General features: G+C 48.3%; 10 protein-coding genes across 18 annotated transcripts; 4 read left to right on the forward strand and 6 right to left on the reverse strand.

Moving 5' to 3' along the window:
- Window positions 1-25,486: 25,486 nt before the first annotated feature.
- Window positions 25,487-95,799, reverse strand: LOC127605692 (aldo-keto reductase family 1 member A1-B-like). Its single transcript, XM_052073463.1, is given in 11 exon segments — window positions 25,487-25,496; window positions 90,723-90,845; window positions 91,407-91,493; window positions 92,032-92,104; window positions 92,200-92,399; window positions 92,513-92,711; window positions 93,574-93,725; window positions 93,787-93,906; window positions 94,530-94,634; window positions 95,591-95,655; window positions 95,658-95,799. Coding segments are annotated over 10 exon segments (1,194 nt in total). The 5' UTR covers window positions 95,785-95,799; the 3' UTR covers window positions 25,487-25,496; window positions 90,723-90,779.
- On the reverse strand, window positions 39,106-49,009 carry LOC127605668 (spindle assembly abnormal protein 6 homolog). 4 transcript variants are annotated; one of them, XM_052073429.1, is made up of 15 exons: window positions 48,830-49,009; window positions 47,475-47,535; window positions 42,718-42,797; window positions 42,538-42,642; window positions 41,752-41,920; window positions 41,495-41,572; window positions 41,222-41,329; window positions 40,953-41,144; window positions 40,689-40,862; window positions 40,536-40,625; window positions 40,002-40,181; window positions 39,783-39,864; window positions 39,619-39,713; window positions 39,403-39,529; window positions 39,106-39,274 (listed from the first exon to the last, which is right to left on the reverse strand). In XM_052073429.1, exons 1-15 carry the CDS (start codon window positions 48,889-48,891, stop codon window positions 39,219-39,221), a joined length of 1,659 nt encoding a protein of 552 aa, XP_051929389.1. In that variant the 5' UTR covers window positions 48,892-49,009; the 3' UTR covers window positions 39,106-39,218. The 4 variants fall into 4 exon arrangements, with proteins under 4 accessions (XP_051929389.1, XP_051929388.1, XP_051929387.1 ...); XM_052073428.1 differs by having other exon boundaries at window positions 40,536-40,862; XM_052073427.1 differs by having other exon boundaries at window positions 40,689-41,144.
- Window positions 51,784-53,266, forward strand: LOC127605707 (alpha-2-HS-glycoprotein-like). The gene is given in 8 exon segments (XM_052073486.1): window positions 51,784-52,039; window positions 52,116-52,188; window positions 52,191-52,219; window positions 52,291-52,375; window positions 52,482-52,651; window positions 52,737-52,844; window positions 52,969-53,049; window positions 53,123-53,266. Coding segments are annotated over 8 exon segments (897 nt in total). The 5' UTR covers window positions 51,784-51,832.
- LOC127606161 (carnitine O-palmitoyltransferase 2, mitochondrial-like) lies at window positions 54,671-62,336 on the reverse strand. Its single transcript, XM_052074244.1, is given in 15 exon segments — window positions 54,671-55,498; window positions 55,681-55,765; window positions 55,862-55,967; window positions 56,326-56,427; window positions 56,586-56,846; window positions 57,384-57,595; window positions 57,857-57,947; window positions 58,810-59,178; window positions 60,029-60,135; window positions 60,137-60,185; window positions 60,188-60,357; window positions 60,705-61,161; window positions 61,448-61,554; window positions 61,681-61,716; window positions 62,311-62,336. Coding segments are annotated over 8 exon segments (1,281 nt in total). The 3' UTR covers window positions 54,671-55,498; window positions 55,681-55,765; window positions 55,862-55,967; window positions 56,326-56,427; window positions 56,586-56,846; window positions 57,384-57,595; window positions 57,857-57,947; window positions 58,810-58,849.
- Window positions 63,281-65,200, forward strand: scp2b (sterol carrier protein 2b). The gene is made up of 5 exons (XM_052073516.1): window positions 63,281-63,750; window positions 64,052-64,142; window positions 64,210-64,339; window positions 64,449-64,528; window positions 64,684-65,200. The coding sequence occupies exons 1-5, from the start codon at window positions 63,722-63,724 to the stop codon at window positions 64,777-64,779; spliced, it is 426 nt and encodes a 141-aa protein (XP_051929476.1). The 5' UTR covers window positions 63,281-63,721; the 3' UTR covers window positions 64,780-65,200.
- On the forward strand, window positions 70,839-76,029 carry podn (podocan). 4 transcript variants are annotated; one of them, XR_007963630.1, is made up of 11 exons: window positions 70,866-71,301; window positions 71,381-71,474; window positions 72,108-72,172; window positions 72,266-72,375; window positions 72,444-72,600; window positions 72,669-72,784; window positions 72,853-73,066; window positions 73,266-73,709; window positions 74,178-74,326; window positions 75,257-75,488; window positions 75,522-76,029. XR_007963630.1 is itself a non-coding variant. In XM_052073419.1 (10 exons), exons 1-10 carry the CDS (start codon window positions 70,909-70,911, stop codon window positions 75,241-75,243), a joined length of 1,755 nt encoding a protein of 584 aa, XP_051929379.1. In that variant the 5' UTR covers window positions 70,853-70,908; the 3' UTR covers window positions 75,244-75,420. The 4 variants fall into 4 exon arrangements, 3 of the variants coding, with proteins under 3 accessions (XP_051929378.1, XP_051929379.1, XP_051929377.1); XM_052073419.1 differs by lacking the exon at window positions 75,522-76,029 and having other exon boundaries at window positions 70,853-71,301; window positions 75,231-75,420; XM_052073417.1 differs by having other exon boundaries at window positions 75,257-76,029.
- LOC127605659 (excitatory amino acid transporter 5-like) lies at window positions 76,675-86,222 on the reverse strand. The gene is made up of 12 exons (XM_052073410.1): window positions 84,418-86,222; window positions 83,627-84,207; window positions 80,730-80,809; window positions 80,296-80,511; window positions 79,907-79,949; window positions 78,733-78,964; window positions 78,566-78,665; window positions 78,221-78,454; window positions 77,926-78,120; window positions 77,632-77,766; window positions 77,464-77,563; window positions 76,675-77,157 (listed from the first exon to the last, which is right to left on the reverse strand). Exons 2-12 carry the CDS (start codon window positions 84,065-84,067, stop codon window positions 76,909-76,911), a joined length of 2,025 nt encoding a protein of 674 aa, XP_051929370.1. The 5' UTR covers window positions 84,068-84,207; window positions 84,418-86,222; the 3' UTR covers window positions 76,675-76,908.
- c8h19orf44 (chromosome 8 C19orf44 homolog) lies at window positions 86,349-91,151 on the forward strand. 3 transcript variants are annotated; one of them, XM_052073444.1, is made up of 8 exons: window positions 86,349-86,712; window positions 87,364-87,524; window positions 87,966-88,230; window positions 88,573-88,828; window positions 88,950-89,047; window positions 89,126-89,230; window positions 89,759-90,136; window positions 90,228-91,151. In XM_052073444.1, exons 1-8 carry the CDS (start codon window positions 86,605-86,607, stop codon window positions 90,273-90,275), a joined length of 1,419 nt encoding a protein of 472 aa, XP_051929404.1. In that variant the 5' UTR covers window positions 86,349-86,604; the 3' UTR covers window positions 90,276-91,151. The 3 variants fall into 3 exon arrangements, with proteins under 3 accessions (XP_051929404.1, XP_051929405.1, XP_051929403.1); XM_052073443.1 differs by having other exon boundaries at window positions 86,351-86,712; window positions 87,966-88,293; XM_052073445.1 differs by lacking the exon at window positions 87,364-87,524 and having other exon boundaries at window positions 86,350-86,712; window positions 87,966-88,293.
- A 1,647-nt stretch (window positions 95,800-97,446) lies between the features above and the next one.
- On the reverse strand, window positions 97,447-99,542 carry LOC127606162 (antihemorrhagic factor cHLP-B-like). Its single transcript, XM_052074245.1, has 8 exons — window positions 99,527-99,542; window positions 98,980-99,194; window positions 98,768-98,878; window positions 98,596-98,680; window positions 98,240-98,409; window positions 98,000-98,116; window positions 97,763-97,843; window positions 97,447-97,700 (listed from the first exon to the last, which is right to left on the reverse strand). The coding sequence occupies exons 1-8, from the start codon at window positions 99,540-99,542 to the stop codon at window positions 97,500-97,502; spliced, it is 996 nt and encodes a 331-aa protein (XP_051930205.1). The 3' UTR covers window positions 97,447-97,499.
- A 13,738-nt stretch (window positions 99,543-113,280) lies between these two features.
- Window positions 113,281-121,625, reverse strand: si:ch211-262h13.5 (uncharacterized protein LOC571127 homolog). Its single transcript, XM_052073456.1, has 7 exons — window positions 121,278-121,625; window positions 120,146-120,256; window positions 118,668-118,755; window positions 118,177-118,343; window positions 117,806-117,913; window positions 116,421-116,507; window positions 113,281-114,031 (listed from the first exon to the last, which is right to left on the reverse strand). The coding sequence occupies exons 1-7, from the start codon at window positions 121,509-121,511 to the stop codon at window positions 113,510-113,512; spliced, it is 1,317 nt and encodes a 438-aa protein (XP_051929416.1). The 5' UTR covers window positions 121,512-121,625; the 3' UTR covers window positions 113,281-113,509.
- Window positions 121,626-121,896: the final 271 nt, after the last annotated feature.

The following is a 121,896-nucleotide window of genomic DNA, read 5'->3' on the forward strand; positions in this document are numbered from 1 at the left end:
CAATCTACGCTAATATGTTATTTCCCCCCACCCCTCCAAAGGGAGCTGATCTTTGCACTTCATCGACAGAGTAATAATAATGAAAATATTTGGAAATGTGTGTTTCATTATGACGTATGTTCTTGCTTGTGTGTGGCCTCTTTCTCGTGTTTGTGCTGTGCATATTGAGTTTAGCCTTGAGCTATGGTTAGGGTTAGGGAATATAGAGCTATATTCGTGTATTTTTTGTAACTAGTGGCTATTTTTGCTTCACACACACATACGCACACGCGCACACACACACACACACAAACTCATCAAAATTGGAAAGCATCGTTCTCTCCAATTTTGATGAAGCAAATAAGTTTTGCTTAATTCTTCAAAACTTTGTAAAAATCGTTTTTTTGCATTAAACAGCACAAGCATATTAGTAAGCACACATTGGAAATCCTTCTTTATAAAGGATACTTAAGTGTCAGCATCTAAAATGTAATTTTTTCATACTAAATTGAAACAAATTAAGTCTTAAAACGATACTATAAGTATCTTTATATACTTTTTAATACAAGCCAAGTATACTTAAGCTTTAAAATTTTAAAAAGAACAGTTATATCACAGGTGTCAAACTCAAGGCCCGGGGGCCAGATCTGACCCGCCACATCATTATATGTGGCCCGTGAAAGCAAATCAAACATGTCAACTTCTACGATGATTGATAAAAACTGTCCCAAAATTTCAACTTCTCATATGTAATAAATAGGCGAGACGTTGTAAGCATTTTCTTGTTACCAAACCCATCATGACACGAACTTAAACAATCGTTGAATGAACCATTATTCTACTTTTTGACATGCTTTCACAGTCATAATGGACCTCCAAGGGACACAGTGATTACAGTGTGGCCCATGACAAAAATGAGTTTGACACCCCTGACATATAGTTTACCGCCTCCGATTTGGCATAAAAAATAAGTTTACTTATGATATACCGTACTTGAATGAACTACTTTTTGCTGAGGGGGTGGCTTTTGCTTTGTCTGAGCACAAGGTAGCCTATGTCAGTTTGAGGTAATTCTTTTGCCGTAGTTCTGCAAAAACACAGGAATCCAAATTTCAAGTGCTTCTCTCTTTCAAGTGTTTACTGTATTTACTGTAAACATCAGACCATGCACGAAACAAATTTTCCACGTCAAAAGACAGACACACCAAATCCCACTTCTCTTGGTTCGAAAATGGAGGTTTACTTTTTTTCAAGTTTGTTCCAGTTGGAGCATGGACAAATTCGTTGAAGTCACAAACTCTGCATTCCTTTCAATGTCTAGCCCTTATAAGATTGACTTATTCACAATTTCAGGTTTGGTGGTGACTCATCAAACTTTGCTGCGGTGCTGCGGCCACGCACAATGGGCACAATTGTCTCAATTTGGTGCCATCATCTGTAGTTAGGATCCATGCTCCAAATTCACTAGCAAAATCTCTTGGAGAATTTTTTGGGAGCAGGGGTTCAAGAAAAGTGAAGTGAAAAAAAACTTTTTGTAAGGGGTAATTATTTGGAATAAATTACTTGTTAAAAAAACAATATGTAACACCACCTCTGCTCCCCCCGAGCCCCCACCCGGTCCCCACAAATTTTGTAAATAGTAGGTGTATTGGTTCGTCCATCAGTCAAACTGAGATCCACAAACTACAAAACTGGGGAATATAACACAGACACAATATACACACACTGACAGTCTCCAACACACAAGACACATGCAAGCACACACGGACGCACAAGTGTGTGTGGGAGTGTATGTGTGTGTGTGCGTGTGCGTGTGTGTGCGTTTGTATTCATGACATCTCAGGACAATTTTATGATAACACACCTTCACAATGAGGACCTGTGGAAAAATGAGGACATTTTTCGCGTCCTCATATTTCCACGCAGTCTACACTACTCTAGAGCTCACGAGGATACTCCCACACCAAAAATAAGTGATGTCCTGAAAGAGCACAATTTTCAGAAATTGTGTGTTTAAGTGTGTTTAACTTTCGACTCACTTTTCATTTGGAAAACTAGTGGCCAACTTCGGTACTTAACACACTTTTAACACACTTTCAGTGACGTCATTGTGCAGGACCTCAAATGTCATCTTTTTCGGACTGACTCACACATTTTCCCCGCCCTCGTCCTGATAAGTCACATCAATTAGCAGTCACACAAAATCCAACATGTGAAGCAGCCAGACAATCCTACTCTCAAACACGACCACGCGTGGATGACCATCGGGTAAGCAATTCCTTTTCATTTATCTTACCGTAACATAGAAGTTGTTCAATATAACCGTGTTTAACAGTGCCCACCAAAGGTAATATCATTCAATAAGACAGCTAGCTAGCTAGCTAGCTCGATCGTTAGCATGCTAATAAGCTTCCAGTAAAAGTAATGTGGACATGTCCTGCAGGCAAGGTTCTGGAAAACTTTTCTAAATCTTTAACAACACAGTCTGTGGAACTTGGTTTTGGTACCATATGTTTATTTCAGTGCAGTATTTGTTTTATTCGATTGCAGTTAATTTAAATTAGTTAGTACAGGTAGCCTAATGAAAGTGGGCCAGGCACTTCTAGCATTTACGCTAAGCCCGGTGTATTTACACTGTTTATTCTTGTGCTGATTCAATTGTACACTGTTTCAATGAAAAAAACAAACAAACGTTTGCAATGAAATTATAGCAGAATTCAGCTTTGTTGGTACATTTGGTCAAGACAATATTGTGTTACTCTATTTTAATTTTACATTGTTATCTGCCTGACAAATGGTTTGCCCGAATCTATTAGTCTGACCAGCAAATGTTTGATGAAATGAATTTTTGTATTTTTGAGGAAGAAAATAATATTCCTTTGGCTCAGTACTTTTTGAGCCAAAATAAGTGCTGCCATAATATTGTGCTTGCTTATCTGGCTGACTTCTTCTCACTTTCCATTGTAGATGTTTACTGGTGGTGATAATGTCACAAAGAAGAACCAGACTGAGCCCTGAATCTGAGGCTGCTCCTTTTATCTGGAGTCAACAAGCCTTGTTTGAAAGCCCAGTGGATCAATGATTATAAAGGTATGCTATCAATCTACCTGCTATCTAATTCTTATGGCTACCGCAAGCACATGACAAGAGCTGCAACCAAAGCCTGTCACAGTGACAGATTTTATTTGTACATTGTATTTACCCCAAAAATGTCACAATAAACAGCATATTTTTTATGCCATTGATCATATTGGAGCAAAAATAATTGAAGTACTTTTGAGGAAAATGTTTAGCAGCCATTATCATTCAATTATTGAGAATATTGTATTGCCATGTAGAACTAGGAATATCTTGGAATGAAAAAATAGAAATAGAAATTATTCGGCTTCTGTTAAAATATTGTGCTTCACCAAATATCACAATTCATAAAAACACATACCATCCGTAATAGTCGAGGAAAATTAGATGCCTTTAAACTTCCTTCATAATGCTTATTTCACCTGATTGAAGAAGGCTGTGGTAGCTGTTTGACAAATCCACATTTTTATCAGCAATTTGTACTGCCCATCAAAAGTCTCTACTTAGTTGAAAACAACGAATGGTCACCGGAATTATTTTTCAGTCATTACATTGTTTTAGTCTGAAAGAGTATGTTTCGGGTGTTGTCTTTATTATTTGAACTCAGTCATGTCTGTTGTCCTGAAATTGTTAGCTATAAGAGCTGTACAGTGGTAACTACCATAAAGAGCCGGCTTGTGCAGTGTATGAAGTTTAATTTATTCAAAAGTCATGTAACTACGACATATTTCTGACACTCTATGGTTGCTATAATGTTGATTTTCATGATTTCAGTCATGCCCTCATACTTCCCAGTTACTGTAGAATACTTTTTAGAATATTTCTGATACTGTAATGTTGCTGAAAAACCTGAGTGTGATCAGGTGAAATGACTTTTGTCTGGACCTAACACTGGAGAGCCTGTGTTCGAATGTCCCGTAATGGCACCGTAATGGTGTTATGTTGCAGACACCAGGTGATCTTGACTGAACCTTCTGGAGACCAAGAAGGGAGTGAGAGATCCACTTCATCCTTACAACAGGTTACTACTTCTTATCATGATATACTAGGTTTGAGTTTTCAGGTTTCTTTGACAAACACAGGAGAAGTTATAAATCAGAAACATGGACTCTCCATGATTTCAGTCGTCATGTCCTCATATTTCTTTAGACCTGAAAAACCCGAGTGTGTTTCAGGTGACATGACTTTTGCCTTAACCTAACATCTGGTGAGCCTGCGTTCGAATGTCCCCATATTGCTGTACCACAGAACTGAACAGTGTTAACTTTCTATAGTGTGATATATTCAACCCAAACTCGCCCGTGAGCAATGTTCAATGATAATTAATATTTATTCATTTCTTAACTGGTCAGAATGAAGAATGCTGAATATTTTGACACCGTAATGTTATGTTGCAGACACCAAATGACCTAACTGAACCCTCTGGAGACCATGAATGGAGTGAGAGATCCACTTCATTCTTACAACAGGTTACTACTTCTTATCATGATATACTAGGTTTGAGTTTTCAGCTTTCTTTGACAAACACAGGAGAAGTTATAAGTCAGAAACATAGACTCTCCATGATTTCAGTCGTCATGTCCTCATATTTCTTGAGACCTGAAAAACCTGAGTGTGTTTCAGGTGACATGACTTTTGTCTTAACCTAACTCTGGAGAGCCTGTGTTCGAATGTCCCCATATTGCTGTTCCACAGAACTGAACAGTGTTAACTTTCTATAGTGTGGTATATTCATCCCAAACTCTCCCGTGAGCAATGTTCAATGATAATTAATATTTATTCATTTCTTAACTGGTCAAAATGAAGAATGCTGAATATTTTGACACCGTAATGTTATGTTGCAGACACCAAGTGACCTGACTGAACCCTCTGGAGACCATGAATGGAATGATAGATACACTTCATCCTTACAACAGGTTACTACTTCTTGTCATGATATACTAGGTTTGAGTTTTCAGCTTTCTTTGACAAACACAGGAGAAGTTATAAATCAGAAACATGGACTCTCCATGATTTCAGTCGTCATGTCCTCATATTTCTTTAGACCTGAAAAACCTGAGTGTGTTTCAGGTGTCATGACTTTTGTCTTAACCTAACTCTGGAGAGCCTGTGTTCGAATGTCCCCATATTGCTGTTACTCAGAGCTGAACAGTGTTAACTTACTATAGTGTGGTACATTATTCTCAAACTCTCCCGTGGGCAATGTTCAATGAGAAATAATGTTTATTCGTTTCTTAACTGGTCAGAATGAAGAATGCTGAAACTTTTGACACCGTAATGTTATGTTGCAGACATCAAGTGACAGGTACCTGACTGAACCCTCTGGAAACCAAGAATGGAGTGAGAGATCCACTTCATCCTTACAACAGGTTACTACTTCTTATCATGATATACTAGGTTTGAGTTTTCAGCTTTCTTTGACAAACACAGAAGTTATAAATCAGAAACATGGACTCTCCATGATTTCAGTCGTCATGTCCTCATATTTCTTTAGACCTGAAAAACCTGAGTGTGTTTCAGGTGACATGACTTTTGTCTTAACCTAACTCTGGAGAGGCTGTGTCTAAATGTCCCCATATTGCTGTTCCACAGAGCAGAACAGTGTTAACTTTCTATAGTGTGGTACATTATTCCCAAACTCTCCTGTGAGCAATGTTCAATGATAATTAATATTTATTAATTTCTTAACTGGTCAGAATGAAGAATGCTGAATATTTTGACACCGTAATGTTATGTTGCAGACACCAAGTGACCTGACTGAACCCTCTGGAGACCATGAATGGAGTGAGAGATCCACTTCATCCTTACAACAGGTTACTACTTCTTATCATGATATACTAGGTTTGAGTTTTCAGCTTTCTTTGACAAACACAGGAGAAGTTCTAAATCAGAAACATAGACTCTCCATGATTTCAGTCGTCATGTCCTCATGTTTCTTCAGACCTGAAAAACCTGAGTGTGTTTCAGGTGACATGACTTTTGTCTTAACCTAACTCTGGAGAGCCTGTGTTCGAATGTCCCCATATTGCTGTTCCACAGAACTGAACAGTGTTAACTTTCTATAGTGTGGTATATTCATCCCAAACTCTCCCGTGAGCAATGTTCAATGATAATTAATATGTATTCATTTCTTAACTGGTCAGAATGAAGAATGCTGAAACTTTTGACACCGTAATGTTGTTATGTTGCAGACATCAAGTGACAGGTACCTGACTGAACCCTCTGGAAACCAAGAATGGAGTGAGAGATCCACTTCATCCTTACAACAGGTTACTACTTCTTATCATGATATACTAGGTTTGAATTTTCAATGTTCTTTGACAAACACAGGAGAAGTTATAAATCAGAAACATGGACTCTCCATGATTTCAGTCGTCATGTCCTCATATTTCTTTAGACCTGAAAAACCCGAGTGTGTTTCAGGTGACATGACTTTTGCCTTAACCTAACATCTGGAGAGCCTGTGTTCGAATGTCCCCATATTGCTGTACCACAGAACTGAACAGTGTTAAATTTCTATAGTGTGGTATATTCATCCCAAACTCTCCCGTGAGCAATGTTCAATGATAATTAATATTTATTCATTTCTTAACTGGTCAAAATGAAAAATGCTGAATATTTTGACACCGTAATGTTATGTTGCAGACACCAAGTGACCTGACTGAACCCCCTGGAGACCATGAATGGAATGATAGATACACTTCATCCTTACAACAGGTTACTACTTCTTGTCATGATATACTAGGTTTGAGTTTTCAGCTTTCTTTGACAAACACAGCAGAAGTTATAAATCAGAAACATGGACTCTCCATGATTTCAGTCGTCATGTCCTCATATTTCTTTAGACCTGAAAAACCTGAGTGTGTTTCAGGTGTCATGACTTTTGTCTTAACCTAACTCTGGAGAGCCTGTGTTCGAATGTCCCCATATTGCTGTTACTCAGAGCTGAACAGTGTTAACTTACTATAGTGTTGTACATTATTCCCAAACTCTCCTGTGAGCAATGTTCAATGAGAAATAATGTTTATTCATTTCTTAACTGGTCAGAATGATGAATGCTGAAACTTTTGACACCGTAATGTTGTTATGTTGCAGACATCAAGTGACAGGTACCTGACTGAACCCTCTGGAAACCAAGAATGGAGTGAGAGATCCACTTCATCCTTACAACAGGTTACTACTTCTTATCATGATATACTAGGTTTGAGTTTTCAGCTTTCTTTGACAAACACAGGAGAAGTTATAAATCAGAAACATGGACTCTCCATGATTTCAGTCGTCATGTCCTCATATTTCTTGAGACCTGAAAAACCTGAGTGTGTTTCAGGTGACATGACTTTTGTCTTAACCTAACTCTGGAGAGCCTGTGTTCGAATGTCCCCATATTGCTGTTCCACAGAACTGAACAGTGTTAACTTTCTATAGTGTGGTATATTCATCCCAAACTCTCCCGTGAGCAATGTTCAATGATAATTAATATTTATTCATTTCTTAACTGGTCAGAATGAAGAATGCTGAATATTTTGACACCGTAATGTTATGTTGCAGACACCAAGTGACCTGACTGAACCCTCTGGAGACCATGAATGGAGTGAGAGATCCACTTCATTCTTACAACAGGTTACTACTTCTTATCATGATATACTAGGTTTGAGTTTTCAGCTTTCTTTGACAAACACAGGAGAAGTTATAAGTCAGAAACATAGACTCTCCATGATTTCAGTCGTCATGTCCTCATATTTCTTCAGACCTGAAAAACCTGAGTGTGTTTCAGGTGACATGACTTTTGTCTTAACCTAACTCTGGAGAGCCTGTGTTCGAATGTCCCCATATTGCTGTTCCACAGAACTGAACAGTGTTAACTTTCTATAGTGTGGTATATTCATCCCAAACTCTCCCGTGAGCAATGTTCAATGATAATTAATATTTATTCATTTCTTAACTGGTCAGAATGAAGAATGCTGAATATTTTGACACCGTAATGTTATGTTGCAGACACCAAATGACCTGACTGAACCCTCTGGAGACCATGAATGGAGTGAGAGATCCACTTCATTCTTACAACAGGTTACTACTTCTTATCATGATATACTAGGTTTGAGTTTTCAGCTTTCTTTGACAAACACAGGAGAAGTTATAAGTCAGAAACATAGACTCTCCATGATTTCAGTCGTCATGTCCTCATATTTCTTCAGACCTGAAAAACCTGAGTGTGTTTCAGGTGACATGACTTTTGTCTTAACCTAACTCTGGAGAGCCTGTGTTCAAATGTCCCCATATTGCTGTTCCACAGAACTGAACAGTGTTAACTTTCTATAGTGTGGTATATTCATCCCAAACTCTCCCGTGAGCAATGTTCAATGATAATTAATATTTATTCATTTCTTAACTGGTCAGAATGAAGAATGCTGAATATTTTGACACCGTGATGTTATGTTGCAGACACCAAGTGACCTGACTGAACCCTCTGGAGACCATGAATGGAGTGAGAGATCCACTTCATTCTTACAACAGGTTACTACTTCTTATCATGATATACTAGGTTTGAGTTTTCAGCTTTCTTTGACAAACACAGGAGAAGTTATAAGTCAGAAACATAGACTCTCCATGATTTCAGTCGTCATGTCCTCATATTTCTTCAGACCTGAAAAACCTGAGTGTGTTTCAGGTGACATGACTTTTGTCTTAACCTAACTCTGGAGAGCCTGTGTTCGAATGTCCCCATATTGCTGTTCCACAGAACTGAACAGTGTTAACTTTCTATAGTGTGGTATATTCATCCCAAACTCTCCCGTGAGCAATGTTCAATGATAATTAATATTTATTCATTTCTTAACTGGTCAGAATGAAGAATGCTGAATATTTTGACACCGTAATGTTATGTTGCAGACACCAAATGACCTGACTGAACCCTCTGGAGACCATGAATGGAGTGAGAGATCCACTTCATTCTTACAACAGGTTACTACTTCTTATTATGATATACTAGGTTTGAGTTTTCAGCTTTCTTTGACAAACACAGGAGAAGTTATAAATCAGAAACATGGACTCTCCATGATTTCAGTCGTCATGTCCTCATATTTCTTGAGACCTGAAAAACCTGAGTGTGTTTCAGGTGACATGACTTTTGTCTTATCCTAACTCTGGAGAGCCTGTGTTCGAATGTCCCCATATTGCTGTTCCACAGAACTGAACAGTGTTAACTTTCTATAGTGTGGTATATTCATCCCAAACTCTCCCGTGAGCAATGTTCAATGGTAATTAATATTTATTCATTTCTTAACTGGTCAGAATGAAGAATGCTGAATATGTTGACACCGTAATGTTATGTTGCAGACACCAAGTGACCTGACTGAACCCTCTGGAGACCATGAATGGAGTGAGAGATCCACTTCATTCTTACAACAGGTTACTACTTCTTATCATGATATACTAGGTTTGAGTTTTCAGCTTTCTTTGACAAACACAGGAGAAGTTATAAGTCAGAAACATAGACTCTCCATAATTTCAGTCGTCATGTCCTCATATTTCTTCAGACCTGAAAAACCTCAGTGTGTTTCAGGTGACATGACTTTTGTCTTAACCTAACTCTGGAGAGCCTGTGTTCGAATGTCCCCATATTGCTGTTCCACAGAACTGAACAGTGTTAACTTTCTATAGTGTGGTATATTCATCCCAAACTCTCCCGTGAGCAATGTTCAATGATAATTAATATTTATTCATTTCTTAACTGGTCAAAATGAAGAATGCTGAATATTTTGACACCGTAATGTTATGTTGCAGACACCAAGTGACCTGACTGAACCCTCTGGAGACCATGAATGGAATGATAGACACACTTCATCCTTACAACAGGTTACTACTTCTTGTCATGATATACTAGGTTTGAGTTTTCAGCTTTCTTTGACAAACACAGGAGAAGTTATAAATCAGAAACATGGACTCTCCATGATTTCAGTCGTCATGTCCTCATATTTCCTTAGACCTGAAAAACCGGAGTGTGTTTCAGGTGATATGATTTTTGTCTGGACTTAACTCTGGAGAGCCTGTGTTCGAATGTCCCCATATTGCTGTTACACAGAGCTGAACAGTGTTAACTTTCTATAGTGTCTTATATTAATCCCAAACCCTCCTGTGAGCGATGTTCAATGAATAACAATGTTTATTCATTTATTAACTAATCAGGATGAATAAATTTGAATATTTCTGACACTGCACTGTTGCTATGTTGTAGACACCAAGTGTTCCGATCCTGATGAAACCTTTTGAAGATCAAGAAAGGAGTGGAAGATCCACTTCTTCCTTACAACAGGTTACTACGTCTTATCATTATATACTAGGTTTGAGTTTTCAGCTTTCTTTGACAAACACAGGAGAAGTTATAAATCAGAAACATGGACTCTCCATGATTTCAGTCGTCATGTCCTCATATTTCTTCAGACCTGAAAAACCGGAGTGTGTTTCAGGTGATATGATTTTTGTCTGGACTTAACTCTGGAGAGCCTGTGTTCGAATGTCCCCATATTGCTGTTCCACAGAACTGAACAGTGTTAACTTTCTATAGTGTGGTATATTCATCCCAAACTCTCCCGTGAGCAATGTTCAATGATAATTAATGTTTATTCATTTCTTAACTGGTCAGAATGAAGAATGCTGAATATTTTGACACCGTAATGTTATGTTCCAGACACCAAGTGACCTGACTGAACCCTCTGGAGACCATGAATGGAATGAGAGATAAATTCTCAAAATTCTCAAATTTTCAAAATTCTCATTATTTCCTGGAATATCTTATTTTGATTATTTTATTTTTCCATTTTTAATAAATAATGCCTTCTTTTACAGGTGGGAATAAGAGACGCATATGGACAGATTATGAAGTGAAGGCTGTTGAGCGACATATGTTTGATTTCATAACAAGCCATAAAGTTTCAGGTAAAACGAGCTGTGAGTCCTGTCTCCACGCAGAGCCAGCAGCTCTGAACGACAGAGGCTGGGTGTCCATCAAAAACTACATCCACAACAGGATATAACTGCATTAAAAAGGGAAATGAATGGCTAGTCCATTGAAATGCGAGCACGTCTGGGTACATTTCAGTTCAAGTTAACTAAAGCAATAGCAATGGTGCATTTAGGGTGGGATGGTCAATTATGGATTTCATATTTGTTGTTGGATACTGTGTTTCACGTTTGTTGTTTCATGATCTTCAAGAGCAATTTGGAAAATCCTTGAAGATGTATGAACATGTAAATTATACTGTATATCAGGCATGTCCCGATCTGGGCCTGGAGGGCCACTGTCGTGCCTGTTTTCCAGCTCTCAAAAGATAGGCTTATTAGGTTTGAGGTGATATTTCGGAAAAACCCTAAAACATTTGAATTCATCCTATTTCAAGAAATTCAATACTTTTTGAAAAGTTGCTTTTGTCTAACGGTAGCTAAAGAAGTTGCTACACACATGGCACAATATATGGCCAGATTCATTAAAAATTCTTCATCGCAGTATTCACATTTTGACATAATCTTCTTCAGTTCAAACAACCCTCATCTATTGCAGTGCTTTGTGTCATGGAGAGGAGGTGGCATGTTTTCTGTGTTCATAATTTCATATTGTCAGCAATTAAAAAATAAGAAAGTGGACTGACCACATATTTAACCGTCTCTTCTTCTTCACAGCTTATTTTACTATCTTGTATTATTAATGTGAATATTTGAGGGATGATGGGTATAACGACTGTTTGGCACATTCGCCTCACAGTTCAGCAATTGATATTTGAATGTTTGAATCTGGGCATCCTTCCTTTGTAGAGTTCTCCCCATGCCCGAGCATGACAATTGGACACATGTGCCTAACATATACTGTTGGTATGTAACATGAGTCAATTTAAAAATACACACTTTACTCTTAGCTGGTCTTCATAAGTCATATATACTTGAAAATGATGTGTATCCCGGGGGCTCAAAATTCACAAAAACATGAAATGGTAGTGTGTTTGAGGTGACTGTCTCCATAATACACAAAAACCTGTCAATGTCCTCATATGTAGTAGTTTTGTCATAAATCAAAAAAAAATTACGTCCTAGCCAAAATCTGAGTAGATGGCTGTCTTCCTGATTTTTTTTCATGGTTACCATATTTTTTTGGAGCCTGTAGGACCACGGGAAAGGCATGTACCCATATGTCGGGTGAACAAACGGACGTCCTGAAAATGCACCAAAACACGTATGTGTGTGTGTGTGTGTGTGTGTGTGTGTGTGTGTGTGTGTGTGTGTGTGTGTGTGTGTGCGCGTGTGTATGTGTGTGAAGAGGGTGGTTGCATTAGCATTAGCTTTTCCGCTAACACAACATCACCTGCTGGAGCTTGGCCTTTGAAGCCAGCACACATGATGAGAAACAATATTAGGACACCTAATAAGAATATTTCAGCTTTCCTGGGGATTTTCAAGAGCAGGAATGTGGGCCCGCTGCTCTGAACTGTTGTGATCAAAAAGTCAGGAAGTCAAACACCACAAATATTCCATAAAAAGAACACACACACGTACAAACACACATTAGCGTCTCAAATCATCTTTCCCTATTGAAATGAATGGAAATGCCATTAATTTGTTCCAGTCTTCCGAAAGGGAGGAAACTAAAGGAATGGGTTTTTAAGGAAAAAAAACTTTTGTAACGTTGCAATTAAAAAATATATAGATACAAATAGTGATAGCATTACGCAATGAGTGTAAGGAATAAAACTGTTTCTTTGTCATGATTAATTAATTGCGACTTATTTTGATGTGCGCGACTTGGCCTCTGGGGGTGGGTGGGTAATATAAATCAATCATGCAGATACTAATGGAGAAGGGTTTCACAATTTCAGTTACTGTTTTTGCCGCAGTAAGTCATTTTCTGCAGTAGACAAAGTATATACAGTATGTGATCATTATTATATTTTCTATGTGATGCCGCATCAATGTTTGTTTTGTGAGCTTGTCTATGGCATTTCCTACTAGAGTATATGTTTCCATAAAGCTAGTGTAAAGCCATGTGCTTTTTTAAAATACGGAATGTAAAATACTCACTTGCATCTCAAAGCACCACTGTTAACCTTTGTGTGCATGACATACATTTCTCGCAAAAGAATATCAGATGAGGTGAAGGTAGTACATGTCTACTTGGAGAGCGTGGGAGCGTGTTGAGTGTGATGGAGGAAAACAAGCAAGTTGTCACAGGTGCGCAACTACTGAGCTGCTACCGGGCCAGTCCTCAGACACACAAACACAAGAGGGCAATGTCGGCGTTTGATCGCACCGCCAGTCATGCTGACCCCCAGCTCCTCCCCGATGAGCTGGGGAGCTCCAGTAGGATAACAAAGACCCTGTCGGCAGTGGCAGGACAGAGTCAAACACTTACATCTTCACAGTGGTGCCCAATGTTTGTTGCCGGTAATCGGAAAATGTAGTGAAATAGAATGTAAAGAAATTGACATACTGTATTTAATGACATATTTTGCATCAACTCAACTGTATTTATAGAGCACTTTAAAGAGTAAAGATCATATATACAACAACAAACAATAAAACAATAAATTAATAACAAAGACAGTTGAAAGTGCAAAAACAGGAAAACTAAAATCAAGAGTCAAAAGCCAAAGAATAGAAATGAGTTTGGGACTTCAGTGGACATTGTGGTGGAGACTCCATTCAACCATCCATTTTCTTATCAGCTTATCCTCGCAAGGGCTGTGGCCGTGCAGGAGCCTATCCCAGCTGTCATCGGGCAGTCGGCAGGGGGACACCCTGAGCTGGTTGCCAGGCAATCACAGGGCACATATAGGTGAGCAACCATCTGCGCTCACACTCACACCAAGGGACAATTTAGAGCAGAGGTGTCCAAACTTTTTGCCAAGGGGGCCAGATTTTATGTGGTAAAATGTCGGGGGGCCGACCTTGGCTGACATTCTTTACATTGAACAACAATATTGTTCAACAAATTTTAGTAAGCCAGTCTGTTTCACATTTCCATTTTTATTTTAATTTCAACAATCTTAAGAATTTATTTTGGTTCATTTGAAACAGGAATTTGAAATATGACATAGTCAATATAAACACGGAGTGATGTCTTGTTAACTCGTGAGTGATGCCCTCTAGTGTCTAAATGCTATTACTCATTTAGTGAATGTTATTACTTATTTAGCCACTAGAGGGAAGCAGTACTCTATGAAACATCACTCGCCAGTCTACGAGACCTCAGTCAATGCAACACGTGTTCCATTGCGCCCAACCTGCGGGCCAGACGGCACTGATTTTATGACGGGGGCCGAGGGCCGGATGAAATTCGACCGCGGGCCGGATTTGGCCCGCGGGCCGGACTTTGGACATGCCTGATTTAGAGTGTTCCATTAACTTCACACAAGAAGAGCAGAGCCGGAATCGAACACTTCATCTCTGTACTGCCAGGCTGAACTGCTACCCAACTTATCACCGTGGCGCCCCGGACATAATCAGGGTTCTAAATTAACTTTGTTATTTTGTTTGTTTTTGTCAACTTAAAAAAAATCTAGATTCGGATAAAATAAAACAATTTTCTTGGTTATTACTGAGGACAAAAAGAAAACAAACAAACAAAAAAATCCCACTATGTAGAATTTTGTGTCCCCTTTGCGGTGAACTAATAAAATGCAATGACCTAATCTGTATTTGCATTACGGTGTCTCAGAGAGACCATAGAATGTCATCCCCAAAAACATTTCGTTTTTCCCTCAAATGATGGAGTAAGTGCATGGTATTAGTTACACATGCTGGAGTCATCATGTTGAGGAACTGAATACACAAAGCTTGTCTCCCTCGGGTATCTGAGATGACGGCGAAACATGGCAGTCTCCTGGAGGGGAGGTGTGCCCCTGTGTAATATAATTTGTGATTATATCACCTAAAATTAAGTTTTAAAATTTGTTTTTGTTGATTTGTTGTTGATATGATATAACAATTTCTTCATCTTATTGATATTAATAGTGTTTTTTTAATAATAAACGGTGAAAAATCAACATTTTTAGACAATGTCCCTTTAATAATGAATGACCAACTGTTTTTCACTTTTAGACCTTCAACGTTTTATACTTATACTTTTTCATACTTATATTTAAACTGTGCATAGCAGCAATTTCTTTTCTTAAAACATGTGTGACTTTTTAAAAAAATCTCTTCCCCTAGATTTTTGTCTCGAAGACGAAGTGAGATCCGAACCATAGTTCTCTCACGGGCATATATGGAGCACTTGAGTGCTGCTGGTGTGGCTCGTGCTTGCTCGCGCCATAGGTGCCTCTAATCGCATTAAATGAGTGAATAGATTTTGTTCAGTACACCCTGCTTCTCTTGCTTCCCTGCGTTTTGGCTGATCTACCATCTCACTACATGACAGAACGATCCGACCAAAAATGGACTCCACATCACCAGAGGCCTGATCCCATTGCCACCCTGTTCAGGCGGCACACATCCTGCAGCCACCTTGGGACATCCCTTGAGAGAATCACTGTCATGATTCAGTTTTTGTTGAGATTAGATTTGGTTTTGATTCATAGTTTACGGTCGGTCCTGTTCCATTTGTGATCAACAGGTGGCATTGGAGGATTTCTCCTACAGCGTTGCACCTGTTGGTCATCATGTCATTTTTATTTTATTTTATTGTTCTGTTAAAAGGACTGCCACATCTACCACTCAGGTCGGATCGTTGTGCTTCTATCAGGGGGTTTTGTTTGATGTTACTTTAAGTTTGGATTTTTTTTAGGAAGGAGATTGTTGTGGACTTCAGAAGAACACACACCCAGCATGCTCTGTTGACCATTGACGGTGCTGCAGAGTAGCACCAAGTTCCTTGGTGTGCACATCTCTGAAGACCTGACCTAATTCCTACCTCACTGGCCAAAAAAGCCCACCAGCGCCTGTACTTCCTCCACAATCTGAGGAGAGCAAGAGCCCCGCCCCCCATGATGCAGACATTCTATAGAGGCACCACTTAGAGCATCTTGACCAGCTTCATCACCGTGCGGTACGGTGCTTGCCGAAAGAGTCCGCAGCGCATTGTGAGATCAGCCGAGAAGATCATTGGTGTCTTTCTTCCTCCACTCACGGACATTTACAACTCTCGTCTGACTCGCCAAGCCACCCAGATCGCAGATGACCCCACCCACCCATCTCACAGCCTCTTCAACCTGCTGCCGTCGGGGAGGAGACTGCGATGTCTCTGTGCTGAAACCACCAGGCTCAAAAACAGTTTATTACACCAGGCGGTCAGGAGTCCAAACTCCCTCCATGTTCTGCCTGCACCCCCCACCCCTATCTACCCCTGCCTCCTCCCACAATTGGTGTCCCTCCCCCAGCATCTGACATCCGATTATGGCATTTAAAAGTCATCATTGGCATTTCAATCACAGTGTGATTATCTGTTTGTGCCTGACTGGGAGCACCGTCTGGTATGGCTAAAGAGGCCGATCCGGGAGTGACAGTCCCTGTTGGAGTGGGTGCACCTGAACACACAGTTGGAGGGGGGTCACTTGTTTGTCCTGGCTGTTCTTTCTCCTGGCTCTCTTGTCTTCTGCCGATGCTCTCATCTTTTCCTCCCCTCGGCACAGACCACATGCCTGTTCACTTTGGCCTGGGGAGTCAAGTTCAGCATTCGCTTCAATAATATCTGGCGCCATCTAGCGTTGTGAATGGGTGTAATATCTAGACCCCGAATATAAGACGACTCCCACTTTTTCAGTCTTATTTCAATGCAAAAAACACCGTCATATATTCGGGCCAATACGGGTAATCCGCAACAACATTATTCTTGACATCTGATTTCAAAATTAGTTATCCATCAATATGTTGTACGCTGTGTATGTAATATGTGGAGGTGATTAAATATTTGTATGGTTTCCCCAAATTCATAATGGCCCTCCAAGGGAAATTGTAACTACAATGTCGCCCGTGACAAAAATGAGTTTGTCACCCCTGCCTTTGAGGATCACGAAAGTAATTCCTCCCAGTTTTTTCAGACACTTGCTGGGAATTTTTATTATCCTGTTTTCCAAATCGCTGCTCACTTGACTGTTCAGGATTGAGGTACGACAGCAACTTTTTAAAAACTTGTCTTTACTTTCATTTTTCTGTGTCATAAATAACATGCATGATATATTTCATTCTTTGGGAAAGGAATATGGATTTTATGACAATTTGCCTTGTTAGTTTTCATATTTTTACACTTCATCTTTTCATAGCCTTGATTTTCTCTCGTACTTTTTACCAGTAAGGTTAAAGGTGAGCTGACTGGAGCCTTACGTAGCCCGAGAATGTTTTCTACAAATTGTTTGATCACGTAATTATCAGTATTTCAAACTCACAATTATGATGAATTATAATATGGAAGTGTTCTGTATGTAATATGTGTAAACCTTAGTCGCAAGATCATGTCATGTACATGAGAAAAAGTGCATCAAATTTGCATATAGTGATAACGACCAGAGGATTCTTAGCATGCCGTGGCAGGCGGGGCTTCGTGTGTGTGTGTGTGTGTGTGTGTGTGTGTGTATGCAGTGAAACCTGTTTTTCCAAAAAGCAATAACAGCGTACATTTCTTACTTTGCAAAAGTATTTTTTTGTATGTCTTATATTATCTTACAGTACAATATGTTACTTTAAGATGATGTTGCTTTGTTTTGTTGCAATATCTCACATTATGTTTAGTTCAGGCGATTGATATGATAATTGAGGCTATTTTAATTTAACCCTACTTTTCATGACGTTATGATATGATACAGTATGTTACATTAAACCAGGGACAGGCAAGTTACAGTAAATGCTGCAGGGAGGGCCACAAATTTTCATCAGTGCTACTGGAGTGGTCACATACGGAAACGCACTTCCACAACAAATGTATGACATCCATCCATTATCTAATCCTCATGATTGTTGCGGGCGTGCTGGAGCCTATCCCAGCTGTCTTCGGGCAGTTGACGGGTACAACCTGAACTGGTTACCAGCCAATCACTGGAGACACATAAACAAACAACCATTCACACCTCGGGACAATCTAGAGCAGGGGTGGCCAACCCGGGCCTCGCGAGCCGCATGTGGCTCTTTGGCTGGTTCAATGCTTTCACATGACAAGCCTCGAAAACGCCTCCGCACTGGCGCTCCCATTCAAATAACATCGCTATGTACAGCATAACCTACAATGTCACCCTAGCAACAATCCCGTTACTTGATTGACATACAAGGCAACCAGTCAGATTACAACTGAATCACCGCTCATGCGCAAACACCGACCGGCTAAACTGGTCAGCGAATTACCTCTGATTTTAAGGCAGGGGTCCCCAATCCGTCAATCACAATCGACTGGGAGCCAGCGGACTGGTCCCAAGTTGACCCAAGGGTTGAGAGGAGGAAATGGAGGGGAGGGGAGGAACTTTGTGTGTTCGTGTGTTTCGATTTCATTCATGTTCGGTGTCGGCTGTCGTTCATCTCGGCGTGCGTGCATGCATGCGTGCATGCATGCGTGCGTGCATATGCACACGTGTGCGTGGTTGAGCCCCCGCGTACGTGCATGTGTATATGCTTGCACGTGTGCGATCGGGTCGATCGTGGGAGGTTCGTCACTTCAAAAGTCGATCTTTAGTCAAATATGTAGGAAGCTGACCTAAGTAGAAAGTAACCACTGCAGCTAGTATGTAGACAGTGCCTGTTTCGAGTGGCAAGAACGGAATACAAACTAGATTTGTAGAGAATTGTTCGAGAGAAGGATGGCCCAAAAGTCCCTGCACTAAGGCATTAAACAACATACAGAAAAATGTCATTATATTTTTGTGTGTGGACTTGGTTGAACTGTCTGTGTGTGTGAAACACTGCACACAATAGTCATTGTTGAAAATGATTCAGTTAACCTACCATGGATGTTTTTGGGATGTGAGAGGAAATATGATTACCGGTACCTGGAGAAAACCCTTGCAGGCACAGGGAGAACATGCAAACTCCACACAGAAGGCCAGAGCCTGGAATCGAACCCCGGACCGCTGAACTGTAAGGTGGACGTGCTTACCAGTCGGTCACCGTGCCACCCAAATGTATGACAAAAAAACGATTTTAAATATGGACAAAATAACTACAAACGTACAATATGCATGCTCTTAATATAGTTCAGTTTTAATCATACTTGATCCTAACCCACCAACAAAGAGATTGAAAGCAAACAATAAACTAACTACATCATGATTTAATTATCCAGTGCAAAGTGCTCTGTTGCATAAAAATTAAAAGTGCTGGACAGACTTGGGGCGCTTGTGTTTTTTGCACCTGTAATGGGCAGAATTTTTCACAACCCGGTTTTGTTCAGTGGAGATGTCGGCGCTGTTGGGCGGCCTTGGTGCGGCTGGATGGACGGCTGCTGAAGTTGAAGATGAGGAGAGAGGAGCGTTGGCGCAGAGCGCCGACGCGTATTTGGAACCGAGAGTCGCCGCTTGGAATTGAAATGGATTTCCATGGGACAGGAGAAGTGAACCAATCTCTTTTTTCGTCAATGGAAGCAACAGCTTCTTGTTGACTTTGAAACTTAGCTTGTAGCCGACGTGTGCACATTTTGAGCATGACGTCTCTGATCCACTGGTGAAAGGGCACTTCGATTCTCTCCTCTTTCATCTTAAACTGCTTAACAACAATGCGTATGAGGGAAAGGTGGTTTGGACTGAACGATTGTCCATTTTTTATGTTATGTGTTGTGTTTATTATTTTACTTTATGTTAACTGTTTTGTTAAGCACTTTGTTAAAGCTGCCGCTGTTGTGAAAGCGCTATATAAATCATCATATATTGTATTGTATTGTATTGTAAATCGCAGGTGTCGAACTTGGGTCTTGAAGGGCCACTGTCGTGCATGTTTTCAAAGTATGTGTGTTGGGAGACTTGGAAAACATGCAGAACAGCGGTCCTCTCGGACCCGAGTTTGACACCCCTGCTCTAAAGATTGTGATTGTAAAGGGTGTGATTGGTTGTTTGTTTGTATGTGCCCTGCAATTAGCTAAACAACCAGTTCACGGTGTACTCTGCCACTGGCCCGAAGACAGCTTGGATTGACTCCAGCTTACCTGTGACCCTCGTGTAAAAAAGTGCAGAAAATGGATGGATTTACCGGTAAGTGGCCGTCAGTACAACCTCATGTAGACAAAGTCAACAACAATCGTTATTTTTATGGGGAAAAGAGCAGTCGGTGAGTCAGTTCTCTCCCCATGAACTGAATTGAAACTACTGCTGGGCCGATACGTTTGCCACCCCTGTACATGCTATAGTGTGACAGTGCTAACATGCTACATGTTACAATATAGTAATACGAACATGCGACATGCAACAGCATATTTGTGCTAATATGCTACATACTACAGTGCAGTTTACATATTGAAATAGTAGTGGCATGCTTTCGTCTAGTATCACGAACATGCTACAGGTGCAGTCATGCTGAGATGCTAGCACAATACAATACAATACAATACATGCTGATTTATATAGCGCTTTCACAACAGCGGCAGCTGTAACAAAGCGCTTTACAAAACAGTTAACATAAAGTAAAATAATAAACAACACATCACATAAAACACGGACAGTCATGCAGTTCTAACCACTTTTTCATCACACGCTTTGTTGTTTGAAGCAGTTTGAGATGAAAGAGGAGAGAATCAAAGTGTCCTTTAACCAGTGGATCAGAGACGTCATGCTCAAAATGTGCACACGTCGGCTACAAGCTAAGTTTCAAAGTCAACAAGAAGCTGTAGCATCCATTGACGAAAAAAGAGATTGGTTCACTTCTCCTGTCCCATGGAAATCCATTTCAATTCCAAGCGGCGACTCACGGTTCCAAATACGCATCGGCGCTCTTCGCCAACGCTCCTCTCTCCTCATCCTCAACTTCAGCGGCCATCCACCGACTGTCCAACAGCGCTGACATAGCCACTGAACAAATCGGGGTTGTGAGAAATGCTGCCCATTACTGGCGCAAAAAACACAAGCGCCCCAGGTCTGTCCAGCACCGACAGTCAATGGCGCCGACATTCCTCCCAATCAAAATCTGTGCTGGTACAGGCGTGCTGCCGAGAAGGCGCAACCACCAAGCACAGATACTGCTCCTTTGACGAATGTCGTGGCCAAAAAGCGCTGAAAACAGTCCATATCAGGTCCACACAATGAAACAACAACAACAACAAACAACATGTGACAAAACAAAAGACAAAAACAGCAAAAAAGAACAAAAAAGCAAGGCTCTTGAAGAGCACTTGCCGAAGGCTGCCTACTCGGGCGCCATCTTGGGAACTACTGTTACTAGTGTGTAGTAACATGCTATAGCGCATGAGCGCTAACATGTTAAAGTGCAGTTTTGCTAACATGCTAATGCTACAGTGAAGCTGTATTTTCCTGAGAAGCTCAAATGAGGTTCAGACGAGGACACATGGAAACTGCAGCGACTTGCGTGTCAATTAAAGAGGAAGATCAAAGAGCACGGATGAGTCACATTTGTGCTGGTGAATGTAATCATCCTAATAATTATCACGGTAATGTGATGTACATGTCAAACGCATTGGTTGGCTGGAATGTTTGTGGTTGAACGGGTTTCCATGGAATCCGCATGACATTTAAACACCAGCACGCAACGCACACAGACACGTACCTGATCGCAGCCAGGATACATACCACACACATGCGTTTGATCTAAAAATCAACACACACCTGTGTTTTGTGATATTAAAAAATAAGACCAAGATAAATAATTTCGAAAGTTTGCTTTCTTTTTTTTCACCATTGCAACCTATAACCTATAACTATTAAAAAAATGAAAAGCTTATCAAACACAAACAAAACCATCAAAACGCTGCCATATTTTGGGTTAATCAGAGTCAATGATCGAAATATCAGTCAGTATAAACCCTTCAGGCTTCCGCTAGAAAAAAAATATAAAAGACAAAAAAGAACGAAATGTCGGGGAAAGCCTACAGAAAAATGTGAACTTTCTTTGGGTTGAATCAGATCTACAGTATTTCAAATGGTGGCAGGTGTGTGCTGACTCCCATTTAACATGAGTTTAATCATGAGCACAGCGACATTCCCAGGTATACAGGATGTGCACACTTGTGCAACCACATTTTTGCATTTGTTTATATTTACGTCACCTTGAACCGGTGACACGGATCACAAAAACCTGCTATTTGAACAGAGGTGTGTAGACACATCCACTGTAAATTGAAACACACACACAGACAGACAGACATAACAATTGCACACACACACACACACACACACACACACACACACACACACGCACACACGCACACCCCCCCACACACACACACACAAAAACAAACAAATGCAAACACAACACAATTTTACACACTTGTACACACATTTGAGTGGAGAAGAAGATGTGTGCATGATGAAGGGGGTGTTTGGTGCGGCGCTGTGCCGAGGCTCTGGTGTGATGGTCAAGGAGATGTTGGAGTCCTTTTTCAGCGGATGGGTCTGAGGCAATCTCAGTCCCCACTTTGGTCGCGTGTGAAATGAGAGAGCAGACCGAGCGGCAGGAAATGACGAAAATAAAACCAGAACAACATCAAGCCCGAAATAAAAGATAGCAAACGAGGAGGAGGGGGGAGGGTCATTTGGATTCTGGGAGATGACCCCAAATGGGGTCCTTTTCAACTTTTTTGCACCCATACACCACCTACTCAGCCCAGCATGGTTTACGGGACTATGTACAAGCAGGTACTAGTTACAAATGGAAGGCAAGCTTCCAAAGTTTGCTTTTTTGGGGTTTCAAGACAAATTTAGGGTTTCAAATGACACTTTGAAATGGACTCTTCAAGTTGGCAGCCTAGTTTCAAAGTAGGGTTTCAAGACAGGTTTATGGTTGAAAATTCAGATTTCCAAATGGTTTCAAGTCAGTGTGGGTATTCAAACATGTTTTAGAGTTTCAAAGTAGTGCTTCAAGTAGTGAGAATGTTGCACCACTTTTGCAAAGTGACTGAATTTTCGAAATTAAGCAGAGAAATGGCGGAATGGTGGACGATTGCTTAGCACATGGGCCTCACAGTGCAGAGGTGCAGGGTTCGATTCCGGCTCCGGCCTTCCTGTGTGGAGTTTGCATGTTCTCCCTGTGGCTGCGTGTGTTTTCTCCGGTTACTCCGGTTTACTCCCACGTTCCCAAAGCATGGTAAATTAATTGAAGACTTTTTGTTCCACGGTGTGAATGTTTGTCTATGTGTGCCCTGCGATTGTGTGGCAACCGGTTCAAGATGTACCCTGTCTACTGCCGATAGACTGCTGCGACACACTTCAGCACACCCTCGACCCTTGTGAGGATAAGCACACTGGGAAAAGAATGGATGAAGCAGAGAAGTGAGGAAGGTTTGAGAGTTTGTTGTGTTTTTCTTTTTGTAATCCAATTTTGCAATCCATTTGAAAGAAATTCTGATTGGGACGTTTGAGCGGGTCACCACAAACACTCACTCACTCGCACGCACGCACGCACGCACGCACGCACGCACGCACGCACGCACGCACGCACGCACGCACGCACGCACACACACACACACACACACACACACACACACACACACACACACACACACACACACGCGCGCGCGCGCACACACACACACACACACACACACACACACACACACACACACACACACACACACACACACACACACACTTGTCTTGGGGACGGAAATATAAAAGAAACACAACAAACGAAGGAACAGTGCTCTTGTCCACTCAGGACAAGTACAAATGTGATTGTTTAAAGAAAGTGACATTCGGGGCTTTCAGACCATCCATCGTTTCTGATCCGCTTATCCTCCCAAGGGATATGCTGGAGCCAATCCCAGCTGTCTTCAGACAGTAGGAGGAACTGGTTGCCAACCAATCGCAGTGCACACATAGACGAACAACCATTCACACTCACTATCCCAACCATGGGCAATTTAGAGTGTTCTACTAGCCTGCCATGCAGGTTTTTGGAATATGGCAAATGGTGTACTCGGTGAAAACCTACACAGGCACAGGGAGAACATGGAAACTCCCCACAGGAAGAATGGAGCCGGAATCGAACCCTGCACCTCCGCACTGTGAGGCAGACGTGCTAACCAGCAGGGATGATAATAGGATAGCCCCGACCTTCTGCTGCCCGGTACATATATGTCGAGTCCTTTATTCAACAGGTCAACAAGATTTTAGACAATACTTCCGATGTGCTACACTCCCAATTCGAGCTCCTAAACTCAGGAAGGAGGTATCAGACTCCTCTCTCCAAACTAAACCGATATAAAAACTCATTCATACAGCAGGCTGTCATCTTAATTAATAAACAATTAGAGGGAGGCAAACAGACAAGTGGGAGGACATGAGGGCAATATGAGGTATAAATTTGCCTGTCATGTATTGTTCAATCTATGAGAGTATATATTGTCCTGTATTGTATGTATTGTCCAGTGTATGTAGCGGCACGGGAGGCCTGTCCTCCGAGACAAGTTTCTACGGGAGACCAAATAAAAAGGATAATTCAAGTTCAGTTCAGTCAAACACTAGGCCGCCTTCATAAAGGTCTTCCATTTTTTTGTTTTTTTTTTAATTAGACAGAATATTGCGTTTTACAATTCAATGACATTTCCTTTGTCAATATAATCGCAGAGAACATTCTAGTTCAGTTGCATCATAAAGATTACACACGAACAAAATCACATTTAAGTAAATATTGAGACAAATTGTAAACAGACATTAAATAAACAACTTAGAGTACATGTTGAATACCTTTTTACCTTTCTTGGTAGTTAAAACTTCAAGAGATTACATTTGACAATCAGTATCAACCAAAATAATAATTTTTTTAAAATGTCTTTGTGAATATGAAATGGTCAGTTCCTGTGTTTTTGCTTGTTGGGAAGGTGTTCTCTCCGTCCACAGTCGATCCTGGTCAAGTGGTGGGTGGAGTCAAGCAGTCAGATCCACTTGCGACCAATCAGCAGTGGATTGTATTTCGGTTGTGCTCCAAATGAAGAAAAACGCTGGATTGTTGTTCTGAATGCTGTCTTGCTGCCATTCCCGCACATCTCTTGTCGCGCCCGGAGTCGTCCTTTGTCCAGTGGAACTTAAAGGTTGCGTAGTTAAGTTCTGCTGTGATTTTCTCTTTCCATTTGATCTCTCAACAGATGGACCAGACATACTTAAGGTTTTTGTTTCTCTTCACAATTTGTATGATTTTGGTTTCATTTTTGAAAACAGCTTTTCACTCCTCTCCACCACCTTTTGGTAGTTGTTTTTGCTGTACACCACTTCAGTAGTTGTTTTTGTTCTCGCAAGGTTGTTTTGTCCCCCTTGTTTTATGTTACTTCTCTTTGTTTCCTTGAATGAACTTATTTGAAGAAAGCCTATGTCACCGCTCTCACTTTCATCTGCGTGGTGGTTTGTTCTCTGGTTGTAAGTCCCACTCTGTAACAGAAATTTCCCAAACTAATAAGGAAAAAAATGGCAAATTTCTGTCTCAAGTGATATTTTTACCCTTAATCTTTATAGTGTGACCATTTTTTTCTTTTTGAGAAATGTTTTCGCAGAACATGATATGAAAGGAACATTAATATCATGAGTTTCACTTTCTTGATCAATACAATACAATTCATCTTTATTTTTATTACACTTTCAAAACAGCTGCAGCTGTCACAAAGCACTTTACAAAACGGCTAACCCAGGGGTCAGGAACCTTTGTGACTAAGCAAAATATTTGGAAATATATTTCAGTGAGAGCAATACACACACACACACGCATAAATATATATATATATATATATAATGCGGTGTATATATATATATATATATATATATATATATATATATATATATACACACCGTATTTTAACGACTATAAGACACCATTAAAAGTCTTAAATTTTCTCCAAAATGGACAGGACGCCTTATGATGCGGAGAGTCTTGTGTATGCGCTAAGTTCCAAAACCTGACTGACAGCCGACGCGCTGTTTATATAGAGAAAAGGCGGAAGTGAGTGTGGACAGCCATGCGGCAAAGAATCGGCCAATCAGTGAAGGGTGGGCGTGTATATATACATATATGGAGAGAGAGAGAGAGAAGGCAGATGTGAGAGAGGACAGGCATGTGGGGGAGAAGCCTGCCAATGAGTGAAGGGTGGACGTGTAAGTGGACGCTAAACGGACGCCCCAAGGCTATGTGCATTGTTGCAAAACAACTTCGGTTTTGGTTTCTAAGAACCCCCGAAAATAAATTCTACAAAGAGACACGCCTACGAAGCTCAGTTCAAACTTCAAGCCATCGGTTATGCTTTTGGCATGCGTGCCCATCTCACAGCAGCGGTGAAAAACCAAGTCAAGCAAATGAACTCTGAGCTTGCCGTTATTCCCGGAGGCAAAACTAAAGAACTCCAACCACTCACTGGACATCTGCATCAACCGGGCGTTCAAAGTAAAGTTGCGACCGGCAGGGGAACAATGGATGATCGATGGCAAACACAACTTTACAAAGAGTGAGAGGCAGCCCTGGGCGAGTTACGCCACAATTTGCGAATGGATTGTGGCTGCTTGGACGAACGTGTCTGCTTGCACCCGTTGTTCGAGTTTTTGGCAAAGCCGGCATCATTTCTGTGGAGCCGGTCAATGAGAGTGACTCTGACAACGAGAGATAACGCTGCGTTTTTTATGGATTACCGGTACTTGCACAATTGTTCAATTCTGATACAGAGGATGAGGACTTTGATGGATTTCTGGGCAATGATTGATCGAAAAACGTGAGTACATTGTACGATGGCTAAATAAAATACAACGGAACTCACTTTTGCTTCCGTTGCTTTTTTAAAAACGTGTTTTTAGCTTGTATCTGTATGTCTTGGCATGCTACCGTATGCTTTAAGCTAACGTGTTTTTAGCGTGCGCGCATGCATGCCGTATGTTTAAGCTGGCGTATGTTTTACCACTTTAAAACTGCGCCCAATGAGACAGTGCGTTTTGTCTATGTGTAAAATACAGAAATAGCACCCATTAATGAGACTGCGCCCAACCATACGGTGCGCCAAATGGTCGTGAAAATACGGTATGTATAAAAATTTAATTAAAAAATTCCTCGTCTCACCCACCCTCAGGTGGTGTCCGTCCCTCATTCAGCTCGGGTCCTCTACCAGAGGCCAGGAAGCTTGAAGGTTCTGCGCAGCATCCTTGCTGTTACCAGCACTGCACATTTCTGGACTGAGATGTCCGATGTTGTTCCCGGGATCTGTTGCAACCACTCATCTAGTTTGGGGGTCACTGCCTCGAGTGCTCCGACCACCCCAGGCACGACTGTCACCTTTACCTTTCAGGATCTCTCCAGCTTCTCTCTGAGCCCTTGGTATTTCTCAAGTTTCTTGTGTTCCTTCTTTCTGATGTTTCCATCACTTGGGAACGCTACATCCACTACAACGGCTTCCCTCTGCCCTTTATCTATCATCACGATATCTGGTCGGTTCGCCATTACCATCTTGTCAGTCTGGATCTGGAAGTCCCACAGGATCTTCGCTCTGTCATTCTCAACTTCCTTCGGAGGTGTTTCCCATTTTGACCTTGGGGTTTCCAGTCCATACTCCGCACAGATGTTTCGGTAGACTATGCCAGTCGCCTGGTTATGGCGTTCCATGTAGGCTTTCCCTGCCAGCATCTTACACCCTGCAATTATGTGTTGGATCGTCTCAGGTGCCTCTTTGCACAACCTACACCTTGGGTCTTGTCTGGTGTGGTATATATCTGGGCCTCAATGGTTCTGGTGCTCAGGGCCTGCTCCTGAGCAGCCAGGATGAGTTTCTCTGTGCTGTCCTTCAGGCCAGCCCTCTCTAGCCACTGATAGGACTTCTTGAGATCGGCCACTTCAGTTATGGTCCGGTGGTACATCCCGTGTAGGGGCTTGTCCTTTGGCCACCTTATTATTCCTGCAGGGTATCCGATGACTGGGAGGGCATAGCTGTTTATTGCGCGGTTCTTATTCTTGCCATTGAGCTGGCTTCTTAGGACTTGCCTCACTTGCTGGAGGTATTTGTCCGTAGCCGCTTGTTGCCAGTTCGAGGTTGCCATTGGCTGTCCTCAATGCCTGCTACTGTTCCTTCAGGGAGTGAGACCCCTTCAGTGCAGACTACCTTTCCTCTCTGAGTCACCATCCGACTACATTTTTCAAGCCCGAATGACATCCCGATGTCGCTGCTGTAGATCCTGCAGCAGTTGTGTGGATCAGGGAGTCTGTGTCCCTTCCGCTTTTACCATACAGCTTTTTGTCATCCATGTAGAGGAGGTGACTGATCATAGCTCCATTTCTGATGAGGGGATCCATAGCCTGTCTTAGTGATTACTTGGCTTAGGGGGTTCAGTCCTATGCAGAACAGCAGTGGGGAGAGTGCATCACCTTGGTATATGCCACATTTGATGTACACTTGGGTAAGTGGCTTGCCATTGCCTTCAAGTGTGGTTTTCCACATCCTCATCGAGTTCGCAACGAAGGCTCTTAGGGTCCTGTTCACGTTATATAACTCCAAGCGTTCAGTGATCCATGTATGTGGCATCGAGTCATAGGCTTTCTTGTAATCAATCCAAGCTGTGCACAGGTTGGTACGTCGGGACCTGCAGTCTTGTGTGATTGTTCTGTCAACCAGGAGCTGATGTTTGGCTCCTCTGGTATCTCTACCCGTGCCCTTCTGTGCTTCGCTCATGTATTGATCCATGTGTCCACTTATCTTAGCCGCAATGATGCCTGACATGAGCTTCCATGTTGTAGAGACAGGAGACAGGTTATTGGCCGATAGTTGGACTGCTTGAGCTCATATATACTGTATATATATATTATATATATATATAATAATAATAATAATAATAATACATTTTATTTGTGGGCGCCTTTCTAGAAACTCAAGGACACCTTACAACAAGCAGTTAAAATCACGAGTACAATGTTAAAAAACTACATCAAATAAGATAAGAAAAAATACAACAAAATAAATAAATAAAACAATGGCTTTATGGTCTGAGTGAATAGGCTTGTCGAAACAGATGTGTTTTGAGGCGGGATTTGAAATGTGTTAATGAGGCTGTATTACGAAGGTCAGCGGGGAGTGAGTTCCATAGCTGGGGAGCAGAGCGACTGAAGGCTCTATTTCCCATGGTGACGAGGCGAGCAGGGGGGACAGAGAGGAGGACAGAGGAGGAGGAACGAAGAGAGCGGACAGGCGTAGGAATATGGATGAGGTCAGATAGGTATGGAGGGGCTAGGCCATGAATGGATTTGAATGTGAGTAGCAGGATTTTATATTGAATGCGGTGTAAAATGGGAAGCCAGTGGAGATGTTGGAGGACAGGTGTAATATGGTTTATGTATGGCGTGAGTGTGATAATGCGGGCAGCTGAATTTTGGACCAGCTGAAGCTTATGGAGGGTTTTTTGAGGGAGACCAAACAGAAGGGAATTACAGTAATCGAGTCGCGAGGTGACGAGGGTGTGTACAAGTATAGCAGTGGACTGAGGAGTGAGAGAAGAGCGGAGCCGGTGGATGTTTCGAAGATGATAATATGCAGAACGAGTGATGTGGTTGATATGTGAGGTGAAGGAGAGGGTGCTATCAAGGATGACACCCAGACTCTTGACCTGAGGGGAGGGGGAGATGGAAGAGCTTTCGAAGGGAATGGAGAAGTTGTTTATTTTGTTTAGATTGGATTTAGTGCCTATAAGGAGGAATTCAGTTTTATTGCTATTCAGTTTGAGGAAATTTGAGGTGAACCAAGATTTTAATTCCTGCAGGCAGTTGGTTAGGGAGGATGGTGGAAGTGCGGTATTAGGTTTGGTAGAGATGTAGAGCTGGGTGTCATCCGCGTAGCAATGAAAATGAATGTGATGTTTCCTGAAGATATTACCCACGGGAAGAAGATAGATTAGAAATAGCAATGGGCCAAGGACAGAACCCTGAGGAACACCTGAAGTGAGGGGAAAGGGGTGAGATCTAAAACGTTTGAGCTGGATAAACTGGGTGCGGTCAGAAAGATAGGAGCGGAACCAGGAGAGGGGGATGCTGGTGATGCCAATGGAGGAGAGTCTGTCGAGGAGGATGGAGTGAGAGATGGTGTCAAAGGCTGCACTGAGGTCAAGCAGGAGGAGGATGGCGAGTGAACCGGAGTCAGCAGAGAGAAGAAGGTCATTGCATATTTTGAGGAGGGCAGTTTCAGTACTATGGAGGGGACGGAAGCCAGATTGAAATTGTTCGTATAGCTTATTGGAGGAAAGATGGGTGTGAAGTTGAGCAGCTACTGTTTTCTCTAGAAGTTTGGAGATGAACGGAAGGTTTGATATGGGACGAAAGTTGTTCAAGTCGCAGGGATCAGAGCCAGGTTTCTTCAGTATGGGAGTGACAGCAGCAGTTTTGAGATGAGATGGTACAATGCCAGTAGAGAGGGAAGTTTGAATAATGTTAGTGATGAGAGGGGAGAGGGCCGGGATAGAAGCTTTGACTAAAACAGTAGGGAGAGGGTCAAGCTGACAAGTAGAGGATTTGGACTTCTGGATTAAGATGGAGATTTGGTGGACAGATGGGGATGTGAATGCAGAGAATAGGTGGGTAGGAACCGGGGAGAATGGAGAAGGAGGGTTAGGAGCAGCTGAAGGGGTGAGTTGCTGGTGGATAAGTTGGATTTTGGATGTAAAAAATGAGGCCAGAGTATTACAAAAATCAGTGGAATAGAGATGTGAGGGAAGAGTGTCAGCAGGTTTAGTGAGTTTAGAAATGAGTGAAAAGAGTGATCTGGGGTTGCCTTCATTGGAACTGATTAATCCAGAGTAGAAGATTGATTTGGCTTTGGATATTGAGTCCTTGTAATGGAGAAAGTGGGTAGTGTACATTTCTTTATGAATGGCGAGTCCAGTTTTTCTATATAATCTTTCAAGTTGACGGCCTTTTGATTTAAGTTGTCTGAGGGTAGGGGTAAACCAGGGTGCTGTTTGGTTGAAGGAGACAGTTCGGGTTTTGAGTGGGGCCAGGATATTGAGAATGTTATGGAGATTTGTATTGTAGTGTGTCAAAAACTCATCTGTTGTAGAAAGACAATCAGTACTGGGGAGGTTGTTGATAAGTGATTCTAAATTGTCCGGGTTAATGTCCTTGATTTTACGGAAATGTATAATGCGTTGTGGGTTGGATTTGAAAAATGACAGGTTAACATTGAATGAAAGCAATAGATGATCTGTGTATGGGAGGAGATCGGTTTTACAGTTTGTTGGTGATAATCCAATACAGCAGATCAAGTCCAGAATATGTCCTTTACTGTGTGTGGGAAAGTTGACATACTGTTGAAAACCAAAACTGTCCAGACAGGAGGTAAAGTCTTTGGTAAGTGAGTCATTGATATTGTCCATGTGTATATTAAAATCTCCTAAGAGAATCACATTTGGTGATAGTGTATACAGATGAGTGAGGAGTGTAGTAATGTCAGTGATAAAATTCTTGTTTGGTTTTGGTGGACGGTAAATAGTGGCAATCAGTGTGGGAGTTGATCCAGAGAGCTGTATAACAGTCGCTTCAAAAGATAAAAAAGCAGGCACATTTACAGGTGCAAATTTCCAATCCTCGCGCAGAATCATCGCGAGGCCGCCTCCCCTCCCAGTCGTGCGCGGCACAGCGTGATAAACAAAGCCCGGTGGAGTAGCTTCATTAAGAGTACCATAATCATCTGGCTGCTGCCATATATATATATATATATATATATATATATATATAGAGAGAGAGAGAGAGAGAGAGAGAGAGAGAGAGAGAGAGAGAGAGAGAGCTGTCAAACGATTAAAATATTTAATTTAAAACGCAACTCTCATAATTCCCTCAAATAACTGAAAATTAATCATGATTACTCACGCATTTTTTATCGTTTCTGAATTTCCTTTTATAATTTTTTTGTCCTTTTTTCCCCCATTTTAATTCTATCATCAACATGAAATCATGAATCAGTTTTCTATGTGCAAAATGCAAATATTTACTGAAATAACAATTTCGATATTTAAAAACATGAACATTTTTCACTTGGAGCAGTTATTCACACATAATCTCTCACACAATATTACTGTCCATCAACAACAGTGAAAAAACTATTTTGTCACACAACAGCTGCTTTAATAAAGCTATTTTTATGGAATCAAAACAGAGCAATATCACATTATAAAGTGCACATCTAAGGTAAACTAGTACTCAGCCTATAGTGGATTTAAACCATGGTTGCATACTTCGTTTTTCTCAAGTTTGCTTTGAACACAGCAGTTAGGCCATGTTGATTGTGTTGGTCCTTCTTGCACCGAGGTCTCTCTACGGTTTTGTGTAGACATCATTTCGGATGACTACACCTGGTTCGATGACAACACTGGAGATGATTTATTTCAGTGTGGTGACTGGGTCGCTACCACTGCACCGCTGAACTCTAGACATGCCTCAGCGCACCATCGCTGTCAGACAAACACAGAGAAGCTCCACCCCCATTATTTATATGGACACGGAACACGGTAACCTTCCACACAAAATAGTTCCAAACAAGTAACAATCGTGTCAGCGGCATACATCGAACTCAATGGAATGCATGCTCTTTATTCACCAGAGGCTCATGAACCTCGTCTCTTATTTCTCTCCCGAAACAGTGTCTTCTGCCGCTTGGTGTACCTTAGCCTTCTCCGCTAGGTACAATTTCTGTTCATAGCTTGTAATGGAGGCTCTCGCTGGCAATCCGTCGTGGAGTCGTTCGATGCAATGCGAATGATGTAAATGTTTGAAAACTATGCTTTTGGGGGCAGGTTTTTTTTTTTTAGAGAGAAGAAAGACAAGTCGTTGCGCCCGTGTGTCAGATGTCGGGGTTTAAATGAGATAACCATCAAGAATAAATACCCGCTCCCATTATTGGACTCTGCGTTCGCCCCTCTCCAATCTGCCGCTATTTTCTCCAAATTAGATCTGTGCAGTGATTACCATCTGGTCCGGGTTCGGGAGGGGGATGAATGGAAGACAGCATTCAAGAACTCTCTAGACATTTTGAATACTTGGTCATGCCATTCGGATTAACCAACGCGTCGGCCGTATTTCAGAGTCTCATCAATGATGTGTTGAGAGATTTTTTGAATGTCTTTTGTTTTTTGTATTTGGATGACATTTTGATATTTTCGCATACCCTTCATGAGCACCAACACCATGTCCGACTTGTGCTACAACGCCTGTTGGAGAACCGTCTATATGTCAAGGCTGAGAAATGCGAGTTTCATGTCGAGTCCATCTCATTTCTGGGTTTTGTAATTGAGAAGGAGCAGCTGAGAGCGGACTCTGCCAAGGTTAAAGCGGTGGTGGAGTGGCCTACACCTACCACCAGGAAACAGTTGCAATGTTTCTTGGGTTTTGCCAATTTCTACCGCCGGTTTATCCGGAATTATAGCCAGGTCCTACCTCTGACCCGGTTGACCTCAGTCAAGGTTCCATTTAGATGGGACACCGACGCCGACAATGCATTTTTGGGACTGAAGAAGGCCTTCACTAACCCCCCGGATTTGCAACATCCTAACCCAGCTTTTCCTTTTATTGTAGAGGTGGACGCTTCAAATTCTAGTGTGGGGGCGGTGCTGTCGCAGAGATCCCCAGTCGACCAGAGACTCCACCCTTGTGCCTTCTTCTCACGTCATCTCAGTCCAGCCGAAGCTAACTATGACGTGGGGAACCGGGAACTGCTAGCTGTCGTAATGGCTCTGCAGGAGTGGCGACACTGGCTTGAGGGGACTAAGGAGCCGTTTACTGTGTACACCGACCACTAGAATCTCGCATACATTCGAGCTCCTTCTGACACGGTTCAACTTTACTCTCACTTATCGTCCTACTTCCAAGAACATACGTCCTGATGCTCTCTCCCGGATTCATGACCCCGCGGAAAGAAGCAGCGAACCACAGAGCATTTTTCCCGCCCATCGTATTTTGGGGGCTCTACAATGGGAGATCGAACGGAGAGTCTGGGAAGCCCAGAGCGGAACCCCAGTCCCGGCTGGTTGTCCCGCCGGGCAACTTTTTGTGCCCCCACCTCTGCGCTTGGACGTATTGCAGTGGGGCTCGTCTAAGGTTGCGAGCCATCCTGGGGTGAACCGGACTTTCCACATCGTCTCCCAGCGGTTTTGGTGGCCGGAGTTGCGGAAGGACTTACGGGAATTCGTCATGGCCTGCCCCGACTGCGCACACAGTAAATCATCCCGTCAGCCACCGGCCGGGTTGCTGATGCCCCTACCCGTCCCGCCTCGGCCGTGGTCCCACATCTCCATGGACTTTGTCACGGGCCTGCCTCTTTCTCGAGGCAAGTCCGTCATACTCACCGTTGTGGATAGATTCTCCAAATTGGCCCATTTTGTAGCCTTGTCCAAGCTGCCGTCCGCTCTGGAGACCGCCGACATCCTCATCAAGCATGTTTTTCGTCTTCATAGGATTCCGGTTGACATTGTGTCCGAGCGGGGCCCTCCGTTCGTCTCCAGAGTATGGAAGCGGTTCTGTCGGGCTTTGGGGGCCACTGCAAGCTTGTCTTCGGGTTACCACCCGCAGACCAAAGGACAAACTGAACGTGCCAATCAGGACTTGGAAGGAGCGCTGCGCTGCGTGTGTCTCCATCGCCCTTCATCTTGGTCGACTCACCTGCCGTGGGTGGAATACGCCCACAAAACCCTCGTCTCGTCTGCCACAGGTCGGTCTCCGTTTGTCGGCCTATGGTTACCAGCCTCCTCTGTTTCCTTCCCAGGAGGGTCAGGTGGATCTCCCGTCCATACAGCTCCACCTGAAACGGGCTCATCGGGTGTGGAGAGAAACCAGGGCTGCACTGTCGCGCACGGCCGTGAGGAACCGCCAGATTGCGGATCGCCGCCGTCGCCCTGCGCTGAGATATCAGGTGGGGCAGAAGGTATGGCTGTTCGCGAAGGATCTACGACTCGCGGGGACGTTGCGCAATTTGGGGCCTCGCTTCTTGGGACCGTTCGAGGTGGAGTCCATCAACAGCCCCGTCTCCGTCAGGCTCCGGCTGCCACCAAACAATGAAGGTGCATCCCGTCTTCCACGTTTCCCTGATTAAGCCTGTGACCGCAAGCCCCCTGGTTCCTCCTCCCACATCACCTCCTCCTCCGCGGATTATTGATGGCCACCCGGTGTACACAGTGCGGGAAATCTTGGACTCTTGGCGCAGGGAGAAGGGGTTCCAGTACCTGGTCGACTGGGAGGGCTACGGCCCGGAGGACCGGCAGTGGGTCCCCCGCTCCTGGATCCGCGCTTTCCATGCTGCGCACCCGTTGAAGCCGGGTGGTCCGCCAGGAGGCGTCCGTTTAGGGGGGGCGGGGGTGGGGGGGGGTACTGTCATGATTCAGTTTTCGGTCTGGCCAGTAGGTGGCATGAGTGGACTTCGGTACGCACCTGCTGCCAATCTGTAATTTGTCGACTCTGTATTTATGGTCTCTTCTGCTGTGCACCTGTGTCAGACTATTGTTTCTTGCATTGCTATTTTCTCTGCTCATAGACTATTTGGCTATTGACCTCGTCGTGTTTCGCGTTTTGTACTCTCGGTGCCCCTGCTTTTTTTAAGTACGATTTTGATTTTGTGGTTTGGCTTTTCGCTCACGTGTATTTTGATACATTGTTTTAGTTTGGATTTGCGGTCTTTATTTTTCTCCCTTGCCTTTTGTGCAAGCGCTTTTTGTTATTCGTTTTATGTTCCCTCTGGTCCTTGTTTTGACCAGCGCTTTATGTTACCTCTTTGTCGGTGCGACTATTTGCATTAAAGCATATTTTTGTTCCGGAGACCTTGTCTACGTCTACATTTTGGGATCCAGACTTAACTCGGTTTGTCCGAGTCGTGACAGACTGGTTGGCCACCCCTGGATTACTGTGTCCAAAAATGTTGGCAGAGGACAGCATGAAGCCAAATAAATTAAGACCCGACTCATGCTGATAAGCCGCTTGAGTTTTTTGAAAACGTGCGAATATTGCCAACAATCATCCCGATTTGTGACTGCTACTTCAGTAAACTAAAATACAAATTCAAACCTCACTTTGAAAAGCTGTGCATTGCAAAATGTGCTTACTGTATCCAATAGTCCAGAAATCGTCTTTGATTTTTTTAAAAAACAGTACAAATTATTTTATATATTTTTGTTTTGCAGGTTAAAGTTTTTTTTAATATTGTGCTCCTGAGTTTATGTTGGTGATCAGTTTGAACGCAATAATATTTATTAATTGTACGTAATTTTATTTTTCAGTTTCGTATGGTTTGACATGGACAGTCAAAAAATGTTTTTAGTTTAATTATGGATTTCATTTTATTTTTGAATGTCAGATGCACTTTAAATCCTTTCTGTTACAGTTAATAAAGCTATTCTTTGTTGTAAGTTGGTCCATATTTCTTTCTTTTTTATTCAGTTCTAGGTTAATAAGAAGACAATGTTGTGCAGATATGTACATAAAACCTTTCCTCTTACTATGCATGTTGCTTCGCAAAGGGGCGAAAAATGTGGAATTTTACTGAATGTATATTTTGAGAAAAGTATGTTGTTTTTTGAGGAAAAAAAATTAGACAAACATTTTTTCAGACAAAGATGCATCTAAGGGCTGTTCGGTCACTGTACCACCGATGTCAGAGTTTGGTTCGCATTGCCGGCAGTAAGTCGGAATCGTTTCCAGTGGGGGTAGGACTCCGCCAAGGCTGCCCTTTGTCGCCGATTCTGTTCATAACCTTTATGGACAGAATCTCTAGGCGCAGCCGAAGCGTTGAGGGGGTCCGTTTTGGGGGCCTCAGTATTGCATCCCTGCTTTTTGCAGATGATGTGGTGCTGTTGGCTCCTTAAAACAGGGCTCTCCAACTCTCACTGGAGCGTTTCGCAGCCGAGTGTGAAGCGGTTGGGATGAAGATCAGCACCTCCAAATCTGAAACCATGGTCCTCAGTCGGAAAAGGGTGGAGTGCCCCCTCCGGGTCGGGGAGGAGATCTTCCCCCAAGTGGAGGAGTTCAAGTATCTTGGGGTCTTGTTCACGAGTGGGGGTAGGAGGGAGCGGGAGATTGACAGGCGGATTGGTGCAGCGTCTGCTGTTATGCGGACGTTGTATCGGTCTGTCGTAGTGAAGAAGGAACTGAGCCAAAGGGCGAAGCTCTCAATTTACCGGTCGATCTACGTTCCAACCCTCATCTATGGTCACGAGCTATGGGTCGTGACCGAAAGAAAGAGATCCCGGTTACAAGCGGCCGAAATGAGTTTTCTCATTTCTCAGGGTGTCCGGGCTCTCCCTTAGAGATAAGGTGAGAAGCTCGGTCATCCGGGAGGGGCTCAGAGTCGAGCCGCTTCTCCTCCACATCGAGAGAGCCAGATGAGGTGGCTTGGGCATCTGATTCGGATGCCTCCTGAGCGCCTCCCCGTGAGGTGTTCCGGTCATGCCACACCGGGAGGAGACCCCGAGGAAGACCCAGGACACGCTGGAGAGACTATGTCACCCAGCTTGCCTGGGAACCTATCAAATAAATACCTACCAAAATCTAGCCACGTCTGTCACGTCCCGTGTTTGCCAGCAGGGGGCCGGCCCTGTTGCCATACTACACACCTGTCACCCATTAGGGACCAATTACACTGGCTTTATTTGTGCGCTCTGGCAGTTGACTTACTGCCGGAGAATTCCACGCCGTGCCAAAATTTCTCTCGCCCAATTTCCTACTTGCATTGATTCATTGCCTCTTAGCCTTGTGGCTGTTATTACGCGTCGTTGTTCCTCTTACGAGTGAAATTATAATCTTTGTCTAATCTGACCCTCCTTGCTATCTTTTTCCGCAAGCGTTTTCTGTTGTCCTTTTATTTGATCCCTGGTCCCTATTTTGACCAGCGCTTTTTGTTATTCTCCCTGTCGGGTTATTTTGTGTTCCGTATTAAAGACTCCTTTTGTTCTTTGACAAACATCTTTCTGTGTCTGCTATTTCGGGGATCCTCTTCCTTATTTTGTTGTGCACGAAGCGATCCTTCTATCGCTTCGGGCACAACGTGACAATGTCATACTTATTTTGAAAACTACATATCTGAGAAAGGTGGATGTAAGTAAGCCTAACGAAAAATGTGCGTCAAAATCTTCAGTTCTGCCTGAAAGGTGGTCTTTGACGAGATGACACTCGCAATTTGGCTCAATGTGTCTGAGCCAAGCAGGCGTGTCTCGCTTCACTATGGGATGCTTTGGCAGCAAAGTTCACTTTGGTGACGTGGCACCTTTCTGTCCGCACAAACAAAGACTTGATTGTGGTCGGGCGTCTAATTTTCTTGCCAGCGTGCCCGCACTCGTCCTCCGGCGAGTGTCCGAGCAAATGCGGTCGTGCTCGTTAGCATGTAGCATGCAGCGTCTTCTTGTTGTTTTCATTTGGAGTGGGTGGGCTGCGACAACGTTTCTCATTGTGAAACAATTTGTGCCGGCCAAAGTTGTGACAATAAAACAAACGGCATTGCTTGTGTGCTCATTCACTCTCCATTTCACACACCAACACATAAGAAAAAAAACAACGAGAGACCTCCACCAAGGTGCCAACAGCAGCTACGCGGCTAATTCGTTGCCTTCCCTTGACAAATGCACGACAAAGATTTTAACTGACTGTCCGGCAGCCATTTGAGAGCATTTTGCCAGATCTCGCACAGCAATGTGCTGAAGGGAAAAAAAACGTCTGGAACCTTTTCTGATCATGAGTAATCAGCAGCGGATGGCGGTTTCCTGACTAAAAAGCGCAGAAAACGCCACGGTGAAAGGCTTCTCCTTTACCCTGCTGATCCGCTCTTCGTTCCAAACTGCAATTTCAGACAAGATCCCCAACCACGACCAAGCGGCGGCCTGAAAGCCACTTGACCTCGGTGTTTTTGTGCAAATTCGAGTCCATTTTGTCAAAGACGCGATTTGTTGATTGAGCCCTCGATCGCAAAGACTCTCGCGTCCTCCCACACGAATCTGACGAAAACAATTCCGACAAAGTGGGAATGATTTATTTAAGGAACTGAGAGGTACAACAACAAATGAACAATCAACAACCAGAACGCAGGCGTGCAAACAAAAACATCGACAGCGTGCGGTGTGTGCGTTTCAACTGTGAAAGTAGGCTGAAGCCACGGGAGCTTTGTTACGTGGTGGCGGCAACTCTGACGAGGAAAGAGAGGAATCGGACCATCCACGTGGGATGGGGCGACGCAGTCCATTATGTTCTACACGTGTCTCGCATCGTTGTGCGCTTGGGACGGCGTGTTGCGTTGCGATTGTGTCAAGTTACCTCTGGGAATGAAAGCGCCGGCAAGACCGGAGCCGGGGATGCCGTCGTCTCCCTTAAAGTATTTGGCATCCAGCCCGCCGGCAAAGTCGTTCCTTCTGCTCGCGGTCGCGTACGGAGAAAAGTGTGCCTGCGGGGCGGGGAAAGAACAAAAGGCGTCAGGCGCTCAGTCTGGTACGCGGCGTCGACAAAGACGACGGCGGCGACGCTCTCGCTTACTCGGGGTCCCGCCGACAGTGGGGCGTTCTCCGACGTCTCCGGAAACTTCTCGTGCAGCTGCTTCTCGTTCAGCAGCTTGTTCAGCCAGTCGATCACTGACGACGACAAGCGCGACGCGCCGAGTCACGCCACCGCGTGCTCGGGACGAGACGGACGCTCCTCACCTCTCTCGTTCTTCTGCAATGTCTCGTTGGCGTCGGACAGCTTGTTCCCGCTCGACTCCAGCTGCTCCTTCAGACTTGCGATCTGACCGTCAAAAACCCATGCGCAGATGGACCAAAACGCAAAAATCCACACCGACGCCCACGTATGACACGAGAGGAAACGGGCCTGTTAACAAGCGCCCGCGTGCAGCCACGTTGCAACCGGCGCGCGCCGCTCACCTGCCGGTCCCTGTCGTCGAGCTGCCGGCGAGCATCCTGCGCTTCCTGCTGGGCTCGCTCTAGCTTGGCCGAGGTGTCGCGCACAATCTTCTCCTGCATCACCAGCACCGTGCTCTTGTATTTGCTCTTGTCCAGCTGAACTTGCAGCTCGCACTGGAACTTCCTGATGATCTCGTTGCCCTGGCAACGCCGCCAGACGTCACGTCAACTGGCAGCAGCTTTCAAAGCCTCTTCGCATCTTAATCGCGACATCATTAGGTCGGGCGCCGTCGATTCATCCAACAGAAAAGGGCCGACCCTTTTCTGTTCATGAGAATTATTCTCGGCGTGCACTCGGCCATTGGGAGTTCCTCCAAATCATGTCGTTGCGCCGTTTGTCCATCAGATGGAACTCTGAATCCACTCGATCGATATGACGCGGCTCTCGCGTGACGAGCCAACTTTTACAACCACCTTAGCGCTTACCTAACGCGGCCACACGCATTTCCTGTCGGGACTGTCAAGAAGAAAAGGAGGGGGGCGGGGGAGACCAACCTTTTTGACATCTGCTGCCAAAACCTCCACCTGGGCTTCAAATTGTCGCAGCTGAACCTCTTTGTCGTCGACGCTCTTCCTGAGGTATCCCTGCAGAATAAAGAGAGGGTGGCGTGACGCGGCCCGCCAGCATCCAAGTGGGCCGCCACAAACCTGCTGCTGCTGCGTCGCCATCAGCGCTTCCTGCGTTAGACTCATCTTCCACTCCTTGTCTTGGACTTCCTGCTCCAGGGCGGCCACGCGCGCCCGCAGCTGCTCGGCCAGCCGCTCCTTGGCGTGCAGCTCGGCGTCCGCGGAGCCGACCCGCTGCTCCAAGCGCTGGCGCTCCTGCGTCACGCGGAGCACACTTTTCGCTGCGGTCTCCGGAGCCGGCATGTAACCGTCAAGTAACCCCGGGGCCGCTACTGGTAGACGTACCTCCTCGGCGCCCGCCAGCTTGGACTTGAGGTCCCGGAGGGCGGCCTCGTTTTTGAAATTCCTGTCGCCGAGCTCCGCGCAGGAGGTCTCCAGTTGTGCCAGGCGGCTCTGCATCTGCTGGCTGCTGCGCTGGTGAGCGCTTTCCAGATCTCGGCAGACTTGCTGCGTCTCCTGTCGCAGGCGCTCCTGCAACTGGGACACGTGGCCGCCACGCCGTCGTCACTCGGACGTCGGCGGCGCCGGGTCGTTAGGGGCACGTGGGGCCTCACCTCGGCCGCCCTCTGCCGCTCGGACTGCAACTCGTTGGAAAGAGAGCTTCTCTGAAGAGTCCATTCTAAATGCAGACGCTCCATCTCGGTACTCTTTTCCGACAGAGCCTGGTAAGACATCGCAACGGGGAACGGGACTCAAAACTCTCTCTTAGCGGCGGGGCCGAACAAATCACGGACGGCCGTCAAACGGTTTGATGGTCGATGAGCGGCCCGTCAATCGCCGGAGTTTGGTGCGTTTTTCGCTTCGAATAGGGTGGGAAAGCGACGAACCTGCTCGGCGTTGTGGAGCCGCTTGGTCAGATCATCTTCGGTCGTTTGCAGTTTGACCTCCAACGCTTCTTTGTCGGTCTGAAACGCGACAGGCTTTTTACAGATGATGAAGTCACCGCTCAAGTGCTTCCCACGGCATGAATTTGAAAGAGGAAAATACAAAAACCAGCGCGGACGCACGACGAGCCGATTTCGGCGCGAGCGTGCCGGCCCACCCGATTTCCCGTTGAAAGCCGGCCCGGCTCGAGTAGGCTCACCTTAAGAGAGGCCAGACAGGCGGCCAGGTAGTCCTTGACTTGCTTGTCCGAGGCCTGCGCCAGCTGCAGAGAGAGCAGGTTGAGGTGCTTGAAGGAGCTGCTCTCCATCACGTTCAGCTGGGCCGGGCCATCCAGTGACGGCGAGTCAAACGACAGCAGCAGCTGGAACCTGCGGGCCACAAGAGAGAAAGCAAACAACAGAAAGCCGCCGCCGCAGCCACGTCAACGCTGTTGGCTCGGTTAGCCGCCCGCCATCCCGCAAAGAGAGACGGCGCATTCCGAAAAGGAACAGCGGCCGCCGATGTTGCGCTTGCCTACAAAGAAACCACTGAAGCCGTCGCACGTACAGTATGATTACAGTTTTTTGTGGCTTGAGGGATACGAATCGTGTGACTGTTGAAACACGTGACCATTCTTTGTGTCCTAAAATGAAGACAAACTGAGGATAGTTGACTTGAGCATTACAATAGCGTGACTGGTCAAAGGAACAGAAAGGTTCTTCTTAAACTTTGGAACGCACATTCTTTGGCTTATTTGAGAATGTATTTATTTATTTTTTAGAAAGGGGGGGCTTATTTGAAACACCAACAAACGGGCTCTTGTTTACACAGAAATATTTGCCCCTTTCACTCCCTATATGTGGGGTGACAGAAAACCCGAGCAAGGGTTATTCTTGGCCTAGTTCTACACGGGTAGTGTTTCGTGATGACAAAACATGTCGTATCGCGTTTGAGAAAATGCAAGTGATCCATGTTGACGTCGGGAGGAGGAGGGCCGGCGGAGTACCTGGGATGGCTGCAATTCTGCTCCGATTGACATTGACGAAGAAGCTGCGTCAGCATCTCGGGGAACGACGTGAATTCAATCAGTAGCGACTGCTGGACTTTCAAACTACAAGATGATCAAAAAAAAGCTTGGAAAAAAAGCTCACACCGCACAAAAAATTGCACTTCTTCTTCAGCAAACCTTTGGAAGTCTTCCTCAGATATTGTGAGGCTAAAGAGAAAATGTGGATCAGAGTCATTGGTTAGTCTCACCAGAAGATCCTGAAGAGCAGAGAAAATGCATTTCAAATTGCTTGATTGACACCTCCCGTCAAATTGACACAGCCTGTCTCCGGGAAGAAGAGGCAGAGAAGGTCCCCAACTCATCTCCAGTGATCATTACTCCCGCAGAGCACAGAGACGATGGCACACATGCTCTGTTCTGGCTCCATTCCTGTTCATCCTCTACACCACGGACTTCAGACACGCCACTCCAAACTGCCACCTTCAGAAGTTCTCCGATGACTCTGCGATTGTTGGCCTCATTACAGAGGGGGACGATCGGGAGTACAGGGGACTGACAAAGGACTTTGTGGACTGGTGACAGCAGAATCTCCTCCAGATCAACCCTAGGAAAACTAAGGAGTTGGTTGTGGATTTCTGCAGGAAACAGTCCTCACCAGCACCGATGAACATCCAGGGTATGGACATAGAGAGGGTGACCTCCTACAAGTACCTTGGTGTTCTTCTGAACAACAAACTGGACTGGTCTACAAACACGGACACCCTGATTAGGAAAGGACAGAGCCGACTCTTCCTACTCAGGAAACTGAGGTCTTTTGGGGTTCAGGGGTCGCTCCTTAAGACTTTCTATAACTCGGTGGTGGCCTCGGCCATCCATTATGGCATTGTCTGCTGGTCAGGCAGCATCTCAGCCCGGGACAGAAAGAGACTGGAGCTGGTCAGGAGGGCCAGTTCTGTCCTGGGCTGCTCCCTGGACACTCTGGATGAGGTGGGCAACAGAAGGATGCTAACTAAGCTAAAAGCAATGGCCAGTCCCTCCCACACCCTCCAGCCCGCCCTGACAGCACTTGGTAACTCCTTCAGCCAGAGACTGTTACACCCGCGCTGCAAGAAGGAGAGATACCGACCCTCGTTCCTACTGACTGCTGTCAGGCTGCTGAATAAAAATAACAACAATAATATAATAATAATAATAATTAAATGATGTGAAAGACAATTGTAAATAGCACTGCGATATCCATTTTGTGTTTCTATTGCACTTAATTGAACGGTGTTTGTTGTTTTTTTTCCTCTTTCTTCTTTCTACCTACATTCTTGCTGCTGGAGGCTGTAAATTTCCCCAGTGTGGGACAAATAAAGGATATCTTATCTTATTATCTTATGAATGCCTGGGAGCAGAGATGGGCAATCCGTCCCTAGACGCAAGGATTCTGTTTGTGGATTTCAGCTCTGCGTTCAACACCATCATCCCGGAACTCCTCACCCCCAAACTACTCCACCTCGGTGTGTCCCCTGCGATCTGCCAGTGGATCCTCAGCTTCCTGACGAGACGGACACAACAGGTGAGACTGGGAGCAACAACATCATCAATACGCACCACCAGCACTGGAGCCCCACAGGGATGTGTCCTCTCGCCACTGCTCTTCTCTCTCTACACAAACGATTGCACCTCAACAGATCCAGCTGTCAAACTCATAAAGTTCGCAGACGACACCACGGTCATCGGTCTCATCAAAGACGGCAACGAGTCTGCGTACCGCCAACAAGTGGAGCAGCTGGAGCTCTGGTGCGGCCGACACAACCTCGGGCTGAACACGCTCAAGACTGTAGAGATGATCGTGGACTTCAGGAAACATTCTTCTCCTCAGTTGCCCCTCACACTATCCAACTGCCCTGTGTCAACCGTCGAGACCTTCAAGTTCCTGGGAATCACAGTCTCCCAGGACATGAAGTGGGAAGTCAACACCATCTCCATCCTGAAAAAGGCCCGGCAGCGAATGTACTTCCTGAGGCTGCTGAGGAAGCATGGCTTGCCACAGGAGGTGCTACGACAGTTTTACACGGCAGTCATCGAATCAATCCTGTGTTCTTCCATCACGGTTTGGTTTGGGGCCGCCACAAAAAAGGACAAAATCCGACTTCAACGGACAGTTAGGACGGCAGAAAAAATCGTTGGCACTGCCCTACCCACTCTTGAGGACTTGCACACTGCAAGAATCAAGACAAGGGCACGGAAAATCCTCCTGGATCCCCCGCACCCTGCCCACCACCTTTTTCAGCCACTCCCCTCAGGCAGACGCTACAGATCTATGCGTACCAAATCCAGTAGACACTTAAACAGCTTCTTCCCTCTAGCCATTAACTCCTTAAACAGTCACTGACATAGTCACTCTTCTTGCACCACAAAATGGTATTACAAAACTACTGGTATACTCTAAAATGGTTCAATGATTTTGTTGTTTACGATGATACTAGTGCAGCGTGTTATACCGGAGACAAATTCCTTGTGTGTTCTACATACTTGGCCAATAAAGATGATTCTGATTCTGATTCTGATTCTGACTGAACCGTCTGTCCGGACGCCCATTTTGGGACGGAGGACGAGAAGTTTTTTTTGGGAAAGGACATATTAACTCATTTACACCCTTTGACGTGTAAATACGTCAATTGGCGCATAGCCGTTCCCTCCCCATGACGTATTAATACGTCAATTAGCGCATAGCCGTTCCCTCCCCATGACGTATTAATACGTCAATCACGTGTTTTCATGGGGGAGGGTGCAAGAGAGTCTGATGCAACTTCTCACCACAAGATTAGGCTTGACGGCAATGTTAAATAGCAAAAAGACGGCCATCGGGTGGCAGTGGTGCAAAAATCAACCAGGATCACGCCGCAGAAGTAGTAAAAAGGGCGTACAGTGAAGGAGGGGCGTATGTGGATAGTGGATTGGAACATTAGAAACTATCAACAATGGAGAAAAGGAAATAACTAAAAAGGATTGTTTTTTTCGCTATAAAAGCGTCCTCGAAACAAAACAACAAAGGAGATGGTGTTTGTGTGGAAGAGAAAATGACGCTTCGGTCACTAATCGAAAGCGGCACCCGTCAAACGATCGTCGGCCGGCACAAACATGGCGTGCTACACGCAGCCCGCATAGCTCACGCCGAGTTTCGAGTTCATCTGATGAAGATGAACTTGCTCCACGTCAGCGATCATCGCTTGGCAGAGCATTTTGTGCCTCCCGATGCCCCACATCGCCCCCAAATCGTCTCCCCGTCGACTTCCAGCGATGACGGCAAAGAGGCTGCATTGCTTCGCATGGCCGACGCCGGGCACACGTCAGCGATTCATTGAAATCGTCTCGTAATGACGATGGCGAAAACGATGAATTGGAGGGCGATTTGGATCCCGATATGTCGGACGAATACGTGCCTTCGGACATAACGGAAAGCAGCTGAGAGTCCTCGCCAGAGCCGCTGGAACGAGGAGGTAACTGCTGACTAGCTTGCAAGTTCCCATTCAAAACTTCATCACTTCTTATGCCTCATCAGTCACTTTTATGTACCGCTACATTCCCCGCTATACTATAAAGTTGCCAGTAACACTAATCATTTATGTACAGCTGATGGCGTCTCGTAGACGTGGATGAAAATATGCGCCGTAAATGTGCCGACTTGCATGTCGCCATAGGGTTTTAAAAAACAAAACAAAAAAAACAGGACACATTTGGTCCGCTCAGCTCTGCTCAAACCACTAGTGTTGAATTCATATTCCATTTCATGTCAAATTAGATGCTGAGCAACGTGGAATGAATGGTGTAAATAGCAGTGTGTGTATGTGTGTGTGTGTGTGTGTGTGTGAGATGTTGAAATGTCAGTGGAAAGCAACAATAAAAAAATAGAAACATCAAAGTGTGGTAATGGTACATACTTTTATAAGTTACAGATTGTCCAACCAGAAGCCAAAAGATGACTCCTCGCTTTGGTGGTGGAAAGAAAGGTAAATCAAATTATTGTACCTCACTCTGCACCAAGATACTGTATATTTGCAACTTTTTATGTTTCTATAATTTATAGGTCGTGCATCTGGCCGTGGTGGGATGAATCGATGTGGTGACAAACTGGATGGAAGCCAAAAAACTTCTCCACAGCTGCACTTTTGTTCATAGTTCAATAGTTTTGTTGTGTGCAAATCAATTATTTTGCTACAAAAAACATTATTTGTAATGTTCTTTTGTAGGAGGAACACATTATTGAGGTATTTGTGCTGTCAAAAAAGAAAGAAATAGTGTAAAACTTGAAATGCATGCTTTTACAAAAAGCTCATTTTCTCAGGATTTCTGCAGAAAATCGGCCTTTTCCATAAAACTTAGCAGTTTTCTAATGCTGATTGCCAACGAACGGAGAACTTTTTTTTCTGCTGAAAGAAGAGAGTCTCGCCATTCTTTCGACAGGTTGTATGTGTAAATAGCCATAGAACAGAAAATTCTGTGGGCCTTGCAAATCAGTCGAAATTCAGTAAAATGTGAGGGATTGAGGGGGTTGCTCCAGTGAAAAGGGGTGGTATTCAATGAGTTAAGCAAGGATGGAAGTGGGTTTTCGTTCATCCCTTTACTCGTCCCTAGTGGTGTCGGGAGGCAAAATAACAAGGCCAGAGAGTAGCCAAACACTGCCTTCTCTTAACAGGCTCCTTCATCTCAATAGTATTTTTAGAGCAACATTGACACCTAGCGTAAAGTCAAGAGAACAGAAAGGATGAGGACGGACACGGACGGAGGACAATTATGATATGAATAAGGGCGGAGGGACGATGACGGAAGGGTACCGAGGTCGCAGACGGACCAGCAGAAGAGGGCCATGTCTGCCTGCGAGACCACTTGAAGGAGTGAAGACAGGAAACTGCAAGGAGCAAAAAAAGGCCGCATGCCATACTCACTCGTTTGCAGATGGCACCAGTGCTCGATTCAAGCTCAATCGTGACGCGGATGTGTTCTTTTCTGTAAAATGAAAACATAGGTCATTATACGGATAAACCCATTGTGGGTTTTTTTCCCAATCTTTTCCGTTTTTGATGTCATCTTTATTCATCCAGGTCAAGCCTTTGAGAAAGGATTCTCTTTTACACCACGGGTTGCTCGTCGCACTACAGTATGAGCAAGGGAACTCTCTTTTTGAGCTCCCAACTTGTTCTTTCGGATGATTGTGAGGCAGGAATGGAGGAAACCATGCAAACTCCAGACAGGAAGGCCGGAGCCGCAATCGAACACTGCACCTCTGCACTGTGACGCCGTAGATTCAGCTCTATTTGTTTATGATTGTATTCGTTCATCGATTTTTAAAAAACACGTACTGTACCATAACATGACATGTGATGACTGCACGAAGACGTGCCGTCCATCTCCCCGCATTCAATTATTTGGCGAAACGGATGAAATGACGTCAAATTCCTTTCTTTCTATACAGGAAGGAAATTGTGAAGACGTTCGCTGGCGGTCAAAATATGTTGTGGTGAACCAGAACAACAATTGATCGAAATCAGCCGTCTTTGTTGTCCTCATTCGCCTTGAAGGCTATGAAGTCGCAACCGGGCCAAATCGAATGGCATAAATCCAACTTTGAACACAGCACTCTTAGAATCGGTTCGGCTTAGTTACAGTGGGGGTTCTGGATCAATTTCACTGAGGGGGCCGGGCTGGGGCCGGAGGTTTTGGTGGGGGGGGGGGGGGCACATTCAACCCTCCCTGCCGGGGACAAAAATTGCAAATACACTGAAGCTAGATTTTCTACATGCATATAATTACCCACATTTTAAAAGGCAACGTCTTATATATTGATCCAGTTCAATAAAAATTAAAATAAAAAGGGAGACCAAAAAAGTTACAGACACACACGCACACACAAACGCGCACACGCACGCACACAAACGCGCACACAAATAGCACTCGTGTTGTGGTAATTTCCTTCTCTGCGGACTGCTTCTCATTTTCCCGCTCATTTTTAAGTGGCGCAGCGCACTAAAGGGTCCGACTAGAATGTTAAATCACGCACTTTGTTTCCACCTTTCGCGTCGGCGACTGCGTAATCTACGCTCGGAGGGGGGGCCACGGGGGGGGGGGGCAGAATCAGTGCTGTAAATATACGAATCAATTCAATTGGCAATGAGCTTCCAGCTCAAAGATTTCATTCCCCAAACAGGCACAGCTAAGGGCTTCTGATGGCAAACTGAAATCGGAACTTCATCATTTCATCGTGTTGAGTCACGTCTCGTCCGGAGTCACAGTTGCCGTGTACCTTTCATTGCAGTGTCGACATTTAATGACGACTTTGAGGACTTTGCTGAAAATCGCTTCCATGGTGGAGCGCCCAAACGAATTTTATTTCTTCTTCGTTGGTGAGATGTTCTTTTTCGTCGTGCTGCTTCCTCGGCGCTCTGTCGGCAAAGTGCGCGTGATCGCACCCCCTAAGGAGAGACCCGCAAGTGTGAGAGACACTGTGTTGTGGCGAACTCCTTGGGAGTGGAGCATTCGGGCTCTGTCTTGCCAGCTGAGCACACGCTGTTGTCCGGCTGAAAGTAGAAAAATGATGTTTACGTGTGTCTTTGAGGAAAGGCACGTGTTGAGTGAGTTGACATTCTTTTTAACAAAGTACTGTACACTCATTTTAATCCCTCGGGTGGAACTTCATCTCACATACTCAAATGAAGTTTGTGCATTATCTGCACTGTCAATTTCAAATCATCTTCTGATTTTGAATAAATGGAGCCGAGTCTCTGCAAGGACTAGACTGGACACAAAATATGTTTTTATGTGGGAACAATGAGGAATTGTACAGCTTTAAGATGAAAGTCTGAGACATAAACTGAATTTTAAAAGAGTTCGAAAAGGGATCTAAGAGATGAAAGAAAATCATCTAACAGATTAAAGACAATTACGCCACAATAGACAACAGCAGTGGCTTGCTTCAGAGGGAAACAGAAATAAAAATACATTATTTCCAAGCCACAATACTTCTCAGTGCAGAACAAATAATCATTACAACCCAATGTTTTGAGATGCAGTCACACTTACTCGATATGTTCCGGTGTGTTGGGTGTGTACAAAGCACGTGGACAAGCACAAATGATCTCCCCTCTAAAGAACAGATAACACAGTTCATATAATTTCACAGTCAAAAAAAATTTTTACATCTTATAACATTGCGAACACTTACGCTGTACAGCTGATCACACGACTCACTCGTGGTAGATTTCAAACTCCAAACCAAACCACTCCAGATATTGTGCTCTACAAATACCATTCAACTAATTAATCATCTGTCCAAAATTAACACCTAACATGCGTCATGGTAAAGTAGTTACCAATTACCTGAATATCGCCAGGGTTACGACGACGATCATGGGTGTATGAAGTTGGGACAAGCAGTGGGCACAGTTCAGCGACTACCCTCCTTCACGTGCATGTCACCCTTACTGGTCTGATTCTCACACGCTGCATATGTTCCCGCGTGTTTTGATCTAGTGTGGCTCTTAAAGTGACAGTGCTACATTTGTTAAACAAGGAAGCCTTCACGACGTAAGGTTCACCTGGTTACATAAAGTTATGGAAAATAAAATGTGTTTTTTGATTGATTAAAAAAAACACAATAATTAGTGATTCATCAAAAGTCACAGGTTGAATTTCCAGAAATATTTATTTCTCCGAGTTATTTTTTTTATTGAAAAACACATTCCTCAAGAGCTGTAAAATGTTCCCCCCCACCCCCAAAAAAATGCGAAAATAGAAAAATAATCACCCCCCCCCCCCTTTTTTTAAACAATGACATATTTTTTCCTCAAAAATATATCTGATCAAAGGCAAAAGAGGCATGCCATGGTGACTGATTAAAAGCCAGCCCGGCGCTAATGAGCAGCCAGGTGTCAGCCCTTCGTGTTCCTCTGCCATTGGTCGCCGGAGTGCCTCAGCCTGCTTTAAAGCCCGCGCAGGAGGTTGTAAGCGCGCCGTGTTCAATTTAAGATTAAGATATCCTTTATTTGTCCCGCAATGGGGAAATTACAATCAGAATTCAGAAAGGAAAAACGCAGGGTAGGGAGAGGGGAAAAAAAACACGCTCGAACTATACTCTTCCGAGGATAATTTAAGTCCATGATAAAAAAAAAAGACCCTAGCACGTGAATAAGCATATGACAGTTACAACAAGTTACAAGACATAACATGTATAAGGGAGAGGATAAATGGGAAGGGGGAAGGGGGGGGGGGGGTAACCGCGACGCGGCCGAAAAATGACCAGCTGCACGATCCCCGTTGCGCTCCGCATTATCGAACCACGTCACGGGGGGAAAAGAATCGGAGCGATGAAGACGGTGATAACAAGGATGTGTATGCGCGTATGCTTGTCCAGTCGTGTACGTGTATGCGTGTACAGATCATAGCTGCTTCGTCGAGGTCTGCTCATCACGAAGACAGTCCCGGCTTATCAGTCCATGGCCGAGAAGGAGTGGGGTGGTGGTGGGGGCCCTAGACTCCATGCGTATTTCCATCCAGGGGAAAATGCCAAATAGCGTTGTTTGTTTTGTAGAGACGGCTGCCAACAATTCCAGACAGCTTTGAGTCCTTGGTCTGTATCTCCTCACTGGCGCCAATCATTCAGATCCGAAAATTCTTTCGCAGCGTGGATTCCAACGTCTCCATGGTATTTTCAATCGCGCGGAGTCGCTCCAAAACCGCAAAGTCGCAACAATATTGCGGCTGAGCTCAGTCACCGCTCGAGTCTGAGTGTTGGACATTCGCGCCAAGCCATCCAGAGTGACCGACAGCTTCTTCACTTCCAATACAGCCTCTCCCGTCGGTCGAATTTTGCGATAGAACAGAAAGCTGCCAACATCAAACAGCAGCATACCTGTTATCAAAAGGCCAATGATGTAGATGTCTTCCACATCCTCCACGGACAGTACTGTCAGGCACACCGGTCTCCACTTTCTCCACGGATCCAGGGCGTATCCGGCAGCAAGTGTCCCCGGAGGGCAAGCAGGCTCCGCACTGCCCGCTCTTTTCGTGGAAAAAATTTTGTCGATTACATCGAGAGACCAGCCAACTAATTCCATGGTTAGTTCTTCGGATGAAAACACGGTAGGAGGCTCGGGAAAAAAAGTTGGACAAAGACAGCACAAAAGACTAAGTGGCGAGCAGGGAAAAAGAGGTGGGAGGGCAGGGGAGCTAAGCAAAAAGTGTCCGCCTTCGTCGAGAGCCAAGCAGAAAGGCTTGATTTTCAATTTGCAACCCTTCGTCACCGGTTAGAATGGCGGCTCGTCTATTGGCTGCTGCGCTGCCGTGCGCTTTGGCTCTTCCAGGCTTGGTGAAGCCTCAGTCTTTGCCTTCTTCGGTCACGTGCGGCGAGGACAGCGTGAAGGCGGCGACCGGCATGGTCGTCCGGCACGTCAACCGACATCACAAGCACGGCTTCAAGTTGCGGCTGCACGAGGTGCAGGGCAGCAAATACCGGCAGGTGAGCAAGTCGGCCGGCCGAGCCGCTCCTTGGGAGATGATCGAGATGCGCTCGTCTGGCGGCTCTGCCCACGCAGGTCTCGGGAGGTTGCCATATTGACATCAACGTGAAGCTGCTGCAGACCAAATGTCACTTCAGCAACCCCAAGCCCTGTGCGAGCTGTGGCGGCAGAATGAGCGGGTGAGCGTCCTTTGGGTCCTGCCGCTCGCTTCTGTCTGATGTGCTAACAGTGTTGTTTTTGGGTGGCTCAGGGCGCGGTGGCCATCTGCAGCGTGGAGTTTTGGGTCATGTGGGGCGCGGCCAAAGTCACCCGCCACGAATGCACCACCCGACCAGGTCGTGAGAGCCCCGCTGCTTTGGTGCTTGTCTGTGAAATGCTTTGTTTCTGATGAGAGCTGATGGCGAAGCTTGGGCACCGCTGCCGCCGCCACCTTGTTTGCAGAGCCGTCCGACGAGGAGCTGTTGCTGATTTGTCCGTCGTGCCCCAAGCTGTTGCCTCTGGATGACCCGACGGGCGTCGGCGCCGTGCGGGACGCGGTGCTCAAGTTCAACCGGGAGAGTGAGCGGCCCAATTACTTCGCCTTGCTGGAAGTGGCTCGGCTCACGAGTGTGGTGAAGATCCTTTGTCGAGTGTTTGTTTGGATTGGCGCCTGGTGTCCGCCTTCCTTCTAAACGTTCGCTCGCTCTCCTGTGACAGACCATCGGCACCATCACCCAGCTCAAGTTCGCCCTGGTAGAGACCACGTGTCCCTGGGAGGCCGCGGCCACTTTCGCCGCCTGCTCGCCTCGCTGCCCCGACCGAGCTGTGAGTTGCAACTTGCTGCTTGACTGGCTTTCTTCCACGGGGGTTGCATAAGTTTTGCCACGCTTGGCGGCTTTCTGGCAATTGATTCTTGACCCGGCGGGATTTTTTTCCTCTCTCCTTTAAGTATCACGTCTACTGCCGAACCTCCTATTACAATTCCCACAGACGAGTAGGAGAACTCAAGTGCGAAACGTACCCGCCCAAGGTAAGTCTGCAGCTACAGCACCGCATCCGTTTAGGCGGTGGAGCGCATCACCGTTCCTCTCGGGTCTCCACAGAATTTGGAGTCCCTCCCAGCTGGTGAGCCGGAGCCCGTTTGCAGGCCCCTGTTCCACCAAAGTCCAGAAGCTTGCGTTTGTAAGGACAGGCTGAAGAGTCCCGAGCCGTCCCTCCACCACATTTGTCCTTTCCCGCTGAAGTGAAATAAAAAAAACTTCACGCTGCTCAACTTGTGTTTTGGGTTTTTTTAAGGTACATTGCACTCTAACCCAAAGGGTTGGGCAACTATTTCTTGACCAGCTCCACCCTTATTTTTCCACTCGGCATGGGGCTGAGAGTTTGAAACTCCAGGATAAGGAGAGGGTACCAGGAAGTGTGCTGCGTTTGATGCCACCTGATTCTCTCCCCCACCCCCTAACTGGAAATATGCTTTTAAAGGTGAGCCCCGCCTGTATGCAGGTCTGGCTTAATTTTTTTTTTAATTTGGGAGAAAACAGTTTTTCAACCAGCTTATGTTTTCAGTGTTTGCATTATTTTAGGGTTCATACAGCCTACCCACCCCCATTGCAATTTATTGGATTTTTTCACCTCAATTGCAACTTTAGCTGTCATGCATGAGCACACATCTGACAACTCGAGTGAAATATCAAAACTGAAATTTTCAGAAGTCTGAATTTGTTTTTGATCCCCCCCCCCCCTCAAGTATGTCAAATCAATGTTTGGGATCACTTGGAGGGTCAGATTTTTTTTTTTTAGCTTTTAAAGACTATTCATTAAGAGGGGGGAATGGGTTATTTTCCAATTTGCTATTTTCTGTTGTTCAGGGCTGCGATTGGCTGGCAACCGATTCAGGGTGTCCCCCGCCTACCGCCCGAAGACAGCTGGGATAGGCTCCAGCACCCCCCGCGACCCTAGTGAGGATCAAGCGGCTCGGAAGATGAATGAATGAATGTTGTTCGGGGGTGTTATTTCCTTCTGAAAAGAAAGTAGACCTTGATGCTGTCTTTACAAAAAAAACGTTTCACTCAGAAAAGGATCTTTTTCCTAATCAGAGCCCGGTTCATTTCCTTGGCTCAGCTGTGGCAAAAGAGGGGTCGCCATGGTGACCGATAGAAAGCCGGCCCAGCGCCAATTAGCAGTCAGGTGTCAGTTGGTTGTCCTCTGCGATTGGTCGCCGAGATCCTCAGCCTGCTGAAGGCCCGTGCCCGAGCTTTAGACTGACGTGTTCTGTTCAAGATGGCGGTTCACCCGTTGGCTGTGGTGCCGTGTTGCGCTTTGGCTCTTCTTGGCTTGGTGGCGCCTCAATCTTTGCTTTCCTTGGTCACATGCGGCGAGGACAGCGTGAAGGTCGCGACAAGCCTGCCGTCCGCCACATTAATATATAAAATGTGAAAGGTTCATAATTAACTCACACTCAGTGCTCATATTATTGAGCATGCCAGCCCCTTTCATGTATTAGAGCATTTGGCAGCATATTATGGCTTCCCTTTGATTTCACCCACAACGGGATGATTGTTAGCCCACATTTATCTCCGTGGTTGGTGGGGCACCTCTCCGCCTCCTGATTTTGTCATCACGTCGGCCTTCCTCTCAAAACATGAAGCAGATTGTCAGTGGAGAATTAGTTGGGATTTATTTTCTATATACATGATGTGTTATAAATATCGTACAGTATAAACACAGACGTTAGTGTCGTCACACCCGTGTTGAGAACTTCTAAAAAACAAATCTGATAGCCAGCACCCTCTGTGCATTCTTTCAGAGTTTGCCACGCTCGGACACGAGCGCTGACCACATGACTGCAGGTTCCATTTGGGAGTGTCAAACAATTAAGACATGCCTCGGTTGCGTTTTCTTGACGGTTTTCTTCACCCTCCAACTTCCAAGATGCGAGCAGGAAGTCGAATGCACCTTGAGGAGACCTGATGGGACTTCTGATGCTGCCCTCTGGTGGCGCCTCTGGCACACACATTCATCCACAGTCAAATGCAGCCAGGCACGCATACCATTACACCCACGCACATCAACATGTACAGACTATACACACGCATACACAGACACGCGGGTGCTACAGTTTGTTGTAAAACAAAGAAGCTCCTGATGAACATCCAGGAAGTCATCGTTCCTTCCCTGCCGCTTCCGTCATGTTGGTCTCTTCTTTTGTCTTTGTGGCGCGCGCCACGGCAAGGTCAATGGCCGCTGTCTGCGATGACGGTAAGCGCCGGTTCGGCGCTGTGCTGCGCAACCTCCGCCTGGGTGGCGCTGTCGCGGTCTTGACGCGGCGCACACGCCATGCGTGTTGATATTGTAGACGCCGGGAGCGAGGAAGCAGGCTCGCAGGCTCAAGGTGACGTGTCTGACGGGGACAAAGCGACAGCCGGCGGCGAGTCTGGCCCACCCAAGCGAAGCCATATGCGCACTCGCTCCGCTCTGAACTACAAAAGAGCGGAAAAAAATGCACAGGCGACAAAGGAGGAGAGAAAGATTAGCATGCACGTTCTTGTATGTTTGACAGGCGGCACTCAAGCGCAGCCCTTCGGACCCTTTAGCCTAGCAAGTACAAAGTCCCACAACTGGCGTCTAGAGTCGATTTCATGTGTCTGCATCTGTGGCTGACCTGGCCCGCCTTGCTGAATCGGTGACCCGCCAGGATCATGTGGAAGGATCTGCTCCAACAGCAGAGCGCTGCGCAGGTCCGAGTCCTGGTCAGGAAGGACAAAGCAAAAGTAATCACGCGTGGAACTGAAGCCCGTTTCATTTTGCGACACTACTTGATGACAACCTTGAGGATTCCTTACCTCGCTGGTCATTTTGATAAGCAGCGTGGCAGCTTCCGAATATTTCCCCTGACTCTTGAGAATCTCTGTGCTGACAAGAGCGCAGCGCTCGGCCAGCACCATATTCCTGGGAGGGACACAGCCGCAAGATCATCTGACGAAGAAGACAGCCCCTCGGACTCGTGGCGGGACGCAGGAGTATGACGCGACGCCGCGTTGAGCCCACCGTGATTTGCCTTCGCCGTTTGCTAATCTCTCATCCTTGCTAAATTTTCTCCCATAGTAAAAAAAAATTTGTTCAAGACCAACCTGCAATAGGTGAAAATCTGCGAGAGACTAACACATCCATCTAGATATTTAAACACATATACATCCACACATTGTATCTATTTGTAAATATGTAGATCTAGATAGCTAGAGTATATAGAAAAATATGAAGACTACTCCTAATGCCTAAGAAAACCCGGCTGCTGGTGGTTTGCTACCTGCAGACGTCTCTGTAGGTCTGGATGTGCCGTGTCCATGTAGTGCGTGGGATACGGTCGCGCGGCTCCAGCCTGCAGAAAGGCAGACACTGCCGCCATTTCCTAGACGGAACACAAAGAACCAAGCTTGTGACGCATCAATAGGAACCCAAAGCAGACAGGACGTTCAAATATAATTCATCTTTTTGCCTCTTGCCCTTATCTAAAAACTCTCTGCCAACGACGTGCTCCCCCCCACACTTGGACGTTGTGGCGCTCACCAGGGCACCGGCGGCGTAGAGCATGGCCTGGTCCGAAAGGAAGTCCTTCTTGGCCGTATGGTAGCAGCTGTAGGCCAGCTCTAGTACTGCACCAGGAAGCACAAGTCGCCCATCTTCCTGATCTGCAGTTCGAGGGCCTCCGGGGGGTAGCTGCCATCACAGGTCGAAAATCAGGACACTCTTCTCGGGAGCTTTGCCGCCACCGAACCACTTCTTGGTGGCCGTGAACGGAGAGCGGCTCAAACCTTTTCTGGACACCAGCTGCGGACGGACAGGAAGATGTACGCTGAGCAAGAGACTGGCAAGTCGGGAAAGAGGACAGAGGACGAGCATGCTGCGGCAATGATAGATGATTGACCAGGAGAGTTGTCGCCTTTGCAACGATACACTCCTTTCCTCCTGCCTGGCCAGGATCAACGCAAGCTTTTTGCGGCCGCAGACCACTTGCGCATTTGGGACCGGGCCAGAGGAGTCCCTCGCAGCTTGATACGCACAGCGCAAGCAGCATTTCCAAGTGCATTTTGGCGTGAGCTTTCAGGAATGAGCAACCATTCTTCTTCTTTGTAACGTTTGATTCAGTTCAAAGACTAACCTGAACCTCGCAAATTCGTCAGCTTTCCCGCAGCAGCTTTCCTGGCTGACGTTTCACAATAAAAGCATGTTTGCCATTTCCTCAAGCGCGTATCAAACAGGTGGCCCTATTCAGTACCCAAGAAGCAGCTCTCGGGTTCAACGTGTCGGTGAGCCCCGGAGGAGGGAACGCAGACTACATAATAGCTGAGCGCCCGGGTCGAGCACCTGGTCATTGAGCTGCCTGATGTTCTTCTCTATGTGAGGCAGCAGGCCTCGGAAGGTGAACTCCTGGACGAACTAGCGGATGTGGTCATGGTCACCGAGGGTCAGACACGCCCCGTGGGTCCCCGGCGTCACCTCCGCCTCCCCGGCGCCCTTCTTGGCGTCGGCGAGGGCGCCCGAGCTGCTCGCTGGGTTCGGGTCCGCACAGCTTCCTTCTATGGTGCACAGGAGTCACGACGCCGCTGCCGCTTCCTCTACTTTGAACTATTTCGAACTGTCAAGTGTGAAGGTGGCGCCTGTGTGTGGAAAAAAACACGATGAGATCTCGTCCGAAAAGTGGTCAGCACTATACGTGATATTTTGTCTTACAGGAGGCAAATTTGCTTGAACCTTTGGACCATTCCGAGACCTCGTATTCATTTGTACTTCAAAAATCGATTCAAACAAAAGGATCGTTAAGAACAAAAAAAAGGGACCGGTGTCTGCAGAACGAGCCTCCTCCGCCGGGTCGCCGCCGTTTTCATCAGCGCGGGAGTTCAAGGCGGGAACCGCATCGTCATCCTGGTCCTGCAAATGCACAGACAAGACAAGGCATGGTGGCGTTTCCCCACAGAGTTGCAGGTTTGCCCCTTTTTGCACACGTGGTGGCTGGGCGATTGGTGGAAAAGCTCACGTCCCAACCAGTTTTTGCACTCGGGCCAAAGTCGTACCCAAGATCGAAAATATCCTTTTGGCACCTCCGAGTCGTATCTTGGGGCCAAGAAGCAACGTTTTAGGGAGAGGAGAGGCTTCATGTTGGCCGTCTTCGCTCTTGTGAAATGACCACTTGTGCAAGATTTTGAAAATGCCCTTTTTTCCCCCTCTGAATGAAACAACTTTGTCAAATATACCCCCCCCCCCCCCCCCCGCACAATTACACTGAGATTTCTCTGGGATATGACTAATTGAAAACAACCGACTCATCTTGAAAAAGAACAATTTGTTTTTAAACACCCCCCCCCCCCAAAATGACCCAACAAAAATTTCTCCTTAACAATGACCTATTTACCTTGACAATAAGACAAAGTAGACTGATGACTCTCAAATTGACCACATAAAGGGCCTTTTACCAGAAAATCTTAAGCGAGCCTTTGTCCCTCCCATGTCTCCTCTTAAGACTAGAATTTTTGAGGGGGAATATCTCCGTCTCATTAAATTTGAAACAACACAAACTTCAAGGTGTCTTGTGCTGTCTTATTTTCTGCTCACAGTGGCCCCAATAATCTTCCATAATCAACAGAACATACTTTTCGCTTCATTTTTTATTGCGCCTGTCAGTCTTTTATACAAATCAATTGATACATTTTATTCACACACGTTGGGTGGCATGATTCGTTGCCAGTAACCACGGCAACGTGGCCGGACATACGATCACATGATTTCCACTTACCCCATTATGTTTGCCAGCTCGAAAAAGAAGGCCGGCAGCGTCACACGAGCGCCTTCCCGTCCAGGACGGCAAAGATGTCCCGGAGGGATCGCTACACGCACCGCAAGAAGCGCGAGACGTTGCGAGCCGGGTAGCCTCTGACGTTGCAGCCGATCCAGTCGTCGTGGACGCCGTAGCCCACGCCCAGGCCGTCGGGCACCACAGGGGCAAAGCCGCCCGGCCACACGGCTGGGCTGGACAGCGTGGTGGTGGACAGGATGCTGTGGTTGATGGCGGCGTAGGCGGGGTCGGCGTAAAGCTCGTGCGGCGGACGCCCGGTCGATGCCGACAGGTTGCGCAGGGCGAAGAGGTGCCGGTCGAAGCCCTGACCTGAAAAACAAACGGGGAGGGGTCAATGTGGGGACACCGAAAGACGAGCAGTAGAGACCATCCCGACTAAGCGGCGATGCGCATCTCGACTCAAAAGAAGTTGACATTCATATACCAATTCCAGGACGGTTGGATTTGGAAGTGTCAAGATTCAGTGAGATGAGCATTGGGTTCCACGTGGTGCGGCTCAGTTTGAGACGGTGCCCTGCGATGACCTTTTGCTTATATTGGAGCAAACTTCAAGTCGAGTCAGGAAAGTCGATGTGCCGCTTCCTTGGAGGAGACGCCTCTCCCACAAAGGTATAGATCCAAGTGGAAACATTGGATTCGGTGCGCTTGCATCTTTTCAATCAAAAGCAATTTTCCGCTTCAAAGTGCTTTTTGCTGCCCCCCATATGGGAAGCCCAGAGCCCCCCAGCTACTTTGTGAAATAAGGCTATATTCTACTTGCTAGCCGCAGGAGTTCCACATGCCATAAAGGTCCCAGAGGACGACTTCTTCAGCTTGACGGCAAGCCTTCTCACCGGTTTGCGCCAACGGTTTCAGGGCTTGCGCCGCCTCGACTTTGGAGGCCACCGGGTGCTTGCCTTCGAGCTCCACCTGCCGCTGGCCCGCACCCGGGTGCGGCGAAACACGTCGCGACGTTTGTCCTCCTCCGTGGGCTCCTTGGAGCCACGCTTCCTTTGGTCCCTCACCCCGGCCAAGGGGGGACAAAAGCCCAGACGACTGAGCAACTTGAATCATCGCAACGTACAAACGAACCCCAGCCGCCAGCAAGAGGGGGCGGGGCGGCAGGAGGAGCCACAGAGTGGCGTGCGAGTGAATTTGCAAAGCCGGGGGTCAACCTCACCCATGGCGGCCTCCTTGTTCAGCTGCCCGTGGTAGGCGGAGCACTGGCGCAACATGTCCAACAGCCCGTCGGCGGAGTGTCTGGCGGGCTCGCCGACGGAGGCGCGCGCGCTTAGTGAAGGCGCTGGCGGGGCGGATGGTTTCCGTGCGGCCGTGATGCACGACTCGTACGTGGCCACCGTCTGGCCGTACTGCCGCAGAAAGGCCATCTGGAAAGCCAGCTACGCCACCGTGTCCGGGCTCAGCTTGGACTTCTTCAGACGCTCCTTACCGCCAACTTGAGGGAAAACTCGTGTCATTGCAGCCCATCCACGAAAACCGCGACCAGCGCGTCAGTCGACTTGTGTACGGGATTGTCGTGCTCCGGACATTTTTGCTTCTATTTGGGCGGATCCTAGTGGCACCTTGTTCTGTTTGTAGTTCATCGTTGCGCATTTCTGCACAATAGTCAAACATGTTTCAGGTGAGGAAATACTGACATCGGCACGCTGCTGCTACTATCCGTGTGCAAACTACGGCCCGGGGGGCCTTTGCAGCCCAGCCTCTGTTTTTCGGAGGCCCGCGGCAGGACCTAAACTGAACAAATGAATGGATAATATTTGGTTCCTAAGTCGCCGTTCAACTCGTGCGTCGGACCGCCTCAGGAATGAGGAGCAGGAGCCTACTGGCACGCCTACCAGCGGTTGACGCCGTCGCCGTGCAGCATGTTGCCGTCACGGTCCAGCACGTCAAAGACATAAATGTTGCCCTTCCTCATGACCAGCAGGTGGCACGTCGCGGGGTCGGTGACGAGCCGGTCCCGGCCCGGACGCGGCAGGCGCGTGGAGTTGAAGAGGCGGAAGTACTGCGACATGTCCAGCGGGTAGGGGTTGACAATGTAGGCGCCATACCAGGCGAGCCAGGCGGGCGCCGAGCGGATCAGCTTCTTGAAGGCGTCCGTGTCGCTGCGAGCCGCGTCCAGATGGAACACCTCGGGCTCCAGCAACCCGGCGCGCAGCGTATTCATGAAGTGCACGGCCGAGCACACCATGTTGCCGGCGCGCACCAGCTTAGGGTCGTCGTTGAACGACATGAAGGGGTTGAAGTTCAACACCACCGGATCACGCGCCGACAGGTACATGTTGAACCACGGGCCTGAAACACACACCGGCGTGCGCGGGTGAGGGGTCAGGGGCCGGCTACAAAAAAAACACACCAAGGCTTTCCTCTCCCCAGCCACTTTGGGCAATACAAATCAGAGAATATTTCCCGTTATGAGGCTTAAGTGCTGATGAACAGACAATTTGTCCGTTATTTTGATCGGCAACTTCTCATCAATTCCTAACTCTCATCCGTTAAGTTAAGCCTGGTCACAAGGCCACACTTTTCAACCACTGGAGTTTATTGCTTTCCTCTCAATCCCGGGTCACTGGACCATCACCTGAGATGTAGCTGGTGTGCTTGTTTTTTCTGTCTTGAGCCAGCTACTCCTCCTGGAGCCTCTCGCCTTCACCGGCCAGGAAGTCCTGGGCCACCTTCTCTGTGTCGCTGAAGGAAAACAAGGACGATGTTTCATTTGGATTTTCACCAAAAATGTCCATGCTGATGACGTTTTTCATTTGATCCCATCTGTATTGTCGGTAGTCCAGAAGAGGCCGTTGAGCGGCTAAGTACCTCCTGATGGTGTCCTCCAGTTTAGGAACGGGCAACCTGGACCAGGCAAAAGCAGGTCGATTTCAAGGTAACATTTAGACCTGGCCTGCGCAAGTCCGGTCCTCGAGAGCCCCTCTCCTGCCCGTTTTAATTGTATTCATTCAAATGATCGGCTCATCGGCCAGCTTTGCAAAAGTCTGACAATGATCCGAGGAGAGAGCTAAAACAGGCAGTTCGAGGACCGGACTGGGGCACCCCTGGCGAACTCCGTAATGGCATGTCACAGAGAAGGTACAAATAATAATAATAATAATAATAATGATACCTTTTATTTACAAGCGCCTTTCAAGACACCCAAGGACACTTTACAATAACAAAAAACACAAAACAATACGGGTTGAGCAGCGCCAGCGTTCACTCAACCCGGAAGTCAGAAATAAACCACAAGGGAGGGAGAGGGGGAGAAAAAAACACGCTCGAACTACCCTCATTATGAGGATAATTTGAGCTAGGCAAAAAATGTTTTTTGTTGTCGTTTTCACCCAGTGGCCCTCTAGCGGCCACTAGGTGATTTCCAATGTGCAATTTCACCGACACTCAACGAAAGCGTTGAACGTGTCACCTTGTGGGGAGCTAAAGTGACGTTCTCACCTTGGTAAACTCTTCTGATAGTGCATCGTTGGCACAGGGCTTCTGTGCAAATACTCCGAGGAGGACGACGACGACGTCTCGTCTTGGCTGCTGTAGTTTCGCTTGCTCAGCGCCCAACATAACCACCTCGAATGGATCAGACCGGCGGGTTTCCTCAAAGTGGCCATAACGTGAGGGAGGGAAAAACACACACGAAGAGACCTGCTTGAAACAAAGAGACTCACAGGACGCGTGACAACTGTCACTTGAATGCTAACTCCTTAGCAACCACGGCTAATTGCCCAAGCAACCGGCTTCCGTAGGCTGCTCGCGAGCGACGTCTCCTTTTCGTTACTTTTTATAACGTTGTTGCAAAGCTTTGCCACATAGATGACTCCCACACTGGACGCTACCCACATTGACACTCCTATTTTATGTTCTTTCTTAAATTCTATTTTCTTCACACTTTGGAGGGGAAAAGGGGGGGATACGAATGAGATTCGGGAAGTTAAGAGTCCGTTCATGTCACGTGATTTATAAAGCAACACGTCATGCTCCGAAGACCACGTCCGAGTTGTTGTTTTTGGGCGGGGGTGGTGCACATTAATCAACACAAGAATAAACAATGAATGCCCCGGATTTAACATAAACGTTAGGCAGGTTTCTAAAATAGCGCAGTGAAACACATCAAACTTTAAAAGAACGATGACAAAAATAAAAACCAAATAGGTGAGCCATCATAAAACAAACAGTTGCAGTACTAAATTTCAAGACAATAGACCGGGCAGACAGATCATTAACAGCTACAAACTTGCTGCCCAGAAGCCCACTGGAACGGGCTGGATCGAGTCTGGCAATGGTGTTTAATGGACGCATGTCTGATGACGATGATGATGAGTGAAAGGTCAACTCGGAATTCTCACATTTAAAACTTTAAATAGAATAATAAAATAATTACGTCAAATTAGACCTTATTCGTACGAGCACGAGTTCAACATATGACCACCGCAGTGCGACCTTTTGGCCAGTAGGTTGCATTATTGCCGTTTCTTGTGCGCGCTGCGCCTGGTTTTTGATCCATTCTCGTGGATTTCGAGTCGATCGAGTTTCGGTCTTTTCAATAACAAATTGATCCAAGACGTCATGACGCCATCGCGGGACGTTATTGTATCGCGACGCGGTGAGTACAACCCGACAATGTGAGCCCCGTACATTCGAAATTCATCTATCCGTTATTTAAACCACTTAATCCAGTTGTTGAAAACTACGCTGACCGTGACCTTACTCTGACGTCGATTTATCGCGCCGTCGAACAGCGGAGCAAACCCGGAAGCGCAGTTAGCAAACACTGCGGCAGCAAAGTTCGCCGACGGCTTCAGAGACTTTTGACTAACTCTCCTTCTTGCTAGCATTACGTAGTTTTTCCCCCAAAATGCCCGACCACCAACTACCACCACTGAGGTACGAACGCCGAGGTTACACATTGCTTGAATGTGTTCTTCACCGAAATCACCTGTATTATAACACACTTGTTACGTACAGTGTGGTGGTATTAATTGATCTCGGTGATTAGAAAAGTTGTCACGATCCAACTGGTTTGCAATCAGTTGTTGGAAATTTTTGGTTGTCATTGCATGACGTGAGGTTCTTGGAACTCAAGTGCCAGCCCTCCGTGCTGCGTGGGCATGCGCATGACTAGGAGTCGTAATTTTATTTAATTCATTGCAATCGGCTTCTTTCTGTTCCTAACGCTTTTGTGAAGGATTGTGGCCACGTGGTGCAGAGCCAGCGATGGGCTGGAGGGCTTCAAGGCTCACGCCGTGTTCCAGGAGATCAACAAGAAGCTGCAGCAAGTGAGAAGGAACGCAGTGAAGGTCAACGGTCACTCCAGGATGTGACGTGTGATTGATGTTTGAGCAGGAAGGCGACGCGTATGTGAAGAAGATCGGCGGCGTGTTTGCATTCAAGGTGAAGGATGGTCCGGACGGCAAGGAGGCGACGTGGTTGGTGGACGTCAAGAACGGCAAAGGATGCGTGCACAACGACACAGGTGCCGCCACCGCCCCTCACCACCACCGCCTTGTTGACCTCGTAAAGATGGCCTTTTGACTCGAAATGCGAAAATAAGTACAACACATGAATGAATCTTTGTGTGGCAGACAAGAAAGCGGACTGCACCATTGCCATGTCTGACTCTGACCTGCTCGCCTTGATGACGGGAAAGATCAACCCTCAGACGGTTTGTGTGCAGACATATATACTATGGAGAGCTGTCAAGCTATCCGTCTAACAAAAAAAATAATAATAATAGATGTCGACATTTTGCTCTCCAACTATAAATGGCCGTTTACTGGTTGTCGGGCGATTTTCTGGCCTTGTTTTGCTTGCGCGCAGGCCTTCTTCCAGGGCAAGCTGAAGATCACCGGCAACATGGGCCTGGCTATGAAGTTGCAGAACCTTCAGCTGCAGCCCGCCAAGGCCAAGCTGTAGCCGCCCGCAGGTGGGGGAGGGACGGCGGTCACGCGACTCCACTCCACTTCCGGTCCCACGAGTACCAGCTGAATAAAAGCCGCCACATTTGAGGAGGGAACAAAAAATGTACATAGACGACGTGGGCCTCAGTTGTCTGCAAGGTGTCGACCATCTTTATCGTCATCCAAACTGTACTCTGGAAAACAAGGACCGACAGATTTCAAATACACGCACGGGAGGTGAATGGAAGAGTCCGGCCTGCACGTCCTCGTGATTGCCGGCGCGCCCGCGGCCCTTCATGAGGATGCGGCGCTTGAGAAAACTGAGGGGCGCGTGCCACTGCGACCAACTTGCTAACGCCGTCGGAATGCATGCTTTTGCATTTTATGCGCCAGCCATTTGGAATCATGTCCTCTTTGCAATAAAGTGAATAAAAGTGCTTTGAATCTGATTCATTAACAATTGCAACCCTACTATGGTCGCTATTTTACAGCTTTTTATCTATTGAGAAAATAAACTAGCTATTACTGTACAGTCACGTATGTCTGCGTGTGTCTATTAGGGATGTGAATCTCAGCACTGAGGACGATTCGATACACATCACGATCCACTGCCAGCGATGCGATACTTAAACGATACATGGAATTTTCTGGCGATACGATGCGATACGTTTCACCGTCGTCACGATGCGATACGATTCGATACACATTAAGTTCAAATCAATGCGATCCGATACGATACAATGCAATTTGTTGCGATATTGTGCAATTAAACATGATGCAAATAAGCAAAGAAAAAAAGCTTTTAAAAAGATGGAATTCAGTATGGTATTACAAAAAGGATACCACTTTATTCCTTATAAACAGTAGAACTTGTAAAACAACTTATTTAAGCCCTTTCACAATTGGGTTTTGTGCAAAGAAAATGTAAACAATTTGGCACCTGAGACTCACAGCTGTTGCTGTAGTGTAAATACAAACAGACTATTCTCACTGAGTGTCTTATATGAAATATAATAATAATATATATATGTATATGAATCTCTAGCGCAAGATGTCCACCCATCCACTGTAAGTGCAACTCTTTGCGCACTGTTCAGCGACACAGTAATCTCACTTCTCACTTTGTTGTACGGGAATATGTTTGTAAGTGAACACAGACCTGTCTGGTGTTTTATACCTGGGTTCCAAAACGTGCACGAGCTGTCTGAAATCCTCGTTGTCCACCACGCTAAGGCTGGAGGTCTTTGCATATGAAATAAGCAGTGGCCTTAGTTATAGCCATTGCGCGGTCACAGTGAGTTGCAAGGGGACTCCCAAAATAAGAGGCAATTTTTTTCTGATCCTGACCTGGTTTACCAAGAGTTTCTCCGGTGTCCGACGAGGAACTGGGCGGGGAAGCGGGAGGGAAACTTGTCGGTGATCTGGTGACATCGGTTTAAGTGGGTCTGCATATTTGTGGTGCTGCCGTTGTATGGCTTCTTAGTGCGACATTCCTTGCAAATTACGGAGGTTTTATCAAGCTTTCCGTCTTTCTTTTCGAAGCCGTAGTATTTCCAAACATAAGATTTGAATGTTGCGGCTGCATTAAATATAGTAGTTTCCTTGCTGCCGCGTACGCTAACTTCCATAATGTTTCGCTAGTTGTGTACTGGACTGTATGTGACGCACGGCTACCGTCCGTATTCAACACAAAACGCAAAGCAATGATGGTGCATTCATTGCGCCTAGGAAAGGGCAGATATGTGACGTTTAACATGAATAAAACGGCGATTGAATCGGATTTTACCGATACCCATCAATGCATCGTGATGAATCGCGATTTCACCGATACCCATCAATGCATCGTGATGAATCGCGATTTCACCCGTCAATCGCGTCGTACCCAGTGAATGAGCCGATGCACTCGGATCGCGGACGTGCGCATCGATGTATCGATTAACATCGATTATTTTCCACACCCTTAGTGTCTATATATATATATATATATATATATATATATATATATATATATATATATATATATATATATATATATATATATATATACATACACATAAAAAATGACAATGTAAAAATTCTCTCTCTATATGTGTGTGTGCCTATGTTGTGGATAGCATGTTTATTGAATTGTATACAATTTTATTGTCAAATGTGCTGTACGTATGTGTAACAGCACAGATGAAATTTCAGCGTTCTTTGAAGAATGACTTGTTAAAAAGAGTCAATTAAGCCCCCGCCCCCCTCCATTCTGTTTTGGCGGGGCCAGCAGTTGTCGTACTTAAGGAAGATGTCTTGCGGGACTGAGCAGGACTGTATGACTTTCTTCAGCCAAACGATGAGTTGACCTGCTTTTTTACAAATCGTAGTAACTTGGGCCAGCTGAGCCTCTCGAGGCTTGCACATTTGCAGCCCTCCTCTCACCTCAGGCAGGCAGGAGGGCCTCAGAGATGGTCTTCGACACGTGTTTTTCGTTTCAGAGCGGCGTATTAATTTACGTCCTTTCCACCTTTGATCATCAGGACGTTTTTTTCGGCTCTCTTAGACAACGCGGGCGATGGTGCTTGTTTTTTTTTTGTAGCTCACACCGAATGGTTCGTCACAAGAAAGAATTTGATGTGTTTTGAGCCACTTCTGCATGCCAGTTTTTGAAACAAGCTTCCAGATTGCCACGCTCGCTGCACTCGTGTTGTTGACGTGACCCAGTTTTCTGCTCGGTGCTCACATCGGGATTACTCGTGTTGGAGCCCAGCGGGATTTGTGTCATAACAACAAAAAAGGGTGTGAGAGTGTGCGGAGGACACACCGCAACATGTTCACATCCCCACATTTGTAAGATCACCTGCAGTTTTTTGGATTGTGTGTGTGTGTGTCACTCACTGAATCGCTCAGTTTGCTTTCCCAGCGTCGGCATTCAAGTTGAGCAAGTAACCGCGGTCGTCTGGAAGTGCGCCACTTTGGACACTGGTGTGGTTTCACTGGAATTCTGCTTTGGGTTGTTTTTCTTGAACCATCCCCTTGCTGCTCTTGATCCGTGAAGTGGCCTCCACAGTTGCTGTTGACACAGACAGTAAACAGCCGCAGAAATATTTTTGGGGGCCGACTTTGGACACTCAACTAATTTTTCTGGTCACACACAATGAATACAAATCAAAGCGGCTTACGATGTCGACATGCGTTTGTCAACTCAAGTCTCCAGTGTGTTTCTTGAGCACTTGTAAATATCCACCGCGGTACACAAAGTGCTGTACGTGGGGCAAATAGAATTCGATCGACAAACAAAAGAACAACCAAGACGGTCGAAAGCACAAAAACCGTCCAACTCAAAATCAAGTCTCGGGCCAAGTCCAAAGCCAAAGCCCGAATATGATGGGCAGCGAGGGAGGCCAGCAAAGAGGCCAGCGGCAGCGTTCTAGACCGACCCGATACGCTTCGTGGAGGATTGGCTGACTCCACGGTAAAGTGCGTTCCGGTCACCCGGCCAGATGTGACCAAGGTATGAAGGACTGTTTCCAAGTGCTCTTGAGATTCGTTGATACGAATCAGCAATCGAAGAAACGTATCGCGGCTGGTTGTTTTGAGGCGGCGCGTCGGCTCCGTGCCACAGGGACGATTGCGGCTGCGGCCTTCCCGTGCGGAGTTGTCCGGGTGCCTGCGCGTCTTTTCTCCGGGCACTCCGCTTTCCTCCCACCAATTCGCCGACCAACTCGCCGGGCTGAGAAACCAACCGACTCGCTCAGTGGCCGACTAATTGACTAAGTGACCGAGTGACAGACGAGCTCATGGCCAAGCCACGTCGTCACCTGCAAACCAATCGACCTAGTTATGAAATGGACCTGCCAGGCCAATGACTGACCGGGACCATCAAACGACGGGCATACGAATCTGAGGACCAGTCGACCAGCTGCGCCGACTGGCCAAGTGAGTCGCGGACGAACGGACCGGCCCACCGACAAACGGCCATGTGAATCGGCTCACGTGGCCCCCGATCGAGCGGGCAACCAGCCAACTGACAAACTGACCGGCTGGCTGCCAAAACTAACAATTGACAAAGTAATTCCAAAACGGGCAACCGAGATGGAAAAGTTGTCTTTTTACAAACGGTGCGACTGGCGAAATGTAACAGCGGCGACATGTTTGCGATTGAGCTTGTCTTGCATCATCCTGAGATCTGTTTCTAATCAGAAAAACGCTTTCCTGCGACTCCGCCACAGACAAAGATGATAAATCATCAAGTTGTGTAACATTGTGCGTTACGCAACACGTCAGCGATTGGTCTGGCGCCGACTTGACAGAGCCAGCAGCACTAATAAGCCACGCTGGTCTTCCTCCCTTCTGGCGTCGAGCGTTGGTTCAGACGCGCGTGCAGGCAGAGACGTCAGATGCACTTGCGCCTTTGTGCACCTCGCTTGCGCGTTCCCTTTGACGTCGCGAGTGTGTTACGGCTCGCCCCGGGTCTCTGCCGCATCGCCCGCTTTTGCGTCCTCTTTGCAAACCTCGGCCCAAGCAGATGACCCACGATTCATTGTTGCGGATTTGACCAAACGGCGAGAAACCTTTGGTGGAATTTCTGTCTGTGCCAAAATGTTTTGGTTCTTTTTTTTTCTTCGAGTCGAATTAGCGACGTATTCCAGAGTTTATCATTTGTCTAGGTGACATTTCAAGCGATGTTTGAAAGTCTCGTACAAATTTTTTTATGGTCATCGTCAAAGATTGACAATCGTACAACGGCATCAAGTGTTCCGCCGCACGCCTTGTTGTTTGAGGCGTGAATCCGCACGCGGGGCCGCAAATGACGGAGCCAGAGCAGCCATCGACTGGGAGCCCGAGCTCGGGCCGGATGATCCCCGCAGTTCCGATCCGATTTTCAGCAGCACCATTGGCCAAACAACAACCGATGCTGCAGCGTTCAGTGGCCCAACCCTGACAGGCGACAATTTTCGCAGGCTTGTAAGCGGTGCTCTCCCAACCCGTGCGACCAACTGGCTCAGAAATGGACAAAGCAAAGAGTGCGACCATCCATGTGCCCATCAGCCGACCAACTGACAAGGATCAAATTCAAAGACCGAGTGACGACCGACGGAAGCGAAAACAAGAATGAAAAGGGTCACGATCATGCCCGTTTGTTACTTTGCTTCGTGGGGTGTTCCCACGGTGGGTCGCTCCCGCAGGCTACGTGGGTTCAAAACAACGGCTCGAAAAGGCAAAAAATGGGCCTTATAATAATGGCGTGAGCTTCTCAGCGTGCAGCGGGGCGCTGTGACTAATGGTACACACTATGTGCCGCGTAATCACATCCATCCCATAATAATCCCCATCACGCCTTTCCTGTCCAACTGTCGACAAGATGGACCGCACCGACTTTTCATTGGCTCCAGAAGGAGCGCTTGAATCAACAGGACTGTGTCCACGTCTCCTTCTCCGACTTTGCCCAGTGAGGTGGGCGGCTTGGGGGTGTGTGAGCCCCCCGCCCACTCTGTAGTGTGTCTGTGTGTGCGTGTGAGAGACATCTGGAGGCTGCGCAGCTCTCGTCAGACCGCTGCTGCTGTTGCTGCTATGGGACGAGCTGCTGCGTGCGGACAGGAGCATTTGCGCAAGTTTGTCTGACGTCCGCCGCAAGACTACCGCCGCGGGTCAGTCCATTTCTTCTCGTGTCTTGTGTGCGCCTGCGTGTCACGCGCTTGTGACGTCACGTGTTAAGCGGAAGTACGGTCCCAAAAGGGGGCCGATTGCATGTTTACGGCCATGCTGTGACAGGTCCAATCTCTTCTTAAATCATCTGAGCACGTTAACGTAGTACGACGGTTTCGCCATGGAAGGTGATGGGCAGTCACCGCACCTCCTAAATGGGTGCTTCTCAAACTGGGGTGCTAAAATATCGATTTGGAATGACTGGCCTGTCATTTGTGAAAAAGGGCTTCCTTACATCTGAGGACAGTCGCGCCAATAAAACTCGGCCTGCAACTTATAATGACTAATTAAAAAAAAAAAAAACATTTAAGGGGTGGGGGTGTGGGGGTAGGGGATCAATAGAGATTCCTTGTATGTTTTTAACATACTTGGCCAATCGGGATGATTCTGGAGTCATGCATGTTGGGAAATCCCCCCTGCCTGCCTGCCTGCCTGGAGTCAGTGAGTCAGGATCAGGATGTGGATATCAGCATACCGCGTAGATGATTCCCATGAACACGAGTCTTGTTGGACGACAAAAAAAAAAGAAAAAAAGTTGGGTTTCCAGCAAAGTATGTTGAACAAACAGGGGCCCCGTGTGGCGAGCATGGCCTTTCCCGAGCATTCCATCCCGCGGACAGCCAGCGCTGTGCTGGCGCTGGCCGGACTGCTGGTCCTGGGCCAGATCTCGGCGAGAGCACGGGGGGAGGAGCCGATCGGGCCACCGGAGATCGCCGCGGCCAAGCCGGACCCCGGCCAATGCCCGGCGGACTGCAGCTGCACGGCCGAGGGGGCGGTGGACTGCGCCGGAGTGGACCTCACGGATTTCCCCGCGGGGCTGCCGGCGACCACTCGCCAGCTGGCGCTACAGGTGCAAACCCGTCAGCATAGCTACCTGCGCCTGTGGGCAGAACCACCGACTGTCTTTTGTCCCCCCCGCCCCACCGCAGAACAACAAAATCGAGGCGATACGGGCGGAGCACCTGTCACACCTGCATCTGCTCGAGACCCTCAACCTGCAGAACAACTGGCTCACAACAGACGGTCAGGAATTTACACTGAAATGATGACTTCCCATTCCACACCAGTCCAGTAAGTGGCAGTAGTGCACGTTACAAAGCAGATCTAAACTGACACAGCACAACACCATCTGTCGGATCTGGTGCACCACTGCCTTGCTCCCAATGAGAGTGGAATGTCACATCTGAAAATGAAAAAGAACCTCGGAAAGAAATGCCTATCGAGCATCAAACCCACTGACCAACTCAACAACCAGCAAAGGAGCGACTAACTCATGAAGCGACCGACCCGCCACCTAACTGACAATTTATTAGCAACGTCACCGGCGAACTGACAAACCAACTGGCTTCGAAAGCAACGAAGCGACTGACCAGTAGATGGACCGAGCTCACCTACCTCCCTACCAACTGATTAGCTAGGTAAGCTTAGGGGAGGGTTACTGACCAGGCTGACTAATTGACTGACTGATTGACCACCAGCTGAGTAGCCATTGAATGAAATGGATGGCTACTCCAAGTCGTTGACTGACTGACTGACTGACGGACAGACACAGCGACTTATGGACCTCGGCCGCAATCCTCATGAGGAGAATTGCAGTAGAAAGCGGCTGTGAGAAGTGGAAACCTTGAAGGCAACGACTCGATGCTCTCTTTGCAGGCTTGGAAGACGAAGGTTTTGAGATGTTAGAAGAGCTGGCGTATTTGTACCTGGCCAACAACCAGGTAGTTGCAAGCGAAGTTCCCCTTTGCACCGCGCGCAGCGTGGTCCGGTCCTCTCCTCAGCCACTTGACGTAGGAGTCCTCTCATTCTTTCAGCTCACCTCGGCACCCAAAGCCTTGCCGCCATCGTTGGTCAGTGCCGACTTTGCCGCCAATCAGCTGACCAAGATCTTCCCGTACACGTTTGGCTACAAGCCCCACCTGAAGTGCGTTCCTCTTCATCAAGGTCTGGTCCGACGGTGCCCCTGACGCCCGCAAACCAAAATGTTTCCAGGTCCGTCTATCTCCACAACAACAAGTTGACGGACGGCGGGCTTCCCGAAGGCATGTTCAACGCTTCCGACAACCTGGAGATCCTCACCATGTCCAGCAACTTCCTGCGGACCGTACCAAAGAACCTGCCCCCCAGCCTGTACCGCCTTCACCTGAAGGTCGCCGGCAGGACGCCTTCTGTCATTGGCGGAGAGAGCCGCACTGACGTCGCTGTGTCCCTTCACAGAGCAACAAGCTGGAGAAAATCCCGGACGGAGCCTTCGACAGCTTGCGGAATCTGCGGGAGCTTTACCTGCAAAACAACCTCCTGAGCAACGACGGCATGGACAACGAGACCTTCAGGTCTGGGCGCGGCGCGGCCACGGCCTCCCGGGAGAGGCGCGGTCTGATGGTGTCCCGGTGTCTTCCAGCCACCTCAACAGCCTGGAGTGCTTGGACTTGTCCAACAACAACCTGAGTGTGGTGCCCAAAGGTCTGCCTCGCAACCTGGTGTTGCTGCACCTCGAGAAGAACTCCATCCGCAGCATCCCGGCGGACGCCCTCGGTTCCGTGCGCAACCTGCAGTACCTCCTGCTGCACAACAACAAGCTGCGCTCGCGCTTCATCCACCCTTCCGCCTTCCAGGTAAACTTGAGCCGGGGGTGGGAGGAATGCCAATCGCATGGCCCGGGTCGCAGACGCGACTTGAAATCTAGGCCGGACCGCCATTGATGAGTTCGATTTTGCCGACGGCAGCGTGGGACTCGCGCACCCGGCTTCCTCCCACTGCCGCGATCGGAGTTGCGCCGCCTCCTCCACTGGGTTTCGCTCCGTTCCCTCCTAGGGCCTGAAGAAGCTGCACACACTTCACATGTACAACAACCAGCTGGAGCGCGTTCCGCGTGGTCTGCCGCGGCGGGCCAAGACCCTCATGCTGCTCCACAACGCCATCTCGGAAATCGGCCGCAACGACCTGGCACTCCTCTACACGCTGACCGAGCTCAACCTCAGCTACAACCAGCTGAGCAATGCCAAGCTGCACCGCGACGCCTTCCGCAAGCTGCGCCTCCTGGAGACGCTGCACCTGTCAGGCAACGCGCTGCACTCGCTGCCCGTCGGCCTCCCTCGGAGCCTGAAGGTGTTGGAGGTGAAGAACAACCGGCTGGCCTCCATCCCGGACGGAGCGCTGACGGGCATGGGCAAGCTGCAGAAGCTCATCCTCAGCGAGAACCAGCTCAGGCTGAACTCAGTCTACCAGGGGGCCTGGATGGAGCTCGGTGCGCTCACGGTGAGTGTCAATTGGTGAGGGGGGGGCAACACTGGACATGATTGGGCAGTCCCTGTTATCTACACAGCTGCCTTAGCCCTTGTGAAGCGCTAAATTGGCTGCTTGAAAAGTACAGTTGGTCTTTGGTCCAAAAAGGTTGGACGGCCCTGCTATAATCGAAGCTTCAGAACTCGGTCCCAGGTTTCCGCCTCTCCTCTTCACACAACTGCAAAAATTCAGAAAACAATCACCGCCACCGCTACCCCCCCCCCCCCCCATTCCATGTCTGTACCTTTTACAGCAAGTAGATGTTGGCAGCCGACAAATGCTTTCACCGCAGCGAGCTGACAAAAGGTATTGTGGGGTACTCGGTGTGAAAAGCTTCACACCGCAGTCCTGGCTTTGTGCTCTCCCCTTTTGCGCAGAACAATGGCCAAAAATGGCAGAGTCGCAAGGCTTTTGTTGTGGTTTCTCTGATGATCCTTGTAGACATTGGACCTGTCCAGCAACTTGCTGTCGCACGTCCCGGCCGACCTGCCTGAGTCGTTGGAGTACCTCTACCTCCAGAGGAACCGTATCGCCAGCATTCCTGTCTCCGCCTTTGAAGGCACTCCCAATCTCAAAGGGATATACCTGCGGTAAGTCCACGCCCGCATGAAACCATTCACAACGATCACCGCGTGACTATGCCTCCCAAACACCAGTGCTTTGGGTGGTTTGAGCACTTCGTAAAAACGCAGCGTCATCAAGATAAATCCAATGTCAGCAAGTGAAAAGCCGGCACCCGGCGAGAGAAGGCCGCAATCAAATTCATTGCGCCGCTCCTTCTGTGATGCCCATCACGACGACCGAGAGTCAGCGCAATACAGACAAAGGAAGATGGGTCGACTTCTTCCACGACTGCAACTCAAAGTGTCTCAATAAGTCCATTTTGTCGAGGATAAATCGTCGATGAATGTGATCGGTCCACATGCGTTGCTCCATTATTGGTCAATTGAAAAATGGGGGGAGGGAGATCGCCTCTGGGTCAAGTTTTGCGACATGGAAAAGTGATGAAAATATCTCGTTGAGATCAAAGTACATCCACAGGACATACAAAAAAGTAGAGTAAGTGAGAATTGTATGAGGATACCGACAGGAAGTGAAGAGTGAAAAAAGTGTCAAGTTTGGATCAAGGGAAGTGAAAAGTGAGAGAAAAAAAGTGTTTGGACAAGAGTATAGCGACACCTGCATGAAATAAATACAAGCCCCAAAAATCTGGCGTCGTGACAAAAGTATTGGGACACCTACAGGAAGCGGAATTGGAAGAAAACGCGATGAGTTTGTCCAGATGTTTTGGGATAATTGCAAGAAATGGAAATGATGAAGAATCAGTGGCGTTTGGACACTAGGAAGTGACCCCCTCCCGACCCAAACAAAAGTGTAGCAACCTCATTCCGGCATCGCTAAAGAGCCGCAGCTATGCGTCTGCCGGCTAAAGTGTCCCAACACTTTTGCTCGTATGGCCGGCTGCCGTCCTCCCGTCTATTATACGAACGACAGCTTATGCGTCTGACATGACTCGGAAGGTTCAACCGTCTGTCGGCGTCAGCGGTGGATGAGAGCTCGCTGGCTCACCTGAGCCAGCTCCAGGTGCTGGACATCGGCGGCGGCGCGGGAACGGGCGCTGACGGCGACGAGGAGGAGGAGGAGCAGGAGGACGAGCAGCCCGAGTGACTTTGCGGGACTTGAAGCGGCGAGGCGCTCCCGAGACATTCCTGGTGCGGGATACCGGATGAAAGTTAGCTTGGGCTGGTTCGATGTCTACGTGGAGGTGGATGCATTCGCATGAACTGTATATCACGTATTGTGCCTTTGCTTTTGTTTGGCAGGATATAAACAACACGGCAACTTACCGCTGCCACGCACTTGCACTTGTTTTTTTTTTAACGCGATATGAGCGACTGCAATGTTACAACAGTACCCCCACCGAGCTCATCACTCTGTTTACTTGCATTAAAAGCACAAATTACAGTGAACTCACATTATTTGCTCACCTGGCTGCAAACAGTTGACGCTAGGTATAGTTGCCATGAAAATAATTTTGGGGGGGGGGGGGGGGGTGCAAAATAGAATGCAGAAAAACGGCACCATATGTAGACAAATAAACCTGATTGAGAAAGGATCACAATTGCACATTCAATGGGCGAGGCCTGACATCAGGCGCGCTAATCTGCATGTGAGCATCCGAGCGTAAGCTGTGGCCTACAGCAGCTCCTTGCAAGCATTGTCCATAAAAATGCTCCTTTTGTATTGAGGCTTATACAAAATATAAAAATAAAACCATTCACATCAAAACTCATGACATACTGTATATGCATCAGTGTATTCCCAAAATGCCGACGGCTACCTCATGTCTAGCAAGTGCTGTGATCTTCAAAAAAAAAATAAAAAATAAATAAAAAGCCATTTGACCATCCATCCGACCATCCATGATCTGACAAAACTCGTTTATCCTGACGTGGGTTGCGGGCATGCCGGAGCCCCTCCCGGCAGTCTTCGGCCAGTAGGCGGGGTACACCCCGAATCGGTTGCCGGCCAATTGCAGGACGCACACGTAGACAAACGACCACATCCGCGCCCACACTCACACCGAGGGACAATGTTCCTTTCACCTACCGTGCATGTTTTAGGAATGTGGGAGGAAAGCGGAGTACCCGGAAAAAAACCCACCCAGGCCTGGGTGAACACGCAAACCGGAATCGAACCTTTCACCTCTGCATTTTGAGGAGGACCAGTCGACCGCTGGGCCGCTGCCATTTGACCGTGGAGAACATTTTGGCGGCGACTCAAAGTTTAGCCTGCTTGTGATCCACAGAGGCAGAAAGCCGATGCGCGGACTTCCCGGAGGCCATCGAAGGACGGATGGATGGGCGGATGCATTGACGGAGCAATTCCATCGGGCGAGTTTTGGTCCTCAAGCTGTGACGTTGAACCGTTTTTTTTTTGTTTTTGGTCGGTTGAGACATCCAATGGCCGCAGATGGATGGCATACGTTCAACAGTCCACGGGACCGGTGAGTGAATCGCAGCTCCAGGAGTCTTGAGGCAGAATCAAACGAGTGATTCTTAGGCTCCGTCCAAGCAACAGCGTTACGGGTCTGGGCGCGGTTCTTGTTCCGGTCCGCCCGCAGATCAGAAAGAATTCTGAGGGCCAAAGGCAAAGGCGTCGTCGCCGTCCCTCACACGTTGGTCTCCAGGCCGTTCACGTCCACCACGGAGTGGTCCTTTTTCCTCTTGGCATGTCGCGGGGGGACGCGCGGCTTCTTCCTGTCGGGCGGCGGCCGCAAGCCCTCCTCCAGCCGCATGAGGCGCGCCACCTCGGGCGGGACCGGCGCGTGCTTGGACGGCGGCCGGCGCTCGCCGTCGGTGTCGTGGCAGTTCATGAGCGAAGCCGCCACGCTGGCGCGGCTCTCACACACCAGTGGCACCTGCGCACCGCCAAGGAGTCGGGAAACGCGGGGTAAGAAAATGACAGACTTGGCCGGCGAACGGGAATCAAGGACATGGGAGGTGAGGCGAAAGGGCGCGGAAAGTAGGAAACCACGCCGTCATCACACGAGAAAGAAGGAGGCGGGAAGTGAGTAAACAGAACAGCGGGCGGACGTCGGCAACGGGGAAAGAAGAATTGGAGAAAGGGCAAACGAGGACGGTGAGAATTGAGGCAGGAAGTCAAGACGAAAGACAGGCGGCAACGGGAAGTGAGAGGACGGCAAGTCGGACGAGCGAGCGCTCACCCCGCCTCCCTCCTTGATGAAGTCCTTCCGGCAGATGTGCGCCATGATTCCGGTGGCGAGGGCGTCGCCCATGACGTTGACCATGGTACGGAATCGGTCTCTGCGCAGGCCAAAAGGTGACGCGGGATCACCGAGGCGTCGCCGACATTCTACACGCGAGCCACTTACAGTGCCCAATCCACGGCGATGATGAGGCTGATGTCGTCGGTCGGCAGGCCGACGGAGGTCAGCACGATTACCATGGTGACCAGGCCCGCTTGGGGAATGCCCGCCGCGCCGATGCTGGCGGCCGTGGCCGTGATGCTGCCAAAGAAGGAAGGAAGCATCAGTAACACGGGTCCCAATAGTCCTGGGGACCGAGCCTTGCCTTGAACCGCACAACATGCAAGTCGGAAGTTGGCTCGGGCACACTGAGAGGTAAGAAAGGAGCCATGAGGGAGCGGCAAGGAAGGTTCCACTGACCTGATGGTAATGATCTGTCCCAAGTCCAGCTCGTAGTTGTTGACCTGCGCAATGAAGATGGCGGCCACGGCCTCGTAGAGCGCCGTGCCGTCCATGTTGATGGTGGCGCCCACAGGCAGCACGAAGCGAATGATCCGCCGGTCGATGTGGTTGTTTTCCAGGAGGCACTTGAAGGTGATAGGCAGCGTGGCCGAGCTACGGGCGAAAGAGTCACACGAGCCGCCCGGACGGTGACCCCGAGCGCCACGCGACGAGTCGGGCCGGGCGACGAGTCGGGCCGCGCGACGATGCTTACCTGGACGAGGTGGCTAGGGCGATGAGGAGCGCCTGGAGGATTCCGCGGATGTATACGATGGGGCTCTTCTTGGTGATGAAGAAGTACATGGCGGGCAGGATGAAGAGGCCGTGCAGCACCAGGCCCAGGACCACCGTGACGGCGTAGAAGCCCAACTTCTTGCCCATGGCCGACGGGTCGCTCATCTCCAGGATCTTGCCCGCCACCAGGAACACGATCCCGAACGGGAAGTACCTGCGGCGTGGGGAGGGTACTCACACCGGGTACTCTCATGGGTCAGTTCGGGGACGAAGGCGCACGCGCCAGGATGTCTGAGGCGCGGACTCCAATCGGAAGTCTACTTACCAAATGACAACGGCGACTATTTTGAGCACAGCCTCGTTCAAGCTCTGGCAAAGGTTGACCAAGGCGCTGCCGTTTGGACCCATCCTGCCCAACATGATGCCTGCAACGACACCACATCATGCACCATCTTGCTCCCGAATCTTAATCCCGAGTTTGGACAACGTTACCCATGGTGGCAGAAAAGATGACGATGCCGAGGACGTTCATCCCGTCGCTGGTCCCCTCCCTGGTTTTGACCAGCAGGTCGGGGGGCGGCGTCAGGTCCAGCGAGAAGTTCCGGACGTCGCTCCCGTTGTCGTCCCGGATGCCGTAGATGAGCGGCGGCCGCGTGACCGACCGGGACGCCGTCCGGGCCGACGTGGGCTTGGTCTGCACCGTGTACTGGCTGCTGGTTCGATACTGTCCAAAAGCACGGAGCAACGCGCCATGGTGGACGCCGCCACGGACACGCCGCCGGAAAGGACGGACTGCATGTGCAGAGATGGAACTCACGATGGAAAACACGGAGCCGGAGAAAAAAAAGTCTGGGCATCGACGGGAGGGCCGCTATATTGTTCCTCTTAACAAAGCAAGGTCGCGTGATTCGGACGATTACGTTGGGAAACGCTCCCAAAATGTAGCGTACGGAAAGGATATTTTTAACTGCACGGCATAGATTTGATGACAATCCAAGTCGTGAACTAGAAAAGAAATGGGCTCGCAACATGACCACAAAATACGGTCGCGCTTTGGTGAGCATCCCGCGTCCCACAAAAGAGATTGATTATTCATCCGGTGAAAGGAATGACGCAGAGGTTAGCTTGAATTCAAATTTGCTGAACATAGGCTTTAGCTCAAACACACACACGTCTCCCTTTGCGTGTTTTTTTCTTTTCGCTTGGGGGTGGCCAGGCTGAGGCAGCATGTTGCAGCTGCCCCGGCAACAATTTTGCCAAAAAACCACAAAGAGTGATGCAAGGCCATACCAGCAACAGATACATCAGGGTGCCAGACTTTGTCGTTTCCAACTTTGGGTGAACAAGATGGTCAGCAAGATTGAGCAGGCGACCAACATGACAACGGAGCGGAGAATGAAAAAGATGGACGATACGACCGTAAAGACCAGGTGACCCACAAAATGGACGAAAGACGCTAGTGTGCAAAAGGTCGACAAGACAGCAGCCGACATGGGACCGCGTGACCGACAAGATAGGAGACACAATGGTGAACAAGTTGATGGAGCGGGTGGATGGGTGACACGGCGGTGAAAAGATGCTGGACACGGATGCCAAACACGGCGGTGGAACGGATGGCCAACGAGATGAAAGACTTGATGGTGATCAAGATTTCCCTTTGGGTCACCTGTTGGAAGGTAGCCTGCACCAGATTGGCCGGGAACATGTTTCTGCGGGATAAAGGCGATCAATTAAAAATCCTGTTCTCCTCAAATGTGTACTTGGGAGCGAGACTGGACCCGTGCGCACGTGTGGTAAGACGCAAAATTGCGAGCGTATTAGCTGGCGTCAAGGAGGCACGTGTGGACGGAACAGTTCCGGTCCCGGCTTTGAGCCTCGGCCGGGGAACTTCCCGGGCGAAAGCCATTTGGTCAGAGACACAATGGCCAACTTCTGCCCTCGAGGCGGCACTGGAGCCAATTTCGCAGGGATTTCTAACCTCTGCGAGAAGATCGCACGGCCGACCGCATCTTCGTCACCTGCTGGGAACAAACCGCGACGGGGGAGAAATCTCACCGGATCAGGTCGAGCAGAGCGTCCGCTGAGCTCATGATGGGCTTGCCGCTGTCCTCCGAGTCTTCCTTCTGGGCGGCGCCGCCCGGGTGGATGACGGACACCATGACAATGCCCACGATGACGGCCACGAAGGTGGTCCACAGGTAGTAGGACACAGTGATCAGGCCCAGCCGACTGGAGCACTTGGCGTCCAGCGCGGCCAGGCCTGACATCAAACTGCAACGGCAAAACGCAAGACGCCGCGCGCGGGGGTAACGTGAAGGTCATTTGAAGATAACACGTTGGCAGCATGAAGGCGACGACACAAAGTCAAAGGAAGGCAGGCTGAAGACAGCGTCGCATGTCGGCGACGCTAAGGCGGCAAGATGACTCGGTTGGGCCCTCTCTACAACGCACATGCACCCACACAGAATCTAAGAGTGCGGCGCGAGTACCTGGACACCACCAGAGGCAGAATCAGCATCTTCAGCATCCTCATCAGGAGCTCGCCAGGAAACTGGAAATATTTGACTTCCTGTTTGGGGAGGAGGGGGGGGAGGAGAAGAGAGACAGCACAGAAAAGGTGCCTTCACTATTTCCTGTTACTTGACCATCCGAAAAGGCTTTGCAGACGGCTGTGTTTCAAGTCACCCGCCATAATCGGATGACAGACAAGCAAAGATATGTTTCATGAAATGACTGATAAGTAAACTAGGTGCTACACGACAAGGATTCGCATTCGCTATTTTCTTTCCCCATTGAAATGGCCGCCAATGCAAACGCCATTCACCCGTCGCAGCTGACAAATGATGTGCTTGTGTTATGTCATGGGAAAAATGTTCCGTATTTGATGAAAACGTGGTCACACAATTCTACAGAATGTGAAGAATTCACCAGTTTGCATCCTGATCGAATGCTTCCATTCGATTGGTTGTGCCAATCTTTTCGTTCTGGCCGTCTTGGCCACCGGGGGGCAGCATCACTCGGTCACGCTACGTCGTCCGTCTCGAAAGAGCGGTTGCGCGCATCGCCACCAGAGATGGGAAACTCAGGTCCAGAAAGTCAAAAGCCTGCCAGAGTTTGCTTCTACTCCGGTTGCTCATTTACTTGCCGCTTGAGGAGAAGCACCGGTGGCTGAAGCCAAATCGCAGCGGGGGCTCTGCGGACCCGGATTTCCCATCTCTGGCCGTTGCTAGCGACGCTTTTGTTACACGATGTGCCAGCAGGGACGTTCCGAAAGCAAACTGCCGCTTGTCATCGACCGAACTGACTTGCCTGCCACCGTGCGGCGCTCGCGTCTCAACTTTGCGCTTGGAAGTCAGAGCAAAACTTCGGCACAGCGGTGCCTCATACGTCGAAAACTCCCAAGTCGAGTGTTAGCTGGCTAACAAGAAAAACTAAACTTGGGGAAAGAGAAGCCACGAGACTCGTCGTCGCTTTGACGTCACTGGATCGACATCGTCAAGTCATCGCGGTGACATCACGTGACTTACCGGTACTGTACTTGTTAATACCAGTCGAGTACGAGTTGATACCACACAACTAGTTTGAGTACCAACTAGTACCGGCAGGGACGGTTCGCATCGTTCATGACATTGAGTGTTCAGAGTGGCAGGGCTAGTCAAGAGTAAGTACGCCAGATCGGAGCTAGTACAAGTTTCTGTCCGACCGGTCCTTCATTCAGATGAGCGCACTCGTTTTACTGGGGCAGGCCAGCAGGAAACTGCGGCTACACACGCAACGTGCAGGCCTCTGTTTGCATTGCCACGTGACTTTGCAGCTGTTCTCTATCAGCCCTCATTATGTTGGGCCGCTGCCATCTCGACTTGGACCAAGCGGCGCCACCGACGCCGTGATGACGGCTGGCTTAGCTCGGGGCAGGGGGGGCGTCATAAAGGCAAAATGCTCCTTCGGATGCCCTCTCCGCATTGAGCAGCAAAAATTGCTTTTCCTTTTGACTTTGATATAGCTTCACACAATTACCTTTTTATTAGCGACCAGCAACTATCCTTCGCCAATGTGGCAGTGGAGGTCCTATGAGCCAACGTCTCGCTCCAAAGATGTGCGGCAACTGGCGCAAGGATGGTCTGACCTTAACTCAGAGGTGTCAAAGTCCGATCCTCCGGAGCCGCTGTCCTGCATGTTTTCCACCTCTCCCGGCTGTGACGCACCTGATCCGAGTGATCAGAATCGTGATTGCTGATGAGATGATCATTCGGATCAGGAAGACATGGAAAACATACGGGACACCGACCACCCAGGACCGGTCTAATTGACAACTCTGACGACGAGCCTCACTTCTGATTCGCGGCCAGGTGATGTTTCGCCCCGTTAGTGTCACGCACTGCAGTTTCTCCCCTCGCCGTACTTTATGAGCGCACTCGATGAATCCCTATCCAAGAGTTTCCGGACTCTTGCGAAGAGAGAGCAAGTCTGAGTCCTGAAATGCTTGAACATGATCATAGTCATATTCTCATTGGAACGCTTCACTCCGAAAATATGTTTGCTGTAAAAGAAAGAGAGTCCGTCGAACTTGGCGAATACATGGGCGTCAGAACGGGGCCTCCTCTACCTCCCGTTTGAGCCAGGACGCGCCCCGGTACCGTCTGCCATCTGGACCGTATCGAAACCGCGAAACGTTGGGAGTCATGGCCACCGTCAAGGGAGTCGGGTCCGACACAAGGAGGGAAACGGCAAGGCGAGCTGGCGCAGGAGGATGAGGAAGAGGAGGAGGCCTAATGGATGGCTGCTAAAGCGCTTTGCCAGCAGCCACTAAGCGCCGGCGGCTTAGTTTTGCTGTGTGACAGCCGGATCAGCGACCAGCGACCCACACACATGCGCACATTTTGACCAATACGCAGATTTACACACCCTGATACACAAAACACACACACCTATTTCATTTGGAATTTGAAAGCATTTCAAAGTTGAAATGCAAAATGTTTCACTGAAGCAAATTCATTTCAGTCCGAATAAATGTTTTGATTCTAAATGATTTCTCCAAATGACGTCAATGTGGCCTTGACTTTCATTTGCGTTTGGCATTTACTTTGAAACTTTCAAGTTGGGACTGAATTGACCGTCACAACCTCAAATTCAATGTCATGTTCAAAGACATTCAGCCCAGTTGTGCCATTGGCAGCGTTTGGCATGATCGATGAGTCACGGATACGAATGCTCCATTCGGCACAATCGAGACTTTCATTCTCATTCCCTATCTTCTGTTTGTCATGACATGAAGAGGAAGTTTTAAATGAACGACCCTGGTGAGGCCAAGCGCTTGGGAAAGTGAATGAAGCAAGGAAGGAAGGTTTTTCAAACCATCTGTCCCGTTTGTGTGCGCGGCGCCAACCTGCTCGGAGAGCCGCCTGGTCCTGAGGAAGAATCCCAGAAGGCAGCCGACGACCACGGCCAGCACGGACATGATCAGGAGACCATTTTGTTTGCAGACGTTCTTCACCCTCAGCCAAACGGCCTCCAGGCCCACCGCCATGGTCGCCCGCTCACCTGGCCCGCCCCTCACCCCCCCGCTCTTCGTCTCCCTCAGGCCGCCATGCAGGTTCAGAGACGCGAGCGACGTGGTCCCCAAACGCCACCGGGATGCGAAGAAAAGCGACTTCCCGCTGATGCGCGGCGCTTCTACAGCTCCAGGTCCCGCCTCGGCATCCTGCCTATCCTCACGGGCTGCTGCACCACTCTGCGCTAAGCTGGCATTCTCGGAGCCGGACGCTAACCTCGTGCTGACCAATCCCCGCCCGCCGTAGCCCCGCCTGGCTGGGCTCCATCCATCCATCAACAGCTGGCGGCCACGTCCGCGCGGGTTAACATGTCCAATCCTGTTATACGGCCGCTGTAGCCAACGGTCTGAGGATGGATTAACATGGCGTGGACAAAAAAATAAATAAACGGAAGCGGACAAAGAGGTTCGCCCTACTGTGGCTTATTGTGGCCTCAAAACTCACTTGTATTCTTTGGCGTTCGACTCAGCATGATTTGTCCTTGATTTTACTGCTTGGTGCTTTCCACCGCCTTTATTACCGATTCGTCTTACTGTTTATTGTATATGTTAAATCGCTCCACGTACAGCACTTTGTATGCAGCGATGGCTGTTCGAAAGTGCTCTATAAATACTGTTGACTTGACTTGACTTGACTTATTGGGACTCGCCCGGTGTCTCCCTTAAAATGTCTTCGCAGTACAGTATAGCCATTGGGGATGTGCAAATGATGAGTGCAAGCATTCGCTCATTCCTAACTCCCCAACACAGGCGCTCGATTGCTGAAAGGATGAACCAAATGAACGGGCACTTGAAGCAGCGCATCAAACTGCGCCTTACTCTCAATTCCTATGTTGCAAAGAGAGCGTGAAAGTGCCATGTCGCTTGCGCAGCAAGTGCGCATCAGACGCTATCGGCGACTCAGCCGCCCCGGGGCATGTTTGAAACAGTTTTGTGACATTCCAGTTGGAGTTGACCGTAAAATGAAACCCACAGCAAAAAGAATGGTAACCGGTGCCAATGCTAAAGTCAATTTAATATGATATCGACATGCTCGTAGGAAATTAGCTTTGACTTCCAGGAGTGGCTTTCCTTAAATTAACGAACATTTACACATAAGTGCTGCAGATACACATGTCGAGGGGCAATAATAAAAGGCATACATTTTTCCAAATGTATGCCTTTTCCAAAAATGGTGGTACAGGCATCAATTGGTTAGCATGTCCACTTCACAGCGCAGAGGTGCAGAGTCTGCTTCCAGCTCTGTGGAGTTTGCATGTTCTGCCCGGGCCTACGTGGGTTTTCTCTGGGTACTCCGCTTTCCTCACACATTCCAAAAACATGCATGGCGCATTAATTAAATTGTCCCTTGGGGCGATTGTGAGCCCGGATGGTTGCTCGTCTATCTGTGCCCTGCGATGGGCTGGCCACCGGCTCAGAGTGTCCCCCGCTTCATGCCCGAAGACACCTGGGATAGGCTCAAGACACTTGTGAGGAGAAGCAGATCAGAAAATGGATGGATGGTTTGACATTGCGATGTAAACCATAGGTGAGGGTTTCAAAAGAGAGAGAGAGAGAGAGAGAGAGAGAGAGTGTGTGTGTGTGTGTGTGTGTGTGTGTGTGTGTGTGTGTGTGTGTTGGGAGGGTCGTATGAGGGTTAGCTATTTTTGTGAAGTTGCACAAGTGGAGGTGGAATGATGTCCTGGGTCTCCCCCGAAACACGCAAGACCGCATCACACTCATGTGTCGCACCGCACGGCAGCAAGTACGGGCGCGGATTTGCGCAAGCACCACGTTATCGTGTGAAAGTATTTTTTGTTTTTGATGGTTTTTTTTCTCTCTCAATTGGTACACACAGACGCTCCTCTTGCTAATCCTGCCCCTTTTGCCAATATTTCCCTACGGCTCAGAGTCGATGGGGCCGGAATTACACGGGATTAGATTAGCGGCAACATGACATGACAGCATGCGCTCATTCATTCCAATTTCCAAGGCCACGGGCGCCCCAATGGCGTCCAAGCGTCACCGCAATCTCATGACTATGTAATGAAGGGGAAGCCGAGAACCGCAAGGTGACCCGCTCCGTAGTTATTAAACGAGACCACAGGAGGATTTGAGTTTATACGTTTTACCTTCAAACCGGGGCGGAGAGTGGGGGTGGGGGGGGGGGGGGTCATCGTCGCCAGGATGAAGCTTTGAAGAGTGAGTTTAGAACTCTGGTTCATGTTCCAAGTTGAATTTTTTTACGAGAAAGTTGGGATTTTAAGTTAAATCTAGTTCTCAAACTAGGGTTAGGCTTTCTCGAGTCTCGGTCAGGGTTTCACAATTGGGTTTCAAACCAGGATCAAATGCAGAGTTTCAAATGATGGTGTGAAAATAGGGTTAGGGGGTTGAAATTGGGTTGAAAGGATAGCGTTGTGTCAAAGCAGATTCTCAAAATGGGGTCTCAAGCCTGAAATGCAGCTTTCAAGACAATGTTTTGGTTGCAAATGTCCTATGGGCCATCGTGCAATTCGCCCTCCGGAGAAGACGGTGGCGAGAAGCCGTCGACCGCAACAACAGTCACGTTGTGGGCGAAGAACAAAACTTGGATGGCGAAGAAGGAGGCAAACGTTTTGACTTGTCCCCGTTTAATTCATTAAACGAAAAAAAAAGAAAAAAATCATACGGAAGTGTCCCGGTGTTGGTGCGGTCAAAAGGATAAATTACGTGTTTAAACGCAATCATTTAGCTTAGTATGCGGGCTAAGCAACGATGGGGCGCAACGTCATCAATGAGCGACGAGAAGACGACAGTTAGCAGAAGTTAGCTTAGCCAAGGCGGCCTCCGACGAGATGTGGAGACGAGCGGGCACCAGCGACGCTCTCGACCGGGCTCGAGCGCTACTGGCCGCCAAGAGCAACAAAAACCACGGCGACCTACGAGCAGCCGGCGCCGATGCGGTCAGTCAGGCGGCCGTCGCCATCCAATCAGCCTCGCGTGACCTCGTCTAATGTCGCGTTTAGGCTTTCAACATCCGACGGCTGAAACGAGGTTCAATGTTTCATGTTTGGGTTCAAGTTCAAATGGAGGTTGTTAAATAAGCGTTTCAAAAAAGGTTTAGGATTTCAACCGGAGAACAAAGTTGCGACAGGCGGCCCGGTAGTCCAGTGGTTAGCACGTCGGCTTCACAGTGCAGAGGTACCGGGTTCGATTCCAGCCCCGGCCTCCCTGTGTGGAGTTTGCATTTCTCCTCGGGCTTGCGTGGGTTTTCTCCGGGTGCTCCGGTTTCCTCTCACGTTCCAAAAACATGCGCTCTAAATTTTCCTCGGTGTGAGTGTGAGCGTGGATGGTTGTTCGTCTCTGTGTGCCCTGTGATTGGCTGGCAACCGATTCAGGGTGTCCCCCGCCTACTGCCCGGAGAAAGCTGGGATAGGCTCCAGCACCCCCGCGACCCTAGTGAGGATCAAGCGGTTCGGAAGATTAATGAACAAAGTTGCGGTATTCCTCACTGTGGGATGGATGGACGGATGGCGAAAGGTTACCTGACTCGACACAAGGTTCGGGTTTAAATGATTCTGTTCGTCAAGCGTGCGTTGCTGTGTCGTTGACAGGACGCCCAAAGCCGAGCGGCTCCTCCAAGCGGCAGCGACGTCTCGTCGGACTCGAGCAACCTGTGCCCGCTCGACTCGTCTTGGGGACAGCGAGGAGACGCGGCAGGGTCCCGCTCGCCGTCGCGTTTTCTGAAGAAGGCGGCGGGGTCGCGTGAAGACAGGTGTGTCGAGGTAGGCGGGGCTAAGAGCTCTGCCCTTTCGCCTCCATGGCATACTCCGCTCTTTTGAATCGTGTGTTTCTCAACTCACTTTCTCATTTCCTTCTCCTGAATTCTTTTGGGCTTCTTGTCTTCCCTCGTTTACTTCTCTTTCTTCTTGTGCTTTTTTTCTTGACACTCCTCAATTCCTCTCCTCCATCACTCCTCCACTTTCTCATCCTTTCTTCTTCACCTCCTCCACTTTTGCTCATTCTCCTTAATTGTTCCCGCTTTCATCCTTCTCTCTCTCTCTCAAATGTTTGACTGTCTCCTAATTGAGTTTGCTCGTCTTGCTCCTGTCCTCGTTTTCCGTTGACTCTTCTTCTCTTTCTCTTCTCTTGGCTCTTTTGTTTTTTTGGTTGGATTTTGGTCAACTTTGGCAATTCTCTTCCTTGCGCTCTTCAGGCTGCCGTCGCGGTCCAAACCGGGCTCGCAAGCCTCCGCCCTGAGGAGGTTGGCCCTGATCGAGAGACGCGTCCACGACCGTCAGCGAGGGGCAGGACCCCGGACCCGAAGCCCGAGCTCGGACCCGTCGCCGGCCTCGCGACCCCCGTCGTCGGCCGGTCGGGAGGCGACGCGCTCGGTGAGGAAGAAAGCTGCGGGGTCTACCCGTGGGGGGTCCAGCTCCCTGCTCGGATGTAGCCAAAGCGCGGACAGCGATGAGGAGGAGGTGATGAAGCTGGTGGGAGACGGCAACTTGAGCGGGTCGTCGTCCGGGAGCAGAGCGGGCTCGGTACCTTCTTCTTTTATTTTTGCCGTCAGACTTGAGAGCCATTTCAAATCATTGACTGTAGCTTTTACTTTTCGATGGTATGGAAAACATTCCCTGTCCATTTCTTTGTCCATAAACAGCACATTATTTGCAATTTGCATTGCGGAAAACGCACCAATAAAAGGGGATGACAATTCAGTTCCTGGTTTTGCATGCCAGAAAATTGCAACAACTACTGTTAACAACAATTCCTACGTACGCTTTGTTGTTTGAAGTGTTTTTTTGCGGGGGGGGGTGCAGATGCTCAGCCAAAGAAGCCCGAGGTCGGCGTCCCCTCCGCCCCGCAGAGACGCCCCCATCTCACCCTCCTCTCGCATGGCCTCCCCCACCCGTGCTAGGCTCCCACCGGAAGCTTTGCTCGACCCCCCGAGGTCTCAATTCTCCCCCCGGCGCGCCCCCAGTCCGACGTGCTCGTCCGGGTCGGCCCCGAAGGAGATCCTCTCGCTGGAAGAACTTTTCCCGCTTGGATGCGGCGCCAGCCAAGCGTCCTCACAAGGTGAGACACACGCCCGGCTAACCAGACAATCAGGGGCCGGATTGTTCGCGCACGAAAATGAGAGACAAAAGTCAGCGACACCCGCAGCGCACCCTGTTGATGAGTCTTGGTCGTGTCGTAGAGCGCTTTTGGGTCAACGTGAAGACGTTGGAAGATGTTGGCTCGGCCGGCAGCAGGACGGAAGCAGAAGAACCGACGCAGGTTGACGACGCAAATTCTGTAAGTCTGCCATCCCAACCGACCTTCTGATGAGGGAGGCTCCCAAAGTGGTCACGACATGTGCCGATGTGCGCGCAGGGATCGGACGAGCTACGCGGCATCTGGGTGCCGACGGCCGACTACCAAAGTGACTTCGAGAGCGCCGGGTGTACGGAAAGCGGTCGCTGCGGTAGCAGTGGACAGGTCGCCCGCAAACACGCGCGCACTCATATGTCACGGACACATTGTCGTAATTGCTCCAAAAAGATAATCCTGCCCTGAGCGCTGCGCTCCGACTGATCCCGGCCGAGCGTGAGGTCGTCCCATCTCAGGTTGGGGATATTCAACAGCTCGGATTGCTTTGCGTCGACTTCGGTTGACGGCGATGTGCACCCAATGGACGTCAGAGATGGACGAACAACTCGGTGAAACGTGGCACCGGCGGGAATCTTTGCACGACATTCCAAGACATTTCTATGGGAAGAACCAAAGCGACATCATTCGGCCGTAGCAGGCGCTGTCCGTCGCGGCGGCGACTCCGTCCTTTAGACCAACATCTCTTTTTCCGTTTTGCCGCTCACGCCCCCGCCAAAAATAATTCATAAAAGAGCACAATTGTTTGAAGAGTTTGGAAGTGGGCCAACAATTTGAAAATCTTGCTGCGTGAACTGGCCTCGAGTCTCGCACTCACACACGTCCCTCAGAGAGTCACGCGCACCCTCTCTCACTCAGGTGTCGGAACACCTGCCAGGCAACGGCGAGGAAGAAGAAGCGGTCGGGTCGACGCCACGTGAGGCCTGGACGGAAGGCGGGGACGCATCCTCGCGGCCGTCCCACCGCCCCACGCCGCCCGCCAGATCTCTCGGTCGGGCGTCCTCGTCATCCTCCCCGCTGCCTGGCCAGCGCTTGAAAGATGCGGCGGCACAGACGGACGCCGACACGTGGCCCGCGTGGGGCTCGCCCCCGTCGTTGCCGCTAACCGACCTGCTGAAGCAGCGGCTAGCCGCCGCTCGCCGCGTGGCGAGAAACAGCCGCAGGCGCCGCGACGGCCTCATCCGCAGCCTGGGGCCTCCCGCCTACGCATACGCCACCCTGCGCCAAACCATGGAGGTCAAGAAGACACACGCACTAATTGCCGCACTTTCACACACGTGCAGTTTCACTCATTTGCTCACGTTCAACTCTTCTTTTGCTTACACAGCTCATCAGTAAAACAAAGGTGGCCAGAGTGCGCGAGACACACACGTGATTGTTCGCCGCGGACGACCACTCTCAATTGGAAGATCATCATCGCCTTCCCGACTGAGCAAGGCCGACCGCTGTGAAGATTACTTCATCGTCCAACGGGGCCGGCCGGATTCAGAGGGAGCCCCGTCTTTCCGAAGGCGGCTCCATCTTGTTCAATGGACTCGGATATCATCGTATCGTACGAGGTTGGGTCCAATGTTTGCCCTCCTGGGGGTTATGGCCCTTTTCTGCCCTTTTCAAGTGACGCTCTGAGATATACGATCATGGTATAGCCAAAAGGTCAAGCGGAGCTGCAGCGTTGCCACACCATAACATGAGCAGAGTTGGCTTATGGGAAGCGGCACCAAAATAAAATGTTAACCAAGTGCCTCACTCAAAATTCAGACATGCAATCACCTGTTTATTGATTTCGGGGGGGAAAAAAACAAACATAAAAGGCTGTCACCGCTGCTTGTGGTTGGACGGGGCTGGACGAAGGTACAAACGTTGACATTGACACGGGCCGTCAGTAGGGGTCGTTAAAGGGGTAATGAGGATGCCCGGCGTCGCGGGGAACCGGCTTCCCATCCACCTGAGCAACAAAAGGCCAAGGTGATGTCACTTTGCAACGCGCACCCGATTGTAACAAAAGGAAGGTCTTCGACAAGCTGCTAGTATGCTTTCAGGGCCGATTGACGCGCCGGCCCGATTTGCACGAATACAGTGGAACGTTAAATAATCGAAAATCCACATCTTATTGACCTCCATTCAGATGCAAATGTTTGCCAGGAAAAACGGGGAGGGGGTGGGGGTGGGGTGGGGGGGGGGAATCAAAAACTACATCGGGTGCTGGTCGGCTTGTGCTTCTGAAAATAAAAGAATGGTAGTCTTCACTTGACACCAGATATTTGCCTTCCTTTTTGTTGTTACAAGAAAATAGTCTTGACTGACCAATTTTGAGTGAGGAGAAGCGGATCCGAAAACGGATGGCTGACGTATTTTGAACAACGCGACAGGTTGTCGCGCTTCCTGGTGGCCGGGGAGCGCAACGCCGACGGCCATTGACATGGGGATGCCCGGGACAGAACCACGGCAAGGAGTGTCCCTATACAGAAGGGGGGCGGGTGGGAGGAAAGTGCTGCGGCTGACTTACTTGAATGACGGGCAGGATGTAACGCCAGTTTTTGTTAAGCGCCGCCAGGTCGCTCATCTCCTCCGCCGAGAGCGTAAAGTCAAACACCTCCAGGAAAAAAAGACGATAGATCACTCAATAAATAATAATGAAACATTTCCGTTATCATCATTCAACGCAAACAGCTGAATGTTTGTATATTTTCCATCTCAAATTCTGTTTGGACTATTTGTGTATTTCTTTTCAAAAACATATTCATCAATATTTATGTTGCGAACATTTGTCTATTTTTATATTTGTGCAGCATATTTTTCCAAGTCTCTTTTCTCTCAATGTCACTGTATGTTTCCGAAACTCGTGTGGATTTTTCATATTCTTTCGCATACGTCAAGCGTTGCGCAAAGCGCACCGACATCTGCGGCAGATGCATCAAAGATGGATAACGGTGGCATGGTGACACAAATGCCGTCGCTGTAACGCGGACATCTATCTTGAAGAAGGAAGAAAGTAAGAAAAGCTTCTCTATGCTTTCCTGGATTTCAAGCTGTTCGGCTATCAGACCAAATGGTTTTGAGTCACGCGTCTCCTCGCACCACGCTCGTCGTGGCTGCAGCATTTTTGCGGGCGCACTGAGCGCGGTGCCTACTTGCAGGTTTTGTCGGATGCGCGAGGGCGTTACGCTCTTGGGAAGGGTGACCACGCCGCGCTGCGTCTGCCACCTGCACACGGGGGAAGCGCGCTCAGCTGCCAGGGCTGGACAACGGTGCCAACAAAACAAAAGTCCCCCGCAAAATCGGCGGTGGGGAGGGCTGACCTGAGGAGGATCTGAGCGGGCGACTTTTGGTATTTGGCGGCCAAGGCGGACAGGGCGGGCTCGTCCAGGAGCGCGGGCTCGTCGGGGTGTTTCCAGGCCCGGTCGGGGGAGCCCAGAGGGCTGTAGGCCGACATGGCCACGCCCAGCGAGCGGCAGTGCGCCAGCAGCTCTGTCTGCGCCAGGTACGGGTGGCTCTCCACCTACACACATTTTTTTTTAAATGCTGGCCATTATTCGTATTGTTTTTTTTTTCCCTTTCCCCCCCAGGCCTGTTGGTCCGGGTTGATGCTGATAATCCGGGCCAGTACGCGACCTGCAGGACGGCGGGCTTGACGCAGGCGGCGGCCACGACCTCATCCAGCTGGCGCTTGTTGAAGTTGGAGAGGCCGATGGCGCGCACCAGGCCTTTGGTCAGCAGCTGCTCCATGGCGCCCCAGGTGGCCCGGTAGTCCACCACGTCGTAGAGCAGCGGGCCGTCCCCGCCGGCCCTGGGGAAGGCCTCCTCCCCGCGCCTGACAACCGACAACGACAAAAATGCAACGTCACAAAGTCAGACTCTTTCCGATAGCCAACGGTGAACTGCGGACCTTTCTTTCACCTAAAGTGGAACCTTTTGCTCTTGTTGGGGCAAAAGGTTGGAGGACTTGATCCTCACTAGGGTCGCGGGGGGTGCTAGAGCCTATCCCAGCCTCAACGGGCAGTAGGTGGGGGACACCCTGAATCGGTTGCCAGCCAATCACAGGGCACACAGAGACGAACAACCATCCACACTCACACTCACACCTCGGGACAATTTAAAGTGTTCAATCTGCCTCGGGCGAGCCCACCAACAGTCAAATATGGCTGGAAGTGATGCCCTTCTATTGCAAAACTGTGGTGCATTTTTTTCCATGCTTTCTGTCATCCTTTTTTGTTTTTCAGAAATTTTAGTTCACGGTTTTCCCCTGTTCTGGGATTCCCCCCCTCTCATCCAGAGTCTTTTTTCAGTTTCTTGAAAAAATGTTTTTCTGAATAGATTCTTTTTCTCAATTATTCAGAATAATTTGCCCGTGGTCTTTTAAATATATATTTATCAGATTTTTAAATGTTTATTTGGGGGATCCTACATTTTTAAAATAGTTTTTGGACACATTAGTTCTGCTTTTTTTTTTTTGGTACAATAACCACGTTTTTCAATTTGTCTGAATAATCCTCCCTGTTTGAAAAAGAAGAAAAATGTTTTTCTGATTGTACTTATTTTTATGTTTTTAAGATTTTCTTGCATTATTTTTAATTGATTAGTTTTTATTTTGGTTTCCTGATTTTTTTTTGGCGTTTTTTCCGGTTTTGGATTTCATAATAATAGAACATTATATGTGTTTGCGTGGGAGCGACCGGAAGGCGTAGGGCCAGTGGATGAGGTAGAGGTCAAGGTAGTCCAGTTGAAGGTCGCGCAGGGTGCGCAGGAGGGCGGGCTCCACGTCCTCGGGGTGGTGGCACGTGTTCCACAGTTTGGACGTGACGAAGACGTCCTCCCGCCGCACGCCCTGACAAAAGGGACAAACTGAGCTAATGTCGGCTTTCTGCCGGCGCGCGCGATTGACTCACGTGCGGCTGCGCGAAGGTCTCGCCGAGCGCCTGTCCGATCTCCGCCTCGTTGCCGTAGACGGCGGCGCAGTCGATGTGGCGGTAGCCCGCCTCCAGGGCGCATTTCACCGCCTCTTTCACCTGACAGACACAAGGCGACCGAGCACAATGTGTGAAGCCACCCCTCTAACCCTCACGTGGAAAACCTCGAAGCGGGTGCCGAAAAGCCCGATTCCGACCCCAATTTGAGCAGCTCGGCCATATTTTCTCAAGCAGGCTTTTGAACTCCCCGATTTCATCAGGCCCGAACTCTTGGAGGCTCGGAAGGCCAAGCCTCGTTTCAAACCCCGGTCTTCTGTCAAAACGCCACTTGGAAGCCCTCGGGCGTTTGGAAAGCCCCATTGCAAACCCTGTCCGGGATCCCTCCTTTCAAACACTAACCTGGAATTGGAAAGCTAACTCCTCATTTGGAAGCGCGCCAGTCATTGCCTGAAACCTTCAGGCCAAGCTCCTCGCGCTATCTCCAAAACCGACCCGCGCCTTCAGGCCGTCCTCCGAAAGCCGAGCCCCGTGTTGAAATCCCAAACCGGGTTTGACGCCCTCATCCCAACTCTCATTTCCAAAAGCATAACCCGGGTTAGAAATTGCAAACCGCCATTTGGACTAGAAAGGCCATCTCGAGAGCCGTATTTAAAGCCCACGTCGAAGATTGAAAGCTGGATTGTTAAAAAGCTGACGGTTCCCCCTCGGGGCGTTGGCCTCACCTGCCCTGGCGAGCTCTTCCACGTGCCGAGTCCGATAAGCGGCATCTTCTGGCCTGTGTGGAGGACAGCGAACTGGCTCATCCTCACGCTGCGCTCCACAACGTCCTCACATTTAGAAGAAGAAAAAACAAACAAACAATCAATGACAACATTCATCGTCATCGACACATCGCTGTCAGCCGAGTCATCTGCAAAATCTTTTGGAACGTAGAGCACAACAGAGATGTGATCTACAGCCACACTTGCGAGCCAATGTTCTTCTTGGGAAGAAGAAGCAGCAGAAGAAAAAAAAGTTCTAAAAAATCAACTTCTATGTGCCTGACCAATTTCATCAAATGTTGAATTGACGTCAAATAATTTATTGATATAAAACATCTCATTCTAGTTTTTGGGGCGGGGTGGTTGGTTTCTAATGAGGCAATGACATCAAAAAACACAAAGAGGAGTCGATGACCGAAGAATGAAACCCAATCCAAATGTATTGTGCAATATTCATGACATAAATGTTAGACGAATGATCATATAAATTTCTTCAAATAAATGAAGCAATTATTTCATTGGGAAAATCGATGTCAAATTATTCATTTTAAGATTAGATTTGTAGTTACGTGACTTAAAATAAGCCAATTAACCAAGATCAATGAATATGAAAATAAATCGGTTCATGAAGCTGTTTTAGGGAAGGAAAATCCAGATGATGCACTTTGTCCAACCAGGTCCCAAAACACAAAACACCCTTCCACGAGCGGGAGACAGGAAGAGCACGTGATGCTGACTTGCATTTTTCTTTTAATCAGTCAGTTAGTTGCACACTGAAGGTTTAAAAAAAACGAAAAACAAAGACAAAGTCGAGGCCGATTTTCCTGCACCGAAGCTTCTTGTCTAACTTTGAAGAACACTCTTGTTCATTTGCGAGATTTCGACTCTCCACACACAAAATATGGAGGGACGTAGGTGGCAAGTTGCTCGCCGAACTGCAATTGAGTCAAATCTCGGCGCTCTCTTCGGAAGGTGCCCTCACAAAAGGTTCACGACGAATTGAACGATGATGCCAAGCTAACCTGGGCGAATTTTTCCTTGGAGGAGGTCCTGTAGCTTGTCGCGCCGTCTGCTCTGCTGGCTCGCGGACCTTGGCGTCTTGTCTCGTCCGCTGCTCTCCAGTGGGCGCAACAAAAAGCAGGTCCTTGATTGGCCGTCGCTTCCGTCTGGCTCGTCCCGCCAAAATAAAATCGAGCCGTCGATTGCCGGAACCCATTCAAGTCTCGAGGGCGCTCAAACGCACATTCATGACGACGACAGTATTTCCAAACGCAAACCCGACTCCACGTTTCAAGCCCCAATCTTGGCTTCAAGCCTCGATTCAAGACGTCAACCCCAATATTCACTGTCATTTCAAATGGCCAAAATTAGGTTTGGAGACCCGATTTCAGACTTTTATTTTGAAATCCCGGTTAAGCGCAAACACTATGGCCCAGGCTTGAAGCCCGAAACAAATCTCAAATCGAGGATGAAATACAGTACTTCATTTGAAATGTATTTTGATTCAAACATAATTCGGATCCGTAATCCGATCTGGAAATGCGAATTTAAGTTTTCTCTTTGGCTTCAAATCGAGGATGAAATACAGTACTTCATTTGAAATGTATTTTGATTCAAACATAATTCGGAGCCGTAATCCGATCTGGAAATGCGAATTTAAGTTTTCTCTTTGGCTTCAAACCTTAATCAAAGTTTTCAACCCCAAAAATAAAATCTGCAAACGTGTGACCCGGGAGGGGGCTCCATCGTACTCGACGAGTACCGTGTTGGCCGACGAATTGCGCAGATTTGGCCACTCTGGCCACACCCTGTCTGCTGTTGATGGAAAATGACCTCAAATAGTTCGCCCGTACACCTCACAAGGCAGACGTGGTGGCTTCGAATCCATCCCCGACCTAGTTGGCTTTTTTCCGGGTCCCATGGTTTCCTCCCACACCCCAAGAAACATGCATCATACGTTGATGGAACATTTTTCCGAACCGCTTGATCCTCACTAGGGTCGCGGGGGGTGCTGGAGCCTATCCCAGCCGTCTTCGGGCAGTAGGCGGGGGACACCCTGAATCGGTTGCCAGCCAATCACAGGGCACACAGAGACGAGCAACCATCCACGCTCACACTCAGACCTAGGGACAATTTAGAGTGTTCAATCAGCCTGCCACGCATGTTTTTGGAATGTGGGAGGAAACCGGAGCACCCGGAGAAAACCCACGCAGGCCCGGGGAGAACATGCAAACGCCACACAGGGAGGCCGGAGCTGGAATCGAACCCGGTACCTCTGCACTGTGAAGCCGACGTGCTAACCACTGGACTACCGGGCCACCCGTTAATGGAACACAGCAGTTAAAATAAAAACGTCCCGAGGTGATTGTGAGCGCAACTGGCTGGCAACCCGTTCTGTGTGCCCCCCGCCTGAGGAGAAGCGACTCAGACAACGGATGGAGAAATATGGCGCCTCTTATCTTGTTCGGCTTTGCGTTGACATCGCTTGCAGCAGAGCCGCCAGGGGGATGGAAACCGTTATGCATTCATTCCACTTTCATTGTACCCACAATGCAATAGTCACAAGAGCGCGCCCACGCACACCCAGAATGGTGGTAACTGTTGAAACTCAATGTGGGAAGAAAAGTTGTAATTGAGTAAAACTTCCTTCGGCATTTTACTATCAAGGAAAAAAAACCCCTCTGGTTTTCAAGTCTTGAAAAATAGTTCCGATTATTTAAATAAGATAACATTTTAAAACGGGAACGTTAGAGACTGGATTAGGAGAATTTCAAATATGTTCTTAAAGAAAGCAAGAAATTGCAAGACTGAAATTTGGGAAGAAAAACAATTCCAGAGTCCAACACGTTTGAAGTCTAGGTATCGAGTGGGAGAAAGATTCAACAAGAGCAAGCCATTTATTGGACGGCAAATGAGTTGAGGATGTCCCCTTCATCCTTTGACCCATTGCTGCTGCTGCCGCCTCCGAAACCACTGGCGCTGCAGCGGCCCCACCGGCGGGAAGGGACAAATCGGGTGGATGGCCGGCTGGTGGTCGGCCAGACGCTCCTCGCACAACCTCGCTTCCGGACTCTCGTGGTACAACAGGCTACACGTGGGTTCCGCCGCGCCAGCCGGGAGTCGAGGAGAACTCTGCGGACCAAAAGGGGGTCGATGCGTGCGCTGCGCCCCAGTCCGTTTTGCAGTCAACTTACGTTTCGTGGATAGGTTTCACACTCTGGGCCTCTCATGGCTTTTTGTTTGTAGTAATAGGCCACTTTGCAATAGGCATGATTCTGAAAAAGAAAAAGAATGCAGTCACGGCTCATTGTTGACGTTGGAGCTTGGACCGAGAGCGCGCCGCAAAATACAGCAGCCAACACATCCAAAAGCCAGAACCAGCGATCGAAAAGTCGAGTGGGGAGCCGCCGCGAGCGTGAAGTCCAGCTCACCGCTCGATCCGGGCAGAGGGGCGTGCAGGGCGCCAAGGTGTGTGCGGCCTCTCGGGGGCAGTTGGTCTCCACCAGCGCCAACTCCAGCCAGGTCACCCAGCCCGTCGACGGCATGTACTGCACCCCCAAACAAAAGAGGAACGCCCGCAAACGGCACTCGGCTTAGACTCGTGCGCCCGGCCGGAGAGGGACGAGCGGTCGTGCCACCAACCCAAGCAAGCCGGTCGGCCGGACGCTCACCCGAGTCATGACGTGAGCCACTTCCAGCAGGGCCATGTAACTGGGGTCGCCGCCCCCCCGGTTGTACTTGTCGACCGCCTCCTGGGCCACCTTTACAGCCGTCGGCTCGCTCAGCGGCAGCAAGATGGAGCAGTTGGCACACGTCTTAAGCAGATCCTCATTTGTCGGGTCTGCACACAAGTCAGCTGCGTGTTAACTCAATAGTGTTTCTTCAATTTGGGGGGGAGGGGGGGAGATTCCAAGTTTTTTTTGTAAATCTACCCAGGAGGAAAGAAGGAAAAAAACTGAACACTGCACTTCGCTTCCACACCCCTCATCATTTTGATTGCACGTAAGGACCGGTTGGGGGTCATGACCTGGTCTGGTGGCGCAGTCGTATCTCGTCACTGTTGCCGCGCCCCACGTGACCCGAAGACTGGCCCAACAGGTGGCCACTGCGCCCTAAACCATGCAGAAAAAAAGTCATGTCTTGATGAAACCTCGACGGCAAACACGGCACAGATGGCCGTCAAGACAACCACGTCTTACCCGCTCGAGCCGTTCAAAAGGCTGACATTGCTCAAAAGATTTGGGGTTGGTGAAGTGACATTTGGTCTGCACCAGCTTCACGTGTACGTCCACGTGGCAACCGCCGGGCATCTGCATTGACAAAAGATCATCAATAAAATTCCCCCCCCCTCCCATCTCACCTCTCTGCCAGAGAGTCTGTTGAAGCGGATCCATCGGCGGTGCGCGCTCACCTGTTGGTATTTGCTGCTTAGGACCTGGCGTAGCTTGAACTTGAAACCATGCTTGTGATGTCGGTTGACGTGTCTGACGACGAGGCTGGCCGCAGCCTCGGCGCTGCTCTGGTCGCACGTGACCGCCACCGCCGACGAGAACGACGACGACTCCCCCAGCAGGTTCCGAGGAGCCAAGGCGCAAAACAGCATCGCCGCCAACAACATCGTGACAACTTGAAAAGTAACGACGAGTCGCGAGGCGACCAGCCTTTAGCCGGCCCGGTCGCTTCGGGCCACCAATCGAACGCGACCACAAATGCGGGACAGCTGCGTGCTCCGGACCGGCAGGCGTGCCTGCAATCAGCAGCCCCGCAAGGCCGCCTCGGCACCGAGCGAAAAGTCGCAAACCAGCGTCCACGCGCCGCAAGTCAAATGGAATGGAGAAAAAAACACAAAACAAAATGATGACACCACCGCAAGAATCAAGTCGGGCGATTACAATTAAGGAAACAAGACGGAAAAAGTGTTTTTTTTTCACTTGAAGAGCAATCTGGGAGTAACTTACTTGCTTCATATTTCATTGAAGATGGACATTCTTACAGAGTGACACGGACAAATCTCTTTCTCATTTACCCCCGCCCCCTTTCCCCAAAAAAGAAAAATAGTACTTTTTATGTTTGGAACAATAACAAAACGTTTTCATCTCACCCCAAAATATTCACCCATGCAAGTGAAAGCAAAAATCCGACCAACACAAAAACACGAGCCACTGTTCCGCCGCCGTGCAGCCCACGTTGACTTGAATGTGTCTTTGTTGTTAACAGACAAATATGCTCTCAATTATTTCCTGTTTTACTTTGAAGGGTCTGTTCCAACGTCCGGTTTGTCCATTTTGTATATACATCTTATATTTATATATATATTGCGTGTCGTCCCGCACGCGGTCTGTCCTTCTGTCTGTCCCTTTTCAAAACGTACCTACTTCACCGCGCCGCTGCGCGCTGCCACTGCGCCGCTCAGGCAGTGGCTCACTACGATCGGGCGGGCATCTTAGCGAAAAAATGTTGTCTACCCACAAGCATTGCAATGAAATTGTTAGTTATTTAGTAGAGCTAAACATCTCTTTATTTTCGCGATAAGCAATGAAGATGAACAAAAAGTTGAACCAAGCAACAACACTTTTGTGGGCCGAAGGCCCACCTTACCAGCCTTCCGCAGGAACTAGCTGATGAGCCGCCCGGAGGGCGGCAAACCAGCTAGTATATATATATGCTGTGTGTGTTATACTTGACTACTGACCAATTCTAATAAAGCAAGAGACTGTCACGCAGATTTTTCCTCCGTTTATCCAGCCGCCTTGAGGGGTGACACACGGGTATACTGCACAAGTAAGCCGCTGACAACAGTTTTTTTGGAATTCAAAATGTCCACCAGAGAATGAACCGCAAACGCGATTGAACATCTTTTGCGTCAAACGGAAAGGTGTGTGTTTGGGGGTAGGGGGGGGGGGCACCATTCCAGAGGAACATGTCGATGGGATGGTGAGATGAGCGGCGGCGGCCTCATGTTGATGAGCGTGCAAAATTGCTCCCTCCAGGTTTCATGTGATCGTTGTGCTTGTCCTTGAGTGCATCGGTCGGACCAACCAATCACAAACGTGAGATGTGCACAGGCAAAGCGAGAGTGCAGAACACATCTGATGACTTGCGTGGGGAAAAATAAGCTATACAGTGATCCCATTGTGTATTGCGCTTCATTTGCCGCACCTGCAGTTCATGACAATTGTATTCAGGAAAAAAAATGCCGAATGACTCAGAGGTTTTATACGTGTCTGTACGCATAATTGGTTCCCGGCGCAACATCGACCAATGACAGCAAGAGTGGATTTTTCCTGTGAACTGATTGGCTGCGAATCTTCACAGCCCCTCCCAGCACCTTCCCTTGTGCCACATCGTGCTGTTGACTCTATGATAGTACGACTGCCTCTCTCTGTCATACTGTCTCTTCTGTTGTTTGCAACATGCGCGGTGGGGAAAGAGAGAGAGAGACAGAGAGAGTGAGAGAGAGAACGGCCGGGCCCACCGCCAGGCCCGCCATCAGGCCCCAGAACGCGCCCTGGCCCGCAAATGGAGAAGAATAACACAGCGGGCCGAGGGCGCGCGTTGGAGGGGAAGGAGCGCCGACGGAACTGCTCGTTGGTGCGCGGTCAGAAGTGATCCCTCGCTATTTCGTGGTTCGTTTATCACGGCTTCAGTGCAACGTGGATTTTTTTTTTCAAACATATTCCTAAAAAAAAAAATTGCGAACGGTCTGGGAGAAGCAGCAAAAGTCAGCAAAACAACAGCGAATCACATAGAGCAACATATACAGGACTACATGTATATGTTTACTGTATTTTGTTATTCATACACTAATCTAACCTAACTTATACATGTTTAAATCTATTAGTATACAGCATTAAGTAATGGTAATTATGACACAATTTACTTCTACATGCATGTATACCATTAAATTTGGCCTGATAAATATTTTTATACTCATACACATGTACATGTACCTACCTATACGGGGGGGGGGGGGGGGGTTGCTACTTTGCGGGTTTTCGTTTATCGCGGGTGGTCTTGGTCCCTATGAACCGCGATAAACGAGTGTCATGATTCGGTTTAGGGACCAACAGGTGGCAGTGTAGGGCTCCCCCAGCAGCTGCACACCTGTTGGTCATAGGTCAGTGGTCCTCAACTAGAAATGCAGTATGTCCACTTTTTAAAATTTTTTAAATAAGACCAAGGTCCAGTCCCATGCACGGCGTTCATGGGCAGCAGGGCTATATGCCCATTTAGTATGATCAAGCCAAGCTTATACAAATCAACACTCCTCACAACCAACCAATAATGGGGTACATGAAAATAACAATTATTCAGTACACAGCAAATAATGAGAGGTATTGTGTTGAGGCACAGAAACACTTTTATTTTGCCTCCTTAATAATAGAAACAGCCCTTTTAGGGAAATAAGACATTTGTATTTAAACTTTGTTAAACAGTAATTGTCTTTTTTCCCTTAATTTAACAAAAACAAAATACAAATTTTACCAAAATAAATACTAAACATGAAAACAAAAATATCCTTTTCATTTTTACAATTCCCCTTTTCACATCCCCTCTGAAATCACTGAAAAATATATCAGAAGAGGAGTTCAGAACCATTTTAAATACTGACACAAGGGAGCACAGGAATGTGGGGTGCTGTTCGTCCACTAAAGGTGAATGCAATGTCTGAGGCATGTAAATATTATTTCAGGACGCCATTGGGATGTTCATTTACCATGTTGCGGTGTTCTGCTGTTAAACAGTTGCAAAGATCCCCGGGTATTCATTCATTCATTCATTCATTCATCTTCCGTACCGCTTGATCCTCACTAGGGTCGCGGGGGGTGCTGGAGCCCATCCCAGCCGTCTCCGGGCAGTAGGCGGGGGACACCCTGAATCGGTTGCCAGCCAATATCCCCGGGTAGACGGGAGCAAAACTGCACACAATCGAAAGCTCCCGCAATTCGTCTTGTCTAATTGTCTGTGTGCGGCTCTCCTGGGCTGAAACTGTGAGCACACTGTGGCGTCGCGCATGCGTTTGTTTCCTGACATAATCATCCATTTTGAATGCGTGTGTATTGGGATGGACGCGTGCTGACGCTTATGTATGGGCACACCTTAAGTTCAGAGGAGCCAATCAGCGCATCATTATCGCCGACATGCCCTGCTCAGCCAGGATCTCCAGTTAGTCAAACATTATACACACACAGTCGCGCTGCTGCGGTCCTCTGCATTACATCTGTTTGTGCACGCAAAGAATACAACGGATAATTTTAACAAGCGGTCGCGGTAATGCGCAGATTATCGTTCAAAAATATAAAATGTATACCGTAAAAATCACTTTATAATTTATTATTTTCTACAATTTGCCGAGGGCCGGGACAGAGGAGGTCCGGACAGAGGAGGTCGGCGGTCCGGTCGTGGATCGCGGTCCGCCAGTTGAGGAAGACTGCTCTATACATTTGACTGCTCTCCGACTCTTATTAGCGGCCCAGTTTTTAACATGTTAACAACCAAACCAATCTTCACCAACAATGTGCACCAATCTTTAGCGGGCCGGATTAAAAAGACCAACGGGCCGCATCCGATCATATTTTATCTCTACTTAATTTGATAAATTCCTTATTTTTCATGTACATTTAATAACAACAATACTAAATAGCATGGCAGTGTGCACCTTGTTCGCTCTTTCTGGTTGACCACCCCTTACAAATTTTTACATTATGTCATTGTTTTTCTTTGTGTCTTCCTCATTGTCCAATGTGTGTCTACTGTCCAGCAGTAAATTACACACATTATGTCTCGTCTGACCCATCATGGACATACCCCTGTGTTGGAACAGTTGCTATAAAAGTGAAATAGATCAATATAGAGATGTGGTTTCCAGCTCTTCTGCATTTTTCGAAGCAAAACTAAATAATTGCTAATAATCAAGCCACATGTGTAAAATTCGTGTAGACTTCCTTTAACTTTTACTTTCTTTGCCACTTGCCATGTTAAAAAGATAAGCACTGTAATTCTAATTTCTCCTCACTATACTAAATATAACCTGAAGATGACGCCATAGCTGGCAGCTATCTGCAAGAGCTCTTCCAAGAGCTCTGCTTTTTTTTCTTGTTGTTTTTGTCTTTTGTTTTGTCATATGGTATTTGTTGTCCTTCATTTGGACCCTTTTTGGACTGTTTTCAATGTTTTGGCCATGACATTAGTCGAAGGAGAAAAGTCTGAGCTTGTCACGTCGCGTGTCCGCCAGCAGGTGGCGGGTTTTCTCCCCCGCCATCTGCGCACCTGCCCGTAATTTCGGGCTGATTACCCTCCTATATTAATGAGACTCCGGCAGTTCTCCCACTGCCGGAGAATTCCTCACCGTGCCATTGATCTCTCGTGCTAATTCCTCTATTTGTAGATTACTCGTTGCCTTCTTGCCTTGCGGCCTTTACTCTTGCCATTCGCGTTAGTCACTAAATTGAATACTTCGATATTGCCTAATCAGTAGTTCCTCGCACTTTGTTTTTCAGCGAGCGTTTTCAGTTGTTTCCTTATTTCTTCCCTGGTCCTTATTTGACCAGCGTTTTGTGTTTCCGTTTTTTCCCTGTCGGGCTCTTTCTGTTTTTGTCATTAAAGACACTCTTTGCTTTGAGAAAATTCTTTCGTTGTCTGTTTTCCGGGGATCCAATTCTTTATTTTTCTCGTTCTGCACGGAGCGATCATTATCGCTTCGGGCAGATCGTGACAGAATTCTCCGGCCACCATGGATCCCGCAGACATCGAAAAGATTTTGTCCGCTCTTTCCCGACAAGAGCAACAGATGAGTCAGCAGGGCCAAGCCATTAGGGAACTCCGTGGCGCGGTCTCCATGCTGGCTCATCGGTCCGATGATTTAGAACCTCGGTTGGTCCGGGTGGAAGAGCGGAGACCATCTCCCCCCGGGGTTCGTTCTATTATTCCCGAAGCGCCCTCCTCATATCCCATTATGACGAGGGAGCCATCGCTTCCACACCCCCCTCGCTACGGGGGCGAGCACGGGCAGTGTGGACACTTCCTCCACCTGTGCTCTCTCATATTCGACCTACAGCCTTCTGCCTATGCTAATGACGCCGCCAAGGTGGCTTATGTCATGAGTCTGTTAACAGGTCCGGCGGCATCGTGGGCGATTGCGACCAGTGACGCTAAGCCGAATCTCCGTACTTCGTTCCCCGACTTCGTGGCTGCGTTCCGCCGGGTGTTCCATCATCCCGTGCGAGGCAGAGAGGCAGAGGGCCGGCTACTCGCCCTCCACCAGGGAGAGCGATCGGTAGCGGATTACTCCATCGAGTTCCGGATCCTGGCCGCCCAGAGTGGATACGGTGATCGGGCGCTGTGTGGCCTGTTTCGCCACGGGCTAAACCCTCAACTCAAGGACGAGCTGGCGACCCGCGACCACAGCACCAACCTGGAGGAATTAATCGACCTCTCCCTCCTCATGGACAATCGCCTGAGGGAGCGAAGCCGGGAGCGTGGAGGTGATCGGTCCCAGTTCCGACGAACACCCACGGAGGAACAGGTGCAGCTGGGAGGCAGGGACGCTGGTGCGGAGGAAAGAAAGCGTCGTTTCAGCGACCGAGCGACGACTGACGGCGTTCCACCATCTCCTCACGCCGCAACCAGCCATCCGGGGTCGTCACCCCCTGCCCACCAGGAGTACTGTGAGTCACGACCGCGCGCGCCCCCCTTCGAGTCTAGGCGAGTCGACTCGCGGCCTGGACACCCCAACAGACTCGAACTCGAGGGGGAGATATTAACGGGGTCCCGGTCGTGGCGGGTTCGGGCTCTGGTAGACTCGGGGGCAGATGACTGTATAATGGACACCGATCTCGCATCCGAGCTGGGTTGTTCCGTGGAGAGGTTGATAGATAGGAAGCGGGTTTGTGATCTTGATGGGCGCCTCCTGGCGGTAGTTACGCATAGGACGGAGCCGTTGAAACTTCTACTGTCCGGCAACCATGTCGAACATCGCCGTTTTTACCTAATGCAGTCTCGCAATGCCCCGATCGTTCTCGGGTTACCCTGGCTGAAGACACACAATCCCGTGATTTCCTGGGCGCGCCCAGCGATAGACAGCTGGAGCCCATATTGTTACCAGCACTGTCTACAATCGGCCGTCGGGAAGCATGAACGTGTCACGCCCCCCGAGGAGATCTGCCTTGACGGAGTGCCGGATTGCTATCGGGATCTAAAGGAGGTGTTCAGCGAGGATCGTGCCCACTCTTTGCCTCCACACCGCCCCTACGATTGTGCTATAGACCTGCAGGCGGGCGCTCCGTTGCCGACCTCGCGGCTGTATCAGGTGTCCCAACCCGAGCGCGAGGCATTGACGGAGTACATCAACAGCTCGCTCGCCGCAGGTCTTATTAGACCATCGCGTTCACCGTTAGGGGCGGGTTTTTTCTTCGTAGGGAAGAAAGACAAGACCCTGCGACCCTGCGTAGACTATCGGGGATTAAACGAGATAACAATTAAGAATAGATACCCGCTACCCTTGCTGGACTCCGCCTTCGCCCCATTACAGTCAGCCACCATTTTCTCCAAATTAGACTTGCGCAGCGCTTACCACTTGGTTCGCATCCGGGAGGGTGACGAGTGGAAGACGGCTTTTAAGACCCCTCTGGGTCATTTTGAATACCTGGTTATGCCTTTTGGGCTCACCAACGCCCCTGCCGTTTTCCAAAATCTAATCAATGATGTGCTAAGGGACATGATAAACATCTTTTGTTTCGTTTACCTTGACGATATTTTAATTTTTTCCCAGTCATTACACGAGCACCAGCAACACGTTAGGCTGGTGCTACAACGTCTACTGGAGAACCGGCTCTTCGTCAAGGCAGAAAAGTGTGAATTCCATGTCCCCGTCATCTCCTTCCTAGGGTTCATTATTGAACAGGGCAGGTTAAGGGCGGACCCCATTAAGACGCGTGCAGTCACTAACTGGCCGGTTCCAGCCAATCGCAAGGAACTGCAGCGCTTTCTGGGGTTCGCCAACTTCTACCGACGCTTCATCCGCGGTTATAGTCAGAAGACGCTCCCCTTAACCCGCCTTACGTCCATTAAAACCCCATTTAAGTGGGATCCGACCGCGGATGCGGCGTTCGCAAACCTGAAGGCGGCGTTCACCAGTCCCCCCGTACTACAGCACCCTGATCCTGATCTCCCCTTTATCGTGGAGGTGCACGCCTCGGATTCGGGGGTGGGGGCTGTGCTGTCCCAGCGCTCTCCGGTCGACCAGAAGTTGCACCCCTGCGCCTTCTTCTCCCGTCGACTCAGTGCCGCCGAGTCCAATTACGACGTGGGCAACCGTGAACTGTTGGCAGTTGTGACCGCCTTGCAGGAGTGGCGGCACTGGCTCGAGGGGGCGAAGGAACCCTTTACGGTCTACACGGATCATAAGAACCTCGCCTACCTCCGCTCCGCCAAAAGACTGAACGCCCGTCAGGCCCGGTGGGCCCTCTTCCTTACCAGGTTCGACTTCATCCTCACCTACTCTCCCGGGTCTAAGAACACCAAGCCCGACGCCCTCTCCCGTCTCCACGAGCCTGCGGGGAGGGATCGATCCCCGGAGACCATCCTCCCGACCCGGTGCGTCGTGGGGGCCGTCCAGTGGGAGGTTGAGCAGCGGATCCAGGCAGCCCTGGAGGGGGTTCAGGTGCCGACGGAGTGCCCAGCAGGGAGGCTATTCGTACCTCCTCCCTTACGATCTGAAGTTCTGCAGTGGGGACATGGGTCCAAGGTGGCGTGTCATCCCGGGGTGAACCGGACTGTGCAACTCGTCGCCCAGCGTTTCTGGTGGCCGGAGCTCCGCAACGACGTGACGGAGTTCATCAAGGCCTGCACCTCCTGCGCCTGCGGCAAGTCGTCCCATCAGCCGCCGGCGGGACTGCTCCAGCCGTTGCCCATTCCTCCTCGCCCGTGGTCCCACATCGCCCTGGACTACGTCACGGGTCTCCCGCCTTCCCGGGGTCGAACTGTCGTACTCACGATCGTGGACCGCTTCTCCAAGGCGGCTCATTTTGTTCCTTTGTCCAGGTTGCCGTCGGCGCTGGAGACCGCCGACCTCCTTGTCGAACACGTCTTCCGTCTCCACGGCATTCCACTGGACATTGTCTCGGACCGGGGGCCCCAGTTCGTGTCCCGCGTCTGGAAGCAGTTCTGCCGGTCCCTCGGGGCCACGGCCAGTCTGACCTCGGGGTACCACCCCCAGTCCAATGGACAAGCCGAGCGTGCCAACCAGGATCTGGGGGCGGCCCTCCGCTGTGTGTGCCTTCACCGTCCCTCATCCTGGGTCGACCACTTACCCTGGGTGGAGTACGCGCACAACACCCTCGTCTCTTCTGCCACTGGTAGGTCCCCCTTCATGGCCGCCTACGGGTACCAGCCGCCGCTGTTCCCGTCCCAGGAGGGGCAGGTGGAGGTCCCCTCTGTGCAGCACCACCTCAAGCGGGCCCATCGCGTGTGGAAGGAGGCCCGGGCTGCGTTGTCCCGCACGGCGGCCAGGAACCAGCGGATCGCGGATCGTCGCCGGCGCCCGGCTCCTTCATACGTGGTAGGACAGAAGGTGTGGTTGGCGACTAGGGATCTTCGGCTGGCCGGCACGTCTGCGAAACTGGGACCCCGATTTACTGGACCGTTCGAGGTCGAGGCCGTCATCAGTCCATCTGCAGTCAGGCTCCGGCTGCCACCCACCATGAAGGTTCACCCCGTCTTCCACGTCTCCCTACTCAAACCCGTGTCTTCCAGTGACTTGGCTCCTCCTCCCACGCCGCCGCCCCCTCCGCGGGTCGTCGACGGTGACCCGGTGTACACGGTTCGTGCCATCCTGGACTCTCGGCGCAGGGGAAAGGGGTTCCAGTATCTGGTCGACTGGGAGGGCTACGGGCCTGAGGAGCGGCAGTGACTGCCTCGCTCCTGGATCCTTGATCCGTCCCTTTTGCGCGACTTCCACGCTGCACATCCATCCAAGCCGGGTAGTCCGCCGGGAGGCGTCCATTGAGGGGGGGGTACTGTCACGTCGCGTGTCCGCCAGCAGGTGGCGGGTTTTCTCCCCCGCCATCTGCGCACCTGCCCGTAATTTCGGGCTGATTACCCTCCTATATTAATGAGACTCCGGCAGTTCTCCCACTGCCGGAGAATTCCTCACCATGCCATTGATCTCTCGTGCTAATTCCTCTATTTGTAGATTACTCGTTGCCTTCTTGCCTTGCGGCCTTTACTCTTGCCATTCGCGTTAGTCACTAAATTGAATACTTCGATATTGCCTAATCAGTAGTTCCTCGCACTTTGTTTTTCAGCGAGCGTTTTCAGTTGTTTCCTTATTTCTTCCCTGGTCCTTATTTGACCAGCGTTTTGTGTTTCCGTTTTTTCCCTGTCGGGCTCTTTCTGTTTTTGTCATTAAAGACACTCTTTGCTTTGAGAAAATTCTTTCGTTGTCTGTTTTCCGGGGATCCAATTCTTTATTTTTCTCGTTCTGCCCGGAGCGATCATTATCGCTTCGGGCAGATCGTGACAGAATTCTCCGGCCACCATGGATCCCGCAGACATCGAAAAGATTTTGTCCGCTCTTTCCCGACAAGAGCAACAGATGAGTCAGCAGGGCCAAGCCATTAGGGAACTCCGTGGCGCGGTCTCCATGCTGGCTCATCGGTCCGATGATTTAGAACCTCGGTTGGTCCGGGTGGAAGAGCGGAGACCATCTCCCCCCGGGGTTCGTTCTATTATTCCCGAAGCGCCCTCCTCATATCCCATTATGACGAGGGAGCCATCGCTTCCACACCCCCCTCGCTACGGGGGCGAGCACGGGCAGTGTGGACACTTCCTCCACCTGTGCTCTCTCATATTCGACCTACAGCCTTCTGCCTATGCTAATGACGCCGCCAAGGTGGCTTATGTCATGAGTCTGTTAACAGGTCCGGCGGCATCGTGGGCGATTGCGACCAGTGACGCTAAGCCGAATCTCCGTACTTCGTTCCCCGACTTCGTGGCTGCGTTCCGCCGGGTGTTCCATCATCCCGTGCGAGGCAGAGAGGCAGAGGGCCGGCTACTCGCCCTCCACCAGGGAGAGCGATCGGTAGCGGATTACTCCATCGAGTTCCGGATCCTGGCCGCCCAGAGTGGATACGGTGATCGGGCGCTGTGTGGCCTGTTTCGCCACGGGCTAAACCCTCAACTCAAGGACGAGCTGGCGACCCGCGACCACAGCACCAACCTGGAGGAATTAATCGACCTCTCCCTCCTCATGGACAATCGCCTGAGGGAGCGAAGCCGGGAGCGTGGAGGTGATCGGTCCCAGTTCCGACGAACACCCACGGAGGAACAGGTGCAGCTGGGAGGCAGGGACGCTGGTGCGGAGGAAAGAAAGCGTCGTTTCAGCGACCGAGCGACGACTGACGGCGTTCCACCATCTCCTCACGCCGCAACCAGCCATCCGGGGTCGTCACCCCCTGCCCACCAGGAGTACTGTGAGTCACGACCGCGCGCGCCCCCCTTCGAGTCTAGGCGAGTCGACTCGCGGCCTGGACACCCCAACAGACTCGAACTCGAGGGGGAGATATTAACGGGGTCCCGGTCGTGGCGGGTTCGGGCTCTGGTAGACTCGGGGGCAGATGACTGTATAATGGACACCGATCTCGCATCCGAGCTGGGTTGTTCCGTGGAGAGGTTGATAGATAGGAAGCGGGTTTGTGATCTTGATGGGCGCCTCCTGGCGGTAGTTACGCATAGGACGGAGCCGTTGAAACTTCTACTGTCCGGCAACCATGTCGAACATCGCCGTTTTTACCTAATGCAGTCTCGCAATGCCCCGATCGTTCTCGGGTTACCCTGGCTGAAGACACACAATCCCGTGATTTCCTGGGCGCGCCCAGCGATAGACAGCTGGAGCCCATATTGTTACCAGCACTGTCTACAATCGGCCGTCGGGAAGCATGAACGTGTCACGCCCCCCGAGGAGATCTGCCTTGACGGAGTGCCGGATTGCTATCGGGATCTAAAGGAGGTGTTCAGCGAGGATCGTGCCCACTCTTTGCCTCCACACCGCCCCTACGATTGTGCTATAGACCTGCAGGCGGGCGCTCCGTTGCCGACCTCGCGGCTGTATCAGGTGTCCCAACCCGAGCGCGAGGCATTGACGGAGTACATCAACAGCTCGCTCGCCGCAGGTCTTATTAGACCATCGCGTTCACCGTTAGGGGCGGGTTTTTTCTTCGTAGGGAAGAAACACAAGACCCTGCGACCCTGCGTAGACTATCGGGGATTAAACGAGATAACAATTAAGAATAGATACCCGCTACCCTTGCTGGACTCCGCCTTCGCCCCATTACAGTCAGCCACCATTTTCTCCAAATTAGACTTGCGCAGCGCTTACCACTTGGTTCGCATCCGGGAGGGTGACGAGTGGAAGACGGCTTTTAAGACCCCTCTGGGTCATTTTGAATACCTGGTTATGCCTTTTGGGCTCACCAACGCCCCTGCCGTTTTCCAAAATCTAATCAATGATGTGCTAAGGGACATGATAAACATCTTTTGTTTCGTTTACCTTGACGATATTTTAATTTTTTCCCAGTCATTACACGAGCACCAGCAACACGTTAGGCTGGTGCTACAACGTCTACTGGAGAACCGGCTCTTCGTCAAGGCAGAAAAGTGTGAATTCCATGTCCCCGTCATCTCCTTCCTAGGGTTCATTATTGAACAGGGCAGGTTAAGGGCGGACCCCATTAAGACGCGTGCAGTCACTAACTGGCCGGTTCCAGCCAATCGCAAGGAACTGCAGCGCTTTCTGGGGTTCGCCAACTTCTACCGACGCTTCATCCGCGGTTATAGTCAGAAGACGCTCCCCTTAACCCGCCTTACGTCCATTAAAACCCCATTTAAGTGGGATCCGACCGCGGATGCGGCGTTCGCAAACCTGAAGGCGGCGTTCACCAGTCCCCCCGTACTACAGCACCCTGATCCTGATCTCCCCTTTATCGTGGAGGTGGACGCCTCGGATTCGGGGTTGGGGGCTGTGCTGTCCCAGCGCTCTCCGGTCGACCAGAAGTTGCACCCCTGCGCCTTCTTCTCCCGTCGACTCAGTGCCGCCGAGTCCAATTACGACGTGGGCAACCGTGAACTGTTGGCAGTTGTGACCGCCTTGCAGGAGTGGCGGCACTGGCTCGAGGGGGCGAAGGAAGGTTCACCCCGTCTTCCACGTCTCCCTACTCAAACCCGTGTCTTCCAGTGACTTGGCTCCTCCTCCCACGCCGCCGCCCCCTCCGCGGGTCGTCGACGGTGACCCGGTGTACACGGTTCGTGCCATCCTGGACTCTCGGCGCAGGGGAAAGGGGTTCCAGTATCTGGTCGACTGGGAGGGCTACGGGCCTGAGGAGCGGCAGTGACTGCCTCGCTCCTGGATCCTTGATCCGTCCCTTTTGCGCGACTTCCACGCTGCACATCCATCCAAGCCGGGTAGTCCGCCGGGAGGCGTCCATTGAGGGGGGGGTACTGTCACGTCGCGTGTCCGCCAGCAGGTGGCGGGTTTTCTCCCCCGCCATCTGCGCACCTGCCCGTAATTTCGGGCTGATTACCCTCCTATATTAATGAGACTCCGGCAGTTCTCCCACTGCCGGAGAATTCCTCACCATGCCATTGATCTCTCGTGCTAATTCCTCTATTTGTAGATTACTCGTTGCCTTCTTGCCTTGCGGCCTTTACTCTTGCCATTCGCGTTAGTCACTAAATTGAATACTTCGATATTGCCTAATCAGTAGTTCCTCGCACTTTGTTTTTCAGCGAGCGTTTTCAGTTGTTTCCTTATTTCTTCCCTGGTCCTTATTTGACCAGCGTTTTGTGTTTCCGTTTTTTCCCTGTCGGGCTCTTTCTGTTTTTGTCATTAAAGACACTCTTTGCTTTGAGAAAATTCTTTCGTTGTCTGTTTTCCGGGGATCCAATTCTTTATTTTTCTCGTTCTGCACGGAGCGATCATTATCGCTTCGGGCAGATCGTGACAGAGCTTGATTGTTGCGCCATATTTACACTGTTGACGCAACTTCCTGCATGCCGATAATGTATTTTGTGGGAGCCGGTACTTTCCGTCATTCCGTTTTCGCAAAGGTGCACTCCTTCTTCTGTTACTACTTTGGAAGCCAGAAGATTTGTGAGTCAACTTCAGCACCCCTCACCCTGCTGGTACCTTTCACAGAGGAGCATCACAAAAGGGGTTAGTTTTGCAACCCTTGACCTTGGACCTCATTGGACATGAGCTAAAGCATTTTCAGCAAGTTGCTTCCATTCTGGCCCTGGCCTTCCTGTGTGGAGTTTGCATGTTATCCCCGTGCCTGCGTGTGTTTTCTCTGGGTACTGCGGTTTCCTCCAACATTCCGCACACATGCATGATAGGTATGACATTGTCAATGTGAATGGTTGTTTGTCTAGATGTGTGCCCTGTGATTATCTAGCAACCAGTTCAGGGTGTGCCCCGGCTACTGCCCGAAGACAGCTGGGATAGGCCCGCGACCGTCGTGAGGATAATTCAGGATGTTCAGATAATGGATGAATGGATGAATGAATGTAAGGCTCAGACCTTTATAAGAAGTAATATATATACTTTGTTCTTTTAAGTATATGAACTTTTGTTTTATATATATATATATATATATATATATATATATAAAATGGTCATTGGAATTTGCACTGGTGGCAAATGTTTAAATCAAACACAAACTTTAATTGCTTCAAATTTTATGCATTAAATTCTTTATACATTTAAATTGAGTTTAAGTACATGCTGTCTGTAGCTTTAAGCACCCACTGTAAGTAACTGTATTTGTCCATGGAAATGCCATTCCTTTTTTGGTACAAGCTGTTTGCACAGTTAAGTGATGTCACAGAGCAGAGTATTTATGCTGTCAGTCACCCTCGCCCAAATGCACATCACACAAACAAATGGCCCTCTAGACTGTGGTGTATCGTGCAGGACCAGGGCAGGAACGGAAAGGCGAGGTTCCATTTGGGAAATCAGACAGGAATGTTGGTCTGTGGGATGGTGAACTTTCCGCCAAGGCCTGTCGCTTCTTGCGGTCGTGCCTCTTATAGTGGAAGTCCAATGGTGGGCGTAAAGCCAGAAAGCCTCCTACCTCCTCAGAGGATGAGTCAAATGAACCGTTTACTGATAGCTGCCGATCTAAAAGATCTTCAGCAGACTCACTCGAAGATGAACTGAAGGATATTGGTGGATTAAAGAGAGGGTCCATGGGACGAGGGCTAATCTGTGTGGGGTCAAATGGTGCAGATTGAAGATCAGGGAGCGGTGTGGGGTCAAATGGCGCTGGCTGCGGATCACGGGGTGGTGTGGGGTCAGAATGAGCAGGCTGCTGCTCTTTTCCTGGATAATGGATAGGAGGCACTGTTGGGATGTCAGGCTTAAAGGGGAGGTCATGACCTTGTGGTTGCAATGGGCGAAGGACGTCCACATTCTGAGGAAGGGAAAGACCAGCACACGTCACATTGATATTAACCAACTTGCTGTTAATGGCTATAAAGGTGACTTGGTTTTACTACATTACAGTTTATGGTAACAGTATGTAATCAACAATTACACACAAATAAAGGAAAACAAATATTAAATGACACTCAGCAATAGATAGACCTGCATAATCATCGAAGATTCTGCTCTACAGAAGAGCACAAGAAATTCTGCCTCCGTCAGTGCACCACTTGGCCCCCTTGCACACAGAGGGGAGCATTATGAAAAAAAAAGTGAAAATCATGATCTGAATCTGAAACTGGATTGCCACAAAGTTTGTCCAGGCAGTGGATGATGAGGTTCGAACTGAATCGCAAGTATGCGGGACACACTTTCCTGTACGTAAAGAAAGATTAGGACCCATTTGCTGTTCTCACTGTATCTGCCCTCTTTGATTTCCATCTTCAGGAAACATGGTATTCCCTCCACTGCTATGCTGGTCACTGTTAGATCTAGGTTCCGTTGAGCCCCCCCCCAAAAAAAACACTTTCTCATTGAGGCCACTTTTATCCTGTCCACAGGAAATCAAGACCTGGATGGCACAAAGACAGAAGTGATGGTGTTTGGTCCCAGTGGCTGTTGTACATCCCATCCTGCGGACTTGGGCCCTGTGGCTCCTTATCTTAAGCCAACAGTCTCAAATTTTGATCTTAAACTGGACACTGATTTTAAATTGGACCGGCAAATTGGTGCCATTGTTAAATCCAGCGGCTTACATCTTCGGAAGCTGGCGAAAGTAAAGTCTTTCCATTCTCATGAGCACTTTGAAAAAGTAATTCACACCGTCGTCACATCTCTGCTGGATTACTGTAATGCGCTTTACTTTGGAGTCAGCCAATCCTCCATTAAGTGTCTCCAGGTGGTCCAGAATGCTGCTGCTCACCTCTTAACTGATACTCGTAAGAGGGAGCACATAACTCCTACTATGGTATCCCTTCACTGGCATCCCTTCACCTTTTTGAGAATCTATTATTTGTTTTCAAATCTTTTAACGACATTGCCCCATCTTACCTTCACTGGCTCCCCATTCATTTTAGAGTTATTTTCAAGATCCTCCTCTTTGTTTTCAAATATAATAATCTCGCGCCACCTTACCTCTCTGAGCTCATCCACCCCTACACACCTGCCCGGCGCCTCAGGTCTGTGGACCAGTCTTTGTTAGAAGTATCAAGAACTAAACTGAAGCTCAGAGGGGATCGAGCCTTTTCTGTTGCTGGTCCCTCTCTCTGGAATGACCTCCCACTGAACATTCGGCAAGCCTCCTCGCTGCCCATCTTCAAAGCCCTCCTCAAAACTCACTTGTATTCTTTGGCATTCGACTCAGCATGACTTAGATTTGTTTTTAGTTTTACTGTTTGATGCTTTCTACTGCCTTTATTACCGATCTGTCTTACTGTTTATTGTGCATGTTAAATAGCTCCATGTACAGCACTTTGTATGCAGCGATGGCTATTTGAAAGTGCTCTATAAATACTGTTGACTTGACTTGACTCTCTGATCTCCGTCTTACCTGGCCGGTGCCTCAGTTCTGCGGACTCAACACTATTAGAGATACTGAGAACTTAGCAGAGGTTTACAGGGGATGGAGCCTTTTCCCTTGCTCGTCCCTCTCTTTGGAATGACCTCCCGCTGAACGTGAGGCAAGCCCCCTTGCTGCCCATCTTTAAAACTTGTCTTAAAAGTAATTTTTATTCTTTGGCTTTTGACTTGACATGAGACTTGATTTTTATTTGAACTCTTTTTGCGCTTTCTACTGTCTTCATTATTAATGTATTGTGTTATTGTGTGTTGTTGTACTAATTACTTTTCCTCTATATAAATCACTTTGTATACAGCGGTGGTTGTTTTAAAGCGCTCTATAAATACAGTTGAGTTGAGTAATTAGAGGCAAACCTGCTCGGGTTTACAAGGGGAGACTGCGGAAACTGCTCTCACTTTCATCCTTTCCATTTGATCACTTGTGTGCTACTTGTTCAACGGATTCAATAGGTTTGTTGTATTGCCTTGTTTTGGACGACATACCAGCACAACAGCTTCCTCCTCCGCAAACACAAAACAAAAATAAATCTTGGGCTGTCAATATGTGGCCCTATACCAAATGGGCCACACACGCACGCACACTTGCGCGCTCAAATCACATGTTCTGGTCTTGGTGAAAGTGCCATTCTCGTCATCTACAGGAATCCAAGCTCACATTTGATAGTTCTTGTACTGAATGTCAAGACGTTTGGCAGATCTATCTATTGCATTGTATTGTGGCAGTTAAAACCTGAAGATACATCCCCAGTTCCTTGGTCTGATTTGATTCACAGCGCGATGAAAAGTATGAGCTTCTGTACCTGAATTTTGAACATCTCGCAGGACACTTGGATATCCGGATGAGCATGCAGGTCTCCATGTACAGATGCTGTACAAAAGCCTGCAGTCTACGGGCAAGGCATAACATTAGCCCAAGATTAATGAAAGATTGCAGACACTAAAATGTGTGGTTGAGAGCAAAATTCATTGGGATTTGTTTTTTAAATACTGTAATACTTTCAGGGGCGTAGCTAGAATACCATATTTTTTTTCAGTGGGGTGGCCCAGGTGACATAATGACTCACCGAGGAGCGACAATACAATGGATGTGTATGCATGCAGGTGCACATGCAGTTGCTAGCGTGAGAGGGCGAGCGCAGACCCACCCGTGCACACCCACCCCCACACACCTGTAGCCTTACAAGTTGGTAGGTCAGTCTCAGCTGCACAACAACCATGGCAGAGACACATCATCGATTTATCATACCATCTGTGGTCAGGGATGGCCCACATATGCCAACCTGGCCCAACACACTCATTATATGAGCAACAACATCTCAGTTAAAAAAAAAAAAGGTTCACCGATCTTGATTTACTAGTTAATGCATTTCACTTTGCTTTTTTCCATTTCTATCTCATGCACTGATTTGTCAATGAGAGTGAATAATTGCCACCAATAGATTTTGCAAAGTGCCAATTTGCCGATCCAACTGCACATTTCATGCCAATCATAAAGAAGAAGAATGATTAAGAACAATGACAGTTACTTTCCTAATTCTTCACAATTCCAAATGTTGCTTTTTCTTTATATTTGTTCCTTCTTGTATGATGCATATGTTGGGCAAGGTTATGCATTTTCATGTCACGAAAACCATGAATGTGGATGGTATTATAAACAATGACTACTCAGCCATGTAGTTGTGCGCTAAGATGCGAACATAGTAGTGATGGTTAATATTCACTTATATCACAGACAACATGAAATGATGCTTGATTTAATGCATGCAGCTAAACATTATACACGCATACATGTATGATCGGTTTAAATTGATGGAGGCACAGCATGTAGAGCCCCTGGTGTAATGTGACTCTGTGAAGACAGCAGTAAGTTGGAACTAATGAAATACACAAATTGCCGTTCATCAAAATCTTTCCCTCGACATGGAGGTGGCCAGTGGAATGATCGGAGGGACCATTGCCACCATTTAGTAGCCTGGCCCCTGAATGCTTGCAAAACTTCTACTTTGTATTGAAGAGGCCATGAAGAACAGTAACGACTATATTTTCTCATATGGTGGCCAGGGGTGTTGTTTACCTTAATGTCTAGACTTCCAGGCGTCTATTAATGGGCTGGAGTTTATTTGTACAAATGTATATTTAAAATATTTGCTTGTAGAGCAGAAGTAGAAGTTGACTCATTGCAAACCTCAGTGTCTGAAGTGGATGTCAACCGCTGGCAGGTGCCTTTTTCTGTCACTCCCTCTGCACACTCTTGGACTGTAAATTCCACAAATCTGGCTTTCACTGGCAAAGCCTGAAATACAAAATTCATACAGTGAGAAAATTAAATTAAAAAAAAAAGACTAACAGAAGGAGAACGTGGTAAAGAACTAATAAATACTCTAATTTTACTTCCTGCTTGGTACACAAAAACCCACAATTTCACTTTGCTGTATGATCATGAGTTTCTTGTTGCATTTTCACTTTCAAGACAGACTAAGCACTCGGCAAACCGCAGTGTTCTAAAATCCGCCACAGAAATTTATCCCTCACAAACTTAAGTGCTTAACAACACACTTGTTCCGCAGCTCTGGTGATCCGCTTCACTCCAAGCCCTGCACCCACAGTGGATCGCCTCTTATAGGATGCCAGCGCGACCTGAACAGCCAGCACAGCTTGTTGACTGTCAACGGGAAGTAGGATGGGGCAGGTTGGACATGTCTGTTGCAGCTTCTCTGCGGGGTCTGCATCAAAGGATGACATTTATTCTTGGAGCTATCGGTACAGATGTTTGTTTGAATTGAAATACTAAATCTATTTTACAACAAGATTGGCAAATTTAAATAAATTCTTTCAACATGCCTTGTTGCAAACATGTCAATTGAGACATCTGAAGCACACAGGGACAATTATTTGGATTCTTTGTTGCATTTTATCATCATTTATTTGTATTTATTTATGTATTTTGTCATACAGCCTCATTGCAAGATGAAAATCTGCAGCACAATATCAGAATCTGACTGAATCTTAACTGGAAACAACTCATCTTGTTGATATGTTCACATTACCTGGCACAAGCGTGCAGTCATAACTGTACAGGTAGGAGTAACCTTCCAATGTGTGGAGGATGGTTGTGTTGCAGTTACCGGAGATTTGCTGAAAAGATAAAAGGAGAAGGAGAAATGACAAGCTCTTCTAAGAATTAGAGTGGAGATTTGCGGTACATTTATATGCAGTAATCGACTCACATCCACTCAAAGAGCTGTGTGGGTGTTTCCTTACTTGATAACTAGTTCATGGGATTTGTCTGGAAAGTATTAGTTTTGAGGCGACATATTTAGGAAGCTTTCTTTTCAAATTGCATGTACTGTACTGCGATCAAATTGGGTGGCCCAGTGATCCAGTGGTTAGCGCGTCAACCTAACAGTGCAGAGGTGCAGGGTTCGATTCCGGCTGCGGCCTTCCTGTGTGGAGTTTACATGTTCTCCCTGTGCCTGTGTGGGTTTTTGCCAGGTACACCGGTTTCCTCCCACATGCCAAAAACATGCGTGGAAGGTTCATAGAACACTCTAAATTGTTCCTCGATGTCAGTGTGAGCACCAATGATTGTTTGTCTCTGTCTGTCCAGCGATTGGCTAGCAACTATTTGCTGCCTAATGCCCGAAGACACAGAGGATAGGCTCCGGCACGCCTCGTGATCTTTGTGAGGAGAAGCGGATCAGAAAATGGATGTATGTATGTATGTCATGTAGTCATCTCACAATAGGCAACGCATTCTCAATTTTTTATTATTAATGTGCTGTTGTTGACTCGCATGTCTCTGAACATCACTGTGTCCTTTTTAATCTCCCTGATTTTATCACACAGTCTATAGTATACTGACGGGGGGGGGGGGGGGGGGGGACGACCTCCGTCAGTGCTTAGTTTGTCATAAAAAAAAAAAAAAGGTTTCTTATAATTTGTCACTCGTCAGCAAAATGGGCCTCAGTGACGGACTGACGGAGCTTGCATCAGTACTGACGGAATGTCCACCTCTGGCATTACTCTATAGCCTTCTTCCTAGAGAGCCCTCTGCTTTGGGAGCTGTGGTGGGTCGTGGGGCACTATGCGTGCTGTACCGGGGCCTCAATGCTGGTGGCTTGCGGCTGTTGGGGCAACCTGTCAGATGGTCTACTGTTTCCCTTCGAGATTCTTTGTAGCCAGTCTCACATTCTTATGTCTTTCATTGCGCTTTTATTTTTTATCTTGTGTATTTGTGGGTGGTGTGTGTGTGTATTATTTGTGAGACACTTTTTAATAATGTTTGATTGATAGATTGGTTGACTGAGTGCTATTGTTTTTTGTGCTCGTGATTTGCAAATTTGTATCACTGCACAGCAAAATATTACACTGAGAGGATTTTAAAACAGACTTGTTATCTGATGATATCTTTTGGATCTCAGGATATTAAATTTGCAGCCATGCAGCGATTAATATTTCCCGCTCAGTGTCCTCATAAGGATAGTCAAAGTGCCCAGTTTATTTCTACTGTATGTGTGTCCCTTACTGTTTCCATGAATGGTCTGACGTCACAGCGTTTCCATGGTTTTGGACTGCCTATGTAACACTTGGTTTCCAGGACATCCAGGTCCAGGTAATACACATTGCCTGCTGGACCCTGACATGCACAAAATAAACACAAGTAAAAAGGAAGGGGACATGCAAACATTACGTAGGTTCATGAGCAAAATGGCAACAATGTAAAGGTCTTATGGAATTTTTTTGCAGTCGTCATTCAGCATTATACCTGTATGTAAACAAGGTTGTTTAAGTTACATCACTTAAGAAATAAATAGTTGCTGTCCTGTGAAAAACACTTGTGTCCATTTTTGTCATTTTTATGTTAATAGAATGTGTAAAACACGGACACCGCTATTGACATAAAAACGTTTTTTTTTAATAACAAAAATGGACAAATGTGTTTTTCACAGGACAGCGATGATATGCAACGTAGCGTGACAAAGTGAAAATAATCATTGTCAATGCTGACAGGCAATTAGTGTCCTTGCTCAACAAATTCAATGTTAATAATCAGAAACAAAATAGGGGTTTAGCTTGGTCGAAATGTATTCATGATCCAAAAATGGCGGACTTTTTTGTGCAAGATCATTGATGCATTGACAAAAAGTACTTGATTTTCGGTTGCACGTGATGAATATAAGTTACCTTTATACGTTTCATTTGTTTTGAGGAAAACATAGGTTTATCACATTTTAATGATGTCCAACCGATATTCATATTCAAATTAAGTAAATCCAAAGGACCTTTTTTCCCAGACGGTGTCTTCTGAAACGTTCTCAACAACCAAGCAGATGTATTCCACAACCCTGAAGGAGAACGATGTGTGCAAGGGCCGCCGCCGTATGCTATATTGTGATTCATTAACCAGAATGACAGTGCACCTTTCACCATTTCACTTTGCTTAACACAGCATCTCAAACATCACCATGCTGTATTTCATAGGATTTATTAAGAAATTCTATTCACATTTACTTACATTTTAATGAATATTTGACAGTAAAACACGGGAATTGTCAACTATCCAATTGGTTAAACCTAAAAAAATTAATTTAAAAAAGGCACACTGAAACGACCTTCAAATGAGCAAGTATTCTTTTCAAACATTTATCCCCACTCACCTGAGCATGTAGGTGGACATTAGCAACGCGATTGAGGGCAAATTTGTACCCATCCGCACGATCCTCGTTGATATAAGTGACAGCCAGACGGGACAGTTTCTCCACAGCTTTGTCATTGCAGGGAATTGGAGCAAGTTCAGTGGGCACCAGTGCTAATCCCTCAGCATTCAGATACAACATTTGAATAAAAAGCAGAGCTAACTGCAGGAACGATGTGTAACTGGATTTATGCATAACGGCAGAGGATTCTGCTCCAGCAGCTCGACGAAGCTCCAATCGAAGTGAAGTTTTTTCCCCTGTGTTTGTGCTCAGCCTGGCTTGTGTGTTGACTTTTGGAATCAAAATAGGGAGGACTGTTGAAATCAAGCCAAGGACAAATGTTTATTTTTGTGAATGAATATTGACCGTTATTTAACCCTTGGAAGAAAAAAAATACACACGATCAGTAAACCAGGGTTTTCAATTAATATAATCATAATAATAATAATAATAAGACGAAGAAGAAGAACAGAAATGTTTTTTGTAGGGGGTTGACGACGACGACTCAGTCACCAAGTTCAGACAGTATGCAATGAGTGTATTTCACCAAGAGAGGACGCTGTATGTCTTCTTGTTGGTG

This window comes from Hippocampus zosterae, chromosome 8 (assembly GCF_025434085.1).
Source record: "Hippocampus zosterae strain Florida chromosome 8, ASM2543408v3, whole genome shotgun sequence".
In the NCBI taxonomy this organism is placed as follows: domain Eukaryota; kingdom Metazoa; phylum Chordata; class Actinopteri; order Syngnathiformes; family Syngnathidae; genus Hippocampus; species Hippocampus zosterae.

Coding starts and splice junctions, on each gene's coding strand:
- LOC127605668 (XM_052073426.1), bottom strand. CDS start 48,891: ATGGAAGCGATTTTCAGCAAAGTCCTCAAAGTCGTCATTAAATGTCGA. Junction 42,798..47,474: donor CTGGTGCCATCTGCAAACGA/GTGAGTATGGCA, acceptor TCTGCTCTTCAG/GATCTTCTGGTGAGACTAAC. Junction 39,530..39,618: donor CACTGTCGGCGGGACCCCGA/GTAAGCGAGAGC, acceptor CCCGCCCCGCAG/GCACACTTTTCTCCGTACGC.
- scp2b (XM_052073516.1), top strand. CDS start 63,722: ATGCCCGACCACCAACTACCACCACTGAG. Junction 63,751..64,051: donor CACCAACTACCACCACTGAG/GTACGAACGCCG, acceptor GCTTTTGTGAAG/GATTGTGGCCACGTGGTGCA. Junction 64,143..64,209: donor TCAACAAGAAGCTGCAGCAA/GTGAGAAGGAAC, acceptor ATGTTTGAGCAG/GAAGGCGACGCGTATGTGAA.
- podn (XM_052073417.1), top strand. CDS start 70,909: ATGTGGATATCAGCATACCGCGTAGATGATTCCCATGAACACGAGTCT. Junction 72,785..72,852: donor ATGGACAACGAGACCTTCAG/GTCTGGGCGCGG, acceptor GGTGTCTTCCAG/CCACCTCAACAGCCTGGAGT. Junction 73,710..74,177: donor TGGAGCTCGGTGCGCTCACG/GTGAGTGTCAAT, acceptor TGATCCTTGTAG/ACATTGGACCTGTCCAGCAA.
- LOC127605659 (XM_052073410.1), bottom strand. CDS start 84,067: ATGGATGGATGGAGCCCAGCCAGGCGGGGCTACGGCGGGCGGGGATTG. Junction 78,965..79,906: donor TGCAGGCTACCTTCCAACAG/GTGACCCAAAGG, acceptor GCTTTTGGACAG/TATCGAACCAGCAGCCAGTA. Junction 77,158..77,463: donor TCATCAAGGAGGGAGGCGGG/GTGAGCGCTCGC, acceptor GGCGGTGCGCAG/GTGCCACTGGTGTGTGAGAG.
- c8h19orf44 (XM_052073443.1), top strand. CDS start 86,605: ATGTGGAGACGAGCGGGCACCAGCGACGCTCTCGACCGGGCTCGAGCG. Junction 86,713..87,363: donor GAGCAGCCGGCGCCGATGCG/GTCAGTCAGGCG, acceptor TGTCGTTGACAG/GACGCCCAAAGCCGAGCGGC. Junction 88,294..88,572: donor CCGGGAGCAGAGCGGGCTCG/GTACCTTCTTCT, acceptor GGGGGGGTGCAG/ATGCTCAGCCAAAGAAGCCC.
- LOC127606162 (XM_052074245.1), bottom strand. Junction 97,844..97,999: donor CCCTCTGCCCGGATCGAGCG/GTGAGCTGGACT, acceptor TTTCTTTTTCAG/AATCATGCCTATTGCAAAGT. Junction 97,701..97,762: donor GTGAAACCTATCCACGAAAC/GTAAGTTGACTG, acceptor TTTGGTCCGCAG/AGTTCTCCTCGACTCCCGGC.
- si:ch211-262h13.5 (XM_052073456.1), bottom strand. CDS start 121,511: ATGCATAAATCCAGTTACACATCGTTCCTGCAGTTAGCTCTGCTTTTT. Junction 118,756..120,145: donor TCAGACCATTCATGGAAACA/GTAAGGGACACA, acceptor TTATCTTTTCAG/CAAATCTCCGGTAACTGCAA. Junction 117,914..118,176: donor TCACCAGAGCTGCGGAACAA/GTGTGTTGTTAA, acceptor TTTGTATTTCAG/GCTTTGCCAGTGAAAGCCAG.